The following is a 144,179-nucleotide window of genomic DNA, read 5'->3' as shown; positions in this document are numbered from 1 at the left end:
ATGAGATTTAATCGCGATCCCTCCAGCCCCCCTCCTATTTGTGAACGCAGCCTAAAGCCCGGGCGATTCGACAAATGATATGTTGCCGGGTAGCCTAGATTGTATTCGTCGCTTACGGCCTCCGTGCCTCCGACCTCACTCCGGCACGGAGGCCGTAAGCGACGAATAGAATCTAGGCTAGTTGCCGGGTGACAACGGGTCTCCTGCGTGCAGGAGGAATGTGGCTTGCTGCATAATACCGGCAACGGCCTAAGTATATTGTTTGCACATTCAACCACAGATGACCCTTTTAGGGTCTGTGATTCAACGCAGAGTGCGTCGTACGATAAAGAAAAACCTGGCCGACGTCCCTCTAAAATTATCTTAAAGTCCGTTTGTTAGAAAGCGGTTTAAGATTTTTCGGCTCCATGATCGCATTCGCTGAAAGAATTTGATTACATGTTATGAATATCACATGTTCCTCTGTTACTTATTCGTTGATCTCACTGAATTTCTCGTGGATTTGTAATTTTCTGCAAAATTTATATGTTTTTTATTCTTTTTACTTTCGTGTTTACGTATGTTGTAAATGTTTCAGGTCGGGTAACCTGAACCTAAAGAATTTTCGGTCCCACTAATTTTAACTCGTCCCCATCCGTCACAGCCTGGCACGAAATTAGCCAACCAATTACTATAATCAGCCATCTTGAGCACCACAGACCACTTCTGTTGATAAAAGCCCACAACACAGCAGTTGCCACAACTTATGAGTTGTAGAGTAGAAGGTACAGAAACTGCAACCAATCTTCCAATACCATAGACAGTACAGATATAATATTACCTCACACAAATATATGCCTAACAACCATGACCATGCCGTTGTAACCTCCACAAATGTAATAATCTCCACAAATGTAATATCAACCACAATTGTAATAAAATCAACCACAAATGTAATAAAATAGTCAACCATTAATGTAACAACCCGCAACCACAAATGTAATAAACAAATTAACCATAAATGTAATAAAACTCAACCATAAATGTAATAAACTTGAACTTGCATATGTGATCATTTGTTTATCAATGCCCTGAATAAATAATAACTTTAATAAGACTAATGTAATGTTATTGCATACTTTCCTGAAACTAGGTTTCCTTTCCGAAACACAGAATAGAATACTTTGAGAACGCTATCAGAAAACGGCGGTACTGATCAAACCGTTAGACAATGGAAGTGGAACAGCAGTTCTAGACACTGATAATTACATAATAAGGAAGCGTCAAAATAACTCGTCAACCAGTGATACCACACAAAGTTTATGACAGATGACTCAGAACAAATAACAGAAAAATATAAAACCTTATAACAGAAACTTACGACATAAAACATGTTGACGAGAACATATACGAACACTACCTTGAACACAGTAGAACAAAATTAGACATCCTGGCATCCCTAGTGAAGGAACAAACTTCAAGTTGGACAACATAGGAATACAGACAATCTATCGATTATTCCACACAATTTATCCACTGAAGATGAATTTGAGGCGACTGATTAAGAAAGTACGGCAATTTTCGAAAAAAACGGCGTTAAAGGATTGTAGTGTTATACAGTCTTCCCCACTCTGGAGTAGAGACTGCACTGACGTTCAGATTACAGCTGTGTCTAGCCATGGCCAATCAGTTCTGTATACAAAATAGGGAAACGTAAAATACACATTCAAATATGCAAAAACACACTAAACGCAAACAATTAAGAAATGAATAATGTGTGGAGTTGCTTTCCTTATTACATAGATCAATATTTAAGGGCTAATTCCTCAACTGCAACGACAAAATAGATTATTACATTTATGGTTGATAAGTATTACATTTATGGGTGTTTTTTATTATTACATTTATGGTTACCATTTATTACATTTGTGGTTGGTGTTTTTATTACATTTATGGTTGATTTTTGTTACATTTGTGGGCGATATTACATTTATGGGTGCATTTATTTACAATTGTGGTTGATATTACATTGTGGAGATTATTACATTTGTGGAGGTTACAGCCGTTAGCAACATACATTTCTGTGGCTAAAGCTTGAAACTTGACATTCATGTTCATAGATGATGTCATTTCTTTAAATAATTCCAGGTTCATTTACTGTCTATCTATGATTTATCCTCCTGAATTTGAGATTAAAGAAACTACTGAATCAGATTATCCGGCTCCTTTTCTGGTTCTTTTTCCTTGAATTGGACTCTAACGGCCATTTCTACTAGGCTGTACGACAAGGGAGAAGATCTTCAACTTTACTATCATCAATTTTCCGCACCTTCACAGCAATATTCCACCGTCACACTCCTATGAGGTATACATTTCCCAGCTTCTCTCTTGCAAGTTTTTAAATCCCTGCTATTCAAGATAAAGGCTTGTCTCTACATTCATTTGCTATTTTGGCAGGTGTCATGAACTGATAGTTAAGTATGAATATAACACTTTAAACAAATGATTACTGATGGTATCAGTGACACTTCTCGTCTACAGGTTAAGACCACTTCCTTATTTGACTCACAGAGTGATATATGGTGCTCGCCACATATGGGGCCGAATGCGCTTACCATTTTCGAAACACCTGACATTACTTCTTGGTTGTCTTTACCGGAGGTCCATATATTTTTCTTGTACAGTTTACTTTGTTGTGTGTACCGGTACTTGCTTGTTGTTTATCTGTCCTGTGCTGGTTGTGTTTGTTATATCGTGTTTATCACTGTGGAACTTATGGTTATGATGTAGATGATGGCTTGGCACCGTTGTTCTGATGGCACAGTTGCGAGTTGAATATAGTTTTTTTTAATTCACTTTTTCGTAATAGGTAGAGATCACAAGCAATTCACTTATTAAGATCGCTTTGCTGAGAAACTTTTACCAATATTGCTAGTTCCTGATCGTACAGCAATCGGAACATGACAGAAAATGGTCAAAATATTTTACTTGTTTGTATATGTACGTGTTGAACTTGTGTGGACAGCAGTATTCATTAAAAAATCCAAATAAAATATAAAAGCGACAACCAATAAAATGTTGGGTAAAACCATAACTTAATGCAAAAATGAGCGAGCATTTTTCGAGACATACATGTAGCCAGACGCAAATAATGAGAGCAACTTTAAATTGAATTGTAGTGTGACAGGCTGACGTAACCAACTTTGATTGAATGAGAATACTTGCAATTCGTTTGAAAGAGTTACTTTATGGGACAGAAGAAATGCATGTATGTAGCTTTGGTATCCTTTCAAAAATATGTACTAATACAATATTTAGGGCGAACAAAATAATTTTAAACTGTATAAATGCATGTAAATTTTCATATAGCGGAAGATACCCACGTACACACCTATTTCTTTTCATGATTTCATTGCAATTTCCTTAAGGAAATCCAGTTAGGTGATCGTTAAAGTTATGATTGCAAATTAAATGTTCTATTTATTCCATTCAGTGCACTAAACGATCAACAAAAGTATTCTTCAGGTGTGAGAATGATGTTATTTGAGAAGAGTCGGGTTGTAATGTCTGCAAATGCTATAGTTTTTTTTGCATGTTGAGTTTATTTAGTTCATGTCATCAAACAGTCATGACAATCATTTCTCCTTTTGCAAAAACAACTGATTGCTTGGTGGTTGCCAAGGATATGATAACAGTGGTCATGCATAGTTACATTTCATTGTATTTATTAACGGACCATGGTTCGTAGGATCATTTGAAATTTAATTGTTTGAGGAGGGCGTACTTATACTTGCTGGGTATTCTTAGTATTTTATCATGTTTGATGACCTCAATAATTATTACCATCTTTAGTCTCACCAAAAGTTTTGAAGGTTATAGGTTACTAAGGGGTGTGACCATGGTTGCTGGGTACATTTTTTGCCTTATTTTGCCCAGTATTATATCCCCAAGTTTAAAGTGGCACTCCCACTTGGTAACATTTTTAAAACACATTTTTTTAATGCCAACGGTCGATATTTGACGTGGCGACTGCGCGCGGATCACGAGATATCGATAAAAACATGTCCCAAAGTTTGAATTCCAGTGGCCCACCTAAATTCAGCTTCCGAACATCGAACGTTCGGCACTGGGGCCATTGTCAACTAAGCTATGGAGTACGAGTCTACGCTAACGCTGCTGTACGCCACAGTACCACTCGCGGAGGTGATCGGTCATGCCCCGTGGGGGATAGCCGAGTCTTACTGACTCGGAGAAAAAACAGAAAACAAAGTTTGCTAATTCCACCAGAATTCGCATAGGTAACTAGCACAGATACTTGCGGTTGATGCATAGCGGCCGCCGCGTGGTATGCACGCATACCACGCGGCGGCCGCTCTATATCGAACCACGCGTAACTGTGTGGCAGACGACAAAATGTAGTCATCAGAGGCGGCTGATATTTTACACGTAAAAACTGATATCTATGTGGTATTGGTTAAAATATAATAGAACTGACTGAGAATAATGAAAGCGACAAAAGCTAAGGAGAAGTTTAAAAAAAAACTTACCTGAAGTGAAGGCATAATGCTCTATATAAAATCTTCGCAGTGGGAGGTAAAATTGCGTAGTTTGAACTTATTATGGACTCCCTAGAATATCGTCAATCAGGTCAACAACAAATCTTCGGGGGATTTCGGGGCATAATCAGAAACGATCGTAAAACTTCGGGATGTGAAAAATACGCTCGGGAAATGACATGTTTTTATCGATATCTCGCGATCAGCGCGAAGTCGCCACGTCAAATATCGACTGTTGGCATTAAAAAAATGTGTTTTAAAAATGTTACGAAGTGGGAGTGCCTCTTTAATGTTATTACATATATTGTTCTTACATACTGGGTTCGTATTACATATTGAGGTGAGACTGCACTGTAGGCTGCGTCTAACATCAACATTTCCCACATTTTCAAGAATTTTTGTTCACAGGGAGGGAGTTTGATCTCACATAATTTTATTGTAAGCCACTGCGACGATCTGAACCGGTAGCCACAGACAAAGGTTACTTTTCGCCATGAACCTACCGAGTAGCCGAAATGGTAATAGACGATAACTGACAGACCATAATTACCGGAGCAAATTTAAGGTTTCCTCTATAATTCAATCTTCGCACAAGCTATACGTACGAAAGGCAACCTAGCTGCTCCAAAAATATCTCTGGCTACAAAATTTCGTACTCATCTAACAAAATTTTTCAGAGAAAACGTTCATGCAGACAGCAGTACAGACAAAATTAACTGACACAAGCATTCATAAAATGGTAATAGGAGTTGAAATTTGATATTTTCTCCAAAATGCTATAATCGAAGCAAGGAATCTGAATGCCACTGTCGTATTGTATATAAATTGACCACACTTTACCAATAAAAGCAGGAAAATCATTCTTTTCGGTGACATTTTAGTAGATGCTCGTATATTGTGACATTCGTTATGTGTGTGCGGGTGCGCATGCTTCGCGTATTTTACAGCCTGCGGAGGAGTCGTAGCCAAAAAGACTGTAACAGCTATTGCTGGGCAATTGAACCAACCTCTCTTGAAGGTGGAGGTTAAGCTGACTGTTTTTTGATATATATATATATATATATATATATATATATATTATATATATATCGAAGTATACAGATGTCCTCGAGGTTTGCAAGATGCATGAAACTTAAGAACAGATTTCATTACTTTGTACTTGAAGTAATCTGTTTATTTATTTATTTATTTATTTATTTATATATATAATATATATATATATATATATATATATATATATTATATATATATATATATATATATATATATATATATATACTCTCTGTGCCCAAGTTCAGAGGTTGCCATAAAGCCATTATGGTGATAACCGGGAGGGCACATTGTATACATTTTGTATATATATATATATATATATATATATATATATATATATATATATATATATATATATATATACAGACAACAAAAAGATATTGTACAAGTAAATGGAATTAAACCACTGTATCTCGGCCTTTCAATATTGCTCTTTTATAATTTTTGTTTTATTTGTTTCGTCTATGTTTACTTTACCTGTTCTGGTGAGAAATAAACATACACGTATATTTGCACTCTACTTTTTACAAATAGCAAACTTCACAATTACGTTTAACTTAATATACATGAAGCCTAAACTAGCTCTCTTGGGTTGCCAGATTCACATACATTGATGCTACGTTCTTTTTGGCCATGTTTGTATATTTTGAATTTTAGCGAATATGACACATGAGAGCTTTCTTATTGAGGAATTTATATACAATGAGACAGACCTTAACTATGATGTTGTCATCTTGAAACATCAAAAAAGATTCAAAATTCCATTTCACACTCCCCTTCATTCGTTGAATATGTTGGACATTGATTTTCGTTAGCACGACTACCAAACCGCGATGCAACTATCTCCATGGTGACAAAGGTCGTTACGTTCAAGATGATCACAGCAAGATTTAAATACATCATCGCCATCATCTGGTAAGAAGCCAAGATAAATCCGGTGATCCAGGGCAGTGCCATCTGAGCTACGGCCGATGAGACAATGACGGCCGCTGTCGCTCTACTGCTAAGCGTGATGTGCACACCAGCCCACGACATCGCACTAGGGAACATAGACGCTGATGCCATGCCGAGAACAACGGTGCCAATCCACAGCAATGGTTTAATACTGTCCGCAAAGATCACTAGAATAATGGCGAATATGAACAATCCACTTAGATCTGATATCAGCATTACTTTTGATGAAAGCTTCTTTGCCAATATTATCGAAAACCCCCGAAATGCCGTAAAGCTACCCCAGTATACCGCGGTCAAATAACTAGCCTCTTGGACGGAAAAATTTAAGTCAGATTCCACTGCAAAGGTGAAGATGTATCCGCCGAAGATGGCAGTCTGCCCGACGTGGCAAAATCCAAATAGACACAAAAGAGAAAGAACAGTAACAAATAAGATAACATCTCGTGTAATAGTTTTTGTCTTTCCATGGTTAACGTGGATTTTCTGGTCATTTGAATCCTTGATTTGTTTGTTTTGCTTTGGTGTGCATTTTCCTCCGTCCTTCAGGAGGAGGCTGAAGAAAGCCAATGCAACTGAAATATGATAAATCGAGAGACTACCATACGGTAACCAAAGATTTGGAAGTTTCATATTGTCTTTGTGAAAGTCATAGTTTTCAGGTATAATCGAGCAATTTTTCTCGTCAAGTCTGGTTTCACAGTCGTCGAAATATAGCTCTGTGGTAGTATCAAATGATGTCATAGATGTGGTCACGTTCAACGTCGTAGAATTGGAGGGTTCATTCGTGTCGAGAAGAAATGGCGACACTATAAGCGGGCTGACAGTTGCACCAACACCGAAGGCAAAATGGATTGCTTGCATGTATGGTCCAGACTTGGTTTTCCACGAATTAACACACACAAAATTTCCACCTGTAATTTAAATTACAAAATATTTGCTGTCGTAAAAAGGTGAGTGAAAATGTGCCTTCGGTAACCTTTTCCTGTACTTTGAAAATCAGCACATTGTTACAGTATTGAATGAAGTTTAAGATTGTATTTCATATCTTGTGATATTTGCACCACCTATCTTGCGAGTATCACATGGTGTTTAGAAAGTGCGACCATGTTGAGCGTGTTTTAGTCTCAGTATTCATGCTGTTAAATATAGAAAATATAACATTGCAATAGGTAACATTTAGTGCTTCTCCGAAGGCTCTGATAATGATCTTGTAAAGAAACATCGTCATAGATTTTATTATGATCAGCTACTGTACACACTCACCTGTGTCTACGAAGGCCATGGCGAACCCCCATGCCGCCATCACAACCAGAAGAATGATTAGGTTACGGCAAAAGGCGGCGGCTAATGCGGCAAATGCCATGCAGAGCATTGCCGTCCCGAACAACAAGTTGTAGCTGATTTTTTCAAAGATGTGCCCTGAAACAAGAGCTCCAAGAAGATACCCAATACCTCGTAGAGTAAATGCTAGGGAGACCTTATCTATTGGTTCTGAGAGTTGATGTTCAAGACTTGGAAGACTTGGCCCTATGACAGCGATGCAAGTACCCTGAAGAGAAAGCCAACAAAAAGAGAAATGTAAAAAAGTCCTCCGACTATCCTACAACGTACCCTAATTTTCAAATTGAGGCATATTGATTGAAACACAAACTTTTTAAATCCTCTCCCTCTCTCTCTCTCTCTCTCTCTCTCTCTCTCTCTCTCTCTCTCTCTCTCTCTCTCTCTCTCCGACCTCTCCGACCTCTCCGACCTCTCCTCCGCTCTCTCTCTCCAACAGGCATGCAAATCCCCTTAATGCAATAAAGTCTAAACTTATACACTTACATCTTCACTTTAACTTTATACAACACTAAGTAACAGCAAATTGTGCTTTGCAAACCCAGCACTCAGTCACCTAGTTTTACAAAGAGTAATCGAGTTTCAAACCATTTGAAATTAAAAATTTATGTAGCAAACTCGTAGTTTTTTAAATGTACTCATAACCCAGCAAGCTCTTAATGTTATTGTCATCTGCCATGCTCTCATGTTTACTGAACAATTCAAAGTTCAACGTGTGTCTCCTGCAGGCCGTTCGCGCAAAGAAGTTCATCGAGTATGTTTAGTAATTTTAAGTATTCCTAGCGTTCATCACAGAAAGAACAGTTGTGATGTCGAATAAGACTAACTCACGAATCCGAAAAATGAAAGAGCAATGAGGAATGTTTCTACACGGAGTCGTCGTACGCTCAAAGTTTCTTGATGTAGATCACATTTGGCGTGTTGACCACCACCAGACAGAGGCTCTATCTCGTCTGCTTTACGCTTCATGTCATCATCTCCGTTATCCAACCACTCCCCTCATCATCATAGTTCTTCGTCGGAACACTTTTGGAATCAGTTACAGGTTGGTCCATGGCAATATGGATAAGAGAAGGTCTTCCATTAAACGTTACGTCACTTTTACAAGTATTCGCAGTAATAATTGACAATGCTTCATCAATCTTCTCCTTTAATGAGTTTAAAGATTTTTAAGCTGCTTCGTCGGTAGCTGGTGACTTCCTGTAGGAAAACAAAATGACAGCAATGAGAAAAAACAAACAATTAACGCTAAAGTGTTTCACCAAACTGTGGTACACGTAAAATGTCAACTACTTCGGTTTTCGCTTAAGCGAGTCATGTAAACACACACGCACTCACATACACATATAACATATATATATATATATATATATATATATATATATATATATATATATATATATATATATATATATATATATATATATAATAATATATATATATATATATATATATATATATATATATATATATATATATATATAAAGTTCAGAATAGATTTGACATGTTATCAATGAATCATGATTATCTCGCAGAGCTTTGCTGTCGTGATTTTTACCCATGAAGGAAATCTGATAGACAATGACTCCACCTAACCTGTCAAAACTTAGAAGCGGACCTAACAGCTACGGACGCCGTGAAATTATCATAGGACGCTTTAATAAGACGGGGTGTTTTCTGATCCAAAACATCAATGAAAATAGCGCATATTTGACCCCGACGTGGGTAGCGCCTTATTATTTTCGTAGAAATTTGTTAGTTTTCGACTTGTTCGGAATTATATCACACCTGACCCCAGTCGCAGATATGGAGGTCACCTTTTCGCAGTACTATTTGCTTGTGTCAAAATGTATCCTTCCAGACTACAAGTGAGTCTATGATAATGCCGTTACTGGCAGTCTTCGACGGTAGTTCCCCAGATTGATTCATGTTTGTCAACTGGACATATACCCTACCGTAACGACCACCCTGGCGTGGCACCAAGGGGCGTTTAAATGAGTGGAAACAAGAACTTTAAGATAATAGTATTCCGAATTGCAAAGACCTTTGACATGGCCGACCTCTGCTCTTTGCTCTAGATTTGAGGGAAACTGACGTTTTCTATAGATTATCAAAACCATATTTAAATTTGTGAATTTCTATTACTGACGCAACCTTATGCTATATGAATTGCCGTTTATGTGCGTCTGTGCACCGTACTCCAATCCTGAACAACGTGACGGAGGTCGGACGTCATGTATAGAACGAGACTGGGTGATTCTTGCCGAACATACCTCAGTCACTGTGAATGTACCACTGACCTTATAAATACGACAACATGATCAGGTTCAGTTCTTGCTCCTTGTACATAAGCTTATTGAATCGCCTGCTCTAGTGTCAGGACCGCTTAAACATCGTAGCCGCGACCGTTTCGTTCTATAGTCGAAGCGTACATGATGAAAAGAGATTGAGCTTGTTTACCATTCGTAACGTGACGCCCAAAGCTATCGTTCACATTGGCCTGAACGTGAAGAGCGGAGCTATTTGGCTCGTCCGTGTATAGTCCCTATATATCCGAGTTGCGATCTGGGTACAAAGTTCGGTAAAGCGCCCTCATAGGCTTTATTTTTATCATCTTAATGATATCAGGAAGTTTGAGGTGTCGAGGGGTTACAATCGTTACAAATGATGTCAAAGTTTATTATATCCACAGTACCTGCATGTACTGGAAAGCTAACAGAATCTGATTTTTTTCTTACTGAGAAAACCTCCCACATAATGAATGCCGACAAATTTACACATAAAAATAACTTTCTTGGTCAACAACAGCCGTTCCATTCAGTGAAAACATGTCTAGTCTGTCCATTTTGACTGGTGAAATCGATGGTAATGGGTTATATCGTAGTCGGCTCTGTATATTCGCTCTCTTGCCTTGGCGTTTCATCCCTTATATTTCGTTATATTTTCGGCCTATTAGTAGATTTTATATGTCAACCATAGTCTTTATTCGTCCCTGTAAAATATATTTTAGACGCTATAAAGCAAATATTTCACTCAAAGGGCTGAGATTCACGGCAAACCCAGTTTTATCACTCGTATTTGTCCCTTCTGCGTGATGGCCGACACTGCATCGCTGTAAAACACTTAACCTCTCCCTTAAAATGTCGGCATGTACATGTTACACTTCTGGTTTCTTGTTGTGCAAGTCATTGTTCCGACTCCTTCATTTCTAACTTTCTTTTCGAAAACTGCAAACGAATATCTTAGCTCAGCTTTCAAATTTTCAAATGTGATTTTAACATATTTTACGACGAATGAGTATATCACTTGATACAGGTGAAGATAGCATCAATCGAATTTGTCGAACGTCACTCACTAAGTAATGTTTAAAAACATTGTTCCAATGACATGAGGAGGAACTCAATATACATGTAGATATATCAGAAATCATTTCTTTCAATGAGTCTGTATGAGTAGAGACAGAAATTTTCCAAATCTAATTTGTTTATTAATATAAGTGATGCACAAACAGCTTTTTGTCGCAAAACATACCTGTTAGACAGTATTGAGCAAGCTTTCTACGCATGAGCACATTTCATGAATATTTTAAAGAAAACGTGTGCATGGTTTAATAGGGTACCAGCATCATGTTATACGAAATATAACTCTGAGAAAATAATGGTACCAATCATCACCACCTTAAATTAGCCATGTTATGGTAAGGATTAGTGGATGTACCATCATTTCAATTAAAAAAAAATTTCAGTTAAAAAACAATATGACATGCCTTCTGAAGATACGCTTCTTCCTTTACATTTACATAAATAATGCTTTGCTTTTTAGAGGAGACACGTCCCGACCCGCATATATACATATTAGTTAGACATGAAACCATCTGGGGGCATGTCCACTGCTGATATTAACATAAACACGCAGAGAATATTAAAAAAGACTGGTGTATTAGTTTTTATTTTGTCTTCACCTCTCTAGTTCATATAGTCTAGCCCTTAATCATATTTTCATAGATTTACCGCGGCGCTAATTAGTATTTTTGTGTCATTCTACGGGGTTATAAACATGGTACCATGTCGTGACTGTGTGTACTTCAATGACCACTGTAAATTTAGGGAGATTTTTCGATACGAATTCTGTGGCTCCTGTGATTTCATTCGAGACTCAGGGAGTTTGCTGGTGGCAGGTACAGGGCCTGTAGCAACATTCTCATTCATATACAGGTGTTCAAACAGGAGAGTAGACGTAAAGTACAAGTCCATGGTAATGTGTGTCTGGATCAAGAGGGTTGATTTCTCTGTTGAAAGTCTGGTGAATTTCATCTTTAACGTAGATCGTGCCTCGGGGACAGATATTCGGACTCTCACACTTTTACACCTCTTTTCTGATCTACCACTAGTGGGGGTTTATTTTAAAGCTTTTGGTGTAAGAAAACTTCGAAATTCGAAATTTTTACTTTTCTCCGTAGAGTTAACACAGGCATGGCGGCCATTTTGGATTTTAAATATCGGTAAATCTTTGGCTTTTTGTTTCTCTAGTACCGAAATTTGCACGGTGATCCCGAATTTTTATTCTTGATTTTGAAAGAGAATGGTTGAAAGGTTCCTCAAGGAAAGTTTGAGCAAAAGTTTAAGTCTTTCACTTTCGAGGCGCATACTGCCTTAGGCCTAAAACATTCCCTGTTGAAGGCTCGCTCAGAGTAAACACTCCCAGGTCGTAGTTGCTTGGCTTTGATGGATTTTGAACCACATTTTTTCAACATTGGCCGGCTATCACACCAGCATCGATAGACGAATTTCGCTCATCAGGGTTTTTGAGACTTTGACTATTTCTGTTCACCAGATTGATCGCCGGTCACACTTTCAACATTCTGTGGCGTTTTTCTGCAAGTTTCTGTCGCCGTACACTTATATATACGTTCTCAAGTCCTCAGCATTCCATGGTTAATATGATAAAAATAATGCATCAAGTTTGAAACAGTCCCTCAAAAAGGCTTGCTTCACGAGCAAGCTTCCAAAGCAAGGATGCCCGGCGAAATAAGTGTATATTTCGGGCATCCATACGAGTCCCAAGAAGTTCCGTGTAAAGATGTACACCTTTGTTTTTGTGACGGATATATCTGTCAACCTCAAATGTAAAGCTTTTAAGCATTCGCTCTGCTCTGTCTCTTCATACATCGGTTATGTATCATAATAGGTCATCGTGGAATATTCGAAGTAACCAAGCTGTAATTCCAGGTGCAGGGCTGGTTAATAATTGAATAACATCAGCAGTTACAAACGGAAACAACTCCTCTCATTGACCTGCTTGAAGCTTCTGTCATAATATCACTGTTTCCGCTATCACTTTTTTCCTAAATAGCTATCGTCAGTAACTCGGAAAGCAGTTTCTAAGAACACATTTTATATATTCTATCGTGTGTACAGCATTTATCATCAAGCACGCACCATACAAACCTAGGTCACACGCAAAGCATCGAATGTAATGCTACAAACTCCGGGGCGACACGAAACAACGCCGTGGAGCTAGATTATCAGACTTTCTTTCCAGCCATGGCCAGAAATTAAAATGCCCTGTTATAAAATCTGAAAACATACCCCTTCCAATTTCAAATATAGCATTGCTTTTTTTTATGAAGGATTCATGAATTTCATAGCTGGGCATTCACAGGTAAAATATGTTCACTCACCAGGCTTCACTGTTGTCTTTCGCCCCTAAGAGAAAGGAATTTTCAAGCATACCGAGCATTAATACGTCGACATTCAATCACCCAATATCTGTCATTGTAAGCTGATTGGCATACCATCAAGGCATATCAAATACGGTGGTTTCAATCGGGTGACGAATTAGCCGAAAATTAGCCATCAAGTGCGGTTTAATTACATTACTACTGTTATCACAAACTTAACTTTCTCTGACAAAGTAGTAGCTATCTCAAAATTTGCAATTCAAGTACTTACACACACATACAGATGAAAACACCACTCATGTTTGTTTTAATTACATCACTGTCAGTATTACAAACTTGACCTTTGCTGACACAGTTCGTCACATGGCGTCACAGGGTCCAAAACTAGTCAAGAAATGTGTTGTTAACATATTCTATGGTGCACTGTCATTTTTTTCTACTGTATGTATTTAACAAGTACTCGCAAATCATGGGTACAGAAAATGTTTTTTTTTTCGAATTCATTAACCTTTAGTAAACCACTTCAAACTTTGTCAAACAAAAAGCTTTTCATTTTTATCAGATTTTCAATAATAGTTTCGGCAGCAAAAGCTCTGTCTATTATCCATCGGTGGATCGTATGTTGTTCATTTGAAACTATTGATGTAAGTAAACACTCCACACTTTTAAATATTGTAACTTATCCTGTACAGTCTGCACGAATACTTACCATCGCCGTTGTTAACAGCTTACTCCTTTGCGGTATGCAACAGGTGGAGGAATCACCACAAGACATAACAGACAAAAGCCAGTCAAACGTTTTGATGAGACCAAGAACTTGACCATTACACATCACAATGTTAAGTTTATACCAGGTATAAATAACCAAGTACCATCCGCAACCGTTGAAAGCCAGAAAGGGCTTCTATTCTCTCTGCGCTATTGCACGTCGTCTGAAACTGGTTAGGCACGTTTTATTACCTTGCAAATAGTTGCCCCTAATGCCAGCACAGGTAGACAGTAGACCCTTTTACCATGCCATGGTTTTGGCAAGATTTGTATAATTTATCAAAAATGTTTAAACACAAAATATTATCTTAACTTTTCTACAAATCGTATCAGCATGAATAACATCCACAGAACCACTGTCTCAGCCAAGTAAACTCCTTTGCGACGAATTGACGAGCAGTTACTCAACGGCTGTGGGCAACAATTTTCTCGACAGAGCTTAATATTGTTTTAAAAACATTATACACAGGTTTAAGTATAAAAAACCATCAATGGTATGATTCAACGCACTGTTTTTATTGATAAGTAACTCCACAATGTGAATATCATTATATAGCTTCAGGTTTTGTCTGTTCTGCATTGCTCGAAAGTGTTTGGAATTCCTCTTCATTTCACAAGCCATGTAAAACATTACCAAAACAGTACCATTCCAATTCCAAAGTCCTTACTCGACTGAAAAGTATGTAGAAAGTTTTTTACTTGACCCTGTAAATCTTCAATTTTTTACTGAAAAATTACAATTAAGAGTATCAAAATTTGATCCCCGTAAGTTTCCGAAGTCACTGTATTCACTCTCCAACATTCCATTGTACCTTATTTGATGTATATATTTTTATCTTTACAAGTTGAAGAAACTCGTAATCGCAAGAAGTTAGGTCGCTTATGAACATTTTCATACACGTTCGCCTTCCACTAGTTTACAACAGAGGTTTCAGGCAGAATGCACCCCGGTGACAAATATTCAGACTCTCAAATGTTTGCGATACTTTTCTTAACTGGCGCTTGTGGTTGCTCTTTTTAAACCTCATTGAGTAGGAGAAATTTCCACCTTCTTAGTTCTTCAAAGATTAAATTTTTTATTTTCTTGTTAGAATTGACTGACACTTTTTTCTCTAGTACCAAACTTTGCACCCGTTGGTGACTTTTGATTTTTGTTCTTGCTTAGGAAAGAAAATGGTTAAAAGTTTCATTGACGAAAATTTGAAAACTAGTTTAAGTCTTTCACTTTCGCGTTGCATTCTACCTTAAACAACCATCTCTGTGTGTTCGTCGGCAGAACCAGATGTTGAGACCTCTTTGTAATCCTTTAAATGAAGGCTTGCACAACTGCAGGTCAAATTCTGCCATTGTTTTTACAGGGACGGAGCCGCTGGTTTCAGGTTTTTCGAAGAACACATTTCTCAGGTATTTCAATCACGCTGAGACATGCTGAACTGAAGTCAGGTGGGTTAGAATTCGCTGTAGTTCTAGATATTTGGAGCCAGAGAAGAGCTTCATATATGAAGGGTTCCTACCGATCTAGTCGCCAAAGTAATGCTGGGACATTAAACCTCCTATACCTGTGCTGTCCCTATGTCTCAGAGGTACAAGAGATCGGTTACAGAGTATGGTGTGAAATTGTCAACTAAGTTCTCTGATGACGTCGATATTTTTTTTTTACATTTCTGATTCCGTAGTAATTTCTGACAGTCGCCGTATGTTTGCAGGATGTCTCTACTCTTCTAAAAACACGTAGGAGATACTGTTTGTGCAAAAGTTGCAGAACCATACGTTTCGATTTCGTAATAAGGCAGTTTCACATATGAGCTGCCACGCCTGTCTATTATTTGCTTTTTATTATATTATAGCTTTGTCAATACCAGTGAATTTTGTGACGTCATACCCATACATTATTACTGATAATGTATTCCATTATTCAGCATTGCGGCCCCACAGCGAGCAAGTTTTGTTTTGGAAAACGAAAAAAGGACTGCGCATTTAAAAGGAGGGAAAGTATCGGATAAACCATGTAATACACAAAACCATAAATCTTGATAATGGTGCACAATATTGATAATAACGTTTTTACTGAACGATTTATCACATTTTTTGAGTCCTCACGCACGCATTTGTCGTCTGTCTGGCTGGCGCTCAGCATGCAGTCCCCGTCCGATACGCTGGTTGTCTACCACGTTTGTTGACAACATGGTTCGCTTCGTTGCCGTATAGGTGAAACAGAACTCAGTACGTTTGCAAACTCCTAGACGATACTGGGTTTGACACATGGCATATTATGTATGTCAGTGGCATTGTAAACGATGCAGGCATGAAAGGCTACTCGAACCAGCCGTAAACGGGCCAACAACGGCAGCTTGCTGTCATCAACCTTGACCGGAAGTGTCTACGGATATACAACAGAGCCATTCAAAGTCTCGGTCCAAGGTCAGCTACTACCAACAATCATGACGACCGTTGACTCTCCGTTGATCTAACATCTCGGCCACCTAATTCTGATGCACTGACTGTAATCGGAGACAACTTTCATTCATCGTTTTTTTTCTCCATGTCTGTGATTTTACCTTGCCTTGTTCTCGATATCGCGACTCGACGGTACCGAAACCCTCCAGTATGTTTGTCAACTGTACCTTTCAAGCACCCGTTTACGTCAAGTTCTGTTGTTCGCCGAAATAAAATAGCTCTTCTCAAGAAGCCATCGAAAATTAAATTTATAGACACAATTATTATTGAAATATAAACACTTGAATAACAATGTTGAACTCTGTTGATATCGTTTGCAATGAATGCTGTACTACTAGCGACATAATAATGATCGTATTGATCAGCTGATACCATGGCATGCAGCTCGCTGATCATGCTGATGAACATTCCGTTTTCTTTATCTCTGGCATTTCACCGTGTCGGCTTTTTGAATGGCATGATATTTAAAGGTGATGTTTCAAGTTCGATATAGACGGTAGGGATGCAGTTACGTTTCATTTCCTTCGAAAATACATCGTTTTTCAATTCAAAATGAACCGTGAAAGTGCTGGTCATTTTTGTGCTGAACGCGTGTTCAGTGCAGTGCACTGTGCAGTGTGGAGTGCATGTAATATGTACAGAGTCAGGGCCGATCATGCTGGACGACGCTCACTGGCTTCAAACTCAGTTTAAATTTCCTTTTTATTCGTTTTCTACAACTACAACTCAAGCAAACTTTGCACTCCATAATGTACTCGGCTTCGCCTCGTACATTATGTCGTGCAAAGTTTGCTTTCGTCCATTGTGGGCCGTGAGGGGGTGCATTATTGCTTAAATATACCATGATATGATGTAATGATGACATTCGGTATTTGAAATTAGCGCAACCGTTTGTCTTGAATTTAATAAAATATCCACGTTTGCTCGTTGTATAGATTTACGTATTGCTCAATCGTTTTCATCCCACATATACTGCTAATTACTTCGTTACACGTTTGCCGTTCCCTTTGATTTGATATTTGTTACGGTGACTTGTAGATTAATATAGAGAATTCTTACATTGACCACTCTCATATGAACTAATGCAACATTCCATTTTTTAAAATAATATTTACAAGGTTAAGCCTTTGCTTTACATAAAAAGTTTTTTTGGCAAATTGAGATCAAGCCGATTAACATTCTGCGACTAATTGTAAGAATAAGAGTGTATTAAACAATTACGGTTCAAAAATGCCACATTGAAATTTTCTTTTAAATAATAACGTTAAGCTTGTATTTAGCCTGAAAGTTTTGTTGGCAGTTTTATTTAACGCCGATAAACATTCCGGGCAAATAAGAATCGGAGGCCATGGAACAATCAAGGTTAAAATTTTAAAGGACCAGCAACTGTAATTATTGATGATTTGTTTCATTTTTTTCAGTTTTAAACGTCGATATTTTCTTTTTCCATTCCTTAAAGCATGTCGTATACCTCGTATTTAGCTTATCACCGTTATCTATAAGTGTTAAATGCGCTGTTATTGTTTACATTTTAATTCACTGTTATCGATAACAAAGCATTTTACACATAAACAGACTGAACTGACAAGTTATTAATGTCCTACCATAAATATGTAACGCTTTGTTAAGTTTTGTTCTTCGAGCATTCCCAGCCGACACAGTGCAGATTCAAATGCACCTACAACAAACCGCTCTTACACTCTTCCTACCGCCTGTTCTGTCTTTATCGCATAGCCATGCATGCATTAGTTTACCCCAGGAGCATGAACTACTCAATCAACTTTTGCATTTAACTAGGAAATATAATTATACAAATGGTATTGGGAAGCATTTATACTTCATTTGATCCATTAAATATTCGCCAGGGAAAACCTGCTGGTTTTGTAAGAAATTCAAGTCTCCATAGATTCAAGAGATGGTGTCTCGTTTATTGTTGAACATTTCTGTCATGAATAATTTTACATTTAGTGTCACCCTTTCTCTTGTTCGATGTTTAGTGCTTTATGGAGGCCTGACTTTGCATGAGTTATTAGCACCTGATTCCGTCATTCTCTGCAGAATCTTTCTTCTGATCGTTTACAGTTGACGAGTCTTAATAAAATAAATACTCAACATTCTAAAAATCCAATATTCTCAAAGTGATTGCAAATGTTGTGACGAATCACATCACCTGCTGAAAGATATTGGTTGAGCAAACCTATGGCAGTTTATTTTTGTCTTAACTTGAGTAGTTTCTAGTCAGTTACATTGCTCATTTACATATATAACGAGCTTTTACAATTAGACATATTTGGATGGACTTAACCGACACTACAAAATGTCTTATTTATTGATAACGCAGATATATGACAGTTGCTTACGTCATTGAACATTCTAATATCAGTAACTGTAAATTTGTCTTTGCATTTAATGGAAACTATGTGCCACTATTGATTGCAGAAAATTTGATAAAGCTTTTTCCGAACACTCTTACTAAAAGGTAACTTTGAACCGATAAGCTAAATGCTCTTTATCGTAAATAACACATAGTTGCATTTCACACACTTTTTACTGAGGCAAAATTAATGAAACCGAGAACATATATTGTAGATTCGAAGATCTGACAGTAGTGCAAGTTATTTGCAGTTTTATGTCAGCTAATTGCTTATTCGCATCTGAAATATATTTCAATTGAATGTTTTTTATCAACCTTTACGATGACTGTACCGCACCACCTCTGAAGAACACTTGACAAATATATTGCTAATGAACATATATATTAAACGATTGGTAATTTTCATATCGAATTTACATTTTAAGATTGATTAATTTTATCCCTGAAATAGCAACGCCAAGTTTGTTGAAATTTGCTAATCGCGCTTTTCATAACAAGACATAGTAAAATTGAAGAAGAGAACAACTTTGCAGGTATCATGTCCTGAAAAACGAGAGTACTGTCAGTTCACATATGGTAGTATTTTTTCTGACTAGTGAAATCAATTTTTTCTGATCATCAGTTTAATCCATCAGCAAACTATTTGCGTGTGACATATGCATAAATTGACCATATTTTTCTCACTTTTTTTGTTTACAAATGCTCAAGGCACAGTAAATAGAAAACATGTACGGCAAAACCCCCAACTGGCCACATATAAGATGCCAACCAGCTGTCAGTTATGCTATTGTTGCTTTGATAACTTGCTTTCATGAATTAATGAAACCATAAGATATTCATACGGCAACAAAGGATAATTCGACTGGTCTAAAACCTGGCATCAAGAAAAATGACAAAATTATACTAAAAACAGAAGAATACCATCTGGATGCCTTCGAAAACCTGTCACATGTTCGATCTAATATCTTCCACTCCAACAGATTAATATGTCTTTGTTTCTGATACGATGAAAGGCAGCACTCCTTGGATGTAAGAGATCTATAAATAAGCGCAGGCTTGTCTCATGATCATTCCAATTTGGGCCCCGAAGAACTGATAATCAAGAAATCTGCAATATCGGTAAGTGGCAAAAAATCGACTTTAATTTCTACTCCCATGATATCATATGTTTCATATTTTCAGTAGTATTGTCGGTTTTGCCATGGTCTGTCAAACAGTTGGATAGATCTCACCGGACTATGCTTGTGTATCGTAAGATTTTATGACATTCCGGCATCACAATTTATGTTTCTGTCGTTGAACTAATCTCTAATCAAGGTTTACCCATCAGTAGAAGTTACGAAGCGCCATATCTTTATCCCAATTGGTAAACAACATCATCAATCGTCTTTGTACAGATCTAAATAAATGTTTTATGATTGCTTTCTCAGATCGAGACATTCAGCGTAATTCTCGCGGTTGCATTACGACAAGTTTAGTTCTGGCATATTTTCCTGTTCGCAATTGTAGTATTGCGAATATAGACTGTATACAAGTTTTAGCTAGTGGGACCCTGTGCTGTGTATGCATACTAACAATAGACTAACTTTCTCGATAGAAATTTTCTGTCGATAGAATAAGCGTCACACGGTATTTACCTTGACCATTCTCAAGCTGCGTGGAAAGCTTTACTTTAACCTTAGAACGTCTCTGGTCGAAATCCATACCACAAAATCCCTTTTATATTTCAGAAACAACATTTAAAAATGGATCTCAAACTTTTTCTTCTCCTCGGATGCATGGCATTGGCTGTCCAGGCGGTAAGTGATGTTGAGCAAAGGCTTTATACTTTTAAACAGCAATATTACAGTTTCTTATAATTACGTCATTGCCGTCATTGCTTTATAAGAAAATGTGAAACCCCAGAAAAGAAAGACAATCATGAGGATTAAAGGGACAAAGTAAGCCATTTTTCATGAATTTTGTTGATGCAAGATACTACTTAAATTGTTTGACATGTTGAAAGGTACTGAATGAATGGGTGACCATACATATATTCCGACCCCGGTTTTAGACAAGTTCAATGAAACCATGTCGAAATGAATTAATGGTCAAAACCATAAATTCATTTTCACGATGGTTTCGTTTACGGTGCCAAAAAACTGGGGTCGAATTTATGCATGGTCACCCATTCATTCATTATCTTTCAAAATGTCAAACAATGTGAGTAGTATCTCGCATCAAACGAAATTCATGAAAATGGCCGACTTTGTCCCTTTAAAGCAGTTTGTGTCAAATAGTAGCTGTTACTTTTCAATTCTTGCTTTTCTAGACATTTAAACCATGATATGAAAACCAGTATTTGATAAATTTTAAAAAGTGTGGTTTCTTTTATCCCCTACCCCGCACTGCCATCCCTGTATTTATCACTGTCTATTTTGGTATTGACATGGACGGCTACTAAACAGTACAACTTAGAAGGTAAGTAGTCCGCTTCACTCTTTATTTGAATTTTTTCCAAGAAAAAATGCTAACTGTCGTTCGGACAGTTTGCAATAGTTTTCTGAAAACAAACATAAAGTTCTCCTTGCAAGTGATTTTATTAGTGATTTATTATATACAATCGGTTCTCCATTTTGTTTTTGTTTCTGTCTTTTTAGGGCGGGGGGTAATTTGCATAGTGGTACGACATAATGGCACATGTTATAAAATAGTTTGGTAGACGTTCACTTACGATTGAGTTGCAATTGTGAGCATTGGGGCCAATGAACACCAATGTTAATTTACACTGGAAAGTAAATGACTTGGCACCCATCGTCGCCAGCTAATTTCTGCTTTGCTACAGTAACAAAGTTCTACGTGAATTTTCCATCAGTGAGAAAAATCGGTTCCTCTAGGGAAAGTTAAAATCTATTGTAGTAGCCAACTATTGCCATTGCAAATACGTGATTAAAATTATATTTAAACATTTCCTTCCCTTTGCAAGGGTCGTTCGTCGAACAAATTGATGGTGACTGTATGTGCATGGTGTACGAGGTCTACTGCCAGCAACCCGACGGTGACCAACCCTATAATGCGAAGGCTAGGCAATTCTGTAGACAACGCTCAATACTGCCGAAGGGTCCAAAGGGTCGGCTAGCAATACTGAACACTGCAGCAATTGACACCACAGTGCGCGACTTTATCAAGGATCTTCTTGAAAAAAACCCGGACTGCATAACTAAGTACGGTTTTTGGATCGGACTGTTTGATCGGGAAAAGGAGGGGGAATACTACTGGATTGATGGTGTCGCTCTCTGTGACGATTTCCGCAACTATGCCCCTGGCGAACCTAACAACAACGATAAACAGAATAAACGTGGACAGGACTGTACGCAATTATGGTGAGGGAGAGTTTTAATCAGTTATACACATCAATATTAAGAATTTAACATTAAGCGAGCTTTCTGCTGATTTTTCCGCATTTTTTGCTGTCGGACACTACCCTTGGGATAGTTGAGGACGCTAACGTTGGTAAACATAAATTCAGAAGCGTGAATTTGATGGCAGGATGCGGAACTATATGTCCTTGTCGTCATAAAACTGTTTCGATTTATCATAATGCCACCGGGTAACTAATAAAATGAATATTTGCTATCAATCATTGTGAGGATTACCAAAGGATGATACAAATGAATTTAGATGAATACGTATTTTCCTGAGATCGGTGTAAAGAGTTCACAGTTTACATTCTTTATCAAACACTAGGAAAGGATAATTACATCCAAAATATCCTAATCTCCTATATTCTGCGTGTAAATTGTAAAATGCATGCTCAAAGGGACAAAGTCGACATGAAACCATTGCGAAAATGAATTAATGGTCATGACCATTAATTCATTTTGCGATGGTTTCGTTTATCGTGTCTAAAACCGGGGTCGAATATATGCATGGTCACCCATTCATTCAGTATCTTTCGACATGTCAAAAAATATAAGTAGTATCATGTATCAAACAAAATTCATGAAAAATGGTCGATTTTGTTCCTTTAAGATGTAAGATGCTTATTAAGATATGAAGTAAAGATTGTTGCCATCCATTCTTATTTGTTTCTATATGACTCGCACTAATAGCATATTAATATTTTGACGACAGGTACAGATTCAATCACATGGGCCTGTGGGACGACGAATACTGCAACTTCCGACCAAAGGGCATCGTCTGTGAAATACCAGGTAAGATTACGATAAACCAGATGTGAAATTAATGTGCTCACGTGGTTTACAACAGGTCCATTACATAGTACTACGCTTCAACGGAACAATCACGTATCTGTCGGATCACTATATGTAGCACGTTTCATCAACTTTCGCACAGTACACTTGGAGTTAAATCACTAATTACAAAACTTCATTAAATATGGAAATGAGCTGTTATTAACTTGAAACTGCTCAATGCTTCATTGGACAATTTGATCTCTAGCAGATCAACATCTGAAGCGCGTTTCATCAAATTTAATGTCGTAATTTTGGAGTTACATCGCTGATTACAAAGTTCATTAAATATACAAATGAACCCTTAATTAACTCCACACTACTAAATGCTTCACAATAGAGTCAGATATCTGTCGCATCAATATTTGCAGCAGTGCTCATCAAATTTGGTACAATTATTTCGGAGTTACATGACTATTTACAAAACTTCATTAAATATGCAAATGAGCTATTTATTAACTTGACACCGCTCAATGCTTCTCAGTACAAATATATATCTTATCAGATCAATATTTTGTAGAGAGTACAGTAAAACCTATCGAAACTGAACCATTCAGGACTGAGACAATAGTTTATTTAGAGTTGTATTTGCTTTATAGAGGTCCTTTTAAAATAAATTTCTGTTGGAATGGGACTGGGAAATGTTTCTGTTTAGACAGGTTTTCAGTTTAGACATTGTTCTTTTTAAACAGGTTTCACTGTATCATCACTCATCACATTTGGTCTTGGAGTTTCGGAGTTATATCACCAATTACAAACGTTCTTTTAATATGCAAATGAGCATATAATTGATATGAAACTCACAGTATGATCATAATGCTCTAAAATTTTCATCAGTGAAAGTTTCATGTAGTTTGTTCGGTACTTAATGATATACGTCGACACTGTCATGACTGTGTCCATAGAAAACAATTTTGTGAAAAAAATGGTGTTTCATAACTTCATCAATATGCAGGCCATACTTACCAAAACCTAATCGGTTCTTGCCATTAGCATGTGGTAACTATCTACCAAATCTGACTTGAATCCGTTGAGGCATTTTTGAGTTACCGTGTAAAAAGACAGACAGACAGACACACAGACACACAGACAGACATACACACACACACCAACGCAACGATATAACTCATATGTGTGAACACATATAACTCATATGTGTGAACACATGAGCTAAAAACGTAGGTCATATGTAATGGGCCAACACCTTTTGTATTTTTGAAGTTCACGTCACACTTATACTATAATTTTGCTAAATGTTTAAATTCCGACAAAGATTACCTGCCGATTACGTAATGATATATTTCATTATTTGTCTTTACAGAACACATCCATTCGAACATTGACAGTACCTATGTATGTATGTATGTATGTATGTATGTATGTATGTATGTATGTATGTATGTATGTATGTATGTATGTATGTATGTATGTATGTATGTATGTATGTATGCTTCTTATAGAAGATGTCAATCGATCTTTTCTCTTCAACTTGATTTCAGATCCTTATTGTCACTTCGGAGGCCATGGCAATTAACTCGCCTCATTAACGTTCCTGAAATCTGTATGAGACCATTCGAAGACCTAGGCTACGATAGAATTATCTTATGCTCAGCTGACGTCACTGAAGGAATAGAAATAATTTAATCGTTTAATAAATACTTATCAACTATAGTTCTCATCAAAATATTGCTGTCCATGTGTCCTTTATTTCTTTTATATCGTTCCTTTTATCATTGTCAAAGTTAGCATCAACATTGAAAGGGATGATAATTACAAGGCTACTTAATGTTCAAAGACAAAATAACTGTCAATGATCGTTTCCAATATCTTTAGTGCTGCATATCAAGTTCCTGATCATGATCTGAAGGTTGGTCTTATCGACCTACAACACGATATCTATGGCTCACTGTTGTTATTCGGACAGCTGTGCCTATTTCGAACTTAAATAAAATTGCGCTTCATGCGAAGGGATGAGTAGTAGCTAAATACTGAGTATTTAACTTTCTTTCCATGCATCGACTGAGATTCTTCTACAAGGAAACAAAACCACGAATTTCGAGTTTGAATATCTAAAATTGCATAAACTTGGATTAAATCACGTATTGGCTAAGGCGATTTAAAGTAAAGAGAAAGAGTGGACACTATATTTCATTCGTAAGAGTAACATGAAAGGTGAACATCAGCTGTTTCTTTAAAAATTGTTAACTTGATAAAACTTGAAAAGGAGACAGAAGGACGAACACCTTGTCAATCTCAATACCATGAGAACTGTGTTAGAACCAGAAATTGAGGGCTCTGTATGAATACGGAGACTAAGGGACGAACTTTTACCTTTATTTTTTGCTCTACTTTTTAAAGATAAGTTATCAAAACTATATAGTCAAGAATCGCCAACTAAGGACATCTCTAAAGCTCTTATTTATGTTATCGCCAACGTTTCGTTGGAGGAATTTCAAGCCTTAAACAATCTGAAATTAACAAAAACACCAATGTTACGTTGTATAATGCAAAGAAGAATTTGGAAAATAAAAGGAAACGCTAAAGGTTTATTTCAAAATTCGAGAATTTACTGAATTTTTCTACCCTGGACAGATACCTCTGCTGGTAGACAGAATTTTTCTCGAAACTGTCTTTGCCCAGATAAGCGATGTACTCATTGTTTCGATAAAAGTTTGTGAGCGATGCTTGATAGCGAGTATGTGTGTGCCGGTGCTTCCTGTACTTTACAGTGTAGGGAGGAGTCGCAGCCAGAAAATATGTAACAACTATGGCTGAGTTATTGAACTACTCTTCCTTGCGTGTAAGGTGGAGATTTAGCTGAACAAATTTTGACTGTGATGTCTTTGCTAGGTGATTGGGCGCACGTCGCGAGTTCGAGTGCCGTCGAGAATTTACTTAATTTGATCTGGCAAATCAAGCAAAGAGTATCAAACGTCAACAAATAGAAACCCAAAATGCCAGACAAAAGTAAAATACCGAGTGACATATGGTTTTAAAATTCGGTAAAGTCGGAGAGGAAACGGGGAGTAAAAACTTACAATCTTATTGTTTGGCGCTGAGCAAAAATTGTCACAACTCGCTTGACTAGTTCAAGGATGAATATGTTTATCAAGAATGGTGGTTACATATCCATGAAAAAGAATTTATGAAAATTGTAAAATGGGGGAACAGTGACGAACGATCAAAGGAGACCACCGTCGGTGTTAAAATATAAAGTAAAAAAAATACACTACGGAAATTACATACCATATTACTTGTACAAATTTGCATAGAAAGACTAAATAAAGGGCAATAAAACAGACCAAACAAAAGCGAAGATACATATCAACGAAAAATGGAAAAAATTGTGAAGAGATATCTCAAGAACAGCTTTGGTAAATAGATTCTATTTCAGAATCGCAGAAATGATTAGCTTTTTGGTGGGGGTAGCTTGCATATTTCATGCTCATTTGCATAATTAATTATTTAAGGGAAAACAGACATACAATGAGAACGGTTGCACGAAATTGGATGAGATTTGCTTCAAGTATGGATTACACAAGGATTTATCCGCAATGAAAGACATAGAGGTGTGACATGAAAGATAATTGTTAATTTGCAAATTTGATGAGCTTTTCTAATTAGGGATATATACCTTGATTGACCCTATCAAAATTGACGAAACTTGGTATGTACATTGAAGATACTATGATTTAACATTACTGAAAGTTATTTAGTATTTTTACTCCGGCTAGTTCCTAATTTGCATATTTAATGAACTTTCCCAATTAGGGATGTATACCTTGATTGCCTTTACCAAAGGTGACTAAACTTGCTATGTACATTAAAGATACTAGGATACATGATTATTGAAAGTCATTATGCGTTTTTACTTTAGCCAATTCCTAATTTGCATATTTAATTATTTTTCCTTATTAGGGATGTATATCTGGTTTAACTAGCCAAAAGTTGACGAAACAGGCATTGTACATTACAACACTATGGTACAGCATCATCGAAAATCACTAAGCATGTTTACTTCGGCAAATTTCTAATTTGCACATTTAACGAACTTTCCTCATTAAAGTTCTATCTTTTGATTCACATGACTACGGTTGCTAAAACTTGCTATGTACATGGAAGATAGTATGATAAAATAACATTGAAAATCATCAAGCATCTTAACTTCAGCTGATCACTTATTTGCATATTGAACGAACTTTCCAAACTAAGAATATATATCTGGATTCGCATGATTAAAGTCGACGAAACTCACTATGCATATTTGCGATACAACGATATAACTAATCATCAAAGTTGTTTTAGCAGTTTTAGATAAATTTGTTACAAATTTTCATACTTGTATTTAATGAACTTTCCTAATTAGAGATATATCTGGACTGCCATGGTTGAAGTTGACAAAACTTCGAATGTGCATAATTAATTAACTTTTCAAATTAGAGATATAAGACTTGAAGGACCCTAAAAAGTTTATGAAACTTGCTATGTATATTGATGAGATAATTATGTCGTATAAGTGAAAGATATTTTGCATTTGCATGTCAACTAATTTATAATTCGTATATCTAATGAGCTTTCACAGTTTCGCATATAAACTTATAGCTTGAAGGACTTGGCAAAATGCAATTACACTTTCTATATAAAATGGTATATAATGACAGCAGTAAAAAACATTAATACTTTTATTTAACAAATCCATATCTATATTTTATTTGCATTTCCAGTGCCCTGTGTAATTTGCTGCTCCTATTGTTTTTAGTGATACCCTGCTTTAAAAGATTACAACAGATGAATGAATAAATCGATAAATAAATAGATAAATAAATACTTAATGACCTTTGAATTAGTCTGTGGTGAATATTGTTCGTGATGTTGATCATAACACTTTCAATGAAGTTGCAAACATGTGGCAAACGTTTAAATTAACAGACAACTGCAATTTATCCTGAAACACGAAAGCATTTTCAGTTCATATCTGCAAAGAATTCGTAGATCAAACATGAACATCATTACCCCTTGGACTTCAAATTTGGCATAGCTAGGTCTTTTCTCAATAAAAACATTCCAATATTTTCCCATATTCATTTTGACATGTTGGCTCGGCCATATTTAGGCCAAGCTCGGCCATTCACTATTCTATTAAAGGTATACTGTCACCTGTTCCAGTTTTGCCACAACTACCATAGAAAGAGATAATCTAAGCAATCACAGATTTTAAGCGGGTGGCCGCCTTTTAAAACAGCGCCCTCATATGGGCATTTTGAATACCAAGTGTTACGTGCAGAGAAAACGAACAAAAGGGTGAGCTCAGCAGTTAACGTTTAAACAACGCTCCTTTGACCATATATGGGCGTATTTAGATTACAGGTGACTGTATACCTTTAATGCATATTTGCCCAGTGCAAACAGTTTGAGATCGTACACAATAGGAAACAACAGTGTTTGCAAATGCATACCTTAATGCTAATCTGGATTTTGCTGTTGCAAGTTATAGCACAACCCTTTGTGTAACCGACAAAATAGAAGATGAGGAGCGATCGGACATATACAAGTCTACAAGAACGCTTCTACTCTTAAAGTTTGTAAGCAATTGTATCCATGTGTGACAACGTTTTTCAGTAATTGTGTTGGAGACCGGATATTCACAAAAGCCGGGTACTAGTGATAGGTGGAACAGCCTTTTCATCCAATCAATGACCATGCTTACTCTTGGTGTCAAATTCAAAAATCTGTGCGTAATATTGACTTTTACACCAAGTTATCACGGATTTAAGCTCATTTGAATCAACAGAAATGATCAAGAATCTGTATTGGAAAATGTCGTCATGAGGGAGAATACGAGAGTGAAAAGTACGGTTGTATTTTCCAATACTGCATACTTGCTACAAGCACTTTTAAATAGAGAAGACGGTACTGTAACGTTGTTTCAACTGCTGATATTGCTTGTAGTAAAACGCTGTACTACAAGCGAAATATAATGATCTTATCGGTCAGCTCATAGACCCTCGAGGGTCTATGGTCAGCTAAACCCACGCCGAAAGCTTGCATTTGACGTTGGGGTCGTTGTTCGTATTCTGCATGCCTTGCATTACATGTAAACGGGTTTCTATGGAATGACATGATATTGAAAGCCGATGTTTCCAGCTCGATATAAACGATAAGGATGCAATTACTTTTCATTTCCTTCGAAAATACATGTTTTTTTTATATTTCAAAATTGAACAAGGAATGCACATCTCCGTTTTCTGAGTGCTGAAAGTATATGCGCTGCAGTTGGAGTATGTATCATTATGATGTTAGTACACGCATTCAGATTAATGACCGATCTTGATCGACGATGTTCATTGGTTCTAAAGTTAGTTAACATTTACTTTTATATTCGTTTTCTACATCGACAAATTCACGGGCATTGCAAAAACTATAAAAAATTAGCAATTATGTACCCCTTCTCGACCCAGAACGGACTCATGCAAACATTGCAATTCATTATGTACTCATCTTCGCTTCTTCGGGCGGGGGATCATTATTGCTTTATTATTGCTTTAAAAATCGCCCAGAATTTTACAAATGATAGAAACCCTTAAAATTTTAGGCTTGACTTTTATTTCGTCCTGAGCATAAATATACAGCACATAAGGTAAAAGATTGGTGTCTTTTGCCTTATGAGCTGCTGAGGAGTTTTTGGTCAGAGCGATAAGAAAAAAGACCCCGCGTTCAAGCTTAAGTTGTTGATGATAGAGCAAATTAATGAAAGGGAGGGTAATTATCAGATATGGACGGTTTCTTTGAAACAATATGCAGAGATAGAGAGGGTAGAGTAATAGGCACACACGACACAGGCAAGGCTTGCATAATAATACGATTGGATCTAATTGGGAGAATTGGATCTCCCTATTAAACTACATTACTTAGATATCCAATCATCCCAAATTAGTTCCAATCGTGTTATTGAATAAATAGTTTAATACATGACATTTATTGATCACAACTCCAAGATGAATTTTGTCTGCAATACCCTGTATATGAACTCAGGCTCTACGGTGTGTGCAAGGTCGAAGTCAGACAAATTTTAACAACTTTGCTCGATTATTGAACCACTCTTTTTAGAAATTTAGATTTAGCCAAGCGTTTTGACCGTAATGTCTTTGCTGGGTAACTCGGTGCCGTACGTTGTAATTCGAATGCGGGCGAGAATTTACTGAATTTCAGCCGTTTCAAATTTTTATGTGGAGCAGCGTCTAGCGTTTTAAATGCTTCAGAAATTCATATCGAAGGTCAAAGTTCATCAAAGGTCATCCTAATAATTTGAGTAAAATTTTCGTGTCACGATACTTGGTTTTGATAAACGTTTGTTAAAAATTTATCAATATCCAACAAAACAAATTCATTAGCTTTATAAATTGCTTTGATTCTTGAAATTAACTAGTAAGTTAAAGGTCACCCAAGGTTATAAAAACACCTGGCAAAAATGTTGGTGCCACAACTTTCAAAATGCAGTAAATGCCATATCTTTAGCCCCTGTAGAGATACATAAGGTCAAAGATCATACGGGGTCATCCCACACTACAGAGAAAAGATTTGTTCGTTCTGCTTTCATATGGAGCAGTATCGACCAAAAATTCTCAGCTTACAATTTGGATCGAAAATTGTTTCAAAGTTCAATCACGCTTTGGTTCCAGTAATGCCGCTCACAGCTTTAATCTGATTTTGCATTAGTTTTGTGACTATTCAAAATATTTTCAAGGTTCCCAAATCGATTGAAATTTCATTCAGCTTGCAAGTACTCAAACTATGGCATTGGCAAAGTTTGAGATCCATAAGGTTTGTGTTGGTTCTTGTGAAGATTTTTAGCTCTGGTTGTCATGAAGCGGATCTCAACACACAGGCTGATTCTCTTCGCCTCGCGTCTAACAGCAATGACTTCCTCACAGAGTCAGATTGTTTAATTGCTTTAATATTTCGTAAACAGTTCTCTTGGTATCATCTAATAATAATATATGTAACATTTTCTCAGATTCGACGAAATGTGTAGAACTGTGTTTGGGATCAATTTTCTTCGTCATGTTTTAATAACTACTACTGTTCTTCTCGGAATCTACCCGTCTGATTTTGCCGGTTCCGGTCCTCTATAGGGGATTGCTTACATGTCCGTCCCCCGGGATGGGGATGGGGATAGGTGTCCTGGTCTCAGCACAGGTTTCTCCTTGATATTATTTATTTTATTTTAATTCGTTTGACTATGATATGTATTGCCAATAAAGATTTATACTGCCAACTTTTGGTGTCTTGGTCTTATGTTAGCACTAGTTTTGTAACGATTTCTTTTTCTCTTTCCCATGTCACGTATTTGTCATTTGACAATCCTACGCGAAGTTTTTTGTCATTTTGTTGCGTCTATTATCTGATGCGTTTGATTGCCTAAAGCGCCAAAGCAAGCAAGGGTATATTACTAATGTGTGGACGCTGTCACCAGATTATCAGCGGATTAACTTTGACTATTGGGAAGTGTTTATTATACAGGTTTCTGGGACACGGCCTTTGAGAGTTTCACCCCTTTCTTCTGTTTTACCTTGCTGATGCGTTCATTGTTGACATAATAAGGAATACATAATGTTATTATTTTGAAATTACTGAATATGAATAGGAAAACATTTTAAGGGTCAAAGACTACGATAACCTTTGCTATCCTTTTTGACAAACGAATGGAACTCTTCTTATTGTGCGTGTTTCAAAAACACAAAATAAACTAAATAACGAACTAACTAACCAACCAATCAATAATAAACATAAGCTTAGTAATAACAATATAGATACAGATAAATGAAAATAGATAAAACATTTAATTACTCGTTTACATTACTTAAAGAAGTCCCTACATCAATAGCTTTTTCATTGGAAAAAATATACATTAAAAAGGAAAACTGCTTAAAAAGGGTTATTTTACACCCTTCGATTTTACATCTATTTTTAGGCCGTTCGTGTTCCTCTGAAAACTACCGGGAACATTTATGTATTTGATGTCATACCGTATACTGAGACGGATTGAATGCAGTGTAGGGTCACTATTCCCTAAGGGAGACGAGGATGCCTTCGCCAAACTGCATGCCATCTTTGTACCCTCCCCGTTGAGGAGGTATTCACGGGGGCCGCGATGGTCACGGGTGCTTAGCCAATGGGGTATACGCATAAAGACGCATGTGCACTGTGGCAAGGGCTACCTCAAGTTGTGAAGCAATGCCAGACGCCACAACCTTATTGCGCAAAGCGCCCCCAACCCAACAAGCTGAAGGTCGATCAGCAGGGAGTCTGGGTCACCCAGACTATAAACTCGGCAGAGCAGGTTACAGACGAATAACAGAGCGCACAGTTTGACCACACCGCAATTTGCAATTTGTTATGGAGATTTCAGCGGCCTCGTGACTTTTACAAACTGATGACCAAAGGTGTTGTGATAACAACCGTAAACGCACAGTTACTCGTGCGATAACATATACATATATGTATGTATATATATATATATATATATATATATATTATATATATATATATATATATATATATATTTTATAATAAATAAATAAATAAGTAAATATATATATACTTATATATATATATACATATATAATATATATAAGAATATAGATCTTCTTGTGAAATTACAGTGCTCGATGAGGAAAGCAGAGCATTATGAGACTGTGCATATATATATATATATATATATATATATATATATATATATCATACATGCTATGCCGGTATTGCCATTTCCTCTATTGTTCAGACGGTACTGATATGAACCCATATTTTAACTAGTGAAAATATGCATTATATTTTCACTGTAACCGAACTACTTACAGCGACGCGTACGCGTCACCTTCTCTGGTATGCATGACCTTCGTTGGTATATGTACATATAAAACAGCTGAGCGAATAAGCAAATGACAATCCTAAACTTAACGTCATTATGATTATGGTCAAATTCTGTTGTTTGCAGTCACTTCATGGGCATTGCACTAGTACTTTGGCACAGTTGTACCAAACACATACAAACAAACGTATTGAAAATTTGTATCATTTGCCGACATCGCACGGCCGATCCCGTGGCGTTGCAGTGTTTTCATGTCGTCTACGCTGCTGAAAATTACATGTAAGATATCGGTTGACAGTGCACCATGATAGAACCGTTTTGCGACAAGTTTCCTGTTGATGAGCTTAAGTATCTGGGCGGTGAATTACATCGTTTACAGCCGTAAATGAGCCACAAAAATCCAACCGCACTGAAAATACTCGCGACAGACAAGGTTGAAGGTGCACATAATATTTCCGATTTGTACCTGTCAGTGAGATTCACAGGTCATGATCGTGTCTGGTGGCACCGGTGCGGTGCGGGTTTCAGATACAATGTAAGATCTAGGGAAAGTCAAACTTTCGCTTAGGTTGTTAAAGGAAATTTAGTTCTATTTAGGCAAGCCAGAAACGAAAATATACGAGCAGACGACGGAAATACCTTTGAAATGTTTATTCCTACAGCAACAAAATCACGAACGAGTTACGACACTACAGCTTACAGTGTACTCACTTCATGTTTTTCCCTAATCCGCTTACTATAAAGATGGTTAATTCGGCATATTTGACGTCTGGGGACAGGTATAATTCTTCGAGATAAGCTGACTGGTACGGGTATTATATCGAGCGCTGGCGTAGTGCGAGTATTTTGACCCGATTTTGGCGGCCTCATAACTTTCATGTAGGGATGACGTTATGTATCAAAACACGAAAACACACCCATTTTACGAACTCCCGCCTATGTTTTACATCCACCGTCATTTTAAACTACAAAAAATCTTCTTCAAATTGTGAAAACCTGTGTCGACATCGTAATATTTAAATTGTTCGCTTTAAAAGTGCTCCATAAACCCTCCTTTTAAGTGGAATGGCCCAATAGCGGAATAATATCAAAAGTGATACGGTTGTCATCACTCTTTAGCAACCAAGTTTTTATGAGTACAGCCTGGAGGAAGCAAGGTCGATTTCAAGTTAATTTCGGAGCGTCTTTAGGAAAACAGCCATAACCAAAGCATGCATGTATGATAAAGGGGTTATTACACGAAGTTAGGGCGATACCGCGTCGTATTCTCGTGATGTGTCCGTATTTTGACTCGTTGCTGCGCAACTGGTCAAAATACGGACACATCACTCGAATACGACGCGGTCACATCGCCCAACTTTGTTATAACCCTAAATATATAGTTTTAAACACAGGTAACATTGTCAAATACAAATAAATAATATTAAATGATAAATTGTAAATTTATATACAGTGAAATTTCATGAAGCGTCAGTTTCTTATTTTCAATGGAAGTATTTGTATTTTTCCAGAGTGTTCAGCAATTTGTATATCTGCAAGCCAGTGTAACCAAATGCATGAGCTAGGAAAATCATTTGAGAGTCTTACAAACACCTTTTTTTCAGAAATATCAAGAGAATACACTTTCTTTCAAAGGTAAGCTTTTAGTTGTACATAAACTGATGTCTTTCAGTACAGTGGCACAACAAAGACAAACATTTTTGAAAAGAAATCTGTGAGTTTGCATCACGGTTGTGCACTCTCTGTAGCATTTACGCTCACCGAATTTTCAGGCAATTTCTTTCTTTTCTTATACAATTTATCATTTAGCAATACCTTTTCACCTATCTTTCCTCATTTTTTTCCTCATTTTAAAGCTCTTAATATAAAAAAAAAAAATTCTCACTTTAAGAGCTTTAAAATGAGCCCCCACATGGTAGATCAGAAAAAATTTGAAAGGTTTGAGAGTCAAAATATCTGTCCCCGAGGTGCATTCTACCTTAATTTATTCCTTTAACCATTGTAATAAAGTTACCAGTCTGTTAAAATGCAAAAATTTTTCATTTGTTTTGAGAAATTATCTTCAATTTTTTACAATATCTAGCTATTCTCAAGCTACCTTTTAGCTCCACTGTCAGCAATGTGGAACTTGAAACAGAGGCTTTGTCTGTCTGTCTGTCGTCAATTAACAATTGACTTGGATACTTATTGGTGACTTTAGTTTGGCTAGTTCTAATTGTTGTGAATTTGTACTTTTAGGGCAAATTGTTCAAACTGTGGTGAGAATTGCATATTTGTATTTGAGGGCTTTCTGTTCCTGGTCAACCTATCTTCTTTGAAACCGCCCATGTGATTGCTTTGAAATTTAATATAAATGTCCTGAGCAAGAAACTAGATCTGTTTCATACAAATTGTGGAGAAATCTGCAACATTGTGTTTTTGGTCAAAAAATTAAAAATCGTTCATGAATCCCCTTGTCTGATTACTTTTGCAAGCAGGTTCATAGAAGTGACTTGACTGAGATTTCTTGAATTATCATAAAATTTTCTTGCTGTATTTTTTGGGCAATTATTGATCAAACAAAACGTTGGCAAGGATAGTTGGGGTAAAACATCAAAGTGAACCACCAATTATTTACACTGCCAGCAGTTGCAATCAGCACCGACGTGCGCAAATGATCACTGACTTGAATCTGACCCAACCCCCTAAAATATACAGCATATTCAGGAATTTGCTTCTGACATTCAAAAATTTTCAATGTTCGTTGTTATTCAGTTGATTGACAAGCTGGCCCACACCCATCATCTAAATCTATTAAAACCCCTTTCAAGTTATATCAGCCACTAGGTTGCTTGTTTTGAGGTATTGTAATTACAATGCACTTTTCTATCCATTCTCATTATTAACAGAAGCATCAACAGTGGTACAGAGTATCATTCAGTATGGTCTTATTACAGCGGAGTGTGGTAGATTCAACAGAGACAGTCATAAAGAAGACCTTACTCAACAGCAGGTTATTGATCATGTTGGCAACCAATCTACAGTACACACAGAGTCCTTTTGTTTGTCAGAGAACTATTCTGATAATGTTGAGAGTAACATCGAGATAGTAGAGGCATGCAGTCATGAGAAGCAGGCATGTGAAAGAGATAATGGGAAAACAAGGCAAGTGAAAGATCATCCAATGCAACCAGCAGGGAGTAGTTCATCTACTATTTCAAAATGTTGGCTAAATGACGATGTTGTTATACACACAGACACATTGAAAAGACAATATAAGTGCAAGAAGATTAGTAAAACATTAACTGGCTTGGGCAATCTAAAAAAGCACAGACTGATCCACTCAGACGTCAGAGCACATGAATGCACAGACTGTGGGAAAACCTTCACAGAAAAACGCGATCTTAAAAGGCATAGATTGGTCCATTTAGGTGTCAGAGCACATGAATGCATAGAGTGTGGTAAATCGTTCACACAAAAGATCAATCTTACAAATCACAGGCTGATCCATTCAGGTGTCAGACCATACGAATGCAAAGAATGTGGTAAAACATTTAAATTGAAATGCACTCTAAAGTATCACAGAGTGATGCATTCAGGAGTCAGACCATATGAATGCAAAGAGTGTGGCAAATCATTCACACAAAAGAGCGATCTTGGGAAACACAGTCTGATCCACTCAGGTGTCCGACCACATCAGTGCAAAGAGTGTGGTAAAACATTTACATCGAAGGGCAATCTAAAGCAACACACAGTTATCCATTCAGGTGTCAGACCATATGAATGCAAAGAGTGCGGTAAAGCATTTCAATTAAAGGGTGCTCTAAAGAAGCACACTTTTATCCACTCAGATGACAGATCGTATGAATGCATAGAGTGTGGTAAAGCATTCAGACTAAAGGGGATCTTAGGATACACAGGCAGATCTACTCAGGTGTCAAACCACATCAATGCCAAGAGTGTGGTAAAGCATTTACACACAAAACAAATATAAGGAGACACAGATTGATCCACTCCGGTGTCAGACCACATGAATGCGAAGTTTGTGGGAAAACCTACACAAAAACCGCTATCTTAGGAGGCATAGATTGACCCATTTAGTTGTCAGACCATGTGAATGCATAGAATGTGGTAAATCATTCACACAAAAGAGCGATCTTAGGATTCACTGGCAGATCCACTCAGGCAACAGACCATACAATTGCAAGGAGTGTGGAAAAACATTCTCACACATGGGCTCACTTCGGCGGCACATGTTGATCCACTCAGGTGTCAGACCACATGAGTGCAAAGATTGTGGGAAAGCCTTCACAGAAAAATGCAATTTTGAGAAGCATAGATTTATCATGCATTTGTCAGACCACTTGATCACAAACATTGTGGTTAAACAATTACACAAAAAAGCAATCGTAGGACACCTAAATCGAATTGATCTATTAAGGTGTCAGACCACATGAATCCCACAAGGGATTACGTTTGAACTACAGCTAGATCCATACAGTTGTCTGACCATACAAATGCAAAGAGTGTTACAAAATATTTACGCTACACTTCATTCTCAGAAGGCAGATCGATCCACTCATGTGACACAATGTGAATTAGAAGAATGTGGCAGCACATTCACACAAAGTGGACACTTTGCGATCACCGATTGATCAATCTGGCTGTCTGAATGCATAATTGGAAAGAATGAAGTGGAACAGTTCCACAATAGGGCAAGTTAGAATTGAGCGATCAACCTATTCCAGTGTCAGACTACTTAATGGCAAAGTTAGTGAGGGACAGTTGCATAGAACAGTACTTAAGAGACAATAATCAAACCCACTGATATACCTGACCATGTACATGAAAATGCAAATAATAAGGTGAAGAAAGTTAACAAGAGCAGAAAGTTCTGAGAAATGGATTGGAACATTCATTAGGTGTCAAATGATATTAGTGTAACGAGTGTTGTGACAAATACACAAAAAGATCAATCTCAAGCTTTACAGATCAGTCCAATAAGGATAAGTAAGGATGACAGACTTGACGTGATATCGTGATAAAATTTCTACAACGAAGAGTGTGTAGTCACATGAGCTACACTCATAAGAAATAATGTGAAGAACATTTGCAAGGGAGAACAAGCTATTGTTTTGATCCACGTAGATGTGAATTTAATTAGCTATGGCCAGTGGCAATGTTTTTCTAATATAACTGAATGTTATTTTTGAGTATCATACTGAGGAGTTTGGACAAAACGTTATCAAAATTGGAGAGGATTTTTTGAGAAAGAATAGTTTTCCAATGTTTGAAAATTCGTAAATTAGTGTTCCAGTTGTATTTGTCTTCCCATTCATGAAATATTGATGAAAACTGTTGTAGCATTCTAAAGTGGAATACTTTTTGCCTTTTTGCCATGATGAATTTTAACTTTTAAATGAGTGAGATTTCATTCAAACTTGGTAAAGGATTACACTTTATGTCATAAATATGCATGTCGGTTTGTTTTGTGATACAATCCAATATGGCTCTGTGATGGCCATTTTGTTTCCTATACTTGATGTCCATACGTCCGTTCACGCAAATTTCTCACATGCCTGAAGATATTTCATTCAACCTTAGTACAATGAATACTCTTTACATCATACATATGCATGATTTGCTTTGAGATACAATCCAATACGGCCGTTTGACAGCCACTTTGTTTCTTGTCTTTGATGTCTGTGTGTCTATTCACGCAAATTTCCCAGAGATGCGGGAAACAAATTCATTCAAACTAGGTACAAGTATTGCTTCCCATATATTATTACACATATACACGTCATTTTTTTGTGTGATATGATCAAATATGACCACATGACAGCCATCTTGTTTCTTATTGAGATACCATATGACATGTCTTCGTTGTATTGTTGTATTGAATAAAAAGTCACCGCATGAACGAATTCCAGCTTTGGAATGAGTTAAAATATATTGCATTGTTTTGTGAAATGCATTAGGGGACACTTGCATCTAAAAACAGTGCATTTTTGGGCTCTTTCTGCACTGATAATATGCAATCTAAAACAGTTATATCAGATATAATCACACATTATATAATACTGAGTCAACAACTTCAGATACCAATAGCTTGGCCGGTACTACTTTATGGCAAGTAGCCTCAACTCTTCTCTTATTTTTAACCTCTCTGCTTGACAGCATAATCATTTTAGGACATCGGAATTTGTTCCTAGTTTTATTAATTTGAACTAAATTGTTGCTTGTAGTATATTTATAGGTCTTTATTCTGTGAAAATTAGGGCACAATATCCAAAGTTCGAGACTAACGATTATCTATATGAGTGAAGTGTATAAAGCACAGACCTCTTTCCTACATACTCGTGTATTCGCTATCTCTAAAATCACATATTGCAAACAGCTTACGAGATAGCAAACAACTTTAATTAGGATGTAAAAACCCGGACAAACTTTTGTTCTCCTCGGCTTTTTGTGTGCTGTTTTTAGATTGGAATGTCCCGTCATGGGAGTTTTGACCACGACTTGAACTGATTTGGGATAATTGGATAATGAAGTAATGTTGGTAACATCTGTAAATGTAAGCTCATCTACTTTTCTTTTAAGTTATACACTTGTTTTTATGATTAATTCGTAATATTGCAACATCAAGCTATAGAACACATAACACTTTCGAGATATTTTGAAAAATATTAAGATTCAGATATCTCAAATTAGTTCCAATTGTGTTTTGTTAGTTTTTATTATTGTGTTGTGGAATAAAACCAAGCTACAGGAACATCAGCTGCCTTTCATGCAGAGAAATTTATTGTAATACGACTGCAATAAAATTTTCTGACTCCCAGTATAAATCTGACACCATTTTCAATAAAGCCGTGGCATCGACAGATATAATTAACAGTCCTTAAAGCCGCAATTTTCAATCCCAGGTTCTCGCATTAGTGGAGTTCTCCTCCCAGTCAAACACTTGGCCAGTACGATGGTTGATTTTTATAACATTAATTACACGAACTGATCTCAACCTTTTGGCTCCTTTTGCTAATCCTGCAAACATAGTTTATACAAGCGTTTGATTGATGGTCGGTTCAAATCGCCAACGGTCATTGATTCCCCACGGCCAGTTGTAATCGACGAAATAGCGAAACTGCGAAATGCCGAAATCGCGAAATGAGGGACTGGACAGAAATTACCACGATGGAGGGCTGGTGTTGTCACGAATTAATGAGGTTCAGTATGTGACGCCATTAGTGCCTAATCCCACCAAATATAAAGGCTGTAGCTCTTGAAGTTACTGACTTCTAGGCATATTGATGAAATTGAGGTCAACGGTCATCCTGGTAACGTGAAATTTTGGCAGAAAACTTTACTCACATAATCATCCGCATACCCAAATATTTCTCAAATTTAGCTAACTATATTCATACATCTGGCATCTACTTCACATACCGGTACACATCTTAGCGTTTTCTCCACTATCTTCTGGACATCTCGATCTGTTGACCAATATACTTCACTATGATTTGCATCTATGGTTACCAGATTCATTATTAAGCAAGTGGCCACCGTGTGCGAATACTTACCATCAACGTGGCAAACGTCGTAAAGCTCTTACTTCTTTGCGGCGACAGCTGAATCATAACCAGAGGTTCACACATCACTCATGATGTAGCAGCACAATTAATTTATTGACTTGATACCCCTCCCCTTTTAGCGGACCGTGGTTCTTATATCTTTAAAGATACATCACATCGTCAAAGAACCAGAAAATTAGAACAGAGTTTGGATGAAATTGGGAGAAAAAAACTAAGTATGGAGCAAAAACTAGCCTCAGTGTGTCATACTGAGGAAGGGTTGTATGGTTTTTTCTTCCCACATCAAGCGTTTTTATAACAATTTCTACAGATCTTCAGGTTTGCATTTTTACACAAAAAATTCGACGTACATTTATTTGCTCTAGTGCGGTTTTTTAACTTGTCTATTTAAAGAGGTGTTTTTATCGTAGCATTCACAGCGATGAAACACCATTCTGCACCGATACTTATAACCATCATGCCGTTACAGAACGCCTTATTGCTTATGTAGCAAAAGCTGGAGTTATTTTATGAAAGGCAGCATTAAACTCACTTTGGGATTGTGAAATTGAACAATTTTAACTGAACTGTGACCTTCACGCGAAGACGACTGTACGAGATAATTAACCAATAACGCATACAGACTTAACAGGCAAAATATAGACGAAGATCCATTGGCAAATATTGACGGGACAAGGAATTCTTAGTATCTCAACTGTTTGGTAGAGGTGAGCTAAAGTTGGCCATCGGACATCACATTGTACGTTATATACTGTTATAAATATACCCAGTACCTTCCAATATAATTCCAGACGTTAACTGTTATAATTGCACACTTCATCAGGGGAGCAGATTGTGACATGCAAATTTTAAAGAAATGAAGCACTCATTGTCATGAATATTCATAGCTTGATTTCTTGCGGAGCATCATAACGCACGAGACTGAAAGGTCCGTCGCTGGAGGGTGCTCTCGAGCGTAGAGAGCGCCCTCGAGCGACGGATCTTTCATGAGTCTACATAAAGCACATGCAACGCTCTATATACCGACAGGAATAATTTACAATGTACCTTAGAGGGGTGATTTATCAGTTTTATCTCAAGGCAATCGTTTTATCTAGAAGCAATCGTAAAAACACAGACAAAAATCGAAAACCTGGGATTGAGAACTGCCCTTTAACAACTTTGAGAGTTACGATGGACGGGAGACAGCGCCCTCACATCGTTACAGCGTGTTCCTGTATGATGCTCTCGACCGTTGGTATGTTGATGGGCGCGTTTAATCTCTGATTATCGCTTAACGTGAGCAGTTCAAAAGTTTTGGTCTGTATTAGGCGGCTGGTAGTTGGATGGTGAATCGCTGGAGGAAAGCCTCGCACAAAAGTTAGAATAAATCTTTTCATGGAGAAAGTCGGCACACTATATTGACATCAATAACTTCAATCATCGGTTCGAGTCAAACGATGCGTCGCTAAATGATAGTGAGAGTTCGAAGGAGGCGACGTTTTGAATGCAATATGCAGGGTGAGATGCTGAATGTTAAACAGTACGTTATAGAAGTGTCAATGTGCTAGACGATTCGGCTTCACATTCATCGCCCGATGTAGTTTTAGAAAAGCTGATGAAATGGTAATTAAAGTCTCGCATCCCGAAATGTACTATATATCATTTCAATCATATTGATGTGTATAATAATACCTTTATGTCCCGGATACACCTTCACTCCAATGTTCGCAATGGCGGAAGTATTATCTCGGGATTTGGCCCTTCCTGAGTCCACGTTGGACATCGGCAATGCGCGTTCGATGTGAGTTAAAATATCTGTACAAAGGGCTCTCTTATTATGTACAGATCATTCTGTTTGTGAAGCATTCTATGAGGTAGTGGACGTTACTCAAGTTTGCGAGCCATATTCAAATTCTGTGCACTATAATTAAAGAGAAAGGTGAGCATTTCTAGATGGGAAATTTCAAACATCTGCCAAAGGTCATTTAAGACGACTGGTAGATCAGCTGGCAATAAGTACGCGTTTCTGCAAAACAGTCGCTCAACATTCCACGGACACGGCTCAAGTTCTATGGCTATCGTTCTTAACTGCTGATACGTTGTGGAATGGACCCAGCCTAGTCATATTCGTTATGCATCAAGTACTGAAGTTGGCAACGTTGTACAAGTGGAATACCAATAAGTGATGACTAGACGAAACGACTACTATTTGAGAAAGAGCTAGTACCCATGTGACTCTGTAAAGCGCCAGTGAATATTATGATGGATACCGGGCGCTGTATGAATTTCTTATCGTATCATATCATATCATATAGTATCGCTTCACTTCGTATTATATCGTATTGTATCGTGTCATTATCGTATCGTTCACGAACGGATCTGTACGAATTATTTGCACACGGTTATGTGGGCGAGGACGAGGTACACGAGAACGGTCGATATTGATTCTTTCCTGCTGCAAATCAATAAAATCTTTATCGTCCAATCAAAACCGAACAAGCCCGAGACGAATTAATCGTAAATTAGCTATTGCTCATATCATTTATTTACAGCTCGTCGTACGTAGGGGTTCTCCCGAGCCCCCTCTTGCCATTCTGAACGCTTTGATGCTTTTGAGTCCGTAATAACATTAGTCAGTGGTAGCGTTACTGGCTAATATGTGTAAATGCATAATAAATCAGTCTTAATTTCACGAAAGGCAAATTTAACTCACCATTTTTATTAGAAAATGACCAAACACATTGTTCACACATTACAATGTGTTTACTTCGTACCGTGATATGATAAATGTCTCGAAAATCCGTCACTAGCAATTCATCAGAACTGTGCTCAAGCGCATGTTGTTTTACCTTAGATGTCACGTTTTTCACTGTAAACGTCATTATCTAGCTTACTTACTAGGTTGTGTGAGGTCACTGCCGATATCTACGCATACTGAATTGCCATAATCCTTCTTACAGACCCGGAGGCAAATAGTCTACGAAGTGCAAATTTCAAGTGCAAAATCTAATCCCATAATGAGACAGACCACACTATGCTACATTTGAATGCTTCTCGAGAAACGTTTACAACACTTTGTCAATGCTATTTGTTGGCCTCGTTTTGAAGCTCATGGTGTAAACAAACGTTTACCAGTCTGGCAAATTTTGTGAAAATCGGAAATTTTATTTTTCCCAACAGAATTAACACAGAGAATGCAACCATTTTGACTAATAGTCCGTGGGCTGGAGGGGCCCACCGTGCACCCCCATAAACCTACTACATGGGTATTTTTTTGTTCTTTGGGATCTGCTGAACTAGAAAAAAGATGTTAACATTGGATATTTGGGATGCACTACCTGTCTGCACTGGTTTTTGATTTGTATGTACCGCAAAAAATGGCGAAAAATGGGTAGGGGTAGGGGTACTATATCCTCCCCTAAATTGAGTAAACTAGCATGAAATAGCACAAACCTTACATTTTTGGAAAGCTCAGATACTGCTCTTTCTGAGGAATACCAACTTTAGCAAAATTGATTTGTGTACATAGAATAGGACGACTTTAAAATGAATTTTTTTGACAATTTTGAAATTTTTTACCCAAAATACCATGTAACAATTGTGATTTACTTTTTATTAAGCAAAATTTTCACAACTTTTTGTGTTTAAATTATTTATTCCAACATATTAAACAAGAAAAAAAGTGTTAACATCAGATATTTAACTCTACACTACTTCTCTGGAGTCAATTTTGAATTGCGTGTATCTGTATGGGATGTGCAAAAGCTAGGGGTAGGGGTACAACATTCTTTCCTTGATGAAGTAAACTGGCTTGAAATGCCATATACCTTATAGTTTTAGAAAGCTGAGATACTGGTCTTTCAAAAATGCATAAGGTTTTAGTAAAAAAATATGACGTCATAGAATTGGATAACTTTAAATCGATTTTTTCTGGTAATTCAGTATTTTTAACCGGAAGAAAATACGATAACTATTGTTTCCTCCCAATGAAGCAAATCAAACAGATTTATGGATGTTATTTACTAATTGCAATGTGCTGAAGAAGAAAATAAATGTCAAAATTGGGTATTTACAATGCATTATTGTCTCTACTCACTAAAATTGCAAGTTTTGCTACATTGGTATATCGTGAATGGGCATTTTATTGTTATGCAATGAACTAATGCACAGCCTTAAAAAGAAGACTTTAAAACGCGCACACATAGTCATATTGCCATTTTCTCCTTAAAGTAAATAGATTGTTGATGACTGTCTATTTTTATAATTTACTTTTTAAATATTTTTTTATAAAATAATTTTGATAAGACGTATTTGGAAAATTGTCTATGCCTCCTTGTCTTACTTATACAGCAAGCATTACTAACAATCTATTAGGCCGTGGGCTAGAGGGGGCGTCTACGTGCACCTTCCCTCCCTCCAACCCCACAGGATAACAAACCTGTATTTTTCAGAAGCCTTGGGATCCCTAGAATAAGAAATAGGATTTTAACAGACAATATATAGGGACTGAATAGCTGTCACGGTCATGTTTTGAAGAGTAACGCAAAATTACGATTTTGTGACCCACATGGATTTTTGTCAAACCTTTCTTCATGTACGTCATCTGCTGAGCTTACTGTTTAACATGCCCTGGCATATGGGGTATCATTAGAAAGGTTATTTATTCTTCTTGAAAATGGTATATAGTAATATGCAATATCTTCTATAGTTTTCATGAAATATGGCCATAGTTTACCCCATACCCAAAGTTTATGTCGCAAATTACTGTCAAACCTAATCTAAATTCTACCAATTATTTACCTAGACATAATACAAAGGGCAATGCTGTGTATTAACTTTGTGTTATTTGCTACAGGTACATGTTAGAAACCTGAAATAAACTTTTGACAGAAAAAATATTGGGATCCTGTAGCTGTAACAGTCATATTTTGAAGGGTCCCGCAAAATCACAGTATTACTGAATCACATTCGTTTTTGTTAAACCTGTCTTCTTGTAAGTCTTCTGCTGAGCTTATTTTGAACATAACGAGGCATATGCGGTATCATTAGAAAGTTAATTTACTTTTCTTTAAAATAATATTGCAATATGCAATATCTTCTATAGTTTTCATGAAATGAGACCAAAACTTACCCATACCCCAAAGTTTTATGTCGCAAGTTACAGTCAAAACTAATCTCAAATTCTACCAATTATTTTCCTAGACACTTTACAAAAGGGATGCTTTGTATAAAATATATTTGATTTGGTACAGGGACATGTCAAAAATATGAGTTAGACTTTTAACAGACAAAATATTGGGATTGAATGACTGTTACTTGCATGTTTTGAAGGGTACCGTGAAGTCAGAGTATTACCAACTCGCATATGTTTTTGTTAAATGTGTCGTCTTGTAAGTCATCTGCTGACCTCACTTTTTACCATAGCCTATCTTATGGGCTGCCATTGAAAGACAATTTATTTGGCTTTAAAATGACATATTGTAATATACAATATCTTCTATAGTTTTCATGAAATGGGACCAAACCTTACCCCATACCCCAAAGTTTTATGTCGTAAATTACTGTCAAAACTAGCATTTAATTTCGATAAATTCTATAAAAAGACAAACTTTGTATGAAACCTATTTTATTTGTTACAGAGACATTTCCAACTTTGAAAGATACCATTATGGTTTGAATGATAGCAGGATATGTTGCTGAAACCCGTGAAATGTTATTAAACAGGTTTCCATGAAATTTATCTGCCAACCTTTATTTTATCCGTAACCCAGATTGTAGGGTATCATTACAAAGATTTTATCACTCTTATTTTTAGCATACCATAAAGTGCATTATCACTAATGAAATAGCAAAAAACTCATCACCCCAGCCCTTAGTTGATTTGCAAACTACATCTGTTCTAAAACTTTGCAGTTTGCGAATTTGGGATATGGGGTAAGTTTTGGTCCTATTTCATGTAAACTATTGAAGATATTGCATATTATAATATGTCGGTCGCTTTTAGGTAAAATTTTCTTTCCAATGATATCCCATAAGATAGGTTAGAGTAAACAGTAAGCTCAGCAGATGACTTACAATAAGACAAGTTTAACAAGAACGTATGCGAGTTGGCAATACCGTTATTTTGTGGTACCCTTAAAAATATTACTGTTACAGCTACAGCATCACAATATTTTTTCTGTTAAAAGTCCGTTTCCAGATTCTAACATGCACACTGTAGCAAATAAACTAAATCTAATACAAATCATTGCCCTTTGTATTATGTCCTGGTAAATAGTTGGCAGAACTTGAGATTAGTTTTGACTGTAATTTGGAACATAAAACTTTGGGGTATGGGGTAAGTTGTGGTCCTATTTCATGAAAACTATAGAAGATATTGCATATTGCAATATAGTATTTTAAAGAAGAGTAAATTAACTTTCTAATGATGCCCAACTTGCCACGTTATGTTAAAAAGTAAGCTCAGTAGGCGACTTACAAGAAGACAGGTCTAACGAAAATGTATGCGAGTTGGCAATACTGTGATTTTGCAGTACCATTCAAAATATGACTGTTACAGCTACAGCATCCGGATATTTTTGTGTTAAAAGTTTATTTCAAGTTTCTAACATGTACCTGTATCAAATAAAATAAATTTGATACAAAGCATTGCCTTTTGTATAATGTCTAGGTAAATAATTGGTAGAATTTAAGATTAGTTGTGACAGTAATTTACGACATAAAACTTTGGGGTATGGGGTAAGGTTTGGTCCCATTTCATGAAAACTATAGAAGATATTGTATATTACAATATGTCATTTTAAAGCCAAATAATTGTCTTTCCAATGGCAGCCCATAAGCTAGGCTATGATAAATAGTAAGGTCAGCAGATGACTTACAAGACGACACATTTAACAAAAACATATGCGAGTTGGTAATACTCTGACTTCACGGTACCCTTCAAAACATGCAAGTAACAGTCATTCAATCCAAATATTTTGTCTGTTAAAAGTCTAACTCATATTTTTGACATGTCCCTGTACCAAATCAAATATATTTTATACAAAGCATTGCCTTTTGTAAAGTGTCTAGGAAAATAATTGGTAGAATTTGAGATTAGTTTTGACTGTAACTTGCGACATAAAACTTTGGGGTATGGAGTAAGTTTTGGTCTCATTTCATGAAAACTATAGAAGATATTGCATATTGCAATATATCATTTTAAAGAAAAGTAAATTAACTTTCTAATGATACCGCATATGCCTCGTTATGTTCAAAATAAGCTCAGCAGAAGACTTACAAGAAGACAGGTTTAACAAAAACGAATGTGATTCAGTAATACTGTGATTTTGCGGGACCCTTCAAAATATGACTGTTACAGCTACAGGATCCCAATATTTTTTCTGTCAAAAGTTTATTTCAGGTTTCTAACATGTACCTGTAGCAAATAACACAAAGTTAATACACAGCATTGCCCTTTGTATTATGTCTAGGTAAATAATTGGTAGAATTTAGATTAGTTTTGACAGTAATTTGCGACATAAACTTTGGGGTATGGGGTAAATTATGGCCCTATTTCATGAAAACTATAGAAGATATTGCATATTACTATATACCATTTTCAAGAAGAATAAATAACCTTTCTAATGATACCCCATAAGTCAGGTCATGTTAAACAGTAAGCTCAGCAGATGACGTACATGAAGACAGGTTCGACAAAAATCCATGTGGGTCACAAAATCGTGATTTTGCGGTACCCTTCAAAACATGACCGTGACAGCTATTCAGTCCCTATATGTTGTCTGTTAAAATCCTATTTCTTATTCTAGGGATCCCAAGGCTTCTGAAAAATACAGGTTTGTTATCCTGTGGGTTGGGGGAGGGAGGTGCACGTAGACGCCCCCTCTAGCCCACGGCCTAATAGATTGTTAGTAATGCTTGCTGTATAAGTAAGACAAGGAGGCATAGACAATTTTCCAAATACGTCTTATCAAAATTATTTTATAAAAAAATATTAAAAAGTAAATTATAAAAATAGACAGTCATCAACAATCTATTTACTTTAAGGAGAAAATGGCAATATGACTATGTGTGCGCGTTTTAAAGTCTTCTTTTTAAGGCTGTGCATTAGTTCATTGCATAACAATAAAATGCCCATTCACGATATACCAATGTAGCAAAACTTGCAATTTTAGTGAGTAGAGACAATAATGCATTGTAAATACCCAATTTTGACATTTATTTTCTTCTTCAGCACATTGCAATTAGTAAATAACATCCATAAATCTGTTTGATTTGCTTCATTGGGAGGAAACAATAGTTATCGTATTTTCTTCCGGTTAAAAATACTGAATTACCAGAAAAAATCGATTTAAAGTTATCCAATTCTATGACGTCATATTTTTTTACTAAAACCTTATGCATTTTTGAAAGACCAGTATCTCAGCTTTCTAAAACTATAAGGTATATGGCATTTCAAGCCAGTTTACTTCATCAAGGAAAGAATGTTGTACCCCTACCCCTAGCTTTTGCACATCCCATACAGATACACGCAATTCAAAATTGACTCCAGAGAAGTAGTGTAGAGTTAAATATCTGATGTTAACACTTTTTTTCTTGTTTAATATGTTGGAATAAATAATTTAAACACAAAAAGTTGTGAAAATTTTGCTTAATAAAAAGTAAATCACAATTGTTACATGGTATTTTGGGTAAAAAATTTCAAAATTGTCAAAAAAATTCATTTTAAAGTCGTCCTATTCTATGTACACAAATCAATTTTGCTAAAGTTGGTATTCCTCAGAAAGAGCAGTATCTGAGCTTTCCAAAAATGTAAGGTTTGTGCTATTTCATGCTAGTTTACTCAATTTAGGGGAGGATATAGTACCCCCTACCCCTACTCATTTTTCGCCATTTTTTGCGGTACATACAAATCAAAAACCAGTGCAGACAGGTAGTGCATCCCAAAATATCCAATGTTAACATCTTTTTTCTAGTTTAGCAGATCCCAAAGAACAAAAAATACCCATATAGTAGGTTTATGGGGGGAGGGGGGTGCACGGTGGGCCCCTCCAGCCCACGGACTATAACAACCGTCGATAAAAAATTGGGTAATTTTTTTTCTGGTACAAACTTTTGCACAGTGATCTCAGAATTTTATTCTTGACTTCGATAGGGAAATGGCTTAGAGCTTCCTTACGGGACGTTGAGCACAATATTAAGACTTTAAATTTCTGTCGCGTAGTACATCATGGGCTGTCTGAACCCCTATGAAAATTGAACACGCAAGGGAGAGGCACATGACTGTTTCTATCTGCCTTCAGATAAATGCTGACAACACTAGTTTGATGCGTGTGCTGTCCTTCCACACCGGGTCCTTATACAGATATGCCAGGTACGTTTACAGCGCGCATGTCTCCCAGGGGTGCTTAATGGCAAGATGAATATCTTTGCTTCTATTGAAAACTTACCATTGATACCAGACGATAGCAAATGATGGCACTATATGTCAACTCCTCGAATAATGATGACCGATCTTCTTTGTGCAAAATCCACCGACTCCATATGCCCCTGTTCTGAAACATATTGATGGCTGCGCGTATGCCCATCTTATTTGTCTATCATCCATTGTTTGATTTTTTATGTGCACACCATACGACTGGGGAAAATGAAGATATCAGGACAAGAGTGATTGCTTATTTGAATTCAATTTTCATCAAATCTCCGCGTGTCCACTTATCCCAGAGGTTAACGTATGTTTGGAGAGTTTCTATCCTTCTGTCATATTCTGTATGTAACTTGTTACCATGGGTGGCGTCCCGGTTGCTGTGACCTGTAGACTTGCTGGATATTTTCAACACTGAATTCTGAATAAAAGTGGTAGTCTTGAAGACCTTAATTTGTTCATGTGGTGTACACGGTATAAGGCCTCGCTTTCATCTCACCCGTAAAGTATGTATTGGTGAAATAATTTGTTTTCGGTATATATGCTAATAATCATCCTATGCCCTTCTTATAGAGTTGAGTTTCTGGCACCATCACATGACATTATTTGTTAGCAAGCAGAATAGTATGCGTTTAAAAGTAATCATGAGATACCGTGTACATTCGTTTTAAACAGGAACCAGACGAGGACTTATACGATATAAACTTAGCCAAAGACTGATTATTTATTGTTATTAGCGAGTAGAGTCCCAAGTTTGGTCGGCAGCAGGCTGAAACGAGAATCATGTATGAGCAAAGTGACAGCCGTGGTATACAAACGAATTAGGACGCGTACAGGGATTTCCCGAAAGAGGCTAACAATTCATGCAGGAACTTAAAAGGGGTGATTAAATTTTATTTTGATAATTTCAATCAGAAATAAAGCTGCAAGCAGCGTTTGCGGGGCCCAAGCGGATAACATGGTTGAAAGATCTTGCACTAATGATATTATGTGCAAAATTCGATCTTGGAAAAGTATGATTTTGAACATCATCTCATAGTTACTGTACTTGTCAGTGGGAATTGCATGTTTTACGTAAAATCCAATGTGGCGGCGAAATATGAAGGATGTAGCACTTTTGGTTACTGAGTTATGGACATATACTCATATTCAAGGTCAAAGGTCATCGAGGTCACACGACATTTTGTCAAAAAAATTGTAAAGCTTAGTTATCCCTATATACCAAAAATCAGACCTCTAGCTCTATTGGCTGGCTCAGAATTAGATATGCGCATAATTAATGAGGTACAGGATGTGGTGTCATAAGGTCTCCCATCATACCAAATATGAAGGGTGTAGCACTTTTGGTTACTGAGTTATTGACATATACGTATATTCAAGGTCAAAGGTCATCGAGGTCACGTGACATTATGTCAAAAAATTGTATTGCTAAGTTATCCCTATATACCAAAAATCAGACCTCTAGCTCTATTGGCTGGCTCAGAATTAGATATGCGCATAATTAATGAGGTACAGGATGTGGTGTCACAAGGTCTCCCATCATACCAAATATGAAGGCTGTAGCACTTGTGGTTACTGAGTTATGGACATATACGTACATTCAAGGTCAAAGGTCATCGAGGTCACGTGACATTATGTCAAAAAAATTGTATTGCTAAGTTATCCCCATATACCAAAAATCAGACCTTTAGCTCTATTGGCTGGCTGAGAATTAGATATGTGCATAATTAATGAGGTACAGGATGTGGTGTCATAAGGTCTCCCATCATACCAAATATGAAGGCTGTAGCACTTGTGGTTACTGAGTTATGGACATATACGTATATTCAAGGTCAAAGGTCATCGAGGTCACGTGATATTTTGTCAAAAAAATTGTATTGCTAAGTTATCCCTATATACCAAAAATCAGACCTCTAGCTCTATTGGCTGGCTCAGAATTAGATATGCGCATAATTAATGAGGTACAGGATTTGGTGTCATAAGGTCTCCCATCATACCAAATATGAAGTGTGTAGCACTTGTGGTTACTTCGTTATGAACATATACCTATATTTAAGGTCAAAGGTCATTGAGGTCACATGACAATTAGTCAAATAAATTGTATTGCTAAGTTATGCCTATATACCAAAAATCGGACCTCTAGCTTTATTGGCTTGCCAAAAATTAGATATGTGCATATTTAATGAGGTACCGGATATGGCACCATGAGGTCTCCCATCCTACCAAATATGAAGGATGTAGCACTTGTGGTTCCAAAGTTATGGACGTATATGTATATTTGAGGTCAAATGTCATCGAAGTCATGTGACATTTTGTTAAAAGAATTGTATTTCGTAGTTATCCCTATATACCAAAAATCTGACTTCTTGCTCTATTAGATTGCCCAGAATTAGATATGACTCTTACATAGGCCAGAATAAGCCATTTGTATAGCTTAGCTGCAGAGGTATAGGGGAGGTCAAAGGTCATTGAAAAATTAGAAAAATAATACTTTAAAAATTTTCTTCTCAAAAACTGCCTGGTTAATTTCCTTGAAATTTATTATATAGCATCTAATAGTGTGGCCTATAAAGTTTGCGAAAAGATTTTGGTGTTACTTCTTGAGAAGAAGTTTTTGAATGATTAAATTGCGATTTTTCAAAAATCCAATGTGGCGGCCAAATCATGTGACCGATCCAAATGTCTTTCGCAAACTTAAAAGAGATCACTCTAAGGATGACATGAGTAAAATTTCAGTTAAATCTGTGTGTTTGTTCTGGAGAAGAAGATTTTTAATGATTAAATTGCGATTTTCGTAAAATCCAAGATGGCGGCCAAATCATGTGACCGATCAATACGTCTTTCGCAAACTTGAAAGAGATCACTCTAAGGACGACATGAGCAAATTTCAGTTAAATCAGTGTTTTGGTTCTGGAGAAGAAGATTTTTAATGATTAAATTGCGATTTTCGTAAAATCCAAGATGGCGGCCAAATCACGTGACCGATCTAAACGTCTTTTGCAAACTTGAAACAGATCACTGTAAGGATGACATGAGTAAAATTTCAGTTAAATCTGTGTGTTTGTTCTGGAGAAGAAGATTTTTAATGATTAAATTGCGATTTTCGTAAAATCCAAGATGGCGGCCAAATCACGTGACCGATCAATACGTCTTTCGCAAACTTGAAAGAGATCACTCTAAGGACGACATGAGCAAAATTTCAGTTAAATCAGTGTTTTGGTTCTGGAGAAGAAGATTTTTAATGATTAAATTGCGATTTTCGTAAAATCCAAGATGGCGGCCAAATCACGTGACCGATCCAAACGTCTTTCGCAAACTTGAAAGAGATCACTCTAAGGATGACATGAGTAAAATTTCAGTTTAATCGGTGTGTTCGTTCTGGAGAAGAAGATTTTTAATGATTAAATTGCGATTTTCGTAAAATCCAAGATGGCGGCCAAATCACGTGACCGATCCAAACGTCTTTCGCAACTTGAAAGAGATCACTCTAAGGATGACATGAGTAAAATTTCAGTTAATCGGTGTGTTCGTTCTGGAGAAGAAGATTTTTAATGATTAAATTGCGATTTTCGTAAAATCCAAGATGGCGGCCAAATCACGTGACCGATCCAAACGTCTTTCGCAAACTTGAAAGAGATCACTCTAAGGATGACATGAGTAAAATTTCAGTTAAATCGGTGTGTTCATTCTGGAGAAGAAGATTTTTAATGATTAAATTGCGATTTCGTAAAATCCAAGATGGCGGCCAAATCACGTGACCGATCCAAACGTCTTTCGCAAACTTGAAAGAGATCACTCTAAGGATGACATGACTAAAATTTCAGTTAAATCGGTGTGTTGGTTCTGGAGAAGAAGATTTTTAATGATTAAATTGCGATTTTTGTAAAATCCAAGATGGCGGCCAAATCACGTGACCGATCCAAACGTCTTTCGCAAACTTGAAAGAGATCACTCTAAGGATGACATGAGTAAAATTTCAGTTAAATCGGTGTGTTGGTTCTGGAGAAGAAGATTTTTAATGATTAAATTGCGATTTTCGTAAAATCCAAGATGGCGGCCAAATCACGTGACCGATCCAAACGTCTTTCGCAAACTTGAAAGAGATCACTCTAAGGATGACATGATTAAAATTTCAGTTAAATCGGTGTGTTCGTTCTGGAGAAGAAGATTTTTAATGATTAAATTGCGATTTTCGTAAAATCCAAGATGGCGGCCAAATCACGTGACCGATCCAAACGTCTTTCGCAAACTTGAAAGAGATCACTATAAGGATGACATGAGTAACATTTCAGCTAAATCTGTATGTTGGTTCTGGAGAAGAAGATTTTTAAAATTAAATCGGTATTTTTCGAAAATCCAATATGGCCGCCAGGTCACGTGACCAATCGAAATTTGTATACCCAGGTGCACGAGATCTCATAGGTACCTATTAGCCCTGCAAGTTTCAGAAGTTTGCGGTAAGCGGTGTTTGAGTTCTAGGTCGACAAAAAAAGAGCGGAAGAAGAAGAAGTAGAAGAAGAAGAAGAAGAAGAAGAAGAAAGTTGAACTCCTATAAAACCAATAGGGGCCCAGCCGGTTGGCTTGGGCCCCTAATAAAGGAAACTACACATACACTTGAACTTGAGTGTCATAATGGTGAATGCCTGTTGGTTAGTAGAGTCCCGAGCTCAGCGTACAGACGAGCCAGAAGGCTCTAATACAGTAAAACTCGCTGCTTCACCTTCTTTTTTTGATCTAAGTCTTCATTACACTGCCTTCCATATACAGAAAAGTACAACCCCTTTCTTCAGTCTCTGTTTATACGTACTTTATATTGACTACACTTCATTCTGGAGCAGCTCTCGTCTGTATTCATAAAATGTACTCTGTTGTTGTTTACTTATTCAGAAAATGCATAACTTCATGAATGTGACGATAGTGACACAGTAAGTCATAAGGAAGAAAATATACTCTGCATGACACCACACACCAAAGGTCTATGATATCGAACAATGAAGTGCCTCTTGTTTTCGTTTTCAAAATTGTAATTTTATAGAATATGTGAATTAGATTCTCATGTCTCTTATGAGATCCATTAGCAGTAACTTTGGTCATTTTTAAAATTTTGTTTGCTTTGTGTATCATCTGCAGTTTCTGGTTTGAATCCCTGAACCATGGAGAAATTCCTAATATTTAGCTCATAAATATACCCTATATGAGTATTATCTGCATTGTTATTGTTTAAATTTTGTATTCAGGTCCGGACTAGAATACATTTTATCAACAATAACAATGGCCATTTCACATATACAGGCTGTGTTGGCAAGCAAGACACCGGGCATTGGTGGTGATGATCGGATTATAGTAAAATTCTGTAGTTGATACATTGTAGCAGAGTAGTGAAAATTTATTCAAAAGTTACAGCTAATATCCCATTAAAGGTACGTAATGTGATATCAAGAGACAAAAACGTCAACTAAATCAATGACGGGAACACTGTTTTATGTCGCTGAAACTTTTGACATGCAGCCCTTTTCTCTGAACGGGAACACTGCTCCGAAAGGATCATGACATGGCTGTTTCGCCGAGGCCGACAGTGACATGACTTTACGCCATGTAAAAAGTGGCATATGTATTCGTTGAACAAATACAGTGACCTCACCACATATTTGAAATGCGTAAAACGTTTTATTTAGCATTGTGGAGATATTTTTCTGTTAAAGTTGAACACAACATAATAATATAATAAATTGAAATTGTAATATACAATAGTCGCATTCTGTCTAGAGAAAGTTTAGGTAGAAGGTTGGATGGACTGGCATGGCAACATTGGTTAATAGCTCACAGTGTATATGATAAATTTGAAATTTATCTGTGATACTGCTACAGAGAACCTGGATCACGTTAAAGTAGCACTAAATTGGAGATGGAAATCACCGGCGAATTGTACTGTTTAAAAAATAGGCACAAAACAGCAATGATAAATGTAGAAAATGCTGGTCAACAAGTTCACGATAATATTCATGAAATACTATTGGTCAATTTTTGATCGGGTTCAAGAGATGAAAAAACGCTTCAAAGCACTATGAGAGATCATGATGTTTTGCAACACGATAAGCTTACAAGAAATTTTATTAACATTGTCATCATATGCCAAACCCAACATGACAGAGCAAAATGCATTATGAAAGACGCTACAGCTGTAGTCAGCAATGGTCAGTAATATATTATAAACGCTCGCGTTCAATTTAAACTTCCTATTGAACTTTGCTCAAAAACTACGACACACAGATCAAATATAGATCAGATATCCCTCTTCTCTTTCTCTGATAACAGTAAGGCATACGAAGCATTAGACTTATATTTTACTTGTGTTTATTCCATGATACATTATCTCACGAGTTTTGTGATTTCGTATTTCACTCCATAACATACTTATGGACACAAAGGTGCTCAAGCTATCTTTTATCATCTCACACTTATAGCCAAACGATTTCTTTTGCAATGAAAATGAAAAGTAAGAAATCTTTATTTGCTATGTGTTTGCAACAAGAAAAAACAAAGTACCACCATAATAGGAAATTTAAGCCAGGAGGAATATACTTGTAAGTGGATTAAAATCATTTTTAAAATGTCTCATTTAACCTATAACACACTATTGTGATATTGTCTATGTAAAGAAAGACAACAGAAATTACATTCATAATTGTAAAACGCTTACTTAATTTTGCGGTTTTCTTCAAACTTTCATCTTGCGAGCTCTTTCCTAAAGAGTCGTTTATTCTCAGTGCAGTGTTTTATCGCACCGACAAGGATGTTTCTGAGTTTGTAAGGAAATAATGTTTCGCTTCTATAATTGACTTTACTTCACTGCAAGAGTTTTTATTCTATCTTCATGATTTGTTGGACTCCAAAATCGCTCTCATTTTCTACTTTCTCAGCGGTAAAGTGGTTTTTATATTTGGTTGCAAAACCCTTGTTCAAATACAACCTGATATTAGAATTGAAAAATTGTCAGGGGTATACTAGTAGGGTTTCCCGACCATCTTGTTCTTTGCATAAAGAAGTTTTCTATCCTGCGCATGCGTTTAGGCTCCAACGTAAGTGATCCATGGTATCGTTGCATGTGTTTGACAACGCCCAGTATTTCATGTACAGCTCTTGTTGTGAGCCTTACAACACTAAAACTCAAAACTATAGAGAATATATGATCTTACACTGGCAAATGATCGACAATGTAACTATGATTCAATCTATTCAAAACCCTAAGGACCACTTTGGAACATTGAAGAGATTATTTTCAAGGGTTTGATTAACTCCTCTTACCGACATATCTCTTTGTATTGCACGACATGATAAACTTGAAGAGACGAGGCATGTCAAGGGAACGTGTTTCAATGAAACTACTTTGGATATTCTGTCGTGTATCCCAGTCGATACAGTTGGCTGATAATTACACCGTTTGAAGTTGTGTCGGAATGCATCTCTCGGGTAGAGGTACGAACTTACATGCAGGTTATCCCACGAACATTGAAAATGCCGCCAAATGCAACTTTAGAATTAAATATACAGTTGTAGAATGCCAACAGACGTTAAAAATGTGATGTTGATCTAACTGGTCGGATACACCAATATTCAACCTGTTACTTTCTCTAGATTAACGTAAAGAACTTAAACGGTAGTTATGTTTACGAACTGCAATTTTGATCAAGCTGCTGATATTTTATAATACTTAAATCTATAAATCAGTAAAACCAGTCAGCAAAAGTTTTGGGACTTGCCTTGTGTAGGAAAAGACAAAGTTGGCATATGTTGCTTACTATTTCACCCATCGTCTATCAAATTAATCTGTAAATAAAAAGATATTAAATTAAAATGTCGAACCATCTGACTATATTTGTCAATCAAATGCCAGCTACTATTATCTTAATATGTTAATTTTCTTTTACATGCTAATGAGACGGCACATATCGTCATGTTTCAAAAGGCTAAACCAGCTGGTTTACAGACCCATCATCACGACTAAAAAATTTTGGCCAAATAAGAATAAACGCCATCGGGTAGCCTTCCGAAAGTTTACATTCATATGCTCGGTGTAATATTTTCCGCTCCAATGGGCTGACATGTATTCGTTTTCGATAAGGTAAAATGCAACGCCCTCCTGTAGGAAATGCATTTATAAATAAGCAAAGTTTCACAGCCAAATCAGACTACTTTACGCACAGAAGGCTAGACGATCAACCTGCAGGCGGTAAGAAATCTACAATTTTCACTCTCGTTAACTTATAGGACTTGTTTATTATGTCAGAAGATTTATGCTTTGGCAATGGGCAATGCGAGTTTTATCGAGTTGGCTTGGCTTCATTTACTCAACGTAACATTACCTTTCTCACATTTCGTTTTCACAAAATATGCTGCTGAAATATATTTTTGCTTGTCTTTAATCGAGGTTTGTCTTAATTGAAGTTGTTCTTGTTTCTCCATGCAGTCTATAAACATATCTCTTTTAACAATGCGATCTGGACAATTCTAGTCCCGTGGAAATAAATTTTCGATTTTTTTTTTCGATTAAACATTATAGCATCATTGTATCGAGAGATTCACCATGATTTATTTCAGAAACAACGTGCAAGAATGGATCTCAAAATTCTTATCATCCTCGGATGCATGGCATACTCATCTTATGCGGTAAGCATTTGATAATGTATGTGCATACTGTTGAATCGTTGTATTTGCGCAATCAGCTGTGTTATAGCTTGTGTATATAGAGATCATATTGAAATTTGTTACGATAATATGCAGCCGCTAAAGTGTGCAATCATAAGGGTTCATTCTACATTGTTCAGGTCAGTTACCTACGCCTTTTCGGTCATGGCATTTATTGAGAGAGAGAGAGAGAGAGAGAGAGAGAGAGAGAGAGAGAGAGAGAGAGAGAGAGAGAGAGAGATCAACTTTAAATTTTAATGTCAACTGTTTCGAATGTCCTCTATTCTTCCTTGTCCTCTTACTTCTCATTGTCACTGTGTTCTCTTTCAAAACCTGCGGACCCGTTTGCTGCACAGTATGACATGCACAGTAAGTTTTGTCTTCCTTATTAAAAGTTTTGTCCGTGACCACTTAAAAATAAACAAGCATCTTTCGACTGTCTAATGCTAGATTTTTCGATTACTTGCGTGAGACAATCCAAAAGCGTAGTTTTAATGTGTTTGCTTTTCAAGTGATACACTTAATATTCTTGGTGGTTTCTCGTCTAATTCAAACTTTGTATCCCTTTGTTTTACAATTATTTTTATTCCAGCAAGAAATGCGCACTCATTTTGATCCTATTAGAAAGATCGAAGTCGATGCGCACTTCATTCAGTCACATGTTTCTGCGCAGTACAAATTTCTAAATCTCGCTCTTCTGATAGATTATTCGTAACATGATAAATGTAAAAAAGTTATGTCTATCCGTTGAATTCAAGAAGGCTTCAACGGATAATTGGTCAAGTATGGAGACGGGAAAGCTTGGAAGCCTTTGTTAGACAAAGTATTTTATACCATTGATTGCTCTTGTGCATTGTTTCCTTATGTCTACAAATTTTGCAAATTTTACAATCCAGTGATAGGTGTACTTCTGGTTTAAAATTACAATAATACCGATGGCGGCGTCAAACGAACATCACTTTTATCTAGCCATTAAGGCCTTGGCAACATATTACAAGACATTTGCATATTATTTGACAATTATAGAGGATTACTTTTCAGGTCAACACTACCTATACGTTTATAGTCAGACAAATACACTCCCAGCCTCGGGAGTGGAAATTGAAAAGCGTGACCGCCCCGACACATAAATGTGCAAATGAAAAATAATCGAACATTTTATACAACTCTTTTTATAAGGCTCGTTTACTGAACACATTGATGGTGACTGTATGTGCATGGTGTACGAGTTCTACTGCCAGCAACCCGACGATGACCACCACTATAACATGAACGCCAGACAATTCTGCAGACAACGCTCGATACAGGAGGGTGGTCCAAAAGGTCGGCTTGCAGTACTGAGAACCCAAGATATTGACGACAAAGTGCGCCAACACATCCAGGATAATGAAATCGATGGACCGGACTGCATAACTAAGTACGGTTTTTGGATCGGACTATCGGATCGGGTAACTGAGGGAGAATACGTCTGGAGTGATGGTGGCAGCGACTGTCCAACCGATTACCGCAACTATGCCGATGGAGAGCCTAACAACAACACAAAAAAGACTGGTGCTGGACAAGACTGCACCCAATTATGGTAGGGTAGTGTTTTAGCATTTGAGTATTCCAACATTTTGTCAAGCTTTCAGACAAATTTTCTCGTATCTTGTATTCGTATCTCGCGTGAGTCGAACACCGGCATGACTGCATCAGCTTTCGCCGTAGAGCAATACTTTGGTCGCGTGAATTTAACGAAATGAAGCTGCAGTTTATATAATTTTTATGTAATTTTCATACCACACTATGCTGATTCTAGAGTACGTGGTATTGTACATAATGATATGTACTAACGCAACCGTAACTGATAAGTACGAAAAGCACAACACTATGAGAAAACTGAGTTTAGATAGATAAATAATTTACTAAGTCTGTATACAAACAATCAACATATGAATTCCTATAGAGAAAAATATACACGCCGAAATAACTTAATCCGCGATATCGCGTTTTCATATTAAAGTCTTAAGATTGTTGTAAATTGTCGACAGGTTCAGATTCGGACACAATGGCAAGTGGGATGACGAGTACTGCGACTACCGACCAAAGGGCATCGTCTGTGAAGTACCAGGTATGTAAGACTGTTGATGAGAAACAGATCGTAACTGCAGTTTGTTAAATGCCGAAATCAGTTTAAATTCAAAGAATATCTACAGAATGCTTGGCGTAAGCTTCAGTAATCGCTTTCAGAGAAATTGTCCTCTTAAACATTGACAATATATATATATATATATATATATATATATATATATATATATATATATATATATATATATATATATAATATATATATATATATAACATTGGCGATACTTTATATAGAGAGTTTATATCGTGTCTCTGTGTTTGTGTGTGTGTTTTTGTCTGTCTGCTGCCTGTCTGTCTGTCTGTGCCTATGTCTGAGTGTACAGACAAACGCAGTCTCTCCACGCTGAGAAGCTTTAAATACGGCTAGTTTTCAATCGGGTTCGAACCCACAACATACGGCATCAGTCGCCTAGCGGAGAGGCCAGAGAGAACCGCTCGGCTAAATCTCCACTCCAAAAAAAGAGTGGTTCAATAGCCGGCTAAGTTGTTACATTTTTTTGACTGAGACCGCTCCACACATTGTAGAGTTCGTGAAGCACACACGCACGCATGCTCACTATCACACATCGCACATACAGAAATACATAAAGAAATGTGTAAAGCAGGTTTTTTGTTTTTAACCTTATTTCAGATCCTTTCTGTCACTCCGAGGATGTATAATGGTCTCCAAGTGTAAGCTCAGCTATTGTTGTTGCGGAAATCTACACGACAGTCGTGCTGGTCTATCAGCTTTCCTTTCCATAAACAAAATCTTCTGGACAATATTTCAGAACTTTAAGATAAAGAGTAAATGTTAGACATGACGTGGCTGTTAAAGTCATATGAAATAGATAAATAAAATGTTGCATGTATTTTGCTCCTCATGTTGTTGTGAGTGTGCCTTTGTTGTGTGATCATGAAGCTTTATCCTCCAAGAAGTACCTTTTCCACATTTTCACGGACATATATTTTTTTGAATTTATATGGAACGCTAATGGTTGACTTTTGCGCACTGCTTTCCCGATGGTAACTTTGAGCGATTGCCTTTTAAAATTAAGGATACAAATCACGGTACATTTTCAGAGTTCTATCTGTATACAAGAGCGAAAAATGTATGATGACATTCGAAATAGCTGCTGTAACTGAGATAGGCTCACGCTAAAGGGTAGAATTTAAAGGTTCGGTTTACCCAAAAGTAGGACGGTAAAAACTTCATTTACGCTACAAGTTTCAAAATAAGCTTAATATCTTTCCCCGAAGCCCATTCGATTTGATAGTTTATGATATGCATAATCCGTTTCAAATTTCATGACTCATTCCATACTGTTAATTATAGAATACGTCATACTCGCAGTGATCTATTTCGAAAGAAAATATAACTTTCTTTCACGAAACGATCTTGCTCCTGCTCCTGTCACAGAAAGGTGGGAATTTATTCTGTGACGTGTATTCTCCATAAGTTTGGAAAACCTCCTTATTATCACTGTAAAGTCTTTTGAAAGTATATTGTAAGTCTTGAAGCGAAACCGTCACACGTGACTGTACATGACCTCGCGCCACTGATTGATTACAGTGCCTACAAACAACGGAGAAACTTGACGTTGTTCAGAGTGCCGCACGCAGAATGAAGCTCAAAGGACCTGTCCGTCAGTGTACAGAGAATGGGAAAGGTTTTCTTGTCATTATATTCTTATCGCTTGAAGGCAACCGGTCCATCGCAAATAAATAAAGTAAACATTAAAATAGTGATGCAGAACGCACCCGTCATTACTAAGTGTTACAACCTAATGCGTCTTTCCTCATTCAAATGCTTGGTAAACAAAGTTCCAAAAGTTATCTATAACTCCATTATCACGAGATGTAAAAATTTTGACCAATTTTTCTCAAACGTTCATATCTGGATGCCAACTTTGGCAGAAGTTCGTCCATAAGACTTTGGTAAAGTGTAGGAATGGGGAAATGAAACTCATCCCCTCATTTCTTTTGTTTCAGATTTCTACAAAATATTTTTCCTACGGCTAAGAAAATATTCTTCAGTGTAACATTAGAAGCGATAGCAATCCAGCTTGGTTTCCACTTTTCCCGTACATCTATAAAAGCTTTAACATTTTCCGAACGAAACACATAAATCTGGCATCAACTTGCATGTACATATTTTCAGGGGTGAGAACACGCTTTTATACGCCTCGAAAGTGAAAGACTTAAACTTTTGCTCAAGCTTGCCTTAAGGAATCTTTCAACCATTCTCTTTCAAAATCAACGATAATCAACGGGGGTCACAGTGCAAATTTTGGTACTAGAGAAACAAATAACGAAAGATTTACCGATATTTAAAATTCAAAATGGCCGCCATCCCTGTGTTAACCCTATGGAGAGCAATAAAAGTTTTGATTTTCGAAAAACTTAGCCGTTGAAAAGTTTTCTTGCACCAAAAGCTGTAAAAAGGACCCCACAAGTGGTACATCAGAAAAGAATTGTAAAAGTTTGAGAGTCCGAATATCTGTCTCCGAGGCGCGTTCTACCATAAGAAACCATAGTAATTTCAACTATTGCTTCCACATGGTTTTAGTAAGCCCACTTGATGTACTTCGCATGATGTACCTTATCCGCAAAAACTGAGTTGACTTCCATTACATCCTTGGTGAGTGGGTTGCACATGTGGAATAAAAAAAAGAGTGGACGCAATTTCTACCTTCTTTCATTTCCAGATGCAATGGATAAATGGAAGAAACGTCTTTTGGGATCATGGCTAATATCACAATCCGTACATTAATGTTTAAGGAACTGTGATGTGACATTATAAAAGTAAAACTTGCAATATTTCACTGAACTAGGGCTAAGAACGTTAAATACATACACAGGATCTTTCTTAGATTACAACATAGCAAGGTTTTAAGTCTCTTACGGCAGCATCGCTTAGTGTGCATAATCCGATACCACCAGGTATCGACGAAGTATATAATAAAAGGCAAAGTTTCAAAGAACGTCGTACATTTCGCCCATGTTTTGCTGAATATTTACGGAAGCTGACTTCAAGAAAATCATAATAACTCTCAAATCGATCACGTGGCCTGTAAACATCAATGACAATATCAAATGGTGTAAAATAAAGCTTGTTTCGCTTGCATGTTTCAGTGTTTACTATGTTTATTTACTTGTTTACCTAGTATTTATTTTCTGATGTTCTACTTGAATTTGCTACATTTAGCCATCATTGGGTGGCATTGCATAACGTCTTCCCACCCCCTCGGAAGTAACTAATATTCATTTTTCATAAAACGATCAGGATAAGAGGTAAAATGGCTTGTTTGGAAACGACTTACACTGGCTGTTCGCAGGGATAAACTTTTATTCAATAGCGATATGTTTTGCGCGCACTTTCGTATCATGTTCCCGTTGCTTCAGATAGATTTACGAGTAATGAGAAACAGCTTACTCCATATGGAAACATAAAAATTAGCTTTTGCTAGTCGAATAATCAAGCAAGGCACAACTCTGCTAGATCTAGAAGCACAAGACGTATATGTCTTCATGTCCATTGAGAGTTGATTATCATGCCAGATGTGCCATTTCCTACAACTTGAAGGCCAGATTCTCAACAGAAGTCGATAAGCAGAAGGTTTACTTAGGCCTCACTATCAAGACACGCTACTGGACTATCAAACGGTACCGAACTATCAAAGTTGATTTGGTTTCTCAGGAGCAAGGTCCAGGACTTTCATATACCATGGTCAATTATTGACGGAGTGTCGACTTACTTTAACAAAGGCAATCGACGTAATTTTTACTACGTTCAGACTGGGAAAAAATTGGAAACATTTCTGTGACACTATTTGTAATTTGCAAACTCAGGGGATTAACAGTTTGAGTCCGCTTGCGTCGACATACACAAAATTAAGTCTTTGTTTTGATGCGCCCTCTCGAATTCAAAAGGTGTATATAGCCAAGCATACAGCATTGCAACAAGATGGCTGACATGAAGGATGTCGTACTGTCGTAGCGCCTGATATTGTCAACAACTTCTTTGTACAGTTTAAACCCTTTTGTAGAGCCTTTTCAGCAATGTTTTTTTGTAAACGAGGCTGTCTCTACAGGTTCTGTTCAGCATTCTCGGTATACTTTCGTTCGCCCAGACTGAGATAAGCACAACGTCGGATCTCATCGCCAGACCAACTTATGCCTATCAGACAGGGTACAGACAAAGTTTGTGTGTTTGCATGTTTCTTTGTTGTATGCTTTGTGATGATTTGCTAAGAATAACATTCTTATTTCACCTTTCACTCCTGTACACGACGAACTCTCTGATCTAGATTGGAGAACATGGGTCTCTTTCGGTGACTCACTGACCGTAATCAATGACGACGTTTCGACAGTTTGATGTTTTCACAGAGAATTGCGAGCGCTTAAATTTTAAAACAACAATGGGTACAGTACCTATACCGCCAAAGATTTTCAACCCCCGGCCAACACTCTGCGACGGGGCTTGTACCCCATTCAGTCTCTCAACAACCTTTGTGTTTCATTTCAAAGAATATTATCATTATTGTGACTAAATGTCCATCTCAATGGACTCATCTAGTTTGCACTGCTGATTATAAAATTGGTGATCATTTTTCTATAAGATGGTAATTATTTCAAAGAGAATCGATTGTATCTCTCTGTCTGTCCTAATTATCCTAATTGTCTGCGCTAGCAATCGCTAATATTGGACTGTTATAGTAACCCAACGTCATATCAATGGCCTAATAGTCGTATCTTGTCGGTCGTTGATAGGGTGTCTGGCCGAAGTAAGGACAAAGACTATTTGTCACTTTAACTCGGGGTGAGAAACAATAAAAACGTCTGTAATGTGATTTATTTAGATCGTACTGACGATAACATCGATGCCAAACCGCTCAAGGTTTTCCGTTGATTTTCTCTTGTATTCACATGTTCCCTGTCGCATTTGCGCTTAGCTTTGATAAATCGCTAACTAAATTTGAGATACATCAAATATGAGAGAACGCTTTCACAGTATCTTTAGTTGACGTCAATGGATATTTGCCTTTTTTCATGTTTTCGCACGTTCTGTATATAGCGTTTTGCTTTATAGGCTCATTGAGTTTCGCAATATCCTGACATGTCCCAGCATGCCCGATACATTGAAAATGAAACCCTATTCGTTACGATGTACAGCATTCAGGGATTTATCCATGTTTTTTTCAAAGAAAAATATTTCAATTTTTTCATCTCTAGTACGTGCAAACTAAAACATTATTCTTTATCCCGATGCAAAAGCGCAAACGTTTAAGTAAACCTTTCGATAGAGACCGTAGTAAAAAGACACTTTAATTCATGGAAGGCATTAAAACATTATGGAAGCACCGTGCCGTCTTCCTCCAAGACAAAAAACAGACAAAAGGTACATATCCTTTAAAATCACTCTAGGAATGGAACAGTTGCAAGTTTTGATATAAATTATTTATCAAATGCCAACTTAGCCAATTTTTGCTTATTGGTAAAATAGTGATTTATTTTATGTGAGAACCTGGATCACCTAGCGACAGTGCTGAGAAAGTCATGTAGGTAGTGCAGGGGGAAAGCACTCCAAGTTATATACTGTTTAATTTTTCATACTGCTGCTTATATCATTTTTAACGACAGTAACGCGCCCTCGTTAGTTTCCAGTCTTTATTGAAACAGCCTTAACAGGACGAGATTTATTTTTATTCGAAAGTATTTGCTCGGTCAACTTGACAACCATATAATTTTGCTCGCAAAATATTTACAACTCCAAAATATTTTGTTACATTCAAATATCCTGCTGCCTAATTGTTTCTTTTTGGATGACTAATGGTTTGCAGGCAGAATATTCATTAAAACTACGAATGTCATAATAGCAATGATAATTACCTGTAGTCACTTTCATTCCCTGCATGAAGACGGAAAGAACCAAGTGTCATCATTATTAAACATTGAATATTGATTTTAGAGCAGTGTGCGTTCAAAATTACTTTCAAAATGTCACCGTTCTTTAGGCCATAGAGTTTGACTAAGAGAGTGGTAGATATTTTAAATGTCAACTATTGGCAATTTTTACAAGGTAGTTCGTTACTCTTGTTTATTCTCTTGCTTTACATACTGTCACCTAAACAAAGTCTTTGAAAGACAATTAATGGTGCAATTATTTGGCAATTGAGAAAACATACAATCTTTTAAAAGTTCACTTTGGAGGAGAGTAAAGTATATTATGTGATTTTACGTTATTTTGCTTATCACCAATCACAGGTTAAAGAAACAATTCCTCGCACACTGGGGCGTATTACATGTAAATGCTGATCAACTGCCGGTTCCCCGATGTTACACAGAGAGATCCTTTGACTTGACAATTTTAGAATAGGACATGCTCAGCTGAGATCCATCACTTTGATCATCGCTTTTAAACCGACACAGACACGCTCTTTTCAAGAGCATGTATTAATTTGCCTTGTTTATCGATCGAGCTTTATGATGATGAGTTGGACGATGTCTGCCCTTAGTTTGCAGCCGGGAATCGATGACCAGCTTCTCTGCGCATTGTTTTAGTGAGTATGTATGTCTCGTCTTGTCGATTGTTACCATGTGATCAATATCTGAAATCTGTCTTTTAGTTTTCTGAATCGTTTTTCCTTTTGGCTTTGAGCGCAGTATGTTAACTCGCATACCCTTTTGCGGCAAGATGACATTTTTTCAGATATTTATCTACTGCATGTACATATCAACTTATTCAACATCAGAGTAATATCTCTCAAATCTTGCAGAAAAAAGATAAGTGAGGGTAGTTTGTGATCATGATGCTTGTGAAACCAGGTCGGTCGTTGCATACAACAAACAGAAAAATACATTGTTTAGGCATGTGTACAGATTTTCCAATATGTAAGTCATACCCTGTAAAACACGTCAATAATTAAATTTAACAAAGACAAACAAAAGGCAAGGAACTGCCGATGCATGTCTGCCAAACCCACATATATGGTGTCGTATGCTTAGAAATCATGTGCGTTTCTATTATTAACCAAACTATACTTTACCGCACATTTAAGAAGAAATGGGTGAATTTGCAGTTTGCCTGTATAATTAAAATAAAGTCGTGCCGGCATCATTATTTCCCAATTTAATTTATTGTGACTTATGTTTTAAGATCAGATGACCATGAGGTGTTCATGGTAGCAAGATGAAATTGGCCGTTTCATGCTTCCTAGTTTTCATCATGTCTTGTGCCGATGTCAAAGCCCAGCACCGCAAGGCAGGGACGTGTGCTCTGAATGTTGTCAGGGAGTACGAGAATGGAGTCATCAACATGGAGGTTACACCAAATCAGCCATGTCCAAGTAACCCCGGTAGCTATTACAGGAACATCATAGTAGATCCACCAAGTAGTACAATCGACTATTACCTGATCAGCGACAGAGATGATAGCAAAATCCATGGAGTGTTACTACCGAAGGATAGCGTCGACACGGTGGAACTCGTAAGCCTCGTTTCTAAAAATTACATCAACACCCCCTCCCGCATCTTGGCAAGTAAAAGGGCAGGTATAGACGACTAGCGATATAGTTTAAAACAGACGTACGGTTTTAAATATACAAACACCATGACTGTCACGACTAAATGAATTGCTTTTGTTAATTAGCAAACATTGCCCTTACCCGCGAATGTATATAGGCTTACACGAGTCTTGGCCATGCTATGCTAAAACCCCTGTGTTTGTACACATTATGAAACAGCATGTTTCGGGTGAACGTAATTCAAGTAGATGAAAATATGTTACCGATTGTATATGGGTATTCTGTCAATATCATGATAGTACATTTCTATTCCAGGCTATTTTAACCAAAGCAAAAGACGTCCCTTTGTGCCGTTCTATTTTTTGAATTATAATTTCCGCATTGCAGTAGTTTTTGAACTTTCGTTGAAGTGGGTAACTTTGTTCAGTGCCGATACATTCTCTATCAATTTAAATCAACCTCTTCAAGTTGTAGGCTGAAAAACATCATAACATTCATTCTTTTTCAGGGTAACAAGATATCGCATGAATCGGCTCAATGTAAGCGTTGTCGACTGTATAAATATGAAGGCCAAGATGATATTGCAAAATTCTACTGTTACCCTATCGAGGTGAGCCACCCGATTTTTGTCTATATTTGAGTCTGAAACACCTAATCACTTCAAATGCACGTCCATATATATATATACATACAAGGGGTATTTTGTGCCCAAGTTCAGAGATTGCCATAAAGCCATTATGGTGATAACCGGGAGGGCACATTGTATACATTTTGTATATATATATATATATATATATATATATATATATATATATATATATATATATATATATATATATATATATATATATATATATATATATATATATATATATATTATATATAATATATAGTGCTCTATGCTATTATATTCCCACGAGGACGTCTGTATACATCGAGATATATATATATATATATATATATATATATATATATATATATATATATATATATATATATATATATATATATATATATATATATATATATATATATATTCTGTGTGGGAATCCTGCGCAAGAAAAGCAATCAAAGTAAACCATAGGGCTTAACAGATAAATCCCGTCGCCTGATCTCAGCTCTTTTGACTTTTCTGGTTCTGCAAACACCAGCAAAACAAAATTACTATGTTGGACTGCACTTTGACGTTACAATTTTGGTTTTGAACATAATCCCGAATTGTGCTTTCCCTGGAGCATAGAAGCCACAGAAATAGTCATGCCTTGATTCTCTTGGTCGACAATTCTCCAACTTGTTAATTTTGGCGATTTAATCGCTTTATGCCACATCATTATATGGCATCCACTATTGGTCCATTCGCAGGAATGTCCGTCACGGATTGCTGGAGGGGTATTTTGGGAGCCGCCCGTTGCTGTCGCTTTCACAAAACCAAGCCTACGTTGCTTCTATGACGTATGTGGAGAAACTGACATCTACTACTGTGAAGACTTGGCGGGGTACCCAGAAGGCAACAACCCTTAGACACACACATCCAGACGTCCAGTCAGATATGGTGTGTTACGATTATGGTATTTCTACGCCATGCTAACCTTTTTCTGTTCGTTCACATTGGAATATTTAAATTTCGAGATTGTCTGTTCAGAACAAAAGTTTCCATGGATATATTAACACTAATTATCATTATCATTCTCATTAAACAGCATTATAAATATTCTTAGTGGAGCATTTGTCTTTTTTTTCCACTCGTAACTGCATGAAGTGCCACCGACACGTACCGTAACAAAATCCAAACTTTGATGCTTCAAGAAATTCTTGAATTATGGATTGCTAAAATTTGCAACGTTCCATGTCACCTTCCTAAGTTAACTTCGGAAGATACTTAGTACATCGCAGATAAACAAAGAATATACCAGTGAGTGTTTGAGTATAATACGATACACCGTCTGCAGGAACTAATATTGCTGATAAACCTAGTATAGGAATTGATGTCATCAATGGTGTGTGGTGTATCGGAACGACATTTTTAAAGGAATCACTCATATGACGAATCATTGTGGCAATGTCAATGCCAATAACTCAACACAGTGACAAGAACACTATAGGATGATCCGTGTGTCTGGCCCAAGGAAAACCAAATAGGGTCATCATAGCTTTACCAAAGGAACGTTGAAAATGCTGAGGTCACCGTGGTTTAGGTTAGACATAGCATGCCTTAGGCGAAAGATGGAATTTTGTTCAGCGAAGGCAGTAGCTCAGAGAGGGTTAGCTTAGGTTTATCCTTCATTGAAGTTGGATTGTTTCGTGCAGCAAAGTAAAGAAATTAATAACAAAAGTATCATAACGCGAGTACAGCGCTCTATCTTCTACGAATACTGGTTATCGCGGCCATGTATTTTTGAGACGAGTGATCTCTGTCTCTATATCCCTCTCTGCCTCTCCGTGACTCTCTCTCTCTCTCTCTCTCTCTCTCTCTCTCTCTCTCTCTCTCTCTCTCTCAGAGTTGGGAAATGTTCCTTCTCAGACAATTGGTAGTGAGACGTTTCTGAGTTATCATAATGAATAGTTATCTTATTGGGTATAGGAATGTTACGCTACGATATCTCATGGTTAGGAAAAATCGTGTTGGCTGGAAGCAAATACTAACAACCTCACATAAGTGTGAATAAACATGAAGATTCTAATGAACTCCATTACCTGTAACTGTCGATGTGTTTTAATCCTTTTCTTTTCATTTAAACTGTTCTTTTTCCGGTATTGGATTTGCTCTTACCAGGCTGGAGTAACTTGAGTACGTGTAAATCCCAGTAGGCATTGCTGTTACTTGGACATCTGCCATATTGAAATTTAATATAGATAGTGCCTGCCATGCTCGTTTTTATGTAAAAACCTATTAATTACAGCCTTTGATAACTTTTACATCTAGCACACTGTGTTTTATCCGCTGTTTCGCTTCGATAATGTCTTATGAGATATTAACAAACAAAATAGAAATAAATTCAAATCTCCAGAACAATAATCGCAAGAATTACATTTGCGAAGGAAATATTCCTATTGGAGTCGGTTGATACAAGCCCGTAATCGTGTGACAAAAGCATGTACACCGTGCAAAATTTTTGGCAAAATATCAAATTTTCGACCCTGAAAACACCCAAGTTGTATGTCTCCTGAGATTTAATGACTTATCCAGTAACTGTCAAATCATATCACAGCACTGGCGCATGCGTATATGTAACGACTGCCACATTTTATGAAAGCAACTAAAGAGCGGGATTATTGGTCCATGATGAAGAAGAAGGCCGCTGTTTGCTATTACTAGTACTTCTAGACTGCGCAAACTTATGCCAGAACCACGCCCATGTCTCTCAATGAATCTAAAGTATATATTATCCCATAGATATCAGAGGGTCATTCTCACATTCACTTTACTCGTCATCAGCACGAGGTTTAAAACATTCGCTGAACTCAGGGACATCCAACTAGCTGATCGATTATCAGAAAATATTAGCAGGGCAGAAGTGTTTCAATTACGACGAATTTCAAAAGAGAGTGCTATTTACAATTGCCCACCACACCCTACGATTTAAAAATTCGCCTATCTAGCGTCCACCGTAACCCTCTTTAAACTTCGACTAGTGGACTTGTCCTTTCCCCTCTCCCAATTCAATCCTCTCCTAACTACATATTTTGCCACACGCTTTTACTCCAATCATAAACAAGCCCTCGAAATCAACCTGATCAAATTCCTTCCAACGAATATCGGGCTAACTTTCTTCCGCTGATTTTAAAAGCTGACGCTTCCCTACTGCCTCAAGGCTAAAAACGCTCTCGAGCACGGGATATAGTCTCATTATTTTAACGTTTTGCTATTTCACTCGACCCATATCCAGGATGATGTGAGATTGAATAAGTGACCATGTTTGAGTCTTTTGGCTTGCCATTTGGTCTCTTCTAGCGGCTGCTGGGGTCGCCTTTAGATGTCTGTTCGTCGATGCAGTGGTGGGAAGACTGGAATTCAACCAAGAAAATGGATTTCATGTCAGACGACGCTTTTCACTGTTTGTGGATAAAACACTATGTATTGATATCTAAAACAATCAAAACGGCTGGTATCGAAAAACAAAACACTGTGGCCAAGAAAACCCCGTTTTTCTGAGGTCGTTTACATTTCGAGAAAGAGGTGAAATGATACATCCATTCTATTTTCCCAGACCAATTTAGAGATGAGTAGAACATTTAAATAACCACAAAATACCATCTTTTCCCTTTTGGATATTTACCGAGTGCAGACGGAAGACAGCTTAAAACAATAGAGTCTATTCTTTTTTGGCTGTGTGCCAGTGCATGTTTGGTAATACTTTGGTGAGGACTCCGTTGAACACATCAAAGAAAGAGAAAATGACTTTACGCGTTATCAAAGAGACGCTAACGAAGACCAGGACAAATCTTTTCTGCCCGTGATGAAGTTATTTTTCGATATTTTTCCATTGCTTACCCTGTGTGTACTGAGAAAATCATGTCGATGTTCAACTCCCGAACGGCATGATTTAAATAGAGAACATGCTTTTGGCAGTTCTATACCCGCATGCCCTCATAAAAACTGCCCGAGGATAAAATCGCAGTCAACTTCTCGCATTTCCGTGTGGAGTTTCTCATGTACACACATGTTACCAGTTACATGCGTGTTTCGAATTCGACGTTGCTAACATTCTCATCAATCAACTTTGAGAAGGCGCTTTTTAGTATGTCATAAAAAATCTCTAAAATATGCTCTTTTCATGTTTTTACACATTCCGCTGTTTTGACTTATCCAGCCTTGTTGACCTTTCAATTAATCTCCTAAGGTGACCCGGCATGTCCGATGTGTCGATACTGACAGGTGTGTTTTACGTTTATTTTTCAGTAAAGTTTGCCTAGATTTACTCGCATGTTTAAGAGTAAGGAGACATTTCATTCACACATTAACCAAACATTAATCGTCTTTGTGTGACAAAGTGTTTCTTCGAGATGCAAACGCACAAATGTTTGAAGCAAAGCTATCAACAGAATGCAGAAACTTAAGATCTGAATGTTTCAGACTCAATTATGCGTCAAGGGCATTAAAGCCGCAACCAAAACACAATGCAATAGAAGTTCATTGTCGAGTATATACGTCAAAGAAAAAGAAAATCACGCGATGAATTGAAATATGTCAGTAAGCTAGGCTAAATAGCACAAGGCTAAGTAAAACGGTTATTCAACTTTATGTTACTAAAGTACTGATTACTTTGGTAAAGTAGATGCAAATTTAAAAAAACAGCCATGCAGATCTTTCATGCCGTCATTTTACTTTAGTCATGACAGCTTCATCCAGCAAAAAGCGTAACCTTCATAAGGCGAGATTAAAGAATTTTTAAGTGTTTGGTTGCCAACTTTTACGATTCATACTATTTGGCTAGCAAAATTTTCACCTTTTCTCCACCTTTAAAATTCTGTTACGTTCAAGCTCTTACATTCTCTTGAATACTTCAAGGCTTGTTGTATGATGAACATTTGTGAACGACACTTTGCGGCGGAAAGTTGTCTTTGGTAAAGAATTCATGAGGGTTGAAACATGCAAAATGTTTACTTCGGAATTGTACATACGTGTGATTTAAATTACGGTTCTTTAGCACACATTCTACGACTTATAAAAGCAGGTCTGCCAACACAGGGCTAAAGTTAATACGGCAATGCGCAAAGATGCAGCTACTTTCCTGGTGCATGCTTTGAATAGAAAGCGATCGATTACCTTGATGATTTTAGTAGGAGACACGCTCATTCAGATCGCTCATGTCCCTTCGATCATGTCGTATTCTCTGATACTTGACATGTTCTTCCAAAAATAACTACAGCAAACTGCTGTGGGATTTCATATATAGCAGACGGTTTCTGCTCTCAGTTAAGGACAGGGAGATCGGAGATCATCTATGTTCATTGTTTTCGGTGAGTTAATACACACCTTCTTATCCAATATTGCCACACAATGTCATACAATCGACTTCAGATAGTTGTCTCGTTGTTGTTTTCCTGGTTGGTTATTCTTTTCTGGGAACCGTTTATATTGACTCCAATACCATGTTTTGATGAGAAGACAAATACGATGGTTATATTTTATCTAATGGTCATGCAAACTGGCTATTTAAACTCTAAATATCTTTTAAACTGTTTCTGTTACAGTACCATATGCAATATGTTAGGCATTTGTGTAACCGAGTTGATTGCTAAACCCAACAAACAGAAAAACACTTAGTGTAGAATCATCGGGGCAAAGGAAACGTCTGGATGTTTTGAAAAACTGTAGTCATAGCTGGTAAAATGCATTAATAGTTACAATAAACAGAAAGCAGGCAAAGTTAAGGAATCTGTTATACATGGTTGAGCCAATTTCGCTGTTTCCATTGTTTCTTATGCTGTGGAAATGTATCTTTCTGGTGACCCAATCTAAGTACACTTTGAAACGTAGCGGATGACTTTGCACCATTTTAGGTACAAATAAAATAAAGTAAGTTTCGTACCATCCTCATATCCTCTTGGGGAGTCACTTGCGGAAAGCATACATGTATATTACGGCCTAAGTCACCTAATCGAAACTATCTCTTATGATCTACAGATCGTGTAGAGTTCGTGATAGCAAGATGAAAATCACCGTATCGTGCATCCTAGTTTTTATCATATCTTCTGCTGCTGTTGTTCGTGCCCAGCATCGCGAGGTAAGGACGTGTGCTCTGAGTCTGGTTACGAACTATGAGAATGGTGTCATCAACATGGAGATTACGCCAAATCAGCCGTGTCCCAGTAACCCTGGCAGGTTTTTCAAGAACAAGTTCGTAGATCCACCGAGTAGTACAACTGATTATTATCTGACCAGCAGCAATGCCGATGGAAAACTCCGTGCAGTGTTAGTACCAAAGGATACAGTGGATACTGTGGAACTCGTAAGTGTCCAATGGCGTTAGTTTATGTTTACAATGTACCAATTTATACTAAGAGGAATTAGTTGGAGGTAGGGACATCAGCTTTGTACTAGAACCCACACATTTCCAATGGGTCAGGAATTTTGATTTTTTGAACTGTCTTTATTCTTCATTGTACATATTCGTAAAATATTGACTTTACAAAATAAAGTATAATGTAAGGAGGCTAACAAGAATTTCGTCCCTAGTATAGTATAATTTTGTGTTTGCACACGGTGAAAAGAACAATTCCGTACTGACGGTGCTACATATACTTCAAAATAACGAACACAAAAACGTTATCAGTGCTAAATTTATTTATCTTTTAAAATGTCATGACTGCGCAGACATTGTCGGACATTGGTCTGTCTTGTACGTGTCGCCCCATATATCGTTTGGTTTTGTATGTAACAATTGATGTTATGTTCCAAAATTGTGTTTCAACTTAAGCTTGTGTCATTGATACGAATAGCTTTGTTCAAAGTTGATACATTCTCAAGGTAAGTCAATGGCTGAACAAAATCCTAATATATCAGTCTTTTCGTTCAGGGTGAGAAGATATCGGACGAATCCCTAGAATGTAAGCGTTGTCGAGAGTATAAATATGAAGACATTGACGATGCTATGAAGTACTACTGTTACCCCGTCGAGGTGAGCGATACGAGTTTTCATTGCTGGACCAAATGTGAGTCTGACACAAAATTATTCAAAATGCAAATTGTTACTGAAATCTTCTTGCAGCAACATATAACAATACGTTAACTTGACGCAATGGTCTTTGCCATTATTTTAATAAATTTGTAGGGAGGAAATAACAGACCTACCGATATAATTGCTGTCTTGCATTTACCTGAAACAGTCAGAGCTTGGGCACTATCAATTCAAATAGCATTTCCGGAGCATAAAGTAAAACAGACTTAATGTGACATCAACGTCGACCTTTATATAATTGCAATAGGAGTGAATCTTTATTAAAAGAAATATACCCAATGATCTCACCCTCTTGATTTTCCACGCTCTGGTCTGTAGAATAGCTGTGCTTTTATCCCACAGCGTACGAAATACCAATGCGATACTACTGTCTTGATTTCTATATAGCTGACAATTCTCACCGTAGTAGTGTTAACTATCGCATTACACTACATCATTACCTGACGTCCACTGTGTTTGCTATGTAGAAATGTCCGTCCAGGATTTCTGACGGGGTATACTGGAATCCTGCCGTTGGTGTCGCTTTCACAAGACCAAGCCGACGTTGTTTTTATGACGTGTGTGGAGAAACTGACATCTACTACTGTAAAGAATCTGAAGACTAACCTGAGGGCAACAGCCCTGAGAAGACTCACATCATTACAGTCCAGTCAGATATTATACGATTATGACATTCCTACGGCCAGCTTTTGACTGTATTGCTTGTTCGCATGAGATATTTAAATTTTGAATGGAAATATTCTATGATTGACGTGTAAACTTGTATTATATTGTTATTAAAGAGCATCATGAATATACTTTCTGACCATTTGTCTTTTTCACTCATTAATGGAAAGCAAGTCATCGTCGTATCCTTACTAAATATCAAAACATTTAGTTTCCAGAATTCTCCAGAAGTACTGATAGGTAAACTATGAAAGCTGCAAGTTTTTCTGAATCATTCTTAGATGACAAGCTAATTATTGAGATATGTGTCTACCGATTCAATCGATGCTTTGTAGGAAATGACGCTCCAATTCAACGTGCTTTATTAATATATAGGCCTAATGAGTCATCGTCAACTATCTACATCCGATGGTTTATTTTATTAGTGCAGCTTGACAATTAAAATAAGTACATATATATGTGATACGCACACTTATCATTTCAATGTTCAAATACATTCGCAGTATGACTGAAATAATGACAGTGTCACCCAGCTGCCTTGATCTATTGGCATTACCTCAGAAACTTCTAAGGCTAGGCATTTGGTTTTGTAAGACATTGACTGGTATGGGACAAAAGTATTTCGAACAATTTTTAGATGACCTTGCCTGACCTTTGACCTACTTTCATATGTCTCCACAACCGTATAAATTAAAGGTTTGGTTTAAGGTAGATCGCGCCTCGGGGACAGACATTCGGACTCTCAAACTTTTACAATTCTCTTCTGATATACCACATGTGGGGGTTCATTTAGAGCTCTTGGTGAAAGAAAACTTTTCACCGGCTTAGTTTTTCGAAATTCGAAATTTTTATTTTTCTCCATAGAGTTAACACAGGGATGGCGGCCATTTTGAATTTCTAATATCGGTAAATCTTGGGTAATTTGTTTCTCTAGTACCAAAATTTGCACGGTGACCCCCTATTTTTATTCTTGATTTTGAAAGAAAATGATTGAAAGATTCCTTAAGGAAAGTTAGAGCAAAAGTTTAAGTCTTTCACTTTCGAGGTGCATACTACCTTAAGTCAATATTGGACCACATTTTTCCCCCAAAATTTTGCGATGACCTTTGGCGACCTTTGACCTACGTTTGCAGATATCAGCAACAGCAACATAAAGTGCAGCTGAGGTGCGTTGTTTCTTTATCATTGGCATACCTCAGTAATTTCATCAAGTTCATACCTATATAAAACTTACCAATAGGGAGAGTTTCCTGCCGGACTAGGGCTAGTATAGGGTCTGAATATGACGTCATAAATTTTGGGATGACCTTTGTATTTCAGCGACTACAACTTTCACGCTCGTACAATTTCTTTCCCTTTGTTGACGAGACATGCCACTTATTGTTATGCTGCAAGCACTGCTTTGCTCTTCTGCTGCCACCTGCTTTGGGATTGCGGCCCCGTCAACGCTGCTAGTACAACTTTAGGCCTAGAGGGCCGACATTTTAGTTCTTGAACGATGTTTGTATGTTGTTGTATATTTTTGATCAAGTTCTCTGCATCTTTGGCAAGTTTGGTTGTGCTTTTATATAATTCATTGAAGGCTGTTAATTATTACGTTTGGCACCGTTACGACATATTACTAACACTGCCAAATTGTTTGTTAACTTCAAACACCAGTTTGAACAGTGTCCGGGTTGCCGATGTTTTGTTTTGAAAAGATAAATTTATTCCAACACTATAGCAAATAAAACAAATCAACATAACTGTGAATGCGTTCAAATTACAATGTAACTTGTCTGAAAAAAACCCAAATAATTTGCTGTTTAATTACAAAGATCATCATATGAATGCATTCAGGATGCATTCTTCTCCTTCAAGTCTTACAAGGCTTGAAAACTTTGCGATAAAATCCTCAGCTTTGTTCATCATCTTATAAGTGAAATATAATGTATTCATCCATGAGGAAAGATAACATTTTAATTGCATAACATAGGATTGAAGGGAAACTTTAATCCCATCAAGAGTAACTGAATTTCGAATATTCCAAACTGTGTATTTTACAAAGGAAGTAATACAGTAAATAATGTCAGATGTTGCGTTATTATCATTTTCGATTCCTGCAATTGCTAATCTTTTGATATTGATATTTTATCAAAGTTGTGTTTTCTGACAAAGAAAGAAATACATTTCTGCCAGATTTCTTTTACATATTTACACTCAAATAAGATGTGTTCAAGTGTTTCTTCTTGGCCACAAATATGGCATTTCGATCCCATCACTTAAATTGAAAATTTTGGCCAAGCTTCCTGTGACTAGGCCTCTATGGAAAATCTTTCAATTTAAATCATTTACTGAGTTCCTTTTGAATTAAGACGGCTGAATAAAGTAGCTTTGTAGCTGTCATTGAGACTATAGATTCTCAGCCCATTTTTGACCAATCTGACTTTCGACTGCATGCCATTTCTTATCAACTAATTTCCAATTAAGTGACTGGGTTTTGACATCGCTTTTTACAAACCATAATCTCTAAGTCTAAAATATCATAGTTCACTTCGTTTTGGATGTTTGAAGTGATGATTTGTTTCCAGGAATCTGGAATAGCACTGAGGAGTGTTTCATACTCTGTCTTAATTTCCTCTTGCACATGTCTATTTGTACCTCCTCTGATTTTTGCAATTATTTCCCATTGTTGAAGCCAGTCTTCTCTGTTATCATTCCAGATGTCCTTAAACCTTAAAATTCTACTTTTTGACCACTTTTCATAAAGAGGACACTTCCCTCCATTCCTTTTTTTTTAGTCCATCATCCAACAGGCGTGAGCCCATTCCACTGAAGATGAGGTAATAACCCACTAACCCCCAATGGAGCACTGAAGAGTAAAGTGCCTTGCTCAAGGGCACAACACCGTGCTGGAGTCTCGAACTCACCGTTCTCCGACAGTGAGTCCGTTACTCTGGACCTACCGGGTCTTGAACCGGGTCTCGAACTCACCACCTCTGACAGTGAATCCGTTACCCTAACCACTGGGCCACGGTGCCCCCATTCCATAATCTGGCGCATATATTTGGCGCCCTCATGCGGTGCATTGGTATAGACCTTTCATTTACAGAAATACCGGAAGTGGCAACAAGGCAAATACGGGTGTAAGCATCTACCGGCATCGGAACATAGCTCCGCAGCATAACCCGGCCATTTATGCACTGTGACAGTGCACAGTGTGCACAACAGAACTGGAGGCACTTGAATATGAAGGTGAGTTGTAGTTTTGTATCACAGTCGGTTGGAGAGCTATTCAGCGTAGCTCTCCAAACGACTGTGTTTTGTATTGACTCGAGCATGAGGTTGTACACACGAGACACCTCAGCATCGAATGATCGATGTACTGACATGATTAATCATGGAGCTAGCAGTCTCTTTTTAACATCCATGATACTGGCTACCGCCGGTATGTGTTCTACCAACGCTAATCTATAATTTACAGTATCTTGGAGGTTTTACCTTGGATTTTTGGTTGGATCTGATACAGTAACCCACAGGCGCTCGCGGGTTGGGTAGTCTGCTTGATCGATAGATCGTCTGCTCGATCAATGCCGATCTCGTACTCAGTGCTGCTGTTAGCTGCAAAATTGTAGCTCTACGGTGAGGCGGTCGGTGAGTTTTGGTTTTTGCGACCTCGCTCACCAGTAGAGCTACAATGCCGAAGGCCCTGTAGCATACAAAATAAGCGCGCCACACATGGCGTGGCATTTTCATGTAAAATCCCACATATTTACTGCATTTTGTCGTACCGATTTATCACTACTGAAGACTAAACACTATACTAGATTACTACACTAACCTTGTCGTTTATGGGGTTTGGTATTAGCACAGACACGTCGATGGCGTTCCATAAACATCGACCGTGTTTCTGGGAGCCTAGCCGCCATTACCGGAAGTTGGTAATGGCGGCTCCAAGAATGTTTTTGGAACGCGATCGACGTATTTGAACAAATACCAAACCCCATACACGACAAGGTTAGTGTAGTATAGTGTTTAATCTTCAGTAGTGATAAATCAGTATGACCAAATGTAGTAAATATGTGGGATTTTACATGACAATGCCGCGCCATGTGTGGCGCGCTTATTTTGTATGCTACAGGGCCTTCGGCATTGTAGCTCTACTGGTGAGCGATGTCCCAAAAACCAAAACTTACCGACCGCCTCACCGTAGAGCTACAATTTTGCAGCTATGCTGCTGTGCACTCTAACGAAATATAGCGCAAAGCAGCGGCGCAGGTACATGATCACTGTTCGAGTAGACTGCCCAGCTCGTAAGCACCTGTGGGTCTTCCTCAGCAAGCTCAATGATCCAAACCAAACAAATTATATGATAGGAAATCTGGAGTGCATGTATAGTACAGGATAACGGTAGAGATGATGATGTTATACTTGATGGTTGGTGCCACACATAAACTAACGGCGCCTCTCTGAATCCTATGTAAATCACAGCACACAGGCTCTGAAAATATTGCCTAGATAAGCTATCCATGGTGAGGAATGTTTGGTGTGTATCTGTAATGTAGAGAGCCAATCTGATTAAAATTAGATGCAGAGTACAACTACGTCTATACCTAGGTGGTAGTCTCGTGCTGTCAGTCTCACTATATCTGACCGATTCCCATAGAAGGTCGCATTCAAATCTCACGCTCTGGCTAGAACAGCCGACCCCATAGTATCAGCAGGTACCTTACAGAGAACAATAGGTATGACTCGTGAGCATGAGAATAAAAATGGCATTGAAGTGCTAAGCCATCCATCCACCCAGTTGGAAACTGAGACAACTAATGAAGAGTTGCAGTTGGACCTGACATAAGTTTTTATGGTTTGATATGTTAAAGAAACATATACAAACTGATAGGTTTCTGAATTGTAGACTGAAATTTGAAAGTGCGTAGTGTTGTGTAATTGTCACTGCAGATTTGAACAACAATCAGATGTTTAAATGGATAAAAACAAGAGAACCGACATTGCATTGACAAACTCGACCTTGTGATCGAAGTTGACCCATCTGAGACTCTGTGATTACATGTATATAGCAGAAGTTAGAATGTTTCCTCCAGTGTTATCGATGTAACAGGCATTCTGATTGGCAGCTTCAGCGCAATATTTGAACGCGACCTTCTATGGGAACTTGGTCAGATATATTGAGAGGTGACAGCAAGAGAACACCATGTAAGTATAGACATCATCATCCTCTACATCTGATTTTAATCAGATTGTATAGGGAGCTAGCTTAGTGATACTAATAAAAAACCATCACCGAGCCTAGCCAGCCTATAGTGCCAATTCACACAGAACGCTAGGCCTTGCCTCGCATAGCTTGGAAATGTTTTGAGAGCTGACATTTGAATCAGATAGCATTCACCTGACACTTTATATCAGCTGTGACTGGAATGTATGTCAAATCCACAGAATAAACCAAACTTTGACAAACACATTATACAGACTCTGATTATAACTTTGTGACTGAATGATTTTAAAGCCATGTTTGAAATATCAATGACATATCATCTGCAGCTTTACAAGCTTCAATAAAAGCTGTGCACCAGGTCTAATTTGAGCTACGGATGACGATACGATACAATACAATAAATGATGTATATAGCGCCTAGTATCCATCAGTAATGTTCCCTGGCGCTTTACACTAGGTCACAGGTATGTTCTCTTGAAGAAATGAATCTAAGATTAGATCTGAAGGTGCAAATGTCCGGAGCTGATCAAATATGAGCTGGTAGTTTGTTCCATAGAAATGATGAGGAATAGGAGAAGGATCTGTCACTGTATCATAATTAACCGAGTTTAAGGAACTCTAAGTTTGGTTTGTAGACTTGATCTGAGAGATCTGCTAGGGGTGTTGACTTCAATGAGTTCAGCCAGGTATGAAGGAGCCAGTCCATGTATTGATGACAATAGCATTGAATTCTTAATAATTCAGGTTAGGTAGAGAAGTTTTGCACACTTCAGCTTTAATGGCAGTGCAAACACACAGCTGTTGTACTTTCACCAGGTCACAGAGTTTCAAGTTCCTCTTTCCCATTTCAGTGTGGTGACTGTGACGATATGCATGGCTGAGAATTGCAAACCAGAAGACACCAGTGGCAAAGATGAGCCTGGTCAGTGCAGTGGTAGCAAAGTCAGAGATTGTCAAGAATCTACACATGAAGAACACCAAATAATGCCTGCAGTGTCTCTTGTAAGTCATACTCGTCACTGTATATTAATCCATAAACGTTCTCATACTGTTGCATTATTTTGTGAATGGAAATGAGTTTGTGAATGATTCATACTCATGTTTACTGATGCTTGAACAGTTATTGCAATTTCTAGTGTTTCCATATAATTTAAAAATACACCGGCCTTCAAACTGGTATCAACTCAATGTTGTGGAACTGCTAACTAGTACAGGTATTTAGTAATTGAAGATTGGCCACATTTATGATTTAATCTCCTGATATTGTGATAATGTAACACATCAAATATTAATAGAAAATGGCAACTTCAGTTTAAAATTATGCTCTTAACCATGAATAAATGGACATTCATAAATTTTATCATGTATATGAAAAAGAGAAATTTTTATGGTTCTCAATATAATCAAAAACTCATATTTTTTTGTAGATTGTGTTGTCATCACACTATCTTGTTTATTGGATGTATTATGCATCAGGCAGTCTGTTTTGTCATTGTAATGATATCTCGTTCTTCATGATTCATCTGTGTGTATAACTTACATCTGTTCCAGTATGGGCTGTTAATGTTCTTGACTTGACACCAGGAGACAAGAAACTTTGGTGTGCCTGTGGACTGAGCAAGAAGCAGCCATGGTGTGATGGTAGGTTACAAAAAGAAAGCCACGTTTCAGGAAATATCATGACAGATAGAGAGGGATCCTAGTCAAAGTAATACTGAAATATAGCTACATGATTATACAAATTTGTCTGTGATTTCAGTAATTTCTCTGGTCGATCATTCAATGTGCAAGTATGTGATGTGAATGAATGTGACACAGGGGTGTTATACTTTGGCATAGCTACTGGTTGCGGTCCACTTTTCTGGAATGACAGTAATTATCGTATGGTGATACTGAACAGATTCCATTCTGTTGTATTTGCCATGAGCTGTTGTTGTGCCCGTCAAAGTCAACTAGCCTTTCTGATAAAGTGTCTTCTTAAGTTACAGATTATCATAACTTTGTATGAACAGTGTAATTTTGATTTTCAGGAAATATCTTTGTAATGGCCATATACCAACTCATGAAATATAACGAATTTGAAGCACGATGATGTAGCACTTTGAGAACTGAACATGGACTATTAAAGTTCATTTGTACTTTTTCAGGGTCTCATGTTGGAACTGGATTCAAACCTTTGAAGTGGGAAGTTCCTGCAAAACCTCAGCGGTTGTATCAGTTGTGTGCGTGCAAGTACACCCAACATCCTCCGTACTGTGATGCCACGCACACAAATCTACCCATGAAAGTCATTCATAGACAGAAGAATTGCAAAGACAGGGATAAACACCCAGAATGTTGTAAAATTTGTACTCAGTGTGGTTGGGTACCAGACTTCTAGATTTGAAAAGTATACATGTAAATTATTATATGCATCACAGATGAAATGTCACATGACATAGGATTCACAGCAACTTGTTGATGATGCAATTGGCCATATTGTCACCATTCCAAGAACTGACAAGACTATTTGCAACTTCAGGGCAACTTTGAAATGTAAAAATAAAGTGTACAATTTTTCATGTAATTGAGCCGTTGCATTGTAAATGTCATCCTCTATGATTGACATAAGGATTCCTGCGTTCACACAATTGTGACTGAGAAATTGATGAACAAAGACAATAATTGGGTGGGGAGGAGTGAAGAGTTTGTGTGTATTGTGGAAATTCCGCATATGATTTTCATATTATCATAGTGTGAAATGTCAAATGGTGAATGGTTCGAACAAAATTCATCTTGTTTGTACCCAACACAAAATAACAAGGGGATTGTGTATGTGTTTTATTGAACAAGAGCAAGGACCAGTAATAAAGTTCCTTTCAGATGTTATTGTCAGAGTTTTTGTATCTTTACATGGAAGAATCTTTTTTAAGGTAAAACTGTGATGGCTGATGTGTGCAACACAGAATGACGAGTCATTTTGAGTATGGTATATGAGTTCAGAAATTCTCATTTATTAACATAGTACTGCGTATATAGTTTAATAAGTGGTGCAGGCAAAACAAAATTTAGATAATGTTGTGAGAGAGTGTATGTAGTATATTGCATTTGACTGGGTTGAAGCAAAGATTAGGATTTCAGAGAGTGTTTGAGATGGATTGCTGCGGAGATTGAGCATAGACAATAACTACTACTACTGCTATGGTTTGAGAGAGGGTCTTTGAGAAAGTTTGTAATGAACCCCAAACAAAAGAAGTACATTTGGTTCATTCAAAAGAAAGCCTGTATTGCAAAGGTTCTCTATGGTTGCACTTTTTCATTTGCATCATTCATTCCTTCCATTTCCTGCTAGAGAATCACTGAGTGTGCGCTGTACTTAGTGGGACAGCAGTTGCAAGCAATACATGTATGTAAAACAAATGCCTAATTAATTCAATCTGTCAAAATGAACCATACTTTACCCTTTACCTGCCAAGTTCATACATGTATTTCACCACACAAGTCAAGTTGGTTAGAACTACTGAAGCAAAGCATGTCCAATACGGTGCATTTCAACAAAGACTTGAGGATTGGAAGGTCCTTGAAGACAGAGATACTGTAAACATGATTTTTACAGACTAAAGCTGCTATAAAATACATGTACCACGCCAATTGGGTCAACACTGCTTTTTACTGACTTGGTAGATGGGGAAGTGATACTGTCTGGCAGGAAAAGGGATAAACCATATGTATTTACCTTATAATAAACAAGTATATCCTCTTTTAGTACAAAAAATACCTTTGTAGCCAAGAGACGGTTCGCTTCCTTATGCTACAATGTTCAAGGCAAACACATTTAATATTTATCTTCAGGTAGATGGCAAACTTTATGAAAATGAAACTCTTTGAAATAGTTTATCTTGTAACTGATTTATTTACAGTAAGGCTAATATCAAATAGCATGAGAAGGTTTATGTAATCCGACTTCAGTAAGTCAACCATTCCCATGCTACACAAAACTAAAATTACAGGTAAATGCAAAATTACGATCAAGTATATGAATATTTATATATTTACAATTTCTTTTGTAGCATTTCTTTGTGTCATATCACATCATGTTTCATTGTTAATATCGCTACCAACATCCAAATAGCATGAGTAAACTATTTTGCAAAAGACAAGACTTGCTCTGAGTTATAAAATCCATCAGCAAACTATCAACATATTATTGAGTAAAGATTACAGGAACTTGCATGTTCCCACACGATATTGTCTTCAGTGAGAAATATTAATTTACTTTACATTAATTGGCTGTTTTCTTTTCAAAATTAGGTTAATACTGAGATTTTGCTGTAAAACAGATGTTTGCCTCTGGTGAAAAATCCTAGAATCAAATGATTGCTTACATTTCTCATCCAGGGAAATACTGACAATGATTTTACACAAATATACCGGTACATGTACCTGACTTTTTACTTGTTAAAGGAAAGGGATATTGGGTATGGGGGTCTGTATAGTGGTTCTGACTAAATCGTCTTCAGCTTTTCAGCACATTGGTGATGTTTTGTTGTGAAACAGAAGTATTACATTGATGTCATACACAGAAGTAGCTGCACCATCTGTGCAAAGGATTCATAGACTGTACAGGGATATATTATAACATAATAATGTATCAGAGTTTAATTGCATTGGAGCAAGCGTATACTACTGGTATATGCACTGCAAAGCAAATACTGAAAATATTATGCCATAATCTTACGTTAGTGAGCACAGGTAACTGGGAGTATTTTTTTTTGTAAGCAACTATTATTTTGTAAATGAACCCGAAACTGGTTGTCTGCAAGTGCAAGAAATAACTTTGGCATGGAAGATTTTGCAGATGATAGCTATGGCAATACTTATTATCTAAAAAGACTTTATTGAAAACAGGGCTTGTTTTGTGTTATTCTTTCACACTGTAATTGCTTCAAAAGACTTGAGCAAGAACTATCCTGTATGTACACTGGCCTTTGATACAGTATCATTGTATATGAAACCTGATTATAACAATGGGAATTTGAAATACATCATCCATGCTAAACTTCAAATGATGAAACAGCGTTCCAAGGATCGTTTTTCTGTATTTTCATTTGTAACGTATATAAACTAACAGCACCCCATGGCAGGAGATCACGAGTGTGCTAAGCTCAGTGTATTTTCAATTTGGTTGGCTGACCCTGCACGACCATACAGTAGAATATACCACAAGCCAGAGTGCATATACACCTGAGTACGGCGCACTTGCCGTGTCTTGCCATGGGGTCCTGTCACAGTATGCAATTGAGTAGTCAACAGATTCAGATTGTTGTACAGTGCTAACATGTACTGTACAGGTACCGATACATGTAGATTATTCATCAACTGTTCATGTCACATACATCTTCTCAATGTGAGATGACTCGAGATATCTCTGCAATGAGTCTCTAGCTTGACCTGGCTTGCTGAGACCTCTGACACAAATTTACAGGTCATAATGTCTTTATAATATCACCAAACTGAATTTAATATTACATTAATGACTTACTGTATATAACTGATCATATCTGAAAAGCAGCATTTCGGTTTTGTTCATATTGACAATATTTCACTAACACATGCTATTTGTGGAAACGTTTTGTCAGTCTTCATAAAAATTCCTCATGAGATTTGAAGTGAAAAATAATTGTTACAGGGACTCAAAGTATGTACAGGAAACTTCGTAGCTATTCTCTCATAAGTTTTGCAAGCTGTGCTTCTAGATCATCGTCCGTGACCTTTGACCTTGACTCTGTAGAGAGTGATCCTCTATGTGCTGAGGGCGCCTCTGCCAACTGAAATATCATGAAGATAAGTGGGTCAGTGTTTGAACATTGAAAACATATCCTGTCAACTCAAACATCTAGGTTTGCCTTGAGCTTCCCAATACATATTTCTGGGTTTTAAAGCAACTCACAGTTTCTTTCACACTCTGAAGTGAGTATTTCATTATTTTATTCATAGGTTACAAAGAGAACAAAAAAATACTGTAGATTATGAATTCTTTGAGGACTGCCATTGAGGTATTAAAAGTAGAGTACTAATTTTTTTCCCACACCTAAGAATTTTGGAAAAGGTGAAAACTTTGAAATCATGTAAAGAAAAACATGAGCGAAATAATCTCTTTATAGACTCTCACTTTGACTTTCATATCATAGAAATAATTCCTTCTCCAGTAATATAGCTATAGAAGTGTATCTGAGATGTGTTATTTTATTATTTTGCGACTTTTGAAGAGATGCATCTATGGTAGACATATTACCTTGCCAGAGACTTCAATGCCAATTTCATCTAACACCTGATTGACAATGGCCTCCTCCTCTTCTTCATCACCGGATTCTGTTAGGATGTCGTCTAGCGTGTCATTTACTGCAAAAAAAAACGAGAATGAGACAAAATCAGAAAACTGTTCTCTGTGCACTTTATCCTTTTATACTTGGATGATATAACTCTCATAATTAAGTGCTTAAAATATCTGGTTCAACATTGCACAACATATCTGCATCCTAACCACCAAAACAACAATAAGAATTAAGCCATACACTTGCTGTCATATTTAGCTTTGATCCAGCATTAACAGTAATGTTACTGAACATATTTGTCCCTAACCACTGAGTCATAACAATAAACGTTGGTTGTACTGATGCAAGATTAGTCATACTCACTCATTTCTTCTGTCATTCCCATCTTGGTAGATTCTTTTTCAAATTCTTGCATAGTGTGCATGACTTTCTTGGGATCCATCTGTTTGTTCATCGATCCCATCACCTGTACAACATGGTATAGAAAATCAAAGTCTTTAGTAGAATACATTAGCTCCATTAGTTCAAAGCTCACAATACCGGTATGGCATCATGATACAGTGAAACATGTGAAAATATGTGTATAGCTGTCATCAATAGATCGAGGAACAGTGACCACTGCCTGGTATATGTGGAAGTGGCCTTTATACAGCAGGGTTGATGTGGCATTGCTTTTCAGCTAGGTGATTGCTGAATGGTTGATATGGACAACTGCCAGCAAATTATGCTAAATTTCATCATATTTCACTTCTAGCATAATTTTCACATACATGTAGCCTATCTCTATCAATATTACAAATCATTCAGTCGGGTTTGTTGAACACTATACACTGGTACAGCATTGCTCCAAAATCACAGCATTGAGAGATTGTTGTGTACCTCATAAGAGAGATCACTGGTCTGTAGATGGTCTGTGTTATGAAAAATATTGCAGGACAGCTTCAATAGACTACTATGAAAGGTGACTTCTCTGTAAGGGGACCACTAAGACCAGATTGTCCGCACTACATGTACTGTAAAACCTGTCTTAGTGGTCACTCTTACAGATTGTCACCTCTCTATAGTGGTCACTTTGCGACTGTCCTGTAACATTTTACATTTTAAAGGTCCTCTACAGAACAGCCTCCTCTCTTACGTGGTTAGTGGCCATATGTACCGTAATTGCTCCACTTTGGTTCAAAACCTGCAACTTTGATCCCCATTTCTTTAACAGATAGTTTCTATTATGGTGATATAATTATCTATTGTTTTCACGTGGCTGTGCAGTTGTGAAAATTGTTTAGTGAGACTTGCTACATTTACAGTGTAAACAGGTCGCTGATGTGTGACATTCAAAAACTTCCAATCTCTTTCTTCCAGAGATGGGCTTGAGTGTATGTTAACTAAATGGATGCTATGATCAGCAGTGACATGTAAATGTACCATTGTGGTGTCACTATGCAAAATGTGTATTTTAAACACAAAAGAGCATAACAAACTGTTGCTCATACCTTGGTCGTATTGCCCATTGCCTCGGCCATTTTCACATTAGAATGCATTGCCTGTAATACAAACATGTTCAGGAAAAACATCAGAAAAGGAGTATATTCATATAGACTGCTGTCTATAATGGTTTGCCTTCTATTTTTGTCAGTGTAACAATTAATTTGAAATGCACACATATTAAAGTTAGTACCTCAAAATTTAACTACCATTGACATGTGACATAGCACAAATGTGATATGTTCTCATATAAAATGAAAAATTATAAACAAAGATATAGAAAGAGCTGCTGTGCAAAACAGCACACATTACGATATTTTAAAACTAGTCCATCAATGTAGATTTTACATTTATTGGACTCTGAAGTTCTATTTTACTATTAAATACCGGTACTGTGAATCTCAACAATCCTGGAACAATCATTTTCATATTGACAAATGTGATACATGCTGTAATACCACTCACCTTTGTTTGTGCGTTTATTGAAGAGACCTTGGAACCCACTGCATAACTTTTGGTTCTTTGTTTCCTAAGATTCACTAACTGCTTAGCTAATACGGTGGCAGCCTGCAAGGTAATCGGAAATCAGGGGTGATTCAGGATAACCACACAAAACATGTGACTCATACACATGTACAGATGTGAACAGAAGCGAAATATGGAGGCAATTTGAACATCAACAACAGGTCAATGCTAAGAGTTCAGAGTTCAATTGTGACAGAAAAAGACATCTTTACAGTTTCATTAGCGGTGCCTTTTGATGTAATTGTTATCATTTATCATTTTCTTCTTTTACTATAGTCCAATGGTTTCCTGTTCCACCTGATAATCATGTTAAAATGCGTAATGTGCAACTTGTCAACACAGCCTGTATGTGTGTACAGTTCGATGCTATTGTCAAAAAGTCATTGTCAATGGCATAGTCCCCACTTTGATGATTTTGGAAACAATTGATGAAAGTGATGGTTGTCTTGGATTGTAACTTTACAAAACAAATTGATGTACATATGACGTAGGGAACAATCCTTATACCAAGTTTGAAAGACATGCTCCAGGCATCTCTGAGAAATTTGCATGAATGGACGCATGCATGGACCTTATCTACGGTATGCCCCCCCTGGACTTTGTCCGTAGGGATTAAATTATGAACTTTTTATTCCTGACTAGAATGAATTTCTTACCAATATCAATTGCATAATTTAGTTACAGGGTATGTGTTGTTTGGAAGACTCATATTTTGTATTTCTGCAGACTTAAAGGAACTGAAGAAAATTTACTTTTTTCTAGAGCAAAAACAATGAACAATTTTAGCAAAAGTTACTGTAATTGTATTTTTAAATAAGGTTAGTGAATGGATGGTGCAAAAGCCCTTATATATCTTAGTCTGATTTCAAAATATCCTCTTGACAATTTTAATGTTCAAATGACTCACTGTCAAGTGTGGTCCCTTTGACTAAGGAACGCTCACATTATTTACATGTACTGTTACCGTGGTACAGCTCAAGAAAATTAAAGAATAACCAGCACGGACTCAAAATTTAAATCAGAGTAGAGAGCAAATTTGATTGAGTTCATAGGTAACCACAATGCTAAATCAGTAATTCTGGGGTGTCCTGAAGTACCTAATACAAACTAGCAATCTAAATGCAGTGTTCAAAATAATCGGTGGCAATGGTGGCATTTGCCACCAAAAACTGTAAATCTGCCACCAAAATTTTTTTTGGTGGTATTTTTCTGCCACTAAATTTTGGGTCATCATGTCATCGATCCTACGGCTTGAATGAAGGAACACTGAAGGAACACGCGTTGTCGGAAAGCGGAAAAAAACTCATTAGCAAAAAAAAAAACAAACTAATTGCGACATTTGCATGAATGAAAACATAGCGTGAATCCAAACTTGTGATTGGCTAATCTCCATATCGATGACAGCAGCGTTTGTACACTTGACATGTTGTTGTTCTCTGTGATAGCCGCATAAGCAGTCATAGGGCACAAGATAAAAGCATGTTGTGACATTTTGAAAACAAAGCCAAACTGCAGCATGCGTGATTTAAATAATAATAAATACTTGCAATTCATTAGCCAGTACAGGCTCAAAAATTCCTATCGCCCGACGCCCGTTGCTAGTGAATTTTGCGATCGGGCAATTAAAATCAATATGCTTCCCGTCCGACGGGCAAGTCCACCAGTGGTTGAATTAACTAAGCTCTGGACAATTCAAGCTTGAAAACGTATTTCATTAGGTCTGTACACGTCTACAATCATTGTAAGTCCTTCAACTCTCAGAAGTGTTTTCTGAAAACCCTTGAAAATCCGCCCGACATCGCAAAATAATCGTTCTTGCTGTTGTAAAACAAAAAAAGTCGTAAAAATAGAGTTTTGCGACATGTTCTCTCCGACGACACGGAGTGAACTCACTGTTTTGTATGTGTGCCGTAAAGTGGTATGCTCTTGACAGTGGTTGCCATTCTCTTTGTGCAAGTGTATGAGTTGAATGACAGTCGATTGGCTTCACGCGATAGTGTAATTGCACCATGTGCTTTGTAAATGGATGTTAACTTATCCAAAGCCATAGATCTCGGCAATGCTTACTGTTCAACGTAAATCAACACCCAGATGAAAAAGTACAAGTTTACATCGTAGTCGAAACAGGCTCAGTCGACCAAGGAGGCCACATATTGCAGCTACGTAGTGCGTGAGATGCAGACAGTTTCAAATTACGTGACCTTGGTTTTTAGGGATCGGCTCGCACTTACAGAAAACAAATCTGCACTGAAGAGTAACGAAAACGAAACTTGAATCTGCTCTCTTGACGAATACATTTATCAATAAACTTTGAAAGACTGCTGTGCTCAGTGAGCAAACATGTAAACAGGTAAAGAGTTGCAGATGTACATGTGCGTATGCATTGGCAGATAAACACTAGCAGAGCAGTTGTTTGTGATCTCAGCTTGATAATAAAGAGCAGCAGCCAGCCATGCACATTGTAAATCACACAATCTTATTACTCTTATGCAAAGATTTTAATTTGGACTAGGTTGTGGAAAAATTCCAAATTCAAAGATGTTTTCTAAATGGCCAAAATCTACAGAAAAGACTAAAGTATTCTCACATTTCTTCTGGGACATTTCAGATTTGGTAATAGTCCTTCATTCTAACAAGATGTAGTTCTTGTTTGAATCTGTTTTTTCCCTCTTTGAATTCACTTCATATGGCCAAACTCTTGCTCTCTGTTACAAATTACTGGTACAGTTATTAGAAATTTAGGGCAAGTACTTTTTCCTCTCGGGCAAGTAAAAATGAAATTCACGTGTCCCACGGTTAGTAAGTTTGAAAATTTTTTTCGAGGCATGCAGTATGGGTTGACTTTTTGTGACGTGTACTCACCATATTTTCAAGAATTTATAAATTAGAATGAGTATGTGGCAATGACAAAATGTTGTATTATACCGATCACATAATGTGTTAAACTGCCACCAGATTTTCATAATTGCCACCAGATTTCATATCCGGTGGCAAACTTTTGCCACAAGAAATAAAAAAGTATTTCTATCCCTGTAAATGATATTGCTTTGCCATGTCTCTGAATGCAAAGTTTGTGCATTGCACTGCAATATGTAAACTGTTGACAAGAGAGGAGCAAATTAAGGTAGAATGCGCCTCGGGGACAGATATTCGAACTCTCAAATTTCTACAATTCTTTTCTAATCTACCACTTGTGGGGGCTCATTTTAAAGCTGTTGAATAAAGAAAAACTTTCATAGTCTTAGTTTTTAGAAATTCCAAAATTTTATTTTTACCCCTAAAATTAACACAGGGATGGTGGCCATTTTGAATTTCAAATATCACAAATCTTGGGTTATTTGGTTCTCTAATTCCAAAATTGCGCACGGTGACCCCCGATTTATTCTTGATTTTGAACGAGAATGGTTGAAAGATTCCTTGAGGAAAGTTTGAGCAAAAGTTTAAGTCTGTCACTTTTGAGGCACGAACTACCTTAAGAATACATGTAGTCATCACTGACCTGTTTGTTGCCTTGTTTTGCTGCTTTCTTTATTTCCATTTCCTAGTAACAATAAGATGGAACATTGTAAAACAATTACATGCAACCTTTCAGTGACAGAAAAGTTCTGCAAGTAAGAGTCCTGGTGAAAATGTTTTCAAAATGCACAAATAGACCTGCATTGAAAGCCACATCAAATACAGACATTAATATTTTCAATGTTTGTCAACAAGAAAAGTGCATTCTGTCAGATATAGGACACAATTTTGTCCATATTTGTTTTTTTTACTTTCAAGTTAATCTAAAGATTGTAAAGCATGGGTGTAATTTGCAACACAATTCAATGTCCTGGTCGCAATTCACAATTACATACAAGTTGGTATTCATCAGTGTCCCAGTGAGTGTATACTTTGATACACTGACTGTGTGAACACTGTTCAACACACATATCCATAACAAAGTTGTAACAAATTCTTTACTATTACTTCGTCAGCTTAGGCATAAAAGATATTATTTCCCTAAAATAAAATACCCTCAGGAAATAAGGTAGGTCAGTCAGGACCTTTTTTTTTAAATTTTGTATTTATTTATTCATCTATTTTTTTTTTTTGGGGGGGGGGGGGTTTAACCAATTAAAAATCTGTGAAATTTGGTAAAATCATATATGAGATTTTTTGAAAATGCATAGGGTCGGAGGACTATGAAAAGGGTAGGTCACACACACATCACTGGAAACATTTTTTTTGATTTGGCCTTACCAACAACTTCTCTTGTCTTTCAAGCTGTGCTCTGTCTCTCTCAAGATCTCTCTGTGTCCGCCTCATTTGACGATCATTCTGTCGGATCATCTCTACAAAGATAAAAATGGCACTTGTCAATAAATTTCACTGACTCTAGAATCTGGCTGTCTTCATCTACTTTAATATGTGGTAACCTGATGTATACAGTATACCAAATAGCACAACTTTCCTCAACTCCGCCCCACCTCACCTCACCCCATGCCATATTTTAGCATGAGCGTACACATAGCAAAGCTTTTCCATTTTGGTATGACAGCCATTCAAGTGTCAAATTTCGAGCAAGTCACTGACAGTAACAGCTTGACAGGTGACTGTGACAGAATTAGAAATGCTGAGGGGAGTTTGTACCTCAGACCATGGATGTAATCTTTTTTTTTTTACATCCATGCTCAGACCAATACCAAGACCAATTAATAAATACATATTGCTAGCACATCGGCTTTCGATAGGGGTCCTACTAATTACTGCCCGTGACTGCCCGAGGACTGCCCGAGAACTGCCCGAGCACTGCCCGAGGAAAAAGTGAGCCAAATTTCGCCAATTTTAACACTAGGCCAATAGGTTCAGTTTATATCATGCCCAGCCAACCAAAAATATCATTGATTTGGCGTTAACCTGATGTTTTCTCCGGCGGTTTTGGAACTCTGAAGAGGGCCCCGCTCGAAGGACATCCGCCAGCTTGATAGTGAGATCATACCATTTAGTCCGAGAGGTGGTACAATAACCTCGCCGAGTGCGTACAGCTTGATAGCCTACCACCCCTTGCACTGAATGGTATGATCTCACAATCAAGATGGGGACGTCTTTCTCGTCGAAAGCCCGGCGTCTTTCGGGTTCTAAAGCCGCTAAAGAAAACACTAAATCAATGATATTTTTGGTTAGCCAGGCATAATATAAGTTCAAGCTATTGGCTTAGTGTTAAAATTGGCGAAATTTGGCCTACTTGCTCCTCGGGCAGTCCTCGGGCAGTTCTCGGGCAGCCTCGGGCAGTTACGGGCAGTAATTAGTAGGACCGTTCGATAGACCTGAATCAGTAAAACAACGTGTATGTGATGCCTTCTTACCTCCAGATTCCACAATAATTAGAAATAATAGGCTAGGTCCGTTTCAATGTCAAGAGCTCGTGTTCAGATTGTAACAGACCCAGGTTCCCGGTAATTTGTGTCCTCTTTTCAGGTGTGCTAGTATATCTTGGTGTAGACTTGCCTTGTGGACGATGCTTTGTGTTCCCGACTATGTAACTCAGACCACCACAGCCTGGTAGTGGAGGACATGGACGATCTGCCCGGGAACACATAGAATCGTACTAGCATGTATCTACATTGGTTTAGCCACGGATGTGGTACGTCCATGGTTTAGCCATGGAGGTAACTCATTGGTTTAGCACGCCAGCTACACGAGCTATACCGTCCACAGTCTGTCGCTGTTCAAATAATTAGCAGGACAGCCAACAAAGTACGTTTTCTTGACTGCATTTCAAAACACAGACAGGACACTAAATTGCTCGGTAAATAATAACGGAACTTGATGGAGAGATGCTGGGTGAATTTGGGCAGATCTTTGTAGTACAAGATACATCTACTTACCCTTGGTTGTAGGCTTCTTTTTAAACATTTTGAATACGCTTGATCAAGCTATAACTCTGAGAGAATTCTACGATATGTACAATGTCTTGGGGTTGATCATATGCATGTGATAGGATGACGTGATGATGACTGTACACAGCTCACTGTATGCACAAATGCCCAGGAAACCCGGAAGTAAATAGAAGAGCCTCGTTTTCAGACGAGTATGACAACGCCCTCAAGTAGTCAAAGTAACAATCCATGTTTTCCTACCAGGAGTATCGATCAGTCACGACTCGGAGATAGCTGTCAGTCATCACAGTCCCTCGTGGGCTATCAGCTCTGGGACTATTCGCCCCATAGACGAGTGTACATAAGCGAGTTTCTCGCTTATGTACACTCGTCTATGGGGCCAATAGTCCCAGAGCTGAATAGCCCACGAGGGACTGTGCAGTCATTGAACAACACGTAAATCTTCAAAGAAATAACGGTATTAGAAACATTTGAGCGAGGAGAGTGTACGACTTCACGATCAGAAATAATCTCATTTTCTTCGAGATTATAACTGCATGTATTGTAAGTAGTCTGAGAGTAACAGTGAGCCGTCATATGGTCTGGGGAGAGTCGGAGAAATCGGGGGGGGGGGGGTGTCACTCAAAGAATTGAAAGCTACCTCTCAGATTGCACCATTGCACACATCAGTTTCTCAAAATTTTCAATGCGAGAGAAGGGAACCGGACAACTCCCTCGCGTGCTCCCCCTGGGGTGTTCTAACAGTTTTAATTTAATGGTAACACGTTGAAAATACCTCTCATATTGCACCAAACTGCGCCATTTGCACACAATTTCTCAAAATTGTCAACGCAATTGCAACTTATTACCCCTCTCTGACACTTTTCCATTCCGAGTCAGCCTCTTGCGTGCCCTCTACTTTCAAATTCTGTCCAGCCAGATAGTGAACACCCTGTCATGATGCCCCTGTAAATAAAAAGGTACTATATGGTTGGATACTCGAGTTACAAGAGCTTTTGTGCCTATATTTTGTTGTGGCTTTGAATTTCATTTTGTTGGTTTCACCAGGCTCTTTCGACCGTCATAACCGACAGTAATAGTAGCAGGGTACACCAGGATTTGAAATTTCTTTACTATTGCTCCATTTTTTTGAATTTTACAAATACACGTATTGATATTTAACTTTTCTACTTGGGGAGGGTCAGTCAAAATTTCTGTGTCAGAGAGATGGGGGTTACTCAAATTCATCATGGTTGGCGGTGGGGGGAGGGGGTTACTCGACATAACATCAGAGTTTCCGGTGATATTCCCCGACATCCCTAGGTCGTCAATTATGACGGCTCCCTTACCGTGAGGAAAAATGTTGTTCACTTCAAACTTTTTGAAATATATCGTATATAGAAATACGCTGTACCATTCGGTTTTGTGCAGTTCATGCTACTTTTTGATAATATCAGCCCTCAAATATGTAGGGAGCTGATTAAAACTGATTCTATCTGACATGACGCTATTCCCTTAGGAATAACTGTTGAACGAAGCAAAATGTGTAATGTGTTGCTAACTCCGCAATGAAGGAACACGATGATATATTTATCAAAATCACTAACAAAAACTGCCGATTCGGCATCTTATGCAGCTTCTTTTGTACCGATGATGGGAATCTTGTCCTTTTATCCTGAAATGTAGTAAGGTCGCACCACTTTTTGATATTTAATAATTTAATATTTTTGAATTGACTTCTCATTCCAATTGTGTTTAAGTTTGAAAGTTTCAAAACAATGACAATTGTAGACGGATGATTTCTTGCATTTCTATTTATACAATCCAACGGAACTAACTTATAATGCACTACCTATGGGTAAGCCCCTACCCCAGGCTTATGGGTCTTCTCATATTTACAACGGATCATGTTATTTTTCTGATTTATGTATCTGTTGTGCTGATTAAAACAACAACTACAAACAGAGAAAGGGAAGTTAAATCCTATTTTTTTAGGCACACAGTCCTGAAATGATCCCAGCCCTCGCTTGTCTACTCAAAGCGGGCCCATTTTTTTCATGTGTCATATTTCGCAAAACACAACAAAAATATACACAAAAAGAGGGGTCAGGGGTTGTAAAGTATTTCCCCATGCTTTTTCAACTGCAGACGGGCTTATTTTCTGCCTCCTTTTTTGAAAATTTCTGCAAAACATGTGAGCTTGTAAGACATACTGTCATTTTTCTTATTTTATATGTTATGTAGCGTAAAGTGGATAGGCAAAAATTATGAGAAAAACAGTGTTCTCATCTCGCTTTTTGAGATAAATCTTTTGAAATATGCCATACCGTTTGGTTTTATGCAGTTCACATTGGTTTGGTGCACGTTTCAGCCCTCAAACATGCAGTGAGCTGAGAAATGACGTAGAGTTCTAAAACATTCCTTTGTAAATGACGTTTAGATTACATCGAGGAAAAATTTGTGTTGCTGACCGTACAATGAATGATGAGGGTATATGATGCTATATTTGTTAACTGTGAAATTTAAACAAAACTGCCGAGTTTGCAGTTTTGCAGTTTCTTTCGCACAAAAAGGAATGATCCTGCCATTTTATCGTGAAATCTAGCGCACTGACATCAATTTTTTGAATGTAATTTTCAAAAAGTTTTCTCATTCTCTTATGAAAGTTTCAAGATAATGAACATGTGATAAAGAAGTTTTCTTGTATAAAGTTGAACATGCAAACCAACGGATTTGACTGTACTGCGCTATCTATGGGTAGATCCCTACCATAAGAGAACGAAACAGACGAATTCATATAGCACACGGAAGGCCTGCTGCTAATATGATCAATGTCAATGCATTTATATGGGACTTTTTCACTAACTTCCAGCATCTTCATAAATAATTAGTCCTGTGTAATCTGATACGAATGACATATATGCCGCCAATGATCTTCGGCAAGAATAACAAATGGCCCTGACCCTATACGTCAGACTACCCACATATATATATATATATAAAGGACATTAGCATTGACTCTGTCAACCATACTTTTAGTCACAACACAAAGATCTTGAAACGACCGTGACGCAAAAGGTAAGTTACTTCGATCGTGTCATTTTTCTTTTCCGTCTAAAAATTACTACTCTCCTCCCCGCTGGTCTTCTAGTCTTCTTTCCGAACAGTGCATACGGCGAAATCGCAATAACGCTAGAGTTTTCTCTATTGAGTCAGTGCATTGATACTATTGTTACAATAGTATACAAATACACTCAGATCATAAGCAAATCCGTTCATTACGAAGCAGATCCTTAAATCGGCCGTGTCAGTTTTGTTTACTACTCCTATTCATAGCCCGAAATAACATGACCTTGACCGTGTACGTCAACTTCTTGGCGGTTGCCGCGAAGGGACATTCGGATTGACTGGGGCTACAAAATTTACATACAGTCTATTATTGAGTCAGTCGGGATGGCGCGGTGCACGGCAAAACTACCTGGTGTTGATGGGGAGGGGATTGCCGTCGACGTTGATTGGATTTGTGCACCATGAAATATTTTATCACGCTCCGCTCATTGGTGATCTAAAACAAGGAAACACCGCAGTAAACATGTCCGACGATATTTCGAAAAGATTCCCTCCAACTTTCAAAACAAAAGTTCTACATAACAGTGACGTATGTGAGAAAATAGCTTGAACGAGCTCGAGGCTTTTTACAATAAATTATGTACCATAAGATTTCTGGAGAGATATGGTCAGAATGATACTAGCGATGAGCAATCATTTTTCGGGTTTTTTATGGCTATTTAGAGAACTGAGAAAACATAAAGTTTGTATTCAGTACATGTTTTCAGGCCTCATCGTTCATACTGGGCCCCCAACAATTTTCATTGACAGCACAGGCTGTGCCATATCGGATGTCCATCGCAAGGTTTAGAGTATAGTAGACAGTTAAATGCCACAATATTTACGACAATGATATCGATTGTGAGTTCGAGGCACGAAATTTCGTCTTGAGTGATCAGCGAGTGAAGTCGAATTGGCGTTGATCATACTCCTGCCGCTAACATCAATATTAGTTAACGTCATTCCCCCAACAGGCTACAAATTACTAAAGTACCGTATATCAAGTAAAATGGTAGAACCCCCGGATGGAGGTTGGGGATGGGTCATCGTCATAGCAACATTTCTAACCAGTTTCCTGTCAGTTGGGAGCGTGTATTCAGTAGGGGTTATCTATGCTGCACTCCCTGACGCGTTCGGAAAATCAAAGGCGACGACAGGTAAGTCAGAGGTACCACATTAATTATAATTTATAGTCCTTAAAAAGATACAAGACCAAAAAAGCAAAAACCATGCAAGAAGACTAAACTCGCGCGACGGGTGAAATACGTTCAATATAAAATAAATTGAAAAGTAATTGTTTCTATTTTTCAGAGTAACGGACTCACACTATCGGAGGATGGTGAGTTCGAGACTCCAGCACGGTGTTGTGCCCTTGAGCAAAGCACTTTGATCCATTGGGGAGTGGCCCGGTTATCGATTATGGGTTCCTCACTGTAAGTGGGTTCCCTTGTTTGGATGCTGGAATAAATAAAAAAATAAAATAAAATAAAAATCTACTGGATTATCTTCAAGTTCTAGCTCGTAGACGTGGAATAATCTCCGGACATATGACGCCCAACTGTTGCAAATAAGGAACAACTTGATTATGGAAAGCAAATTTTATTTCCGTCGACAAACCAAAATACATGGAGTGACTCGGAATTATGTTGTATATTTTGTATTCTCAGCGTGGGTTGCCTCGATATGTACCTTTGTGACGGCATTGTCATTTCTTTTTGGAGTAGCTTCAGCTAGACGTATAGGTCATCGGAAATCTGTAATGTTAGGCGGATTGCTAGAAGTTGTTGGGTTCCTATCGAGTGCCTTTGTCACGAATTTGTACCAACTGTACTTCACATATGGTGTACTGGTCGGTGAGTATTCTTATTAATTAGTGTTGCGGGATTTGATAATGTCTCTCCTGATCGATGAGTAAAGAGTTTGGGACCAAGCTACAAACGTGATTCCGCAATGTGAATTTTGTAGTTTATTTTATAGTTGTTTGCGAGGGCGCCATCTCGCGGCCAGGCAGCAGCTGGGGAACTTCGAAAGTAGATGTCATGGAAGACATGGTCGTCCATGACAGCACCCACAGTGACAATTAATACCTTAGATATACCTATGAAAATCAATAATTCCCAGACCAATACCAATTCCCTAAGAACAAGAACACATGCAGTAACTGTTTGAAGTCCAGCATGTCAATGATCAAAACGATACAAAATGCGGTCATGCATCCTACACAAACATATGATCATGAAAAAACTATACGTGGACGGACAAACCCACGACACAGTGGATGACATTGTACCCGCTTACAGACCTATAAGTGTTACGGATTTCCGATCAGAAAAAAAGAAACTATTATCATACTTCCGAATAAGAGATTTTGAATTATTGTACACGATAAACTAACAGCTGCATTTGCAAATGATAAAAAAGTAAAAGCTCAACTAAAAAAATCACTGAGGATTTATAGCTCAACAAACTGCTGATGACATCTCTATAACGACTACAGAATATTTACACTCGATTTAAAAAGGTAGCGTTGAACATCTACGCGTAGAAATGCGCAATACGTAATTTTTTTTTATCGCCGTGTACAAACTTAAATCAGATAGGTAGATTTATTGATTGATTGATTGATCGGTTTTGTTAACGAACCAGTAATAACATAAAATGACAGAATCAAAATTTAAATTTTAAGTAAAATAGCCTGTATTTGGATGTAGTTTTTTTTTCTAGAGTGCTTTTAGATCTTTATTTATATGATGGTATATCTCTTAGGGAATAGGGACCCTAAGCAATCTAAAACAAATAATGTGAGTTTCTGTACATTTTCAGGAATCGGTGCTGGTATATCGTACATATGTTGCATTGAAGTGGTTAGTCAGTATTTCAAGAGAAAGTTATCAATAGCTCTTGGTTTGGGTCTGGCTGGGGCTGGTGCCGGGCAGCTAGCATAGTCTTTTCTTTGCCAACTTCTTGTGGACACCTATGGATGGAGAGGAATGCTGATGATTATGTCGGCAGTGATGGCGCATTTATTCGTGGCAGGAGCTCTGCTAAGACCATATATTGAGAATACCGTTCATTCTGAAGGATCAAGGGCTGTGCATGATCGTTGTGATATTGACGGTGCAACCTCTCACGATAAACTGAAGATCGTCGATAGTGAAGATAATATGGCTTTTACCAAAGAAATGGACATTGAGAACCGACAATGCAACGAACATCGATTACATGAATGCAATACGATACGACCCCGTTGCTCTCCAATGACATAATTCTTTAAAAACCTGTATTCAAAGTCACTGATGTGCGAACCAGTCTTTCGCTTACAGCTTGTCATCAATATTTTAAATATGGTTGGAGTGTGGACTGTTATCGTCCATGTGGTAAGTAATCATAAATGTGATTCTTGTACTTTTTCAGATAAATCGTATTGCATTAGAATGAATCTTCTAGTTTCCGGGTAAGTGTAAATATTGCATGGAGGCCTATTTGGAAGAGAGATATGTGTGTGTGATATGTAAATAGTGTACGTTTGTTCGTATGGGTAGATAGGTAGGCAGTCAGTAGACGGATCAGCTTTATGAAATTGTTACTGTTGACTGCTTAAAGTATTATGTGAACAAAGGACATTAGGCCTTAGATAGAATTACATCGAAAGGATGATTCTTGCGGGATTGGCATTCCCCGCCCTGCATGGACAGATCGTCCGTCGCTGCTTTCTGCTTCCACATCATGCGTGTCTATCCGTGGGCTTATGAGAATATACCCAACGGTCAGCATAATACAAATGTATTCTAGCCAAAAGGGAAAAACGAAACGAAAAGTGTAGACCAAAGAAATGAGATTGAAAAATATGAAACCGCTTATTGACGAATAAACTTTTTCTCACACGTTTTCCAGGTAAGACATTCACGTGACCTAGGTATACCAACCACCTTGAGTTCTTTCACATCATCTGCCATAGGGTTGGCACAGTTGGTAGGCAGACCTCTATTTGGTGTGATGGGCTACTCACTTAAAGTGAAACCGTATGTAATGTACAGTATTGCAGCTGCAGGGTGTTGCGTGGGAACCATTACAAGCATTTACACTAGGAATTTGGCAGGTATGCTATATCGTCTTTGCATCATATGTCGCTGCCACTCTTTTTAATTAACTGCTGCCACGAATGCAAATATGCGATTACCAGCACTACTACAACTACTTCTAAATATGCAAAGCAAACTTAGGCAGACACTGTCCTTGCATTTAAAAGATATTGCAACATGCATTTGCGAATCTAGGATATTGTTATCCCTGATAAACACCATTTGTATAGTGTTTAGCAATCGTGTGGGCGCATTGTGTCATTGTTTCATCCTGAAAAGGTTATACACAACTGTGGTTTGTACCTATCCAATAAATAAATCCTAAAGCAATAGCAGTATGAAGAGCATGTATTGGGCACAACTCCTATTCTTGACCATATTCCACCAAATTAAAATTGGAGACCACTCACTATCAACAGAAAATGTGAATTAAAACAAATTGCCTTACAATGAAGACTGGACAGGCCTACATTTCACTTTGCACATTTTGCAAACGTCCTTCGCAATACATGTAACTGATTGTAGTTACACTCGGTGCAGCCCTAAAAACTAAGTTCGTCTATGCAGCAAAATTCCCACGTCCCGAATTTAATATATGAATTCATGACATGAATTAGCCCGAGCTAATTTATTCTATTTTATTCCAGGACAGTTAATTTCAGTCCTGCTAGTCGTCATGGGAGTCAGGGGCTGTTCTGTCTATGTTCCAGTTTTACTTGCCTTTTTTCACGGTACAGAGAATATTGGTCTTGGCCTGTCGTTGATTGTGCAAACTCATAGAATTATGGGATTAATTATGCCTCCGTTTGCAGGTATGTAGAATTGTAGGCAAGGAAGTGTACAGATCAAATTTAGCAACTAGACTATGAAAGATAACGCATTTATAATATATATATATATATATATATATATATATATATATATATATATATATATATATATATATATATATATATATATATATATATATATATATATATATATACATATATATATATATATATATATATATATATATATATATATATATGTATGTGTGTGTTTGTGTGTGTGTGTGTGTGTAACACAAATTACTTCAAGTACAAATTTAGTTAATAATATCTGTTACTTAAGCTTGCATCTAGCAAATCATTTCCATTTATTTCACACACACAAACACACAGATATATATATATATATATATATATATATATATATATATATATATATATATATATTTTTTTTTTTTTTTTTTTTTTTTTTTCACAACACAAATCACTTCAAGTACAAATTAATAATATCTGTAATTTAAGTTTCATGCATCTAGTAAATCAGTCTCCATTTTATTTCAGGATGGATGCGCGACACAAACGGAAATTACATAGGAGCCTTCTGGTTGGCCGCTGCGTCCTTTTTATTGGCTGCTGCAGTGACTTTGTCACTACCCTTTGTTAATTCAATTGTTAATCGAAAATAAAGATTACGCGAAAGACAGGAAACCCATGTCAAGATATGAACATTGACATGGTGACAGCTTGATCGTCAGGACGTTATGTATGTTTTTCCCTGATACCAACTTTAAATTTGCTTTTTGCCGACCGTTATAGGACTTTCCTGTGGAGCAATCGAAGTTTTAGTGTTTGACGCATTCAACGAAAAAACAGGAAACAGGAAACGGATAAATTCTTTAATGATTCTCTTGCTTGGCGCCTCCATTGTTAAATTTACGGCTTCATCAAAAATTGAAGCGCAGAAGTTTATTTTTCATTTGAGAAGCTAATATGCATTAATGGGATTTAATTTTGATAGTTTGCCATCAACATGGGGCATTATGTTTACATGACTATGAATGAGAAACAATAAGTGTACAAAGAAATAGTCTGAAAACAAAACAGTTTGAAAGGAAGAAAAACGTAGCATGATTTAACTATAAGGATCAGTTAGAAGATCTATTATATCAATCCCCCACAAGGTTTGAAATTTGAGTCACAAAATCATAATTATACTCTTCAATGCATTCGTAACTATTGATGAGTATAGCACATTGAAGAGTGACCGCCATCAAAGGCATGATAATATGTCTTAGGCCATTATGATGTTGGTGGTCACAGTCTAACAGCCACTGTCCTCGTGTAACAGCCAAGGCAACGTTAAGGATGCGATGTATAGGCTTAGGTCATTGTATAGTCTTTGTATAAAATATTGTCGATCTTGCCTCAATACCCACGTTTCTCCACCCGTGTCGTGGCATCGTCTCGACGCTAGTACTCCATGTGTTGATAAATCGTCCAGTACTATCAATATTAGTGACAAATACTCCACTCAGAAAATGTGTAGGCCGTGAACAGCTCAGATATCCACTTGATTCCTGTTATATTGATTGTGTGACCAGTATTACCATTCGTAGTAATCAGGGCTATATAATGTATCGAATCACCTAAAATTCACAAGTGTAACCGTGGGCGTATACGTAACTACCTCTGTTCTTCAAAGTGTAAACTATCATTTCTATGCAAAAGTAAGGTTTTTCAGCACAAGCCAACTTCAAAATACATCTTCCTTAATTGCTTTCAATCGTGATTCACAATACTAAAACGTTGGTTTTGCTGATAAAATGTACCCTCCGTACGCCCGGATGCGTGTATGAACTTATCAGAGGTTATCGAATCAACACCGTCAATGAGGCTTATGGCTTAGCACTAGTACAGAAATTTGCGAGAAATTTGCGAGAAATGGACACTTTCTCTTTTTTTGCGAGAAGTAAGCGAGAATACATACTTTCTCGCAATAACTTAGCGAGAATTTAATTTTCTCGCAATCAGCTGGCGAGAACTGTGTTTTCTCGCTCAGCATCTGCGAGAAACTGAATTCTCGCAATCAATCAGCGATAAATTTGTTTTCTCGCTCTGCATCTGCGAGAAATTGTATTCTTCTGTGTAAGCATTTCACAAAAAATTCACAATTTCTCGCAGATGCAGAGCGAGAAAACATAGTTCTCGCAGCTTGATTGCGAGAAAGTATGTATTCTCGCTTACTTCTCGCAATACAGCGAGAAAGTGTCCATTTCTCGCAAATTTCTCGCAAATTTCTGTACTAGTGTAGTGTGTAGGAATGTATTATCGAATAGGCCACGATTAGTAAACTATTTGTGTTGCGTTCACTCAATATTCCGAAATTTAGGTAGGTTAGCGGTTGGAAAAATTACCACAAAAAGTATATGCCATTATTTGATAGTTTTCTCATGCAGTCTGTACTCTATATGCTTATACAGGATGAAATATTACTTCACCACAGATGACCTCTATTTTGGCAATGCAAAAGTCATGGTGTTGAATAGTTTTGCGACAGAATATCGCCGATAGTGGAATATTCTGCAAAAAAAAATGTTGTAATTTTTTCATAAAAAATCAACACGCACGCAAAACAAAGAACGCAAAACAAAGAACTTAACTTTACTCGCCGTACCACGAAACGCTGTCAAAAATCACAAATAGAGGTTGAAGTTAAAAACCTAATAATTTATTGCTGGTTAGTATTTAATCGGGCTATCCGTCTTCTCCTACCAGTTGTTTCGCCTCTTGACTACTGAGATAATCCCTTCATATCAAATACTTGGCATCGTAAATCTACATTACCCCCTCGCACATCTGAACCCACCTCTAGTGTTTCGCATGAATGGTACCGACGAGGTCACACTATACACCTGCTGTAACTTAATTGACCTGAGGTTATGTTTGGTTGAACCAAATAAATCTAGACAAGCCTACTGAATTTTGTGTGGAACTTTGGTTGCCGTGACGGGTTTGTGATCATCCGTGCAGACAAGGTCAGTAGTTTCCAGCGTGCCACTCTCAAATAGTAAAATATATCTGTCTTTGAAAGCCAGCATATTTGTCGTCCCTCGTTCGAGACAGCGTAAATCAAATCTCAGTGGGTTTTCAGTGTTCGTATTACAGACTAATTTCTGAACGTCAGTATGTAATACCACTGAAGGAAATGACACTAATGCCGCACTTATTGCTTAGATGTCTAAACGCACACTTGAAGAATTGATCTCAAATTATCATAACATCTTTTACCGAATAAACCAGCAAACATAATATCACAAGAAACGGCATTTAAAGAAAATTTCGCGTCGTTTAAGGCACCAAGGGAGTCGACTAGTTTACTGTTCTGGCAAGCCTGTAATTCTTGGTTTTGTACATGTGTCCCGTTCGCAATCGCTTTCACACAACATAACCACATCAATATCGTGGTTATTTCCATATAGGACTCATCCTCTGAAAAACAAACGAAATACCCATGGTACTCAAAACAATACAGGTCGCTCGGACTGAAAATTTAACCACGGTGCTAACATGGTAGAAATAATGTAAAAATGGCCTCGTTGAAGCAGTTAACCAGTTGATTCTGTGTTCAATCAACTTACAATGTCGCTGAACAAGTTAATAAGTTACTCCGGGGTGTGGTATTTTAGATTTGTGTACTAAGATACTCCAAAAGATATTAAAATTGTTCGAAGGTATACTTGTACATTGTACACGGAGCAAATCTGGTCAAAACAACCCACCGACCAGCTCTGCACTCAAGTATTGCGCAACAACCCCTTACTTAGTTGAAAGTACAGTTGGAAATAAAAGGGTCACACAGAAGGGTAGCTTATAATGCTGTTTGGGAAAAAGGATTTCTTAAGCGGTTTCTTCCCCGGCGAGTTTTGGAGTTTTTTAACTTTTTCTCGGTAGTATGAGCTGGTTGTTGCGGGAGGTGTTTATCGATGGTGTGCATTTTGGCAAAATAATGCGACGGGGAGCTTTTGTAGTGAATATTAGGGTAGTGTGGTGGCTTTCAAGGTGGAGAGTCGAGAGACAGGACACTAGTCGGCGGGTAATGACGGCTGCGAACAGTTCACTTTTGCTTCTACATTTACATTTTATACATTGGTCTAGGGTAGGTTATATATATGTAAAAAATGTATGTTGAAAACGGCTCAAAATCGGAGTTAGCTTTCATGCATACACCTGGTTGTGATGATTAGCATGTATCTGAAAGGAGAAAAACAAAATATAAAGTTCTTGGCGTAATAAGGTCAACGATCCGCAGGCATTTTGGTCATTCCAATTTTTCCGCACACATAAACCGGCCCGGTCAGACTTATGACACATCCATTAATTCTATATACTGTTCTGTTCTCGATCTTTTCCCACAAATGTTAGATCAGCCAAATATTTTTAACACTTGCCAAAAACGAAGGCCGTTTCGTCACATGCTCAAATCCAGCTGTACATTCGAAATCGACGCAGGGAAAGGATGGCCAGACCTGCTATAATCGTGACAGAATATGTATAAATTGGAATAATAATGCTCAGTGTAAATATTAATAGAATCATATGGAATATTCTAACATCCAAAGAAAACTTAGAAGCGTCGAGAAAGATATGCATACTAGGATATTTGTAGCGATTGTCAGCTGATCAAGATCTTTAGCTCCTCAAGTCATCTCATATACGGGACGGAACCAGCACACCTTTACAATTATGCACTTATATTGATTTACAATTCTGTTTGGAATTCTACGAATTTTAGACATATCACGGAAACAGTTCGAAGCTTTATTGCATTTCATTGGACAACAAAAATATCGATTCCGAATAATGACGTAAATATTGAGTGGTAATCACGTTGCTCAATTTACGGCAAGAAATTTCACTGTCAATTAATTCTACAGATATTTTATCCTGAGCTCGTTATTTAAACACTTGTAGTCGACAAAGATTCTCGATAGCCTCTGCCAAAGGGTACATGGGGGAATTTTGTCAACTTTCATGAAATATTTTGCTTTACAATAGAAGTGAAGTTGTTGGGTGAAATATACAACCACCTTTGAGCTCATCACCTATCTGTAAACGTATAAAGTCAAGTCAAGACAGGACAGTCCATCGGTGAAAGGTTTTGGTTGAAAGACAGGCGTTTTTATTTGAAGATGCGTTACGAATTGGATCCGCACGGTCACCAAATGTATTGTACTATTTACAGGGGTGTTGTTGGACACGTACCCTTTCACAACACACGAACATGCTCATTAAGCTAAGTTTAGACAAATCACGAGAAAAAGCATACATTGTCCTGTCGTTTGTTCCGGCTAGCGAGTGAAAGTTGTCGTTATTTCCTTGCCTTTATTGAACTCACTGACTGTATGACAATAAACCTTTAATTTAACTTGTACATAATGCGCATAACTATCAACAGTAGAAACACAATTCCACGGCAGCCGCATACTTATAGTGACCGCACTATCACTGAGTCACAGAATCAGTGCTAACGTCCACAGAAGTTACGTACATAATTACAAATATGTTTCTTTCTTCTTAATTTAACGAGTTTATTATTTTAAAATCTCATTACTGTATATTATAATTGCAACTGTGTTCTTTCTCTGTTTGTTATTGATTGAGAGTGCTTCTCCCTCGGTCCCTTAATTCTGATTATCGGCCCTCACTTGTTAAGTGTTTATTTCTTAGAGTTTTTACAGGTATTATTTCTGTTACAACCAGAAAAAATCTTGCAATACTTCTATGTGGATTTTATGCTTTTACGGAGTCTGACACTTGACAAGGTCGGGGGTATCGCTCCAAAGTGTATTGTGTAAGCAAACAATAGCAAACAATCAATTCCTCCTATATGTTGGAAAACGATTCGTGTTTCAAGTAGGTTTTGTTCCACAAAACCCGGGCCCAAAAAACCCGCAGAAGTGTGTCATGGTGCCAAAAGTATAATTATCTGTGAATCACAATATAAGGCCACAACCAAAAGATGAAGACAGTGGCAATGCATCGGTTAGTTGGCAAGAATATAACGACAACACTGTAAAAGTAAACTTTCAAAATGCTCGCCATTTTTGTAACACTTTTTTGAAAGCGTGACTGCGTTAAGGTGTTTTTAAAACTACATGCTAAAATACATGTAACACAAATGTTCAAATTTTGAACAGAGCTGCGTCGATTTTAAGCACTTTGTGTTCATTTTAAAACATACTGAATACCACTGTGATCAACACATGTTCAACGCCAAAACGTGTTCAAAATTTGAACGTGTACAGGGCTAACACTTCTTGACAACAGGATGACATCCAACAAAATGTGTGTTAAGGACTGGAACACCATCATAAAGTGTATATCATTAGTCCGCCTTTAGATTTAGCTGTTCAATGGGCCTTGAAACCTAAAAATCACAAAACAGAACACTTGTTGTAATTTATGTAACCTCATCTGTATTCAGCAGCAGTTTCTCTTTTTACTCTCTAAAGAATGTTGCAATGGATAGTATCCGGTTTGCACACTTAGCCGTGCATGGGTAAAGTAAGCATTGTTGCACTCAAAAAGCCGTTGAACTGAAAGAAATAAAATGCTCTCTTTACTTAAGTGCGTGAAACTGAATACTAACCATTTCAACACATTTGGGGAGTAAGCTTATAACAAGAAAAATTAGATTACTTGACACCCACAAGAAAAAAATACAAGTATTGTCAAAAGCGACAGCTTCACACACCTTTGATGTTTAGATTTATTAACGAAGCAGACCTGCAGGTTTCCTATTTGTTCAAAAACATGTCTATCCACCTAGCTTCGTCTAGTCAAATATTCGCCTGAATGTTTTTACAAAGTGCAGCGATGTGCGCTACTGTACTCTCATTGTCTATGGTAGGTATGACATCATGAGTTTGTGGCAATACACTTCCATAATATTGCCTTTTATTGTGAATAGATTTACGTAATCGTTTCAGAGCAAAAAAAGTGATGAATATTACATGGTCTCTGAAAATGCATAATGAGTACGTAATTTGACAACTTATTACCCTTAAAATGCTTTAAACGCTTGTTTTAAATGATATTAAACGACACTTAGTGTGGCAATTTAACTCAAGGAAGCCTTCTGTTGTCGAAAACACGTTTCGTCACCATAGAGAAATCAATACCTTCTGACATGTGAGTCACACGAGACAATGGACTGCGCCTCAGATATCTATCATATGCCATATACCTGCCAGTGCCTTTCAAGCGACTCTTCGCTAGCACCATTTGTTCACTGATTGTAATGGTAAAAATCGATTAGTCGTCGTACAGTCAGTCACCAGAGTTAAGGTACATGGCTCTGTTTCGTAACAATTATTCTCTAGTAAAAAAATAAAAACATTGTATTTGCCTACGTAGACATACGTTTGTTTTGGCCAAGGAAGGCAATTGGGAAAACAGTTTAACATGTACAATTCCAGAAGAATGTTTTAACAATAAGTCTACTTGCCGAAGGAACACTGAGTATATCAGCCGTTTTACACTGCGATGCGCCGAGTATTCCACAAAGGTATCGCACATTTATGGACAAAGTATTTTGTTTTGATGTCACCCTCCTTAAGTGGGTTGAGGGTCATGCGAGGTCAAAACGTAACAATACTGTGACACCTGTTTCGATATAAATGAAAGAACTCGCTTGCTAGGGCCCTGTAGGGCAACTAAATCGACCCAGTGAGCAGAACTGTTAGTCAGTGGAATAGGAACTCAGACAGGTAAACAAGGTAAGTTATACCGTCAGTAGGTTTCTTAACTTGAGACACTCATTTCTCCCACGTATTACTTGTCCCTGGCCATAGAATATCGGAAATTCACTTCTTACTGACGATAAAGTACGCAGTACTTGCCTGCTGCACCCTCGAGATCATCAGGAACACGAGAATGCATTCCACTGACAGTAAATTAATGCTACTCGACGCATACCAATGTTTATGTATCATATTCAGATGATCTCAACAAAATCAAGAAATAAGGTAAAGGAATCGCACTTCCCTTGGTCTGAAGCTGCAGTCATGTTTCGTGGCCTTCAGGTTTCAGAATAGCAGAGGAGAAAGCTTCAAAGCTGTTATATAGAAACATGATGCCGATGTTAAAGACGATATGCCATAAAGTTAGTGCGGCGATGACTGTGAGTCAGATTCATTTCTTTTGCAGTTTCGGAATGGCACCCTTCTTTGCTTTTGATCCAGTTGAATGCTTCACTTTTATCGAAGAGATATTCTCTGGCATTGTTTTCAAACTAATATTTGGATGAGTCGTCCATCACACCACATTTATAAAAGAACATTGCAATGATGTTTCCCCGACAATATCTACCATGCAAGTAATAATTTCTACAATCAAATGTTTTATTGAACGTGTCTTCGGAACACTGCTGTGTGCTTGGTGAAAAGTTTCGTTTCTGACCTTAATAATTCGCCTGTAACAAACTCTGAAAGTCTTTTTATATTAGAATTACTTCGGATAATGCATCTCAAAAACTTATCTCTCTATTACGGAAAAGTTTGACATTCCAAAAGAGTGCTTTACCTGTCCAGATTTCATTGTACTTATGTCTCTTTTGTCAAGTCTATATGATATAAATTAATAAAATCAATAACCAATTAACATTAAACAATTGTTTACCACTAGTTTAATGGTGAAGAGATAATAGATCTGCAATATGTAAATAACGTTATCGTGATGGCGTTTTCCCACAGAACATGCCGTGGGCCGCAGCATTAATCTGGGCCGGAAAAGATCGCCGCTGCGGGCCACGCCTACTAAATTAGATTTTTACACGACACAGGTATTACATCACGCTGATCGAAAGTTATAAATGTAGAGATTTGCCCTTACAACAGTTTGACAACCTTTATACACGGAAATTATTTTCCTGAACATCCGAACTGTTGGTTTCACGAATTTCCTATAGTAACAACATGGCGCGTTACCTTGAAAAGCATTATCACCGCTAAGAAATGTGCCTTTACCCTGTGACATCTGCAGTAACAGTATATCGTATCATGACGTACCAGGCGTATGCGTTTGTCACAACGCGTAGGGATGATACCTTGGTCAAAAAGGAATATTCCTATTTCTGATTTGACTAATTTCTTTGTGTTTTCGCAGTTTCACTCTCCAGTAACTATTGAGGATAACGACCGTATTTCGATGTATTCAAACTTAATGGCACCTGTTTTGAGACTGATTTCGGATCATAAAAACAACAAAAGGCTGGCTATAGGTTGCTTTTATGTGAAACCTCTTTATTTGAAGCAAATCGAATGAGTACCTTGACGTCACACGTACTGGTAGTCAGTGTATTTTCTTTCAAATTCTAAATAATATACTCACTGAGACTGTTGTAACGCCATTCACGGTCATTCAACCGGGCCTAAATTCACCTTTTGATACTGTTTAGTAAGCAGCTTAGCTCAAGCCGTGCTTGAAACACTAGTCCGAGATGCATTGTGGAGAAGAATGTTGATTGTATAAGCAGCATCGACATACCTGGTAGTCGATATTTGTAAAGAGGGCAAAATTTTAGCTTGTCACTCAGGATTTAGGGGCCGTCAAAGTTCATTTCCACCTGTAGAGACTTGGGTATAGACAACAAGACAATCATATCTATAGTTCTGAATGCCTCTAATTTACGTTCAGTGAATTTGAGAGTTATCTAAATGATATTTCCTATCATTTAGAGACGCATGTATGTTAAAAAGAAGCTTGATCATTAACAGACACAACACATGCCGAAAGTGATGGCAGTAAATGAAGAAATGCAGATCTTTTGCCTCAGCTGCAAATAGTCTCGGATAAATTCATGGCACCCTTTGGCAATACTACTATTATTTTTTCCGGGTGAGCTTACTTAAGGAAAAGCAAGAATCAGATATAAAGAGATGAACAAATATAAGCATAATTATATTGATATTGACATCATTGTTCCAGCAGCTGTAGTCGAATTCAGTCCGAAAGAATAGGTCCAACTCTTTTTGTTCTCAACCGACGAATTTTAAATTCCATTACTTTTTTCAGATGATTGAGTGACGTTTCACCTCGGTCGCTTGAGCTTAAATCCCAATATAGCGTTCTTTCATATAACATTGTGCAGACACAAGCCATGTTCAATGACTGTAGTAGTCTTTTAATGGTTCTTTTGCATATTTAATGAAGAGACACACGTTAAGTGATACTTATTTTAAACTCACCTTTTCTCAATAAATTTCACTTTTAGACCCCACACATTATATATATTCTGTTAGCCCATATATCCAACATTATGAAAAATATGTTTATTTTCCGAAATCACAGTGTTTGTGACCATTTCTCTCAAAAATATGCGTTTTTGAGTTTTTTTACCTAAAAAATTAGGTGTTACAGGACTATGGCGACTTGAGATCTTTTAACAGAAATCAACAATTGAGTAGTCTGGGGAAAAAACGGTGTCCCAGATTTTCGGTAAAATTGATAGAACAAGAGAAATTCTTGCTGAAGTGAACGAAACCCGGTAATTTATTCAAAAACCCAGAGTTGTTACTTTCACACCTTATTGTGCTGAAACAAAAGGGAATAGAAAAAATCTGGGACACCGTGATTTCAGAAAATAAACACATTTTTCATAATGTTGAGATATAGGGCTAACAGAAAATATATAATGTGTGGGGTCTAAAAGTGAAATTTATTGAGAAAAAGTGAGTTTAAAATAAGTATCATCTAACGTGTGTCTCTACCTTAACTCCAAAATAACTACACCGAATTTTGATGAAACTGCTGCAGATACTGAAGCATTTAGCAGTGTCCAGGTATTAAGTGTCCATTTACATATTTAATGAACTTTGTAATTAGTGATATAACTCCGAAATTAAAGCATTGAATTCTACGAAACGTGCTACAGGTGTTGATTTGATAGATATTTAATTGTTCCATGAAGCAGAAAAGTCGAAATTAAAGCGTCTTTTGGATGTCCGTCGCGCACTGTACTGAGCGATCGCGAGCAGACTGGGAACGCGTTGAGCGCGTCCGCTAAGCGCACAGAACGAAATTTCAACCCGCGCTGCGCAGTGCACATGGTAGAAATTGTACGTCAGCAGCATAATTTCACTCGAATTCACAGGTTTTGGACTGACCATGATTTAATTTGTGAAGTATTGAATGCTAAGAAGTATATATTTTTGTGAAAAATGTAAAATTTTATCTTCCTTTTCCCCGTGTTGACGTGAAGGTGTTTTGAGGTCAAAGGTCAAATAGCGTCCAATAACACCTAAAGTTATTGTACTCCGCGTCAAAGTTATTGGACTCCGCGTCCTCTGATACCGAAACTTACTGTACGACGAAACTCCATAGGTTACAGACGCAGGCGTATAATAATGTTCATTATGCTGATCATAATAGTTTCAATGAAGTTTCAAATATGTGGTAAAAGTTGACATTTACACACAACTGTAATATTTAATGAAACACTGGAGCATTTTCTGTTCATATCTTGTCTATCTTTAAAGAGCGATGATAGCGATATCTTTTTTTAAATGACGAGATGGGGAATAATATTAACTTACTAATGGCAGTTAGATATTTTGTAAATAGTGTGTAAAAATATAATACGTTCTCATTTGTTTCTGTAAAAGCGCTCAAAAACATGACGGAGCCTGTGAATTTAGTTAGGCACAATTCCGTTGCTTGCATAGTATATTATGAACCTGCGCATACGTAGTCGCTGGCGTTACTATTAAATGAAGTTTTGTGCGAAAGTTGATGGAACCTACAAAAGATATTGGCCTGACAGATATCTTGTTGTTCTGTAAAGCAATCAGCAGTGCGACGTTCATTAAAAGCTCTTTTCATATATTATAAACTTTGAATAAATAATATACCTTCGAAATTACAGCACCAACTTTGATAAAACCTGCTTCAGTTGTTTTGTGAAGCATAAGCATTTTCAACTTAATTCATGGTTCCTTTGCATATATTGTTACAGTAATATATGTACGGAATTACAACTATTACACCAGATTTGATGACTCTTGCTATAGAAATTGGCCTGGTGGATGTCTGATTGTACTATGAAGGACTGAGCAGTGTAACATTAAGAAAATCTCATTTGCATATGTCATGAATATTTGTAATTAGTAACTTGATTCCAAAACTAGTTTACCAAACTCGATGGAAGCTGCTAGAGATATTTATCTGACAGATGTATTAAGCTTCTGTGGAGCGTTTAGCCGTTGTCACTCAATGGCTTATTCGCATATTTAATGACCTTTTGTAGTTAGTTGTATGGGTCATAATTACTATATCACATCTGATTGCCACATTTATGAAGGCGACATATATCTGTCAAGCTCATTCGCATATTATTTTTATTTGGTGATTTAAAATGGTCGTGACATGATCAACAAATCTAAATTGCACTATCAAGCTTATCTATAAATAATACATGAATATTTTGAATATTTGCAGAAGGGCACACTTTTCTCGTGTGTAGCGTATCTTGTTTTAAGTTATTACTGTCACCCGTTTTTTCTCAATTGTCAGTCATGTCAACGCTCTGTTCGCTGACACAATCAGAATCTGCATCGGGCGGGAGCAAATGCCATTGTTGTGTATGGTTGTATATAAGTCTGCGGGCAAACTGCATCCATGCAATGACGAAACAACATGGTGGCTGCTTTAATGGCGAAAACTTATAAGTTGCTGGTTGGTGCCACATCTTAAGATGCGATTTTCATGCGCACAGAAAGCACAACTGGCAAAGAAATTCCACAAGTCGATAATATATGGATCATACTACAGCACAAATGGGACAGAAAATGCCTAATTTTACTCTGTTTTGACATTTCTATGCCAACAGGCTTTGGGCAAGTCTACATGGAGGTACAAACGTGACGAAAAATCCGCTATTATACGCCTTGTCGTCGGCTTCTAGCAGCTTCTAGACATTTGAAATGCCCATTACAAAAATGTGCTATGTAGCAGCAAAGAATGGTGTATCTAAGAGCAGGATTGGCCGTCAAGATCTCCTTGAAAAACTGACCGTCAAAATGTAACTGAGCAAACGGCATCGGTAATAGGGAATCCCGAAACTGCAACACTGCGCTCTCGACTTTCACTTTGTGTGGTTTATTTTTTTACACGCGGATGCTTACAGCGGCCTAGATAGCAGTTAGCAGTGTGGTCTGATCGCAGGTCAACGCTTGCCAACTCTGGGGTTAAAAGTAGCCCACCATTAACCCCTGACCCAAGGTTTTTCTATACAGTGTACGCAAACGGGATGGAAGTTGTCTATGGTCGACCGTTTTTTAGACATCTTTCAATAAGTCGAACAACATTATCAACTGCTCGTTTGCAACAATATAAGGTCAAAAGATACAAATAATGTCCCTTTAATTAATAAGAAGTGTACCATTGCGAGACGAAGCCTGATCGAGTATGTCTGAAATAACGTGATCCTTTGACGCTTAGATTTCGAAAACCTGAGATGTTCCTTCATCAGTCGCTTGTGTTTTATGGTTCGTGTTTGATTGTTGTATATTTAATGATCTTTGGAATTAATTTTTGGTGAATATTGTTCATAATGTTGATCATAACAGTTTCATATGGTAAACATGGGCACCATTTTACAAGTGGTAAAGCCACAAACCGATGACGTCAAAATCGTGGTACAAAAAACACAGACGCCCTGTAATAACGGCACTAACTAATAACTAACGTGAAAATAAAATAAATTTCCACTTCCTTACTCAATTTTCGACTGCGAGCGTTTGCGGGCGAAGTTCCGACAATTTGATCAGATAACCTCAGTTCCTGGCTCCCACTGTGTTTCACCCAACGCAAAATCAACCAAATGACGGCCATCATACACATTTTAGGGTTACGGTTGGTTATGTAATCGCGGCAATATTCCGTCTCATTCCGAGTATGATATCACCGTACCTATCTCACATTTTATCCATCAACTTAGTTGTCATGTATAAACTGACCCCGACGGCTAAGGCCATACCGACCGCTTTTATTAGTATACCACTGATATGTGACACTTGGGATGAACAAATCAGACGATGAAATGATTTCATTCTAGTTACAGTATATGCTCTCTACATGATATTGGCAGCAGATTTGTTTGGTTCTATACTGAATTAACTTTGTCAATTGGTGGAAAATCACACGGAGAAATGAGCCCGTGCTGGTCACAATATTGACTCTACATCGTGACATTGACAGACAATGTTTTTCGCCTCTGTACTCAATTTACTATGTCAAATGGTCGAATTTTTATGATTCTCATGGCATATTCAACGAATCGTTGTTCACGTGTTTATCTACAATAGCAATGAATCATTGCATTTCATACATGTTGAGTAATGAATAACTTTTATATAAAGTGTATCGTTACAAAAAGGAACACATATCTTTTGTAATATAAAGATCAGCAAATGACGAAAGTCAATAATAAATATTAAACACAAAGCTTTAAATATATAAAACATCCTAAACAAGCGACAGGTTTTAAGTAACAGTGCAAATAATATAACAAATAAGATAACAATATTAATACAAAATCATTACAAATCTGCACAATAAAAACGACAATGCCAAACCCCAAGTCGTCTTGTGCCACATGCTTTTCGCCTACTACCTGGAACAAACTTAAAACTAAAGAGATAGTGGGTTTATTAATATTGAGACCTTGATGACTTCTTGTTTGTCTCCATCAGTAATTGTGATGCAATAAAGGATGCTCCTATTTTCTTTCAAACTTTCCATTTTCCTGAAGCAGCTGCTTTGCCCATAGCTCCATGCAAATTTTGAACCGCTTTACTGTTCACAAAATACTTTGTACTTTAAGTATTTTTTTATTAAAATGTTTATCTGATGACTATCTGATTACTACATGAACACGCTGAACTTGAAAACCGGGTGCCAAAACATACTTGCTGTGTCCTGAATTTCACTGTCATATATTGCTCGGCGATTCTGCATCGAGCTCTGTGATGCCCTGAGAAGATACAAGCACGTTTTGGTGGGCATGGATTGATGGATGCATACATATACCTATACCTACCTACCTACATACAATACCGATTAACAATTTTACACTCGATGGAGTATAGTTCATTTAAGTTTAGAGAATAGTATGAATAACGTATTGTAGAGACAAAAATTACTGCAAATACGCCTTGATTTAAATATTCCATAACGTCCGGTACCACATCACTTTTTTCTGAATATAGTCATCTGCATTCATTACTTTGCTCAATTTGTACTTGTTAATTTGTTACGCAGTAACATTTTAATCGTCAATAACTTACATTTTATTACAAACAGTTACACCAGATACAGGAGCACAGTAGAAACACCGTAGCTCTTACCAAGAACGATGAACCCGGTAGAGAAAGCAACTCTGGACAACAATCTTGTGTTCCTAGCCAATCGCTTGGATACATTTAGAGTTATCGAATATACGGCTAAGTTTCATCCCGATATAATCAATAAAACAGAAAATGCACAACTGATGGTAAGTTTAAAAATCTTCCTCAGTTTGGTTTACATAATCACTGTAATTTTCAATATTCATCGATTCTATGAATAACTTGATTTACTTTGAAAGTAAATATGGCACTCTATTCCCACAGTCGGCTGACAAAATAAAATGTTTAGAGGTATTCACCTGTATAAATCTTTCAATATGTATACCAAGATCCTTTTTCACAAAACGTTCAGAAAGTCATTTCCATTGACACAAATATATATATATATGACTTTTCAAGTGTGTTGTCATCTCCAAGTATATATATATATGTAACAGTTTCTGGAACTTTTACAAAATTGTTACGTATTTTCTCTTTTGTCATGCAAGGAGTTTTGAACTTGACAGTGGCAGTTCCAGAGGGTCGTATAAATCACGCTGATTAAAATTCTAAACGTCTGATGCAATAAAAGTAAAGTGCCTTTCTGCTATTACCATCCCATGTTAATTATAGGGAATTCATTCATCAAATGTAATGATTATGGTCCTGATTTTACAAATTGTAAACGATAAGGTGGCGTTACGCATAAGACGGCGGGTTTCGCTCAAAATAACTTTATTCTTTTGCAAAGATTCATTTAATTTGCACATAATTTGTCAACACAATTTAGAACATTGGTTGGATTTATCTTTTAGCATGACAATCAGTCGTAGGTTGGGTGAGAAAGAAGTGAAAATTCAAGCAAATAGCCGATTTCTTGGCTTCTTATTCCTCCCGTTTTTAACATTACAAAAACTTATCTCCACCATGGCTTGGTCAAATTTTGTGAAAGTTGAACATTTTACGGTCTTTGTGTCTTTTCTGCATAATTATATATTAGTTTTAAAAGAGACATTATATTAGTTTAAGTTTTTGACTGATAAGTGACTGATAAGTTTTTGACTGAAATTGATTTTAATCGTTATTACCAAATTGAGGTTCGTGTACTCCAACATGTACACCTTCATCCTTCAAACACATCATCGCTACCATACTAAACGTTGGATTCTCTTCTTTTTAAAAATATATAGTATGAAGGGGTTTTCAAGTCAACTTTGATAAGAGAATATGACTTTGAAAAAAGTGTGTTGGTTAAGTGCAGCCCAACCTTTAATTAACTATTGTACTTATATCTGATAGGCAACATCCGAAGGCGCTTACAGTAGAGTCGATAAACTACTCGAAAAATTTAAAGGAAACAAGATGGCTTTATTACACTTTATAATGTCTTGAAAGCAACATTTCACGAAGACAGTGTGTTGGAGAAATTAATACCGAAAGACAAATTGTCACGTAAGTGTAAAAATGTTTGTATGATTTCATATTGCACTGAAGTAGTAAGAGCCTCGAAATTGAAAGACTTCAAAAATACTTTTAACATAATTATTTCTTCTTCAAAATCAATAGTAAAAATCAGGGGTCAACGTGTGAAATTTGGTACTGGAGAAAAAAATTGTCTTAAAGTTACTGATATTTGAAATTCACAGTGGCCGCCACGTCTGTTCTAACTCTATGGGAGAAAATTAAATAGTCTATTTTCACGAAACATAAGAAAATGAAAACTTTACTTGCTCAAAGCCTTCAAGATCAGTCCCAACAAGCGTTATATAAGAGAAGTATCGTAAACAGTTGGCCCGAGGCGCACTCTACTGGAAAAATGTAAGCGCACACATGCCTGAGTGTTTTGCTTTTTGCTTAGATTGTTCATGTATTACCGTAGATTATAAGAGTAGAATGTGGGAATTTGATCTTTTGTCTTTTCATCTGATGTATCTAAACACGCGGAATTTATTCATAGAGAACGGCAAACCCAAGCCCGGCGGAACCTCAATTGCAAGTCGCCAAGAAGAAAAGGCTGCGGTTAAAGGTAAATATTTGACAGTATACATGTAGAGCTACCCCGCAAGAGTAAACATATAACAGACAGCTGGTTGCATAAACTGACACACGTAGTGTACCTCACTATTGAAAAAAAGATGATGAGCTCCAGCAATTCAAGTAGAAAGCTGCATGCTATCACATCCCTGCCGAAAATAACTACGCAGCGACTGCTCAGTGCCTATACGTAATTACCATGGTACAACCGACCAAAATGACTGTGTGGTTGATGGTAGTCAAATCACTGCCTACGAAATGGTTAACTGAACAAGATTTTTGCACTACAAACATTACTGAAATTGATGACTAATAAATCATGATTTGTTGCAGTTGATGACATTCGACCTCCTCGTGTTCCTCCAATATCTCAAAAGACTCAGCCTGGTCCATTAGCTCGTGAGAGAACTACTTTGGCACAAGCTACAAAGCAGAAGTACTCTTCAAAAGAAAAAGGTACGTGCCGTATACAGTAAACACTTAACCGACAACGAAATCAGTACAAAAGCAAACTCTGGGAAATCACAATCATAATGTCGTATTGTCCCAGTTTGCAATCAACTCAATAACAACATTCGACTTAGGTAATAACATATACACATTCTTTTCTTCTTTTCGGTATATTATATATATATATATATATATATATATATATATATATATATATATATATATATATAATATATTTATATATATATATATATATATACATACACACACACACACACACTCGGCATGTATGTATGTATGTATGTATGTATGTATGTATGTATGTATGTATGTATGTATGTATGTATGTATGTATGTATGTATGTATGTACGTACGTATGTGCGTACGTATGTGCGTACGTATGTGTATGTGATAAACAGACAGAGAGACAGACAGACAGAGAGACAGACAGACAGACGGACGGACGGACAGGCAGATAGATAGATAGATAGATAGATAATAGATAGATAGATAGATAGATAGATAGATAGATAGATAGATAGATAGATAGATAAGGCGATTATTGTAGCAGAACTATTCATGTATACTGAGGGATTGTTGTAGCAGAACTATTTATGTACTGAAGGATTCAGACGTTTTAAATATTTAGATTTTCTATATATTTAACGTTATAAAATTTCTTTAAAAATATCGATCCGAAGCTGAAGCGCTTTATTCTCTTTAACTCGTAGACGTTACGACTCAGGCAGGAATCGATGAACGTATGGAATTGCTCACCGTGGAGGGAAGTGCTCATCGTAAACCAGGTGGAGAGAGATTTCAATTGCTCGTGTAAATTTGTGGTCATATACGACAGCATGTGCCCCATGTTCATCCGTGGGCACATATATCTCCGGTATTTGTACTACCTACCAATCTACCTACCTGCACATATTCAAAAAAGTTTCGAAACCTACAGACTGTTTTGTAGCTTAGAAACTTTCGTAATACAGTCTAAAATAGCACGTAATCGCGTCATGGGCAATGGCTGTCCAGTGAAGAATTATTCATTCCTATGTGCCAAGAATCTGAAATACCGACAATCTAATACCACGAAAAGTAAATTGTACCAAACTGGATTGCGATCCATGTCTCGTCACTTTACTGAAGGTATTGGTCGAAGACAAAGAATGACCTCACATTAAGGATTAGCCGCAGTGCATTGCCCACGTCCTTCTTGCAACCTAGATGTCCATTACACTTGTTTCAGGCACCTAGATATCGATGGCATTCTTGCCCAATTTCACTTCTCCCGCCTTTTTCATGTCATCATTGATGAAAACCGTCAAATTCAATTTCCCAAGACTTTCTCATGTAATTTATTGATCGTCAATTGTCTACATTGCAAAAAGAAATGCTTACATTTTATAAAAGCATTATCTGTTATAATCTCGATGCATGGTATGGAATATGAAAATTGCGTGTCGGCCTGCATTAAAGTGTTCTGCAACAGTCAGTGGCAAAGAGCGATTCCACTTTCGAAAATATGAAAAGTAGAAAAGATAGAATAAAGCACATTTCACGGAAAGATATGGTGCCGCAAAAACTTTAATTATGGTTTCTTCTTAACTATGTAGACGTTATGGCACTGTGTTCTTTTGTTTTTGGCTCATGGCCCGAGATTCCCCTTTCAAACGTATGATTATAATGCCAACACATCGGCTTCTTTTATTGGAACACTAATTAGTACTAAGAATAGGTGTAATTCTGCTTTCAAGCAATTTGTCACCTTAATATGGAGTAACAAATTTCTTTCGTTTGCATGGCATTCAATATCGTTAATTCTTCTGTTATATGCTCTTGGTGCGAATAAAGCTTCGAAGCCGAAGGTTAAGGAACCAATTATAACTAGCAAAGGTATGTGTTTCACATCTTTTTCTATAATTCTGATTGTATTATGGAAGAGAGCATTATGTGACGGCCTTGCATCAACTTTTCAATTCACATTTACCTTTTCCGTATGAACGAAATTGTTGAGTTATGGGATCAGTGAAGTGCGTCACCACACTTAATATAATGACAGAAATCGTTGGGTAATTTTCAGTATGGTGTGATCGGGATGCAAAGGTTAATTAAGAAATTCACAAACGCATCCCCGTATATTACGCTCTTATAGGAAGTTAGACAGTCAGGTTGAATTTCTGTTCGGTAGGTTTCCGTGCCCTTTGTCATAATTCGGGGCGATTACTTAACGTGCTGCCGAGTCTGAAAAGACACTTCGGTTGCGTTTTGCCTGTCGTTAACGTATCTCTAACTTACTTAGTATCCTTCTACGCAATGGGCATGGTTTTGCACAGCCAATCGTATTACAACGACTTTCAAATCATGACTTTTTCCAAAATAAACCAGGTCAGCTGACAAAATGAGTTTATAAATTCCATTTTAATTCATGAATACCGTAACGCAATCTTACAACAACATTTGGTCTCCCCGCCAGTAGTTCTCGCACAATATTAAATCAACAAGGGAAATAATTGTGTTTAAGGCTTTCCAATTTGGAGTTGGTACATAGATAAGGTCATGTGGGTTTTCGTCGAAATATTGTCTCTGTAGATGAAACGAGCCTGCGTCAGAATAGGCGAAGTCCTATCGATAACAAAGGTAAGACAAACTATATGAATTATTAAACACTATAGGAAAAATTGCGAGACTGAGCGACAAAGTGACGCTTTCTCGCAATTGGTGAAAATTTATTGTTTTTCTCACCTCGGACATTGAGAATATTTTAATTCTCACTAGTGAGCAGTGAGAAATGCACTCCTTGGTGAGAATCAAGTATGATAAAAGATTCTCACCAGTGACTGAACATTCTCACAAAACCCAATGGAAACGGCAATTTCACAGTGAGAATACATCATACTCATCATTCTCTGGTGAGAATCAACCAGACTCGTTATTCACTGTTGAGAATTAACCAGATTTATTCTTACAAATTACGAGAAAGCGTCACTTTCTCCCGCCAGTCTCGCATTTTTCCCTACTGGTAAATTATATGACAATCTGTTCTCGATAACTTTGTGACATTTTCTGTCTCATAACAAATATATTCTTAAAAATAATGATTTTTCTAGGCCAATGGAAGAAGAAATTAAACACATAGTCACAGGATTAAAATACGAACTGTTGGATGAAATGAGAAGTGAAATGTCTGGAATGAAGGAAGGGATTTCAGAAGTAGTGAAGGAAGGAATATCAGATATGAAGACTGGCATGTCGGCAGAGTTAAGGGGTATTAAAGAAGAAGTAAAATGTGTATGGCAATGTTATCCTTTACGTCCGGAGTTTGTGCTTTGGGGAGAGGGTTTCTCATATCCATCGGAGATCCGTCGTTTCATGCAAATAGGGATGTAAAATGAGTACAACACATGGCTTTGTACAAACACAGGGTACAACATGGACAAGGCAGGATGCAAAAGTGGACACTGAGGATTAGGCCAGTTTCATGATCATCTTGTAGATAGTTGTACTGTTTTACACATTTCTGTTAATGCACTTAATGAAGATTTTCGCTAAAGGTTTATGATGATTTCATAGTATGCATTTTTTCCTATTCTGATTTAGAGAATACATATAATTGGTGATCATCAACAGAAATGAAATTAAACTGTCAATTATACAAAGGCATAAACTTGTTATCTTTGGCCTCCATAATGTAGGTTCAGAAAGAAGTGTGTGATATTGGTTCATTCAACGAGAGAGCTCGAAGTTTGAAGCTGTTGGAAAGATAGACGAAATCCTCAAGTCCATCGAAGGAGGTAATTAGACATCAGAGACCTACCAAATGTCGCAGTGGAATAAACGGTGCACTCCTAGCTTCATCTGATCTTAAAAGTTTTGGAAGAGAGAGAGAGAGAGAGAGAGAGAGAGAGAGAGAGAGAGAGAGAGAGAGAGAGAGTGTGTTTCGGCAATGCAATATGCGCGTAAATAATCCAAAAAGAAGTGTTTTGATCTTGATAATTTAACTATGTTTTGTCTGTGCTTTTTTCCCGAAATACAGTTAAAAATGCCCAAGAAGATGTAAAACAGAGAATTTGCTCCCTGTCTGATGACGTCAAAAAGTTACAGGAAATAAGTGAAGGTCTTCATGAAGGTCGGAACAAATAATTCATTTTCATTATATCTTTCTTCCTATCTTTTAATATTGAACATCATTCTAGTCTTATTAAACTATTGCTTACATCTTTCGCTTGACATTCGATGATAATGTTGGGTATGTTTGTTTGTTCGTGCCTACTGTTTGAACCATTGTACTTCATAACATTCAATATAGACTGTTCACCAGGCAAAATTTCTTATCAATAACGTATTCAAGTAAAACCTGTAATTTTTACATGAAAGAAGAGTATGGGTGACTGGTCAACTATGGTTGTTTTAGGCAAAGAAACTGAACACTGATGGTAATGCCTTAGAAAACAAATGTTCTGATTTTGTTAACCAAGACAATGCAGAAAATGTAATAGTGGTATTTGCCAGGAATTCACGGGAATGATATAAAATAACAGGCGGAATGTCGCAATAAATACACACAATCGTAACAAGTTGGCTTAGCGGTGGGTTTTGCCATCAAAGTACATTTAAGACAAGCGAAATTTAAGAAAGCTGGAATATCGGGGAATAGTGATAAGACAAAGACATGAACATTAAAGTAGTGGACTTCATTGAATCGTTCAAAACGAATAAAAGTATACTGTAACTGTTAGAATTACTAGCCTAGAAGATATTTACATCTTTCTCTCAATGAGATACTTTGTGTTGTCACTTTACTCAAAACAAATTAAACAAAGCAGTCCGGTCAACAATGTGACCATCCCTCATCTTCTTCCAGAAAGTACGTCGGCTTGACTAAGAACTGAGGACTGATCGAAGCATTCACTGATGTCATGTTGACTGTTGACTTGAAAATTGCCACCGTCTGTGATTTCCGCTTTGATTTCCTTCTGCAGATATTACTAAAGGTTCAAAGTCTTTGGAAGAAAAAGTGAGTAAATTATTTGACATGAAAGGGAAAAAACTGTTGGACGCAATCGAGCAGTTGCGGGAAGACTTCGACAAATTAAGAGAATACACTGAGACGAAGTTGAATGCCATACAGGAACAGTTAAGTGAAGGTTTGTATTGAAAGTCAGTGCATTTTGTGCATCAGTGGTCGTCAAGCAATCCTACAGAAATTTAGCCATATTCTGTTTTTTGTTTGCAATAGCAACAAGGAGATATCTTGATTTATCACAAAAGTCGCTACTTGGCTTTTTTAACAGGATCTAAAACTGCAGTCACTATTTACGAACAACACAATAAATTGAAATAGCTCTGAAACAAACCGACTATACGACACAGACTCTGGAAGAAGATATTTAGGAGTAGTGTGATCAATATCCGATCAAACATCGCTCTTTAAGTTCTTAACTTAGTCACTAATTACTTATTGACGCACAAACATGTCATCACAGGGCTTGATATTGTCAAATTGTCTTCCAAATATAGTGTTATAATGCTTTTATTCACATATTTACCTCATATGATAGAGTTGGTGTTCTGACTTACTTTCCAGCAAGCCTTTGGGTCACTCTAAATTGTCAGCTCAGGCGTTTGCACGCATTTCTTCTTTTGAGTTTTTACATAGTGCAATCGGCTCCTAGAAGTTTTCACTATGCATAAATTAAATAAAGGACCAAATTTATGTGACGCTTTCTCTTTCCAAATTAGAATATGAATATAAGTTTTATCGAAATCTTGTATATTAATGCGTTCCAAATCGGTATCATGTACATAGCGGATTGGTTTTCGCAGCTTTTAGGAGATCATCGAAGCTAGAGACAACAAAGCAGAATAATATCACCATAGTGACATATTACATATCAGAAAATAGTGTCAATTTTTTCACTAAAGTTAGTTTTATCATTATTACCAAAATTGAAAGGATAGTAGCTGTAACTTTTGACTTTTTTCGCCCGACCACATGATAAAAACCAAGCTAGATTTTATCTATCTCTTCCCAATTGTCGATTGACAAGGAAATAAGTCGAAACTAATTCTTAATTTTCATAAGTATCCGTCCCGTCAAAAAACAGTTTCAGTGTTCATAAATATTCTGGCAGATATAAATGATTCGTTGCATGATTTCATTCTCTGCAGTTATTCACCTGTAAATCTGAACAAAAGTATAATTATCTGTCACATGAACATCTTGACTTGACAACTCTGAGGCTTGTCTTATTGTAAATCAAGCTCACTGAACCGAGGGCAATGAACAATTCCTATTACTTACATGTTTTGTAAGGGAAATTATTTAACAGTTACCCGTACTGAGACTACTAGTACCATGAAAAGTTAAATAATACTTTTAGGTGAAATTCCAATATCATAATTGTTGTCCACATCTGAACTTTTAAATACCCTATTTTAATCAAGTACATTTGTATCAATTATCAAACACCTATAAAAGCACAAATTAATTTAGTTTAGCATTGTAAAAAAATTATTCTTAGTTTTTTCATAGACTCCAATGTGTAGTGAATCAACATTTCGGTGAAATTCCAAAATCCAATTTCTTGCACACATCAACCTTAGACATTCTAGGCTAACTAAGTACTTTAAAATGAATTATCAAATGTCTCTAAATACACAGATTTTGATAGTTTTGTATTGGAAAAAAATTATTCATATTTTCCTCATAGACTCCTATGTACAGTGTGAATCTACATTTTGGTATAATTCCAAAATCCAATTTCTGACAAACACATCCATTTGTTACCACCCTAATCTAATCTAGTACATTTATATCAATAATCGAGAGTACATAAATACATCGGTTTACCTATTTTTGTATTGGAAAAAAATTATTCATACTTTCCTCATAGACTCCCATGTATAGTGGATGAAAATTTTCAGTGAAATTCCATAATCAGATTTCTTGTACACATAATATGCACATTTAACCATCATATTCTAATCAAGTACAATTATGTTAATTATTGAACGTCTGTATATGCACAAGTATACCAGGTTTTTCATGGGAAAAAAATTATTCACAATTTTATCATTGACTCCCATGTACAGTGGATGAACATTTTTGGTGAAATTCTAAGGTCAAACTTTTTGTCCACATGCCAGTTGTAACAACCCTATTTCATTTAAGTACATTTATGTAAATTATCAAATATCTATAAATGCATAGATATAGTTTTGCATTAAAAAGTACTACATAGATTTCTCATACATGTATGAGAAAATATATGTATACCATGTATAGTGAATCAACATTATCAGCAGCTGATTTTTAATTAAATCCAAATATCAAAATTTTGTACACACATGCTTGCGCAAAAATATTGCGTTCCACCAGTAATTTCTGTCCAACCCCTTTGAGGGGTAATTTCAAAATTATAAGCAAGTCAGAAGGGGAAATCTGAGCATCAACACCTTTTGAGTTTGTAAGGAAGGTCATTTGAAAAAATCTAAGCTCTTTTTTGGGGATTCTATGGCTCCATACCCCCGAGGTGTTTGTGTGTGCAACTTTACTCAAGCAATGGGGGGGGGGGGGGGGGTCATGAAATTTTTGTCATCTTGAAAGGGGGGTTCATCAATTTTTGGTACAATGGGTAGGGGGGGGGGTTTATTCTCTCAAAGAAAAATGACTAATTATATGGCGATGACGATATGGCGATAGTGCAGAAGATGTCCAACCAGTGCCGTTGCACGAGGTGTGAGAAGCCGATGGCGCTGGGGAATGGACTTTTAAAATACTAACACCAGTAGCCTACGAAAAATTCACCGATGAGAATATTGTTTATTGGATGAATATGTGATTGTTTTTCTGAACAACACCCAAACAAAATCCTGTTCTTTGACTTCCAGTTCATGCATATTTCACAAAGTCCTAGTCAATGTTTTTGAGCCATGCTTCTAGTTATTTCTCCTGCGGCGTGTCGATATTCTGTTCGGGTAAATCCTAGCTGTTCATCGTCTCACAATTTTACAATTTTCCAAAGATGAACGACAGAGTGGCCGCCGGCCGCGCCAGTCGACAGGACCACAATGTCTGAACAACGTCTGAGAAATGGGTTGATCTTGAAATTTTGAGGTCAAAATTGGAGGCGTGATTTAACAAAATTGCTTTGGCGGTGAACTTCGCTATTTCGCGCCACGATCTTTTGAGTTTGGCGGGTTGATGTTTTCACTTGACAAGTTGAGCGACAGCTGGGAATATCTTGCGGTAAGACGCGCTCGCGGCTTGGCCTTTGTTTTGACGTGGCGTTTTGAACACATCAGTGATTTCAGCAGTATTTTTGAGCAAAATTTTGGTGGTACTTGTAGTTGAGTCATTACATTTGCTAACTCTAGTTACGTTTCCTAAATATCAAACCAATAAATTTAAACGTGCCACGTTGTTTCTTCTACAGCGACCACAACAAGTACAATGAGCAGTGACAGTTCGCGAGCTTGGACGCGGGGCCCGGGTCACACCATCAATGATCGTTCAGTGTAAAGCCGACCGCGATGTGTAAGCTTACGGGCTGTTTCATCTGCTTATTTTCCTGAAAGAGTGTTTGCATTTTGGCTAATCACTCTGAAAGGCGCTTTCGTACTTTAGACATTTCCATCGTCAGTATTGCCTATTTCAGTCTATTTTTAAATGCATGTTTATTGTTTGTTTGTTTTATGGGGGCATTCTTATAAAAATTTACTTCCGTCGCGAGCATCACCACTGAATATGACAACATAAGCTTACAACACAAGTGTACATGCATGGTTACAGAAATAAGATTATTTCGCAAATGAAAAAAAGACAACATAACTGCAAACTATAAGTCATGCGAAGAATTTATCTACATAAGTGACCAAATTTTACCCAGTTACCCGCAACTCAATTTGGTCTCTCACGTTTGTAAATTTTCAGTGATTTTCGTAATGTTCAAGGGTCATGACAGTGAAGGCTAATGTAAACATTTTACATCGCGCATCGCATAGCCACACAGTGGTGGATATGTGAATATGCTTCCTTGTTTAGACATGATAAGGATCGGATATTGCCAAACTGTCAGTTATATTTCCAGCTGTCAATGTGAATGACAGATACATTGTTCGGTCGACCCAATGTACTGGTCGCTTGCGCTGCGTGCTGTAGTGTGGACGCCATGTTGAACCAGAGTTGAACTGTGCGGTACTTCTCTTGCACATGCGTACAAAGTCGATTACGTTGCATTCCGTCAAGAAATTCACTTCGTCAACATTCTTTATCACGAGGAATTGATACACGTTACGTACTGAGGTCAATTAGTAGGTGATTCTTCATGATTCACTATGCTTATTCATGTGAATAGTTCGCGATGTGCAACAAAAATAGTGAAAATATTCTCAAAAGTTACAGCTACTATCCCTTTAAGTTATTTTTACCCCAAATATGCATCCCCTTCATCCTGCAAGTAAACTAGTGCTACCATAGTAAATTTTAGAGTCTCTGCTTTTTGAAAGATATAGTATGAGAGGGTTTCCTTGTCATCTCTGATGAGAATATAGGTTAGATAAAAACTGTGTTGGCAACATGCAGCAGCTCCACCTTAATTACTCAGCACTTCATAGTTTACCAGGTGGCACAAATAGGCTGTGTTGCTACTAGGTTGTAACATTCTTTTTGTAGTAATGCGCATTGTAATAAACAAATACATCTCCAGGTTTTACATTACAGAAAAATGGTCAGATAAAATTATAGCATAGGTAATTTTGGCAGAGTTAACATTGATATTTGACAATGGAGTGTGTATAATGTGATCAGAGAATTGATGAATCTTGTGTATTTCCGCATATTTATATTTTGAGGGGGCGATGCACCCAACACAGCATATTTTGCTCAAAAATTCACTTTTTGCAAATATTTATTCAATTTTAAGGTAGCTAAATACCAAATCGTTCATTTTCCTGTCAAATTTTAAAATTCTCTGAGAATACGCTTTGAAGTAAGACAAAGAATTGAGATGTGTCGCCAGTTCAAGATAAGGAAATGGTTCCGTGAAATTCACGATTTTTAAAAATCAGAACAAATGCACGTGGCTTTCCCGGTTAAATCGGGGAGCTTTTGTAAACATTGTGGACACATTTGCATCGCTATTTGCATAATCCCCCTTGAGTGACACAACGGTGCGTGGCACTAGCTAATTTACATAATGACGTGCTGTGACTTCTCCAAACACAAGGATTACTTCCGTCTGTAAACAATAAACCGTAATTAAATGTTTGTCGAAGCCTAGTCCAATAAACAAGTATTCGTACAGTTCCAGACATAGTCTACACCAGACAGCAAGTCATTTTTCTCAGTGTGGTCAAGACATCGTGTCAACGACGATTTCTCAGCAGTGCGACGTTTTATCACTTTTTGCTTAGGGACGATTCAGAATTTACTTCCAGGGGGTGGAGGATTTTCAGGGGGGGGGGCACCCATTTTTCCCAAGAAAATTTAGGGGGGGCCAGACAAAAATACCACAATCTTTTAGGGGGGCCAAGGAAAAAAAACATCAATTCAATATTTGCCCAGAATTTCTGATCTCTACAAAAGAGAACCATAGACGCTAGCTACCTGGGTGACAGATAAACTCAACATGTTTAGTTAAACTCCTTTAGCTGCCAAATTCGGTAATATTCACAGTGGTTTGTTTTATGCATCTACTGCAGTATCTTGTTCTCCTCCCTGAAGCGTCATGAAATGTCCAGTATTTAGCATGTCAACACAAACCATACAGTGAACAGTCAGGGTTGTTTTTGTTGAAAAGAGATCTCGGATCAAGTCCAGACTAGAATTCATTTATCAACAATAACAATGGTCATTTATGTTCACACTGGTATGTTGCTAAATACAGCATTGGGTGTTCTATGTAGTGATAGAATAACAAACAAATGCTGATACACAGAGATGAACATTGAACAAATGCTTAAAATTACAGCAAATGTCTTTTAAAGGTTGGGTTTACCTTGTAGCTTGTAAAGCAGTTGAAAGTTGCATGATAAAGAAGTGTTAATTTATGCAAATGTACGCAAATCACCCGATTTCTTGGCTTCTTTTGCCTCCCAATTTCAAAATTTCCAAAGAATTTAACTCCACTCCGGCTGGGTCAAATTTTCAGAAATTTCACGTTATGTTTTTTAAATGCTATATAACACAACGACTATTAATTGGTTTTGTTTGGCAATAAAGCTCTTACATTTTTAATAAGAGGCATTTTGAATAAGAGGAATTTTAATTTTGCTGATCATGATTTTAATCAATTATTAGAGTGTCAGTCTTTAAACCCCTATAATTTTAAAATGAGGATGGATAATGCCAAATAAAATAGTTGTTTTTTTCTACATATACTCTCCTTTCAAGTGAAATATTACATTTCAGAAAATACTGTCTAGTTTTTGACTTAAATTAATTTTTATCATTAATACCAAAATTGAGGTTTTTTACCCCAAATATACACCCACTTCATCCTTTGAGTAACTACTGCTACCATACTAAACTTTAGAGTCTCTGCTTTTTGAAAATATATGGTATGAGGGGGTTTCCTTGTCATCTTTGATGAGAAATATTGCTTTGAAAAAAACTGTGTTGGCAACATGCAGCTCCACCTTAATTCAAAACAAAACGACTTGCTACTCTGCCACTTCTTAAAGTAACATGGTCACGTTGGTTCTCTGGGATTTTGTCGGTGTCAGTGTCTGTGTCACTATCATATTCAGAACCAACACCATCATCATCACTCTCAATGACTCCATTGACAGAGGTTTCCAATTCAGAGTCACTGCTATCTGACTCTGACTCATCTGTGACATAAGTTGTTACAATATCTTTCCCTGACAGTTTTCTTAAATTGAATGAAGGTTGTGCATGTATATATGCAGTTATAATTTGAACTTTTTCAGCTTTCATTTTTTTTGTTTTGGTAATTTATGTTTATCAGGTTTTTTTTTAATTCTTTTACGTTTAAATTTTGAAGGTTCCCACTCAAGAGCAACTTTAACCAGTCATAGTCCTCGTATTTTTTATCTTCTCTTCTTTTCTGCTCCTTTTTTTTATGTTTCATTCTCATCAATTTTACCCTTTCTAAATTTTTTAAATGTTCTACATAACTTTTTACAGTGCTTACATCTACTATAAACTTTTTTGAAAATAAATTTATGGCCATCTCATCTTCAAGTTGCTTTTCAGCGAATAGTTTTTTAATGTTTAAAATAAAAATATTATGTATTACTGTCAAAAATATATGGTGATAAATTTACAAAAGGGTTGATTTTCCAATAATCCTGTATGGGCATCCAGAAGATCATGTGGCACTGCATCAATGCTATGGTGTCGGATTGTTGAAATATTGTATACACAAGAAATTTGCTGTAGTCCAAGAAGTGATCTCAGTGTGTATGAGGCTAGGAGAAATGTGGATAGGCTTACACATTGTGTATTGGTGCTAATACTTTTGTGTCCCATTCATTCTGATATGTATAATCAAAGATTTCACAGTGGCGGCTGGCAGAAAAGGCAAAAAAACAAATTAACATGTATTGTTTTGTGTCATCTGAAAACATGTGCATCATGACTATTTTAAAGTTTGTTAAAAAAATTTGAAATATGAATGCTCTGTCAATTTTGAAAAATACTGCTGACAAAATGTGAACTTTGACTTACACAGGGTATTCTGCATTTTAATATGAACATTGGATTGTGAATGGAATGAGCAGAATAACATGTGAATTCATGTTTTGGATAAGGGTTTTGTTCAAGAAATGTTCTAAATACTTCTCAGCAATTGTTGCTTTCAGTGGCAGCTACTTGGTCTTATGACAACCAAATTAGAAAAAAAGAGAAAATTAAAAATAGTTGGCTTTCACCATTTTAATTCCTAATGTTTAAAACTTTCACCGTGAGTCTGCAAATATTCAGCATCATCAAATGAAAATGTATGCTGAACGTGTGCATGTACATGTACATCTCACTTTCCAGAAATATCTGGATATCTGCAAATGATGTACCATTAAACTTCAAGATATATATCACTTTGCCAATTATCTGCTCCTCTTATTTTCTGTTCACTATTTCTAACTGACATCTTTGCTTGTCTTTGTGTGCATCATATTTATCAGTGAGACATAATGTAAAAAGTATTCATATTTAGTAATTAACTTTTCTTCAGAAACTTACAACCAGATATGTTTATTGCTACCCTTTCCAAAAGTGTGCCACTTGCAGTCCCTGCAAATCATTCTTTTTATAGTCACATAACCCTGAAATGATTTGTTATATCATCGATTATATGTCCACTACAGTTCCTGCAACTTGTTAGACTGGATATGTCTATAATGTATAAGCATGCATGTATATATTAGGGGGGGCGCATGGGAAAAAAACAGGAAAGATGAGGGGGGGGGCATAGATTTTTCTATAATTTACTAGGGGGGGGCCGTGTAAAAAAATCACCCAGAAAATAGAAATCCTCCACCCTCCCCCTGGAAGTAAATTCTGAATCGTCCCTTAGGTTGGTCGGAGCCTGCACACGCCGCTTTACGATGGTTGACGTCTTTTTCGCAATGTTAGATAGACAATTACAGCGTTCATTCTAGGATTTAAAAACAACGGGCCACTGTGGGCCCCAACTCCTGTCCCAAGGGGGCCATTTTAGAAAATCGGGGGCCATCATCATCACACATGTAAAAACCTTGAATTTTCTGCAGAAAATACTATAGTCTATCAAGTCAAGAAAAGGGGAATACTGGAGATCGGGCGCCCCGTAACCAACCAAGCCTACTGCAAAGTTGTCCCCTGTACGTAACAACAGCAAACCGTTTGGTTTGATTCAATTGTTTACGTAACTTATGTGATTAATTATTGATATGTCGGACTTGAACAACTGTACAAATTGCTAAGGACTGTGATTTTGACTGTGGAAACGATGATGATCAAAGCTTAGCGCACCGGTAGGATTTCTCCGAGAGTGGCCCTTGATTTGCACGCATCGACAATTACTCATACACTGATACAGCACGAGAGTGTAACCCGTACGACCTAAATAAAGTGATCGGTACATCAACTTTTAAACATAACTCGTATGTATTAGCAAATTTACGATCATTGGTTCTGGCCAAAGGGTTTTACACAGCGGTGTTGTTCTATGCAAAGACCTGGCTACTCTGGAAAACGAGATGTGTCCGACCTACATGTAAAATGTGTTGCTCTTCAAAACGATCATGGATGTTTTCCTTGCAGTGTTCAACGTTTCGTTTGTATGGACGGTAGACGTTGCAAACGCTTCAATTTAAGTGACTGCCCGATCATCCTGGGTTCATCAACTATACCGGCGTTAAAAATCCGAGTGTCGAGTAGCTTTCCACCATTACGCAGCGGCCAGTGCCGTTGTTTTATATTCATCGGCCATGCCACATGCACCGTTGCCCCTACATCAGTCCTTTCTACCGAGCTTCCTATGTACCACCATATATGCTGTAGTGGGTAATTGCAAAGGTCGATGGGTAACTGAATCGTTTTACATGTCACACTATGACTGAGGTAATGACCTTCGGGGAGCTACGCGAATGTATGAACTATGTGAACTCTGCGTGATCGACCCATTCATAGAATGTTGCGCCCTTAGTGGCGCATCAAACGTAGAAATGAGGGCCATTCGAGATTTTATTGCGCAATGGCGCGTCCTAGAATTAACTCTGCAATTAGTGCGATAGTACACTATCAAGTCTACGGTTCTGCAATGTCTGGGGAACGCAAACAAGCTTATCTACATATGAATTTAGGACACGCCCGCTATAAGTAATGACTGCTGACGTAATTGTTTTTTTTTCCCACTGAAGCCATTCGCTGTGGCGTTGTGTCGACACGCAAGGCTCCAAAAATTGGTAGTTTTCCGCGATTTATTTTATTTTCCTGGGACTTTTCTCTGAACAACTGTCATTCCCGGCCGACATCATCACCGGGTAACAAAGTATGCCCGTGTTGAGGCTCGTGCACGTTTAATTATCAAATGCCGTAGCGTAGAAATATCAAAACATGTTTTTTGCGTTTGTCTCGAATTTAATGTGTGAATGAAGTACCCTTCTTTGGCACCTCGTCAATTCGCGCTCACAAATACTAGCTGCTTGAAATTCACACTGTCCATTGGAAACATAATGGACTCAAAATATGCCTTTGTTTTTTTTAATGCGCTCTTAAAGGTGTTAGATGAAGGTGCTTTTCAAGGAATTTTAATTATCACGCCATATAATTTGAATGGATCCTCCGAGAAAAAATCGCAGACACTGTTTTTGGAAGGTTCAGCAAAACGCTTGTCACGTGACTCTTATGCAAATAATGACCGTGTACTGTGCTTGGTCGGATAGCTCTATATCAGAACTTTCAGAAAATGTATACTTTATTGAAGTTTGGGACGTGTTCAATTGAGAAAAAATAAAAATGTGGAAGTGTCTAAAAGGTATTTAGTTACCTTAATTAATTTGTTAACCGAAGATTAAAATATTTTAAGGGTTCACCTTGTAGCTTGTTAAACAGTCCAAAGTTGTGTGATAAAGAAGTGTTAATTAATGTATGTAAATCACTCGATTTCCTGGCTTCTTTTTCCTCCCAATTTTGAATTTCAAAAGAATTTAACTCCACTCTGGCTGGATAAAATTTTCTGAAATTTTCACAATATGTTCTTTAAATGCTATATATCAAAGCGATAATTTTGTTTGGCAATAAAGTTCTTACAGTTTGAATAGGAGGCATTTCAATTTTGCTTATCATGATTTTAATCAATTTTTGAGTGTCAGTCTTTAAACCCCCGCCATTTAGAATGAGGATAGATAATGCCAAATGAAAAAATCTTTTTTTTTCTATATAAACACTTCTTTCAAGTGAAACATTACATTTCAGAAAATAACGTCTACTTTTTGACTTACAGGAAAATGGTCAGATAAAATTATAGCATAGGTAATGTTGGCAGAGTAAACAATGATATTAGACAATGGAGTGTGTATAATGTGATCAGAGAATTGATGAATCTGTGTTTTCCGCATATTTTATATTTTAAGGGGGCGTGCACCCAACACAGCATATTTTGCTTAAAAAATCACTTTTTTTGCAAATATTTATTCAATTTTAATTAATTTGTGAACCGAATCAATTTTAATTAATTTTTATTAAATTAGTTTTTATCATTAATACCAGAGTTAAGGTTTTTTGCCCCAAATATACACCTACTTCATCCTTTGAGTAAACTACTGCTACCATACTAAACTTTAGAGTCCCTGCTTTTTAAAAATATATAGTATGAAGGGATTTTCTTGTTTTCTTTGATGAGAAATATTGCTTTAAAAAATCGGTGTTTGCAACATGCAGCTCCACCTTAAAGTATTTTTGATTCATGATCAGTCTTCATTTTTAACGTCCTTTCTGTTCATCTACCCCCCCCCCTCTCTCTCTCTCTCTCTCTCTCTCTCTCTCTCTCTCTCTCTCTCTGTTCTAATCGAGTAGGAGGTGTTTACGAGACGTCGAAAGGTGTTTCACATCATAAATATCAATGTAATGCGCCAGCCGACCAAATCCCAGAGGAGCAAGAAGTCATACGTCAACTCGCGAGCAGACTAACGTCTATAACACAAGATGTGGCGGAGAAATTCGGTGTAGAATATCAGACACGTGAGGCTACACAGGGGGTTACCGACGACGAAGGTTATGCTGAGAGTATTTTGCTGAAATGGATCGACAAAGAAACACGTGAAAAAAGTCAACGACCAGCTTGGGCAGACCTTTACAATATAGTATTTACTATCAATGAAATAGTTGCCGATGAAATAGATTCATATCGAAAATCTCTCTCTTCTTTAATCTCATAGTGCTGTGATAATGTTTCGCTTTCTTGATTTGTTTCGATACGCTCAAATTTCAACTTATTTTGGCTTAGTTAACTTCACATAGATGCCAACTTTCAATTTATCGATCAGAAATATATGGTCTATATATAAATGCCGTCAAAGAACATACAACATGATTGGAACTAATTAGGGGTAACTGAATGGTAAAGTAGTGTCGATTTAATCTTCAAATGTAACCTTATACACTTTTCTTTTGAGTTACACACTTGTTTTATGAGTATTTGTAATATTGCAACATTCAGCTGTACGTTACCTAACACTTTAGATAATTTTCAAAAATATGAAGATCCAATTATCCAAAATTAGTTCCGAACGTATTATACGAGAATTTCTATATAGCGTAAATCGAAACTTGAAAGTACAGAGCCATACCGTCCTACTGTTCAAGGCAATTTAATTTGTAAAGTTACAATGGATATACAGAATAAAGCCTTATCGGATCATGACATCAAGAATTCGGTTAAATGATAAAAAACAGTTATCAGAAGAATAGTCAGGGTCAATGTCGTCTTATGTTTAATTTTCCGGAAAGAATGTGTCTTTTTCGACTCTTTTTATATCTAAAGAAAAAACTGTATTTTTCGTGCAGTGCTGTGCAAAAGCGTGCCGAGTGTCAGTACGCAGCAGCCAGGAGACTATGTATCTTAAGCCGTAGATGGAATTAGGAGAAGTTTTATAATGATGTTGCAAATGAACTGACGATGTTTTTACGGCAACTTACAGTCGTTGGCCCATTGATTGTCTGAAATTAAAGCTACTCAGAAAATTTACAAGTTTCATTATAACAGTTTTGAACATGTAAATCGCACAGCGCAGGCCACAACAAAGACAGCGTGCGCGATATTAAACAGTGAAAGTTTCTAGTGTGCGAGAATGAGATTCCCTTATCTTTCAACAAAGGAGTGCATCATGGAAGGAACATATTTTAATATTGAGTGTTGATGAGATTACAAAAAGAATGGTGCAAGTAGGAAATATGAGTCTTTTGTTTAAACGGAGAGTATTCGCTGATGATATAATGATAGTATCATATTTGCTGTGTACAATGCAGTTTTCATGCATAGCTAATACTTATAGATGTTGTGACAGTAAGCAGTACATACTTTCGTCATTACTATCCCGAAGAAATTATACAATTTAAAAGCCATGTATTGTTGATAATCAATATGTAGAATTCCGTCAAAAGGAATACTGAATTTTTTCTTTATATATATGTCTTCCGTCCATTTTATTTTGCGTAATGGAACGAATGTGTCTGAATTAGAATGTACGAAAGTAGTGTTACGACCATAAATCCCCAATATTTGTGAATACGGCTTGATTCAAGACTTTTTCGTAAGCTGGATGCCAAATAAGCACATGTTTGTGACTAATTTTGCATTTCTCTGCCGAGTACCAGATGAGAAATGGACAAAATCGTGTTTTTAGGGTGAACTTTAGTGTTGATTCTTGTTTATTTTGATTTTGATTTTGTTCACCCTCAAAATAAATGATTTCTCATACGTAATGGATGTAATGTGGGCTGCTCATTCCACGGTGTCTACTCCGTCTACTCAAACTTCTGAGTTCCCTTGACAGAACTTGAAGGACTACTCAGACAAATATCATCAGCCTACATTAAATGATGGACGAAAAATATGTTTCAACCTGTTTTAGAATTAGACAGAATAAGAATATATATATATATATATATATATATATATATATATATATATATATATATATATATATAATTTTTAAAAGCTTTGGTGACAAGATCCATCTTCCCACTTGCTTTACACCATTTGACACAGTAAAATCAGTGGAGGTATATGCACCCAGCGAATAAAAATCTGTTGAGTTCGATACCAACTCTGAAGAAATCTGACAAAATACACTGGAACTTTGCGATCAATTAAGACATTAACATTGTGAATAAAATCCAATGGTTGACTCTGCCAAAAGCCTTAGAGGCGTCCATGCAAGTGATGATGACATTGCTAAAATTCTTTCAAGAGTAACCGATAACTTCTATTAGTACAAATACAGATATATCGGTCGAGTGACCAGATTTGAACCTAAACTGGTAATGTGACATTTAAAAAAAACCCAATATTTCTTAGTAAAATTACTTCCATAGCCCAGAACAAAAATTATGATAGTCGCCTTTGTACATTTGTGTTACCGAGCTATTGTGCAAATGTTTAGTCTGAATGGCTCTGCATTTACAGGGCACCCGACGAAAAGTGGACCCCCTAAGGACATTTTCCCAGGGTGTAATTAATGAAAATGAGCTCTAACCTTGACAAGTTACGGAACGACTTGGTAAACTGTGGAATGAGAGTTGACAATTGGGCTTGGAATCCCAGGGGAAAAACGGTTAAAGAGAGGAGATTAATACAAGCATTTGCTATCAATCATACTGTCTTTTTCTCCCTATACTCGACTTGTGTCTTCATTTCCTTTCAGACTTAGTCTTTCACTTCGACACTGTGAAGGGGTAATGTACAATCGTTATAAGTCCTGAGCTAGGAATCTAACTCTGTCTGAATGTAGTTACAATCTCTCACCCACGAGGGCAACTTGCCATTGAAGTTCGCATGTTTTCATTTCAATTGTGTATTGGCGACTAATTCAGGGGAGTGACGAGCTATACAGCTTGTCAATAACTTGCCTGTTGCAATTGTGTGAGTGTGTGTTTCGGCGTTTTTCGTTTCGACAGACATTGTGTTTTTGTCGTCTCTTTCTTGATTTTTCGATGTATAATTGATGTATAATGTATAATCAACCAAATATGCAGGAACGGATATTATTCTTTATACCGTATAAGCAAGATCCGCAAATTACTTGACAGAAGTTCCAACGAGACATTGATCTATGCTTTCGACACATTCCAACTGGACTACTACGATAGCCTCTTGTACGGAGTATCAAAAGGACAGCTTTCTCGATTGCAGTCACTTCAAAATGCTGCTGCACATCTCGTCACTCAATCACGCAAATTTGACCATATTACACCCGTGTTGATCGACTTGAATTGGCTTCCAATCGAAGCTCGAATAAGATTCATGTTTCTGTTAATTACTTATACAATTATTAATGGTATTGCACCCATGTACTAGAGCGACTGAATTGAGTTGTATGTTCCGGCAAGAAATCTCCGGTCCATGGAAAAGCTACGTTTAGTCCCACCAAAAGGAAGTATAATTAGTCCTGTGGCCATAGGGCCTTTTCTGTTCATGCTCCTTTCCTTTGGAATTCATCGCCTTCAGAGATTCGCTCTGCAAAAAATGTTGAATGTTTTAAACGTGCTTTGAAGACTTACCTTTTTGCTGAGTTTTATCAACTGTGATTTTTAGCCATTTCACTCATTTTAAGCTGTTTTTACTTCCTTTCAAAATTTATTTGTGATATTGTGACTTTTTATTTTAAAAACAATCTTTGCTCTCATTTTAGTCACGTATTTTTTTCCTTCAGTCATGTACAGCGCGCTGAGACCTATGTGTAGTGCGCTTTAAAGAAGTTTTTAATAATAATAATATATAATAATAATAATAATAATGATGATAATAATTTTATTCCTGCTGTTGGACTTTACTTTTTCCCTCGTGTATTGTTTGTTTGCTTTTTTGTTTGTTTGTTTGCCTTTTTTTGGCAAGAGATTGGTACATGTTTTGTCGGACTTTGTGCTTCACTGTCGGCAAAATGGTTGAAATCGATGAGTCGAAATTTTGCAAAATAAAATATCACAAAGGCAACCGCTATTGGTATACCTCTTGAATGTCCAGATTGGTTAGAGTGCTGTGCGGTAATTAGTTTTCGCCAAGTGTTCCCCGCATTAAACTTACTGTCACAACTTTCATTTATGTCATGCGATGGCAGGCATTTCGTTTTGTGCAAAAGATAGTTGTCTATGATGGCTCTGAATAAAACTGTTTGTTAGAAAGAGAGGGGAACCCTCACTTCTTCTGTATCCAAAAGACCGACTGTGGTTGGTCTTTTTGCGGCTTCTTCATTTCCAGCTTTATTAATCTTAGCTCACTTCTGCAACCTCGTTTACTTTGATTGAAAGGCCGATGAATCTTCGTTTTGTTCATTTGTGCTTTGGTAATTCTGACTAAATTTATTGTTACACATAATTAAGTGAAAATGAAACCAACTGTTACGGAAAGTCTGCAATAATGCCAGGACAGTCATATTGATGTGTTTATCATTTACTTACGACATTGTCAAACAAACGATTACATCTGAATTCAGGTGTATAACAATTATAATGTATTTATGTTACGGTTACGGAAAATTGTTTATTGCATTTATTGTTTGGTGCTGTTACATTACATGACTGGTTAACAATTTTATTACCTTCGCTGTTGAATATACTACAATTATGGTTGGTATTATTGCATTTTATAGTGGTTATTACATTCATGGCGGTCACAAACTCCGTATTGTTTTTGTTAAATGAATAAAAAACCCCAGATTTTTCAGGTCTCTCAAAATTATAAACAGAGACAAATGAATCAATTTCATCGCAATTAGTATAATTCTCAACTTAATACGTGACATACAACACTGCGGTGAAGAAAAAAGCATCGAGCGGGTGTTTGGAGTCATGACACTGTACTTGCACTTCTTCAGAGAAAAAATGACAAAGCAATTGCGTTCGAGGCATCTCAGTCCTTTCTCACCTAGGTTGTTACATTATTGTTGACAGGTGTCATCCCCACTTGTCCATCGATGCTCCGTTGCTGTTGCCTAAAACGAGAAGAATTACCATGCAAAGATCGATTGCCGTTCTCCTGTGAGTCATGCTAAATAAAAACATGGCACCCCAGGTCGTCATACATGTACCAACTGTTTGTAGCTTATACTGTAGGTGAATGTACGTTTCAATGTCTATTGCCTCTAAACGTACACAATATGCTACCTGAGGCGATCGTAAAATCTTTTGAATTGCGTCATTTCACAAACATTGTCTAGGAATAAAGGCACGAAATTCCATTGTTGTGTATTTGTCTTGTGCGTTGCTTACTGCCTAACGTATTTTTTCTCCTTTCCTTAGTTGTAAATTGGCCGTTTCTCTCTATGATAGAATCATGAGAGATTATGCAGATTATTGAACAATTAAGAACAACATTTTAATTTGCGACAATGCCGTTT

The 144,179-nt window shown here is 37.1% G+C and overlaps 7 protein-coding genes and 1 long non-coding RNA gene across 8 annotated transcripts; 6 read left to right on the top strand and 2 right to left on the bottom strand.

The window, feature by feature from the left end:
- Positions 1–6,047: 6,047 nt before the first annotated feature.
- LOC139141905 (sodium-dependent glucose transporter 1A-like) lies at positions 6,048–9,075 on the bottom strand. Its single transcript, XM_070711663.1, has 3 exons — positions 8,712–9,075; positions 7,806–8,091; positions 6,048–7,453 (listed from the first exon to the last, which is right to left on the bottom strand). The coding sequence occupies exons 1-3, from the start codon at positions 8,847–8,849 to the stop codon at positions 6,342–6,344; spliced, it is 1,536 nt and encodes a 511-aa protein (XP_070567764.1). The 5' UTR covers positions 8,850–9,075; the 3' UTR covers positions 6,048–6,341.
- Positions 9,076–20,181: 11,106 nt separating this feature from the next.
- LOC139141906 (echinoidin-like) lies at positions 20,182–25,075 on the top strand. The gene is made up of 6 exons (XM_070711664.1): positions 20,182–20,278; positions 20,890–20,958; positions 21,607–21,619; positions 22,125–22,521; positions 23,273–23,352; positions 24,891–25,075. Exons 2-6 carry the CDS (start codon positions 20,905–20,907, stop codon positions 24,923–24,925), a joined length of 579 nt encoding a protein of 192 aa, XP_070567765.1. The 5' UTR covers positions 20,182–20,278; positions 20,890–20,904; the 3' UTR covers positions 24,926–25,075.
- Positions 25,076–58,811: 33,736 nt separating this feature from the next.
- On the top strand, positions 58,812–61,908 carry LOC139141405 (echinoidin-like). The gene is made up of 5 exons (XM_070711028.1): positions 58,812–58,900; positions 59,275–59,287; positions 60,098–60,497; positions 60,949–61,028; positions 61,677–61,908. The coding sequence occupies exons 1-5, from the start codon at positions 58,847–58,849 to the stop codon at positions 61,703–61,705; spliced, it is 576 nt and encodes a 191-aa protein (XP_070567129.1). The 5' UTR covers positions 58,812–58,846; the 3' UTR covers positions 61,706–61,908.
- A 5,632-nt stretch (positions 61,909–67,540) lies between these two features.
- On the top strand, positions 67,541–70,863 carry LOC139141404 (uncharacterized). The gene is made up of 4 exons (XM_070711026.1): positions 67,541–67,591; positions 68,184–68,513; positions 69,059–69,160; positions 69,913–70,863. The coding sequence occupies exons 2-4, from the start codon at positions 68,217–68,219 to the stop codon at positions 70,069–70,071; spliced, it is 558 nt and encodes a 185-aa protein (XP_070567127.1). The 5' UTR covers positions 67,541–67,591; positions 68,184–68,216; the 3' UTR covers positions 70,072–70,863.
- Positions 70,864–74,455: 3,592 nt separating this feature from the next.
- On the top strand, positions 74,456–77,029 carry LOC139141403 (uncharacterized). Its single transcript, XM_070711025.1, has 4 exons — positions 74,456–74,511; positions 75,179–75,503; positions 76,071–76,172; positions 76,700–77,029. Exons 2-4 carry the CDS (start codon positions 75,204–75,206, stop codon positions 76,835–76,837), a joined length of 540 nt encoding a protein of 179 aa, XP_070567126.1. The 5' UTR covers positions 74,456–74,511; positions 75,179–75,203; the 3' UTR covers positions 76,838–77,029.
- A 6,606-nt stretch (positions 77,030–83,635) lies between these two features.
- On the top strand, positions 83,636–84,978 carry LOC139141904 (uncharacterized). Its single transcript, XR_011554269.1, has 2 exons — positions 83,636–83,751; positions 84,258–84,978. It is a non-coding gene; the product is annotated as an uncharacterized lncRNA (long non-coding RNA).
- A 105-nt stretch (positions 84,979–85,083) lies between these two features.
- On the bottom strand, positions 85,084–96,476 carry LOC139141903 (charged multivesicular body protein 2b-like). The gene is made up of 8 exons (XM_070711662.1): positions 96,296–96,476; positions 94,668–94,759; positions 93,931–93,972; positions 90,372–90,473; positions 89,915–89,965; positions 88,788–88,890; positions 88,385–88,491; positions 85,084–87,917 (listed from the first exon to the last, which is right to left on the bottom strand). The coding sequence occupies exons 1-8, from the start codon at positions 96,321–96,323 to the stop codon at positions 87,810–87,812; spliced, it is 633 nt and encodes a 210-aa protein (XP_070567763.1). The 5' UTR covers positions 96,324–96,476; the 3' UTR covers positions 85,084–87,809.
- A 2,811-nt stretch (positions 96,477–99,287) lies between these two features.
- On the top strand, positions 99,288–103,476 carry LOC139141402 (monocarboxylate transporter 9-like). Its single transcript, XM_070711024.1, has 5 exons — positions 99,288–99,364; positions 100,369–100,551; positions 101,062–101,247; positions 102,218–102,771; positions 103,289–103,476. The coding sequence occupies exons 2-4, from the start codon at positions 100,404–100,406 to the stop codon at positions 102,337–102,339; spliced, it is 456 nt and encodes a 151-aa protein (XP_070567125.1). The 5' UTR covers positions 99,288–99,364; positions 100,369–100,403; the 3' UTR covers positions 102,340–102,771; positions 103,289–103,476.
- The last annotated feature ends 40,703 nt before the right edge of the window (positions 103,477–144,179 follow it).

This window comes from Ptychodera flava, chromosome 10, assembly GCF_041260155.1.
Source record: "Ptychodera flava strain L36383 chromosome 10, AS_Pfla_20210202, whole genome shotgun sequence".
Classification (NCBI taxonomy): domain Eukaryota; kingdom Metazoa; phylum Hemichordata; class Enteropneusta; family Ptychoderidae; genus Ptychodera; species Ptychodera flava.
This window is presented reverse-complemented; position numbering and strand designations above follow the sequence as displayed.

Bases quoted from the DNA above. Each gene is read 5' to 3' on its own strand.
- LOC139141903 (XM_070711662.1), bottom strand. From the start codon at position 96,323: ATGTTTAAAAAGAAGCCTACAACCAAGG. The intron at 90,474-93,930 runs GTCAGTGATGAC...ATTACCTTGCAG, and splicing joins CAAAACAAGGCAACAAACAG to GCTGCCACCGTATTAGCTAA. The intron at 89,966-90,371 runs GTGAGTGGTATT...TTTGTATTACAG, and splicing joins CAATAAACGCACAAACAAAG to GCAATGCATTCTAATGTGAA.
- LOC139141402 (XM_070711024.1), top strand. From the start codon at position 100,404: ATGGTAGAACCCCCGGATGGAGGTTGGGGATGGGTCATCGTCATAGCA. The intron at 100,552-101,061 runs GTAAGTCAGAGG...TTGTATTCTCAG, and splicing joins AAAATCAAAGGCGACGACAG to CGTGGGTTGCCTCGATATGT. The intron at 101,248-102,217 runs GTGAGTATTCTT...GTACATTTTCAG, and splicing joins CACATATGGTGTACTGGTCG to GAATCGGTGCTGGTATATCG.
- LOC139141905 (XM_070711663.1), bottom strand. From the start codon at position 8,849: ATGAAGCGTAAAGCAGACGAGATAGAGCCTCTGTCTGGTGGTGGTCAA. The intron at 8,092-8,711 runs GTGAGTTAGTCT...CTTTCTCTTCAG, and splicing joins CTCTTTCATTTTTCGGATTC to GGTACTTGCATCGCTGTCAT. The intron at 7,454-7,805 runs GTGAGTGTGTAC...TTTAAATTACAG, and splicing joins CATGGCCTTCGTAGACACAG to GTGGAAATTTTGTGTGTGTT.
- LOC139141404 (XM_070711026.1), top strand. From the start codon at position 68,217: ATGAAATTGGCCGTTTCATGCTTCCTAGTTTTCATCATGTCTTGTGCC. The intron at 68,514-69,058 runs GTAAGCCTCGTT...ATTCTTTTTCAG, and splicing joins GCGTCGACACGGTGGAACTC to GGTAACAAGATATCGCATGA. The intron at 69,161-69,912 runs GTGAGCCACCCG...GTCCATTCGCAG, and splicing joins TCTACTGTTACCCTATCGAG to GAATGTCCGTCACGGATTGC.
- LOC139141403 (XM_070711025.1), top strand. From the start codon at position 75,204: ATGAAAATCACCGTATCGTGCATCCTAGTTTTTATCATATCTTCTGCT. The intron at 75,504-76,070 runs GTAAGTGTCCAA...CTTTTCGTTCAG, and splicing joins CAGTGGATACTGTGGAACTC to GGTGAGAAGATATCGGACGA. The intron at 76,173-76,699 runs GTGAGCGATACG...TTTGCTATGTAG, and splicing joins ACTACTGTTACCCCGTCGAG to AAATGTCCGTCCAGGATTTC.
- LOC139141405 (XM_070711028.1), top strand. From the start codon at position 58,847: ATGGATCTCAAAATTCTTATCATCCTCGGATGCATGGCATACTCATCT. The intron at 60,498-60,948 runs GTAGGGTAGTGT...AATTGTCGACAG, and splicing joins CAAGACTGCACCCAATTATG to GTTCAGATTCGGACACAATG. The intron at 61,029-61,676 runs GTATGTAAGACT...ACCTTATTTCAG, and splicing joins CATCGTCTGTGAAGTACCAG to ATCCTTTCTGTCACTCCGAG.
- LOC139141906 (XM_070711664.1), top strand. From the start codon at position 20,905: ATGGATCTCAAACTTTTTCTTCTCCTCGGATGCATGGCATTGGCTGTC. The intron at 22,522-23,272 runs GTGAGGGAGAGT...TTTTGACGACAG, and splicing joins CAGGACTGTACGCAATTATG to GTACAGATTCAATCACATGG. The intron at 23,353-24,890 runs GTAAGATTACGA...ACTTGATTTCAG, and splicing joins CATCGTCTGTGAAATACCAG to ATCCTTATTGTCACTTCGGA.